Source organism: Buteo buteo, chromosome 19, assembly GCF_964188355.1.
Source record: "Buteo buteo chromosome 19, bButBut1.hap1.1, whole genome shotgun sequence".
NCBI lineage: Eukaryota > Metazoa > Chordata > Aves > Accipitriformes > Accipitridae > Buteo > Buteo buteo.
Genome location: NC_134189.1, coordinates 26460335 through 26604513, shown reverse-complemented (window position 1 = coordinate 26604513; position 144179 = coordinate 26460335). Strand labels below are relative to the sequence as shown.

Genomic DNA, 144179 nt, shown 5'->3' with positions numbered 1-144179 from the left:
AGTTGGACAAAATGATGCCATTGCCTTGTATATTATTATAAAAAGACCACATCAAACTATGCAAGTGTCCTGTAATGTCATGATTACAGTGTTAGACCCGTACCAGTTGAAAAATATGACTAATTGAATATTAGAATATTCCTTCAATTATACGTTTGGCTGTCCACATAGATATAGGCAGTCTGTTAAAATACTATGTCAATTTGTACTATGGCAAGCTTGGAAGGTTTCCTGAGAAGGAAAGGGGAGGCTGGAAGCTCAGTCTTCAGCATGCGTTGCGGTATCACCTAATCCTGCCGTCTCATCAGAGCCTGCGCACGGGGAAAGCAACGGGAAAGAAAACCTCCCAGGAACACCCAGGCGGCGCAGGAAGGTGCTGCTGCTCATTGGGGTGAGGGCTGCTTTTCCAGCCCGAACCCGTGCCTCGCTGTGGGGTGAAGTGGCATCCTGTAGCAAGAGGAGACCTGTTTGGGATGATGGGAGAAACCAAGGTGCCAGTCACAGCACGGCTTCTGTAAGTGTCTTTTTGCAAGAACTTGAAGCGCTTTTTGAAAGAACCTGATTTCTATTGCCAAATTACAGCCTGTGTAATTATATTCTGGTTGCCTCAAGTACTCCTGCCGTTTCAATTGAATGCACGGATAAATAATAAATAAATAATGTATTTTAAAAATGCTAACTGGGCAGAATGGCAGAAGGCATAGGGGTGTGGTCATAGGGGTTGAAAAAGCATACTTTATTTTATTTTTTGATACTTTTGCCTGAAATAGCCTCATATTTTCAGGTCAGCTTATGGCCAAGAAAAACACAAGTCAAACCAAAGCCCACAGGAAACCGTATAACAGCCCTAAGAAAGGCCAGCGAATGAAGGGTGCAGAAAAATCACTGTGAATGATATCATTGACCACTGGCAGTGGGAAACTCTGAGGACTTGTAGCTGCTCATGAAGAGGGGTTGGGGAAATGAAATGTTAAAATATTCTGGATTTTTATTTATTTGTCCTCTGTTTTCTAAGAATCCTGGGAAAAACAGCTTCGTTATGATTGCCACCCATTGCTTTCTGACTTTTAAGGTCCCATGGATGCAATTTATGCCTCTGAGTTGCTATAGATACAGGGGATGAAATCCGTTCCTGGCCTTGCTGAAGTTGCTGGGAGTTTTGCCATTCAGCAGGGGACAGATTTCACCATAGATTTTCAGTGGCACAATCTTAACTTCTAACAAAGACAGACTAAGTCAAAACGCTGCCACCTCAAAGAGCACCAATTTGCAAAGGAAATGAACCCGTGTTTAACCGTTTGTGGCTTAGAACGACTTCTGTTACTTTATCAGCGTTGCGTATGTTAGCACGGTGTGAATTAAATATGCAGAATAAGCATTTGCATGTTTCGTTAGAAGCAGCTTTCTCTGATGTTGACATGGATCTAACGCTAGAAAGCCAAAGTGAGTGAGCATAGAAACAAATTGAGAGCGCTTCAAGTGGATATTGAGCTGGACTTATTAGATCACAATCATCTTCTGATGATACAAAAGGGCTTTGTGTTCAAGTATTTTTTTAAGACTGGCCATGACCTTTTGTTAATGCATCTGAATGCACTGGCTTGTGGGCTGGGGTTGTATTGCTCTCCTCTGCTGCCATTTAGAGACTTGATTTCATTCGTGTGATAGACTCCATTTTAACACAAAGCTTGTATCACAAATCACCTTCCTGCTGCTTCTGAGCACAGATTGTGCTTCTGTAGTATCTGTTGCAATGATTTTAACTGAAACATGATACTGGGAAAGCAGAAAAGATATTGTATATCATCAGTTCGTGGTTTCCACTGCTCAAAAGTCAAGGAGCAAATGCCACGTGACGAGGCAATTCTCAGCAGACCACAGCCTGGGGAATGTGGAGTGTAGCTGCACTAGCCCGATGCTTTCCTGGTGGGAGAGGGGGAGCGGCTGGCTCCCGAACTGTTTCTGTGCTTCGGTGTGTAGGCAACCTCCCGTTTCAGTTCACGGCACAGCCTCGTTGTGCTTTGCTGCTGCTGTTTGGATTTGGTACTGTAGCACAGGAGAAAACCCCAGCTTGCTCGCAGTTGCAGATGTTTCTACAATAGCGTGCTGCAAGATTATAAAAGCTAAAACTGAAGCAGAGGCAAAGTGAACCAAGGTCACAAGTCAGCAGTAAACTCAGGACAAATCCATAGCCCTGTGTCCCAGTCTAATGCCCTGTCCACCAAACTCAGTGGATTGGCATACAGTGCTCCTTTCCCAGCTTCAGCATCTGGCTGACACTGGAAAGAGTTGGCTGAAGTTCAGTCCAAACAAACTGAAGGTGACGTAGGTAGGTGTTGGTGTGGTTCATCTTATAGAGATGGCGAAGGAACTGCGTTAAATACCGCAGTTTTCTCACTATCACCATTCCCCAAAGAGTCACAAAATACTTTACAATGTTAAATTATCTGTATTAAAACAGTCTCTCCAGTGCAACTGGAGACCACCCAGAACTGATCCTAGATACAGCAGCGTCCTCTCCAAGGAGATAGGCTGAAATTATTTGGAGTTCACTGCCCATAAGGCATATTCTGGGCTGGATATACGCACACAGGCAGTGCTCTGGGGACTTGTCTCAGAGCGCTCTGTTTCTGGTGTGCTTTGTTTGCATTTGTGTAATGGAACCATTTAAAAAATAAATAACAGTTTAAAAATAAATGAGTGATCTTCATATTTAATGTTTATCTGGGATAACTGGCATCCGTGTCCATGCTAAAAAACCTTTACTGACTTCATGAATCTGTTTATTCAAGTATCTGTATTTCAAAAGAGGCTTATAATATTTGCATGTTAAGTAGCACACAATTTCTTTTATTGAGAAAGCTTCTTCCCTGTATAATTCTATGCTGAAAAGACAATATCATGCTTTATAGCAAAGCTTTCAACTAGATTTTCCAGAGTCTCAGTAGCATGAGTAGCTCCAGTGTAGTTTTGCTTTGCCTTAGAAGCTTTCATCGTAGACTCCAGACTTAGTGTAAGAGCAAATCAAGAACCTCACCATTTGAAATAATTTATTATTTTGTTCAGCTGGAAAAAAATGTATACTGGCATCACCAGAGGACTTTAGAGAGAGTTTTCTGTGTGATTTTTAAATAAAAGACAAATGACTTATCAGGCATTCATTCTGTATGTGTAGTCTTCATGTATGGTCGGAGGCAACGTGGATTATTAAAGAGGAAGGTTAATAACATATTGAGAAGATCAGAAAATCTAAGATATCTTTATCACCCGCTCATTTTGGATGTCTCTGTGTGGATTGTCCCTTGATTTTACATTAGGCATTTGACAAATTGACCATGTTGTCCCAAATGTTCACTTTTTCAATGGAACTGGCTTCATCCAAGTCCCTTTTTGGGCTGTGAGTGTTAAATGTCCTTCTGCTGAAATAATCCTGATACTCATTTCAGCTGCATAGGAAAGTTAGCTGGTGTCCATGGTGCTAATATGAAATACAACAACACAAGTGATGTAATTTAATTATCTAAAGCCATTTTGAAAAAGCTTGAATCTTTCTTAACAGGTCCTAGTGTAAGTTACATTGGAGTGAGCTTACTGTGGGGATTTGAAAGATAGTCACGGGGATCAGACACTGAGAGTTCATACCCGTACGAAAGGAACAGAAGAATTACAATGCTCTGCGGAGCTTTGATTAACTGTCTCCAGAGTAAATACAACCTCTGGAAACAAAAGCTTTCTCTCACACCAGGCCCCAGAATTGGCAACTTTAGCACATTCTCTTTGTTCACCTCCAGGATGGCTGGCAGGTTCAGCCAAAGGAGAGAGACTGTAAATTACAACAAAAAGGGAATTAGAAGATGTTATTTTAATCAAACTACTGAATGACTTCATTGCCGAGCTAGTGCACGGTGTGCACAGTAATCAGACTTCTGTAGACCCGGCGCAGTAGCTTTCACGGTGGGGTTGTGCCGGAGGAGGCTCAGAAAGAAATCTTTCAGCACGCCCTTACGGTTGAACGGTCAGGCAAGTCCTGTAGTCCCTTCCCTTGTACTTCTATTGTATCTACTTCAGATCGCTCTTTGCATAAACTATAAGGCTGAATTCTTTTAGCTGGGACATCAGGCACCGATTTTGCAAAACATGATCGACTCGTGTAGACCCAAGTGCTCACAGAGTCCAGCATCCTTCCAAAAGTGGGTCAGGGGATCCTCGCTAGGAGCTGCTGTTGAATGATTAACTTTCACCCAAGTCCCCTGCATTATTTTAAACTCTGCCCTTGTTCTTATAGAGAAATGCAAAATATTAGAATGTTCCTTGTGCTGTGTTTTATGTTGTCAGAGCTAAAATCTCACTGTTAATCGCTGGATTTAGTTTCCTGCTCTGCCATAGCTCTCCCGTGCAGGCAAGCTGAATTTCCTTGCAGTATTTCAAGTGAGACATTTAGTGCCAGTGTTAGCCAAAGAAAGGATTTTTAAATGCTCCCTTATTTTGAATTATTTTCCCTGTCAATTGTACGCTTCTTCACACTCACTTTCCCTAGGCTCTAAACATCTCTTAGAAAAAGCAACCTGTCTTTCCCACAGCAAGGTTCAAGAGTTGTCCCCCAGAGTCTGTTCCTGAGAGCTGGTATGTGTGAAGCAAAACCAAATTGCAGGATTGGATTTTTCAAGGGAGCATACCTGCCATTATTTAAAAGAAAAGAATGCTTTCCATTGAACATTGCCATCACGTAGGTGACTGAACAAGAGGCAGCAGGACTAACAGACTGTAACGTAGTTGGAAACTTAATGAATAAAATTACTGGTTGTGAGTCTATTGAACAGGATAATTTACAGAAGAACGTTAGTCTTCTGAGTGTTTCTGTGGAGCTTAGTGGAGCGGATGCCATGACTATTTGAACCTTTTATATGGGGAGGAGAAACTGGTGGTGCAAGTCGGGAGTATTCTTCAGTGCAAGGCTGTGTATTTGGAGAGGTTGTGTGCGCAGCCCTTTTCCAGGTGAAGATGCACACCACCATCACCAGAGGAGGTCCACATTGCCTCACTCTGTTTTCCAAAAGCTCTGGCTCAGGTCTGCTCAGGGCAATCTCCGTTTTCATATCTTCTGTTATCCACTGCCTTTTCCTAATACCACCGACACATGTAGGTGCCCGCTAAATTCACCATGCCCAGGAGCTCTTTGTGTCACCAGGCAAGGAGAGCTTTGCTCCACAAAATTCAACTTCTGAGTCAATCTTGTCATGCAGCACACTGCTTTGCAAATTTATTTGTACTTATTCCATTAGGAAAGTAGCTAAATTGTGCTTTTTTATTATTATTATTTGAAGTTGCTAGTTGGCCTTTAACTTTTAATGTGGACTATGATTATTCTGGACTGTGTTACCTCCAAGTGGGGTGAATCATCTTTTACAACAACATAGCAGGTTTTCCCCCTTTTTTTTATCTTTCCCATGAATTTCCGAGGACAGCAGCCTGTGTTCTGTGAAGTCCAAGTGCCATCTGAGTGGCAAAAAAAGGAGCGCCAGGCAAGGAGCTCGTGAAGCAGCAGGGAGTGCATCTCTTCTGAAAAGAGGAAGGGGCAGATGCACACTGAGGGACTTCGAGATGTGCTGAGACTGTTGCAAGTCAGGTAGGTCCCACCTCCCTGTAAGCAGAATTACGGATGGTGAAAAGCAAGCAAGCCCCAAAAGATGCACCCTGCAACAACGCGGGCATCAGGTGAGGAAATAATTACTTTCCGTCTGTTTATCCTGTTCTGCCTCACTTTGAGGGCTTTTTGGGGTGCAGGGGAGTGAAGAAAATGAACCTAGCATTTGAATTTAAAAGCCTTATAAGTATTAATAGGGTGCTTAGGATAAGAGCCTGGGCAGACCCATCTCAGTGTCATGCTTCTCTGGTTAATGCCTCGATATCTGACACCACTTTTGTAGTCTCTTTCATCGCTAGAATTTTTAAACTTCTGACATTGTGTGTGGCTGATATTACCAAAGTCACATGAGTGTAAGGTGTAACAACCAGCATAAGCCTCAGTTTGCAGAGAGAAGTCATCTAGATAGTAGGTGCTAAACCCCCCACCCCACCCAACTCAGCCTCCCTGCTGACCCCCCCGGACCCCAAGGAGAGATCTCCTTAATGTGAGAAGCAGCGATGCCTACTACTGCATGGGGCACGTGGTACAGCTCCGGACTTCTCTTTGTGAAGTGCTGATCTATATAGAGAGTTTCCACAGAGCCTGTTTATCCTAAGCCTCCCACAGGCCTGATTTTGAGAGCCTGAGCTTATTTGTTTCCCTCAGAGTGCTTTCCAGGAGGGTAAATAAGCCCAGACTGTTGCCAGGAGAGAAGCAGACCTAACCTGGACGTCTCCTATGGAGCGAAAAAGGACTACTGCGGAGACACGCGCAAAGAGCCTTTGTGATAAACTGTGCCTGGAACGTGAATATAGCTACGTGGCTTCGTTGAGGAGATAAAGGTTAACGATAAAGCAAGTTTCTGTGGAGGTTTGGATGTCCTCTCCTCGTAGGATGCTGCCCCGTAGAGGTGTCTACAGAGCTCGTCGTGACTGTCTTGGGAGCAGCCGTGAGCCCAACACACAACTTTCTGGTGCGCTTCCGTGCCGAGAGCTTTTCCAGTCCTACCTGGCAGCGTGTCAGGCCACTTTGTCTCCCCAAGTATGTGGGGTCCCCTTTGTCACGGAGGGACAGCGTGGGGCTGCGCGCTTGCAGATGTGTGTGGTGCCCCTGGGCAGCAAACTGGAACTTGGCAGCAGCCCCAGGTTGCTCCTTCAAACACAGCGTGAACGTTTCCCCTGTGTGGTCTGTCAGGGGTGTCTAGAGAAAGTCTTGGAAATCCTAATAGTTTCGTCGGGCTGTGCTTAACTCACTGACTGATGAAAGCCAGGGCTGATTGGCCCCCACCTTGGCTTGTCCTTCAGTACCTTGGAGCCAGGCCACCCCTTTGGCAGGGCAAGGGTCTGAGGCATTAGGAACTCTTGTTTTACCACTTCATTACTTACCTGGACAGCCATCTCTTGCAGCATATGGTTTGCTATTGCTGGCATCATGTTAGAATAAAAAATACAAAAAAAAAAAAAAATGCCCACATAAAAAGAAAACCCAAACCCAAACCAGAATTCAAGGTTGCTCCTTAGATTTGGGACTTTCTGTTGCTCGCATGAGAGAAATGAGGGACTTGAGTCTGTTCCCTCCCCCTTAGCCCTTCTTCCATTTTTCTCATTTCTTCTGGTTACATTAGTTTTCTTTCCTGGTTGCAGTTCTCTTATCTTAAGCCTGCATTAAGTCATGAGCCAAGGGTGCATGTTGTTCATCACGCCATGAGGACCTTGCTAGCCATACATCTTGATGTAGTTTTGTATGGATGACTGCAGAGTTTGCAGATCCTTTTCCCCCTCCCTCATAGCTGTTTGTGAGGTTTTGAGCCCTTTTCTTCTGCGAGCCTTGCTCCCATGGTTTTCTTTTCAGTGGTTTGGATGCTGAGGCTAGCATTAGCGCCGGTGCCATATTGCTTGTTTTCAGCAGCACCGCTGGACTATTTAACTTTTTTCCTGACTCGGATCTAATCTCACAGTTTGGTTATCTATACTGTTCGAAGTCTGCCTCCAGCCACCCTGGAGGAGCTTTGGGGTCCTGTGGTGCTGGACTGCTACTCTTATATCTGCTTCACTGCTGACTTCCTACGTGATCTTGGAGAAGTCCCTTTGGATGCAGTTCTCAAAAGCACTGTTGAAAGTAAGTAAGACTTCTGCTCCTGAGCTGCTTCAGCCTTTCGGAACATTGTTCTGTGTCTTTGTCGTCCGTTTGTCTTCCCACCTCTCCTCCTAATGGCTTGTCCAGGCTGCCGGCTCTTTGGAGCACGGCTGCTTCTTGCTGCTGTTTCTGCGTACGTGCCTTTGGCCTAACGCGGTGGGATTCTGCTCTCAGTCAATAGCGACGGTGTCTCGGGGCAGATAAATGTGGGACCGAACCAGAGCTCACTGCGAATGAATCTGCAATCCAGGCTGGAATGACCTGACCGGGGGATGTTGATATTAAATGTTCTTTTCTGTTAATCAGTTACATATGGTGGCCTCAATAAATAGGTGTATGCAGGGCTGGGTGCAGCCCCGTTTAACGTTCGGGAGCGTGTATCTGCAGGCCTGGGTCACAAACGGCGAGCGTGGAGGAACCGGGGTCCTCTCGTGAGCCCACGAGTTGTGGACGCGTCCGACCCACGTGGGCCGGGCAGCAGCTGCGCATCAGGGCTTGCGGGTGCTGTGCATCCCCCTGCACCTACGGCCCCGACCCGGCCAGGCAGCAGTCCAGGAGCCAAAGCAATGCACCGCCGCAGCTGCTGCAAGTGGAGAAAGGAGAGGTTAAAGACCCATTAGCCGCCCTTAATAAATCTGTACCCAGCTGTGATATGAAGAAGGGTGCAGAAGGCACAGGTGGGACCGTGGGCTAGTGCAGATATTTTTTTTTAATCCCATTTTGGTTGAGGAAATAGAAAACAGTGCTGTGTAAAATATGACAATTTTTTTTTTTTTTTAAAAAAGATAAATATTACCAGGGAGTTTATTCCTCCAGCATTTCCACATACACGTTAAGATATTTGAATCCATGTTTTAAGAAGAGGAATTTAAAGCAGAAAACCCAATACATGAGTTTACCTACCTGAATGATGAGTACATATCAGTTCTGTCAGAGGTTGATCTGAGGAGATACTACTGGTTGGTGGGAGTTGTTGCTCTTTGTGCTGTTTCTTTGCAAGTGGGGATTTGGGGTCTTAACTTTATGGCTCTGTTTTGTAAATCCGGTATAGCATTGCTCACTGGAAAATGTTACAATCTATGCAAAACTGTAAGTATTCTGTGCCACAAGCCTCAAATTTCCATCAGTTGACTATTACACCACCTGTGTATAATTAGCAGCTTGACATTGGATGATAACTAGAAAGTTACATTAAAATGGAAAACCTAGGCAACCTGACTTTCAATTTTCATTTTAAACAGACAAGAATAGACACCACAAATGCATACCGGTCCCTTCTGTGGACATATTCTCTCAAATATTTCTTAGAGGCTTTACTGTTTTAATCAAGGACGTAACTGGCTGAATGCATATCAAATGCATTGTTATTCATGCTAATATTTTCAGATTAGAAGCTATCTGTGGTATATATAACAGAAGCTGTTTCAGTGCTAGCCAAAACCTGAAAGCTGCAGTTACTGAAGGTCTGGCAAGACAGAAACCTGTCGTCGGTTTAAAGGAGCAGTGTGCTGTGAGTACTGGACTTGCCTTCAGGAGCAGTTCTGACAGACGGAGGGTTCTAAGCTTGTTAACGTTGTAAGCAAGTTGGGCAGATGGTTTAGTGCCTGCGTTGTCCCTGCTGAATGAACGTAAAACTGTCCCAGCAAGGCTGGGCTGAGGCAGAACGTCTGCTCAGGGCGGGAAACAACAAGGACATCTCCGTGTCGTGGCTCCTGGCTACCCCCCGTCTTTCCAGGGGTGCCCAGGGGAGCACGGCACCTGAATCCCGTTGCCTTGCCTGCTTAAATGGCAACCAGAAAAAGTGAGCGCCAGCCCCGAAGCGCACACACGCACCCCAGTTTTATGATCCTCCCACCACGTCCTTTCCCCAGGACTAGCTCCTTCGCTGCCAAACTGCACGCAGCACAGCACAACCACATGAAACCCGGCCGGCCGACCGCGAGGTTTCTGGTTACGGAGCCAGCTCCAGAGTGAACTTGGCCCCTGCTGCAGAGTTAATTGGAAATATTTGTCCAGAGAACTTGCCTGGCCGATTTTGCGTGCTGTTTGATTTCCTCATTCTTGGTGTTTAACCTGTCATATCGGAACGTGTGCCTTAGCACAGGCGGCTGGTGCCGTCGAGAGGAGTGGGAAGGACGGCGGGCGAAGCCAGCCGATGGCGCACCCCCGGCGAGGCGAGACCCCAGGCTCCCCACCCGCTGGCAAGCCTGACGGGGACGGGGGGGTGAGGTTTCGGCCAGAGATTTTGGAGGAGGAGGGTTGATGGACGGCTGCCTGCTGATAGTAGGCGCTGGTTGGATCATTGGCATTCAGTACAATGCCCTCCTTTGGGTAAAAGTGATAGAAGTAGGATATCTCTGTGCAGGATCGTTGGCTGATTACCCCAGTATGATTGCCAAGCAATCCTAATTGTGTTTGTTCTTTAATCCAAAATGTTCTTAACCAAGTCATCTGAACTCTTTAAAGTAAAAGTATTTGTTTTGTTGCTAAAACAAAATAGTCTAAAAATAGGTAAATCTCTTCTTCCTTGCTCTTTTTAAACTAGTTGAGCAATACATTGACTTTGTTTTAAAGCCCTTTTGCCAAGTTTTTGTCTTAAGCACCAATGACAAGAATATGAAAGGAATTAGAAAATTATTATGGGATTAAGACAGAATCATGCTCACACACAAAAGACATGTTGATTCCTTGTCCTCCAAAGAGAGGAGTATAGGTTCTGCAATTAAATCTGGTGTAGCCAAATACAAAAGGAGCTCATGTGCAGTAATGCATGTGGTAGGTAGGAAAGTAATGCATGGAACAAGCTTTGATTAAAAAAACACCAACACCCCCCCCCAAACAGTCTTCAAAGGAATAGCCAAAAATCTCTTTCAGTTTTTAGTTAACTGAAGAAAAAGTATTCCTCACCTACATTTGCAAAGAAATAGTTATTTATGTCTATGGTAAATAGCAGAAGTGGGTACACTTCCGACGTACTGATTTTATAATGTGTTGTTTCTGTCTCTCTTTCTCATCGGCAAAGAGGTGCTTTGCTGCATGGGCAGACAGTTTTCTAATTCCATAGTGATTTCCCACATAGAGTAAAATCAGATGGGATACAAAAATAATTTGTTTGATACTTCTTTGAGAGTTGTCCTCCACATCTAATTTTCAGCAAATAGAAATGCCCCTCTCCATATACTCGTCCTTGTAACCACAGATATGTCCACGGTGTTCATAACGATGCCATCTATATGAGAAGGAAACCTTTTTTTTTTTGTGGAAAATGACATACAGCTCTCTGGATTCCTGTTTGTTACAAAATCTGACCAAAAAAATAATTACTTTAAAACTCTACTGAGTGGACTTTCAGCTATTTGAAACTCCCAGCTAACTGACGGTCAGTCTTAAACCATGAACTCTAAGCTTACTGCTTGCAAACCAGAAAGTTAATGTCAATGGGAATCTTGCACCAGTGAGGACTTCAGGATGTGGCCATGTGCATTACTCTCTTGCTTATTCCAGTTCCTGTTTTCTTCTCCCTTTGAAAGTCTCGTTTGAAGTTGCTTCTTAATCTCCTAAAATGTTGACTTGAAAGTGCATATCGGCCCTCTTAAGTATGAGTCACACCAGCCCTCAGGCATCAGTATTGTCCAGAAATGTAATGTTTCCCTTCTCATCTCTTCTTACCCCCTTAACCAAGGGCAGCTATGATTCATACTGTAAAAGGGCTTGATTTGCATTTGATTTGAGTCAACAACTAATTCAAGATCAAGAAACAGCATCAAACAGGCTTTACAAAAAGGGAAGGAAGCTTTCTTGTTTACTGTGGCTGAATCAAAAGTAGAGGCATAGACATCGTACTTGAAAAATCAAAAGGTAGATTACACTGTCTCAAAAACGCCTTTATGCAGATACTACAAATGTTTGAAGAAATTAACATATGATAAAATATACTGTGTTCCAAGCAAATCAAAATGTTGCTTCTTTCTTAAACATCCCTGACAATGAAACATTTCTGCTTTTATTTCTTTACAGAAATCTCTGTGATAGCTGAGCAAAACAAGATGAAAAAATCTCCCATAAGAAATCCTTTTAGGAATGCACTTAAAGTGTACAAATCTCATCTTTATTTTAGACATAAGAAGTAATTATGTGCTTACCTGCTATTGATGTCTGTAGGCTTTAATCGCCTCTTTAAAGTTAAGTACATTTATCAATTATTTTCCTCCATTGAGGTCTAAATGCACAAAATGGGGCAGAGATCTAGGGAGGGGTCAAGGCAGGCCAAACAGCTATAATAAATCCATAGGTCCCTGCTTACAAATCTAGAAATTTACTTCAGGGATCTTGAACTACTACCATTGATCAATTCTGGATGAGTAATACAGCTGAGCAGGAGCAGACACCGTGGGATGACTGCACCCCATAGTCTCAGGGCAATTTTCCTTAGAGCAAATTAATATACGTACTATAAATCTTGTCTGTCTTTTACCCTCTCTTTTTCAAAACTCACTTTGCCTGGAAGATGACCTGTTTCTTTAAACTGTCTTGAAAGAAGATGCTGGAGGAGATGGAAAGGGAAATTTTTAATAACATAGTGAAGGAATTAGTATGTCTGTTTTCCTTCTGCTAGTCTCTTAATATTCAGCTTTTGTTGCTTCCCTTTTCCCGTCTGCCATCATCACGGTTGTCTGCCTGAACTGTAAGTTTTGTGCAGCTTGTCTTGTGTCTTTAGGTGGTGACCAACAAATCACTTGGCATTTTCAATGTAAGCTAATGACTGCTCAAAAGAAGAGTTTGGGAGAAAGGGAGATGGATCCCTGATCAAAGTCAGGCTGCTTACATTCATACCTGTAAACTAACAGGACAAAATGAGGTGTCGGACCTCACGGAGGACTTTCATTTCTCCATGAAGGAGGGGAAAAAATCTAAGTGACAATGCAGCAAATTCTGCGTAGCTCTTCCTCAGGCTCTGAGCTGGTGCTCCTTGTAGCTCTCCACAATGTTTTGTTCAGTCCCTTAAACCCATGTTGGCTGATCCCCTCTCTCTTTTCTAATCTGCTCTGGTTTGGATCTTGGAGCCTCAGGATGTTTGTCTTTCCTCTTTCTTTTGTGCAGACTGAAGGTGGGCACTATTTGTGTGGACTTTCTCAGTAATCTCCTCAGAGAAATGAATAAACTTGTTTTACAGGAAACGAGAGATTTTTATAACTGCATTTGCTGTCAAATACCTTGTGTGTGCTATTTTGTGACTACAAAGACTTTAAGTCCTGTGATATACTGTCACAGTATGTCTTCTGCTTCAATTTGTTTCAGTATATTTATAAAAATTTATAAAAATGCGTTAGTAGCATCATTGGTCCTCCAAGGCAGGTAACTTCTATGCAAACAGAAATTTCTTACATGAGATCACATATCTCATGATTGCATGTTCTAATGGTGGTACTTCTGGAAATTAGGAATAATAATCCACAACCAAAACATTAATAGTTATTCATATGTGTACGTAAACCTATATACACCAAATGTGGCCTATAGGTCTAATCTTGTTTAAAATTACAATCAGAGTTTCTTCTTTTCCCCCCACAGTTTCTGAATATTCTTATTTGTGACCTTTGGGGGGGGGGGCTATATCTGCCTTAGTTTTGAGGCAGATACCATGTGTTTTTAACCAGTCTTCTTCACTCCTGGTGTCCACACACCTTTCACATACTCACTTTCGTATTATTTCCTATGTTAAAATTTTACACGCTATGCATCTAGAACCTTTGAGTAAAGTACCATCTGCAACATGAATTTCTCCTCCAAAGCTGTTAAAAGGAGTAGGTTTACATTCAGAAGGCCAGCCAGCCTTAATCGCTGGTATTACCTTTTGCAAAGTCTCATTTTTGCATTATGGTCTCTTGCAGTGACAGACGGCATCCTGTCTGAGACTGAGAAAATTCTCTCGAACCTATTTACATGAACAACATCAGACTCTGGTGTTTGTACTACCTCTCTTTTATTGAAAGCTCAGACAGAGTGTCTGCTGACACAAGGTCTTTTCCAGGTTTATATTCTAGCTATAAATCACCCATCTGCAATTGAAAGAATAACCTTTTCAACGAAAGCTGTGTTTGTGAAACCCTTTTCTCTGCCATTGTCATAAGCGGTTTGCAATCTGCTTCTGCAAATGAGGAACTGGGTTTTTTGTGCATGCATAAGCACCGGAGACTTTTCATTTTCCTGTCCATATTCACTGGCATTCAGCTTAAGTTAGGTTTCCTGCAGCATTAACTACAGTCTGTGGCGATTCCCATCGTTGCAAAAATGTTGTTGCGAGGCTTCACACAGTGGGCTCAGTTGACAATTTTGTACAGCAATTACCGTCAGAAAATCAAAGGAAGGGTGTCTTCTTTATAAACTGTTCTTAAGCTAATTGTTATCATTAGTGACTTTCATACACTATCCATTTTTTGCAAATTAAAGTTTTTAGATCAACATTTATGGCAGCCAGATTGGATAGAATTTTTTCAGCCAAATTTATCATTCCTGTGTACTTTCCTTCTCTGTAAGTAGAGGAATATTGATAACCATCTATAACCCCCCAAGGCCTAGCAGGGCCCCTAGATCAGTCCTGGTTTTCCTACGTAAGTTAATTATTCACCCCTACATTTACATTGCCGTCTGTTAAGTTCCAAGCTTACACCGCCGGCTCCATGTCTGTGATACTGTTCCATTCTTTATACTTACAGCAAAATACGATTGGTAAACTTCAGTATCTTCCCATGCTTGGATATCTTTTTGTGAAATGATACGGGTGCAGAGTGTAGCCAAAAACTTATGGTAAAGCACTGTGTTCAGAGGGCATAAGTTAAAATTTCACAGACATGAGCTCTCTTTCTAAAGCAATTTTCCACAACCAGGTTGAAGTACTTAGGGTGAGATGAGAGAGAGAAGGGCAAAATACATTTATTAAGAAATGTCTTTCCTGGTAGTTATGTGGAGTTCTGTACACAGGCATTGGCTTGGCCCCTTTGAAGGTAGGTGTAGGTAAAGAGTTTCCCCTTGCTCTTCTGGAGCTGGTAGAGAAAAGACCCCTTCTAAAGGTGCATCAGTACTCTCTGCTAGATTCAGAGCAATAATTCTAATTTCTTCCTTAAGTTTTTGTCTAAGTACGCTTCTAAGTATGTGTTGGCACACGTATAACAGGGAAATTGAGTTCTGTTAACTATATTTTGTATTCCGTTGATAGCTTTTCTATGCCATTACAAACATCTGGGAATATATTTTCTGTCTTTTAATGGCTTCTGTCCTCCTACTGTATTCACTTTCTTAACAACCTAATATCTGGCATTTTCACCCCTTGAGTAAGTACTCCCTTTCCTGAAAATGTTTTATAAGAAAACAATTTTAAATGTTATTTCTTCAAGATTTTGTTATACTTTCACACGGAGTTCATATCCACACATAACGGTTTGATTTCATTCTAATGTCATCAAAGAAAGCTTTTATCAATTGTTTTTCCTATAAATAGGTTTTCTTTTCAAAACCGTTTCTGTAACTTCAGCTAACTAGTAGCCTGTACACACTCTCTGGGTGTGAGAATAACTTATGCACTGAAGTCTAACCTATAAAAACTTGATATTTCAGTTACTGGTTGTAGCTGTATACGAAAAGAGTCCCACAACATTTTCCTGTCTTTTCCTTTTCACAGTATGGGCACGCACACTCCGTTTCTTTTTGTCCTGGGGTTTGACTATGTCAAAGCCTTGCTGAAGCCAAGGTATACAACATGCATTGCCTTCCCCACTGCCTTTGTCCACAGCGCTGGTCACCTTGTCAGAGAAAGCAATGGGGTTGGTCACCGTCCTTTGCCCTTGGTAAATCTGTGCTGACTGCTCCCAGTCACCTTCTTGCCCTTCTTACGCGTGGAAATGGCTTCTGTGAGGATTTGCTCCACAACCTTCGCAGGGACCGGGGTGAGGCTGATTGACCTGGACCATCCTCCTTGCTACCTTCTTGCAGAGGGGTGAGGTGTTTGCCTTTTCCCACTGATCAGGAATCTCCCCCAGCTGCCAAGACCTTTTGAAGAAGACGGAGAGCAGCCTCGCAGTGATGTTGGGCTGGTCCTTCAGCACCCTCGGACCCATCCGCTCCGGTCCATGGAGTCCCGTATGTCCAAGTGGGTTAAGTGATCCCTAACTTCTTCTTCTGCTCTGGATACAGCTTCATGCCCATGGACTCTGCTAGGAGGCTCAGGGGGCTGGGAGGTGCAGAGGCAAAGCCCATCAGTGAAAACTAAGGCAAAAAGGCATCATGTAACTGAGCCTTTTAGATGTCCTTTGTCACTGGATCCCAATGAGCAATGGGACCATGCTGTTCTTAGCCTTCCTTTTGCTGTCAATGTACTTATAAAAAACCCTTCTTGTATTTCACATGCCTTGCTAGTGCCAGCTCCAGCTGAGTTTTGGCTTTCCCAGCTCCATCCCTGCCAGCTCAAGCAGTGTCTCTATTCCTCCTGGGTAGCTCATCCCTGCTTCCACCTTCTGTGGGCTTCTTTTTGGTATATAAATCAGATCAGACTTCCTCTTCAGTTTTGGTTCTGTGATCCACATAATCAAATCAAAATCTGATAACAAATTTAAGCAGTCACAGTCAAAAAATAGTTATAAATACCTCAAGTCATTCCATCTTTTTATCTCTCCTAGGAAATTTCTATCCCCATAGCTTAATTTTTCCAAAAGCTGTATCATTGTGATTTCTGTAATTTAGGGTGGCAACTTGTTTGCTCTTGTCCTCAATAAATCTAGTGCTTCTGACCCTGTACTTTGAAAATAATAGCTACTTTTGCCTTCCCCCCACTCGTCTTCATGAAGAGGAGAATGTTGCTTGAACCTCTTCCAGCTGTGTGCCAGGTGTATTGGAGCAGTGCTGTGACGGACATGAGCCCTGCACTTGTCCCTTCATCTTCTCCTCATGTTCTAGAGGCTGCCTCCAAATTTACGGTACCAGATAATGCTCAGGAGTGATCATCACTCCAGTGAGAATTTTCCATTGCAAGATATAAACTATAGCGAGTCTTTTATAGAATAAGCAAACTGTGAAAAGAGGGAATTGGTGAGAAACCGAGGCAGAGCGGGCTCTCCATGAAGTCAGCTAAATCTAAGGACAGGCTAAAATGGAAATGTTCCGTGCCTTTTAGAGGGGTAGTTCTCTTGGAGTGTGTGTCGTCTTTTGCTCTAACCCACAAAAATATTGCCGTCTTTCTCACAGGAGCAATAATATGGGCTTCTTTTTAATCATGTTCCAGTTACTCTTGTGCTTGATCTGAAAAGGAAAATACATGAGACCAATACTTGGCAAACTCTTTTTGTATAGCAGTTAAGAATAAGTAGGTGTACCACTGAGGTAATAATCAGAGAAAATTTATATCTAAAGCCAATTGTGAAAATATGTACTCATTTTTTGAAAATGTTTCCAAACTTACTTGACTTCCACGATATTTCAAAGAAACTGTGTTAATTCAGATTTCCCCAGTTTTTCCTGCAAACCGTCCTCCTCCCTGAACAGTCCACAGACATTCACTGAAGGTACTGATACTTAAGACGACATTCTGCTCTTTGTCAGAGATTGCTGCCTTAACAGGATTATTTACATTGCACAGATTATATTTCTAATTTTTTTGGACTTACATTTTGGAAATTATTTTACTCCAGTATTCAAGCTTTTGGGAATTCACCTTTTCCCAATACGCTTTGAACCACTGAAATATTAGTTGAAGGACAAGAATGAATCATAAACAGAATTGAATAAAACTTAATTTTGCATTTCTAATGAGTTACTTGCTGATCATCTCACCCACTTTTGCTGTGGAGAAAGGGGGAGGCACTTCCACATAAAAGTTGAGTGCCTGTAAACTCATCTTTTATTTGTATAGGATAATGCAACTGTCATACAGTTTCAGAGGAATGACACAGAATGGTTGTTATTTATTTGTCTGTAATACATAGCATAGGTTGTAGAGCCACACTGATTTTAATTAAAATAAATACAAAGGAGAACAGGCTGAAGAAAGAGATCAGCAAAACCTGAAAAGTTTTCTACATCACAGCATGATTCAGGTTTTACAATATATCTCTGCTCTAATGGCTACAGAGTCGCTTATGCATTGCCCATGATCTGTTTGGGTCTTGCATTTTCACTTTAAAGAAGTTTATTGGAAAGTTTTGACTTATTAAAGTACTCAGAAGTTAGATAGCTTGAAAAATGCCAGGTGAAATGGCAGCTTTCAGTGTTCACAGCTGATTTTCCTATGTTTTAGAGCAATGTAACTCTAAGCCAGTGTGTCACAGTACATGAAGTTCCTGTGAAAGTCGGTCGGGATATATCCTGTAGGATTGTTATGGAGCGTGCAACCACGAAATATGGATCAGAAACACAAAAATGGACCCAGAAATCTGCAACTAGTTAGGGCTGTGCAAGATGTCCACAATGAAAACAGAAACTGCTGAGATTTGTTTAGTTTGAGGATTTGTTTAGAAATTCAGAATAAAAACTGCGTTTGTCCGAAGGTTTGTTCAAGTTCACTAACTTACCTACTGACTCTAAATTCATTTTCAGATAAACCTGGGTTGATTTATAAGCTGGTATCAGAATCGCGCTCAACTTGCGGTTTCATATGGTTTAAACTGGCCGTGCTACCAAACCAGGTAGCACTCTGTGGTTTTGGCTGGGTTTCGACTGGCTATTTCGAGTTCATTAGAGCCCCAAGCTCAAGGTGGAAAGCCTGGAGGTGCCAACCCTGCCCCGCTCCCCCCGGGAGGTTTTGGCAGGGCAGCGGGAGTCGCGCAGGGGAGCCGGGTCGGCTTCTGCAAGGGCAGGGCTATCAGTGAAGGAATCTGTCTTTCTCTCGGGAGTTGAGGTGCTTCTGTGCTCCATCGCAGAAGAAAGTGTGTGTGTGTGTGTGTGTGTTTTTCTGTAAAGAGCTGAAAAGCTGACTTGGGGAGTATGCGTTCAGGCAGAGGAGGAACTGCTGCAAGTTCAAGACTTATTTATCCAGTTGTGAGTTGAGAGTGTTTCTACTTCCGTTATTATGTCTACTAGTATTAACCTCTTTCTTCAACTCATGCCAGATTTTATCAGCAATATATGTTTTGAGAGACAAGTAGCTATTTTTGGAATGGGGCTTGTGTTTCCGTGACCACTTCTTCTGCATCTGTCTTTGGTGATTCGGGAGCAAATTCATCTACTTGGCTTCTCCGAAGTATAACCCGCCGTGCTTCTGCTATTATGTGCATAATTTCACATATTAAATTTATTTCTAGTGCTGTATTTATTTTAAAACTTTATTCAGTCACATGTCTCTGTGTGCATTTAAAAGGAGCCACAAATATTTACGAGGCAATTTTAACGCTTACCAATTACTTTCGTGGGGCTTGGTATTAGAGTAGGTACTTTAATAGCTGTGGTTGTATCAACCTTGGCTGATATTTCCAAATTATTCATATCTAGAAGTGTTATCGGCCATCACAGAGTGTTACCAGCATCATTTTTAAGCTCTCTTCACCTTCTTCAGTCTGGGTTTTATTTGAAAAGCAGACATGCAGTCCCCAGTGAGAATTAAAGTAGAAGCATTAGCTTGCAAAATATATGCCAATGACCTAATGATTCTGACATTTCCACAATGCAAGCTTTACAAGAAGGCATGCAGACAGCAAAGTCTGTTTTTCTATCTCATATTTTTTTAATGGCTAAATGTTTGGAGGAAACAAAATGGATTTATTCTGCTCAATCCAGGGTATAATATCAGGACTTATCCGGTTCCGGGCCCCAGGGCTTCAGACAACTAACAAAACACATCTTACTTCTGCTCTGCTAGTTCTCTGTTATGCTTTTCACATGCAGGAAGAAAGAGTAAAAGCATAACCCAATTGAATAAAGCAGCATGGCCTGCTATTCTTTGCTTATGAAGCATCACATGATAGACACCAAATTAAGAAGAACCCCCCACCTGTGGTTAAGTATGTATGCAACTGTCAAGCCGTTTTATGTAATATAGAGGGAATTTTACCATCCCCTTCACTGCCAGAGTGAAGGAATATGTTAAAAATGTTAATGTCTTACCAAAGCATACTTCATTGCTTTCAAATAATCTGGTGATTTTACATCATTTAAATAAAATCAAAGATGCTGCTCCCTGATCTATTTTGAAATGCTCCAGCCTTTCAAATCTTTTACTCTGGTATGTGGAAAGAAAGCTAATCTGAGGTTCTCCTTGTAGAGTTTAAGTCGCAATTTGTTTTTTGGCTGTTCAGTCGCTGTTTATGTAAGGATGTATTGGGATAGGGCTGTCTGCCATGATATGGTAAAAAAAATAACATCTTTTCTAATAAAAATAAGATGCTATTTAAACAAGAGGTTAAAGGAAATCTATCCTCTCCATTGACCTTCCAGACTGTGGTAAGGATAGAATATACAGTGCCAATTTTATGACACAGTCGCATCAAATAGATTGTATGTGATAGATTTTAGTTGTGATTTCAAAGACGATTTTGATGTAAGAGTTAGAAGGGAAAACTCGTTCACATGTGTTCTTGTTACTTTATGCACAGTAACTTCATGGACCAACCACCTAATGCCTAAGACATGCCATACGCAAGAACATTCCCCTAACCACGGGGTTTTCTGGTTCATTTGCTTGAAGTACTCCAATTTTTTCTTGTCGTTCCCCTGAGAAGTCACAAGCAAATCTGATGGTGATGTCAAAGTCTTAGAGGTATCTGGATATTTGTTTGGACACTGGACTGACAATTTTCTCTTTTGTGTTTTTCCTTCTTCTCCCTCTTTTGCAGGTTTTATCTACTTAGGTGATGAGCTAGTTGCAATGATTTCTCATACCTATGTATATTAGGGTCCTTGCAGCAAAAGGGCTTAAATTTCAGAGGTGGCCTATGTACATTAAAACCCTGTAAATCTGGATTGCTTTCTTGTGATACAGCGTTCAGTAAATAAGCAATGAAGGAATCACTTCAGATTCATTAGCAAGGTCTGTACCACAGTTGCCATTGCTGACTTCTGTGACAGAAATATTTCAAATACCTGGCTATAGACCAAGGAGGTGCAAGCTTCGAAAGTGGCTCGTCACTGTGTGCAAAACCCCAGTCCTTGCTGAGCATAAGAATCCTGAGTTTCTTTGAGGGATTTAGCCTGGAATTAACGTGACTCCTTTTCTTCTAAAATTTCTTCCCCGCGGTTGTTGTTTCTCTCTGTGCATGTAGAGGAAAAGCATTGCTAGTGCCATCATAAGCACAGGGCGCCTTTCTTTTCTTTTTAATGTGGGCTTCTATTTGCCGCAGAGGTGAAAGCTGTGGAAGCCTTGTGCCTTTGAAGAACTACTTAAGATGAAATGGTTCTGAAGTGCATTTAGGGGTGTTTACTTTAGGCACTTTATTTTTTTCTTTATTTTTATTCCTATTGGAATTGGCTAATGTTATTCATTAAACTAACAATTTCTCCCCTGCCTGTTCTTAAGTGTGACTTGTGACCTTGCAATCTGTGTATTTTGTCATCACAATGTGTTACCATGGAACTGATTTTGATGTCATGAATAAGGGCATTGTGAGTTTCCACGTTCCCAAGCATATTTGAGACACAGGTTTGGAAACAAAAATGACTTCACCGGTTAAATATTGTTAGATCCTATAGTATATCAAAGGTAAGAACACTTGTGGCCTATATTCCTTTACATAGAAGAATCTAAGGTTAGGAATTTCAAAGCAGGTATATACAAGAATGACACTACAAATAACATTTCACAAGATTAAATATTTTGTGAGAGCATTGAACTCTAACCCCTTTATGTTACTGTAGACAAAAATCTTTCATATTGTTCATGGAGACTTCTCAGATTGTCTAATATGGAGCCTATATAAAAAGGAAGAAACACAGTGTGCATAACAGCACTGGGATGCTGCTGGGACTTAACTCCTTCAAGACAATAGTGGCCAAAGGGAATTTTCTGCATGAGATTGCTCGCAGGCAGACAGAGGGCAATGTAACATTGCTGGTTTTGAAGCTGAGAGTAATATTTGGGCAGTTTTCAGAAACAGTGCACAGAGGAAAAATATACTTTTGCTGTGCAGCAGCGTGTGTGTATTGTGCGCCTTAAATTAAAAAGAAACCAAGTTCCCTCGGTGATCTACCTACCAACATGAGGTTAAAAGAGTTCAATTGAATCTCTTGTCAAGCTGTTCCCCAGGGTGTTTAATTCATCACAGTTAAAGGGTTGATAAGATTCTGTAGTAATGAAAAAGTTTGAAAAGCCTCAAGTGAGATTAAAATCCCCAGTTGCACAAAAAGCGCTAGTATAACAGTGACCTCAGATACATTTCTGTTTATTTGCTTAGCTATTTTCTTTTTCCGGATGAGACTTAGCCATCCTTTGCATTTTACACTCTAGCCCAGTACTATTTTGCTCCTGGCACCAGGCAAATATGTCCTCATTAAGTAAAATTTATGCTAATACCATTCTGATTAGCCAGCAGTCATTGATATTCACTCTCATTAGCTAAATTGGTTCGCTGGAAGACATCCCACTGAGGATTTTTTTTTTCTGTTTTAAGTGGAATATAAAATGTATGGATTCGCAGAGATGACAGATGATGATAATTATACCCCGTGTTTACTCGAGCAGGTTTTTTCTATCCTAAAGGCCCCCAAAGTACTTTGCAGCATTTACATCTGCAAGGAGAGAGGAGACTCTTTTTTTCCCCCCTTCTGAGAAAGAGCCTCTGTCAGAAATATAGAAGCCATTCTGGTTTCACTGTTGTTAGGACAGATTGCACAAAGGAATCTTCCATTCTGAATTCAGGAGCACTTCTTAATGAGGCAGAATGCAGGTCAGTTCATAGGAAATCTAGCTGGGGAATAAACTCAATTTATGCAGTAATGGGACTTTCTACATACAATCTTTTTGGAGTAACCTTGCAATCTGACTTAACATCTCTGGGAGTTTTGCCTGCAGTAATATTGCAAAATTAGCCTCAGTGTGAACCTTTTGTCAAAATTACAAGGATTCTGCCAGCTCATCCTTACACATCTTGGTTGAGAGGACTGAAAATTTCAGCTGAGAATTTTATTATGTTTTCTTGTGTTAAAACATATATGATTAATTCAAGCCATGGTTTAATACAGTCTGGGATAATGCTGTGATGAATTATCAGCCATTTTCTTTTAACTCTCTTAAAGGGCTCTTGTTAAGCAGGGATGACCAAGTAGGAAGCTGTTATTGCCAAGGTGTGATAATCTTGTCATTAACTCTATTAGGGCTAAGAATATGTTTCTTTGTATCGTAGCCTCCATTTCAAGTGCAAGATGGAAAGCAGTGGTCTTAATGCCTTACATTCTTACTTCTCTTAAAAAAAAATCTCAGCAGATGTCTATCTCTATATGCAGGCATATCTGTCCTTTAGAAACTGCCCCTATATTCTTCTAATAAAGCTCTGTTTACCTTTAAATATTGGTACTGCATATACTCTGTGTTCTTTAAGGAGGAAAAACATTTCTCTGGTCCATTCAATCCTTGACCTTACTAGAAGGATTATAAACAAGGATGTCTCTTCATGCTAGTTTTTTACCTTTTGAATCTGTAATCAATACTACTTCATTTAGGCTGCCAAGCAGCAAGCAGATGGCAGCAACCATTGACCATCGGCAACGGCAAGATGGGGAAACACTGGCCTATGGTGACCTTCGACTGGGCTTGAAATTCCTCGGTTTGTCTTTGAATCCCCGTTGCTGAACAGTTCACATCACTCCTGTGCAAGAATTGCAGTGGTTTCATGTGTGCTCTTCTGTTTCAAATCGTCTCACTCTTATATTGATCTAATCTTTTCTTCAGTAATCAAAACTAATTTCACATCCAAAAGATGCTTTGGAGGGGAGATCTGTGACCACAAACAGTAACGTGAAACCACCCAGATGCAAATAAATTGCCATTCTCCTTCACTGCGCAGAGAAATTGCGTCCTAATGGTATGGCAATTACTTTGTTTCCATGGTGACCTGTGTGTCTGTGTGTGTGAGAGCTATAAATAATGTTTGATGTTTATAAACAATTCAGTTTATACTGAATTATACATACTATTTGTATGCTAATATCCGGGATGCACTTCTAGTTATTTCACAGCAATAGACTAGTGAACAGAGAGCTGAAAGTTTTGGGAGCGCTGCAGTGAACCATGTGATTTTATTTTTTTTCCTGCACTTATGTCCAAAGGAAAAACTACATGAGCTGAGTCTATTTCCTTATCGTAATTGTATACATTTAATAACTGAAAAAAACACTAGAAAGAAAAACTCACAGAATTAACAGATTTTTTGCTGCCTATCATCATTACTATACCAGGGTTTCATCCCAGAAGGAAAAAAACATTTAAGTTACAATTCAGCAAACTGTTTCTGTGCACGCTCATTTTTTAAGCCTGTAAACTGATAAATAGCTTAGTTCAATGTTTTAAAATTACTTTTCCTCCCCTATTATAGTGTAATAGCAAAATATTTTCTATGTTTTTGTTTTGGCACGGAATTTTCATGACTACTGCAAAACCAACAAAGAGCCGTCAGCATTTGCTTGACTAAGGTAATAAATTCCCTTCAGTAGAAGCTTGTTTTCCAGTCACAAATAATTGTCAGGGAAAAAACGGGGCTATTACTACTATTTAATATGGTTGCAAGAATAGTTGTGGAGAAGGCAAATTTTGAGAATACGCGTGTGAATATCCACTGGCAGGTAGAAACCCACGGCCGAGGGCACAGCTCTGAAATGAAGGAGCGCAGTCGAGAGCATCGCATTAGAGGCACGGAGGGAATTCCTCCTCCTTCCTCCGCCGTGGCTGGGGAAGCACAGTTCACTTCTGCAGCTCCTTGGCCACCGGCCAGCGCGATTAAAACGCTGCACCCTACCTCGGCGTGCTTTAATTGCTGCCTACACACTTCGCGAGCAGTGTTTGTACTTGTTTAGCTTGGGACCTTTGATAGGCTTAGCAGCCAGGCTGGAAGAGGGAAGCAAACACAAGCGAACAAATTTATGTTAACAGACGGTAAGTGTTCGTGCTGCATAACACCTGTGGGCAGACACGTAGACAGCGGTGGGTATGCCATTTAAACAGCGAGAGAGTGCCATTTACCCATTGTTTGGGAGTAAATGAAATACATTGCATTAAATTTGTTCCTTGGCAGTCATCCCAGTCAAACTGCCATGCTGGTTAGCTGTGGACGCCCCTGTATTTACATTAAAATAGTTTGGAAAATTTTGCCTTTATTCACGCCCTGAGTACGCAAACACCATCTCCTCGGCGCGAGTTGCGCAGAGGGCTGGGCTTGCGCCTCTCCGGCTCCTCGCTCCGCGCCGCGGTGGTTTGCGGGCGGCAGGGCAGCATCCCCAGGGCAGCGATCCCGGTCCAGTCCCCTGTCCCGGTGGGGTCCCTTTGATTTCTTGACACATGCCACTGCCAAAATGACATTTTTTGGAATGGAATATTTGCTTGATCGGCTGCAGGGGTGGTGGTGTTTGTTTGCCTCATCCACACTCGGAGTGTCTCTGCAACCTGTGCTGAAGGTGTGTATTTTGCACCGATTTGTTGCTGATCTTGAAAAGAAAGACACTTGCCGCCAGCTTTTGGGAAAGCACCGAGAAAAAAGAAAAAATACGACCCAAGGCTTTCCAAATAATAGAGGCTAAATATTGCGGGATTCGGTAGGGAGCTGTTCACATTACGACAGGGCTGCGGTGTCACTTGAGAAGAGCGCTGTGCTTGGGCACAGACTGCATCTCGCTCTTCTCTCTCAAATAATTTCTCCATCGCTGGCCACCAAGTGTTCTCCTGAGCTGACACCATGATAAGCAGAAATGACTGCACCGGTGCCAGAGCACTGGTTTTCTAGCAGTTTGTCTGTAGGTCCCAAAATCAGGCCTTGGAGACTTGCCTTCTGCTCTCTTCTCCCCCAGAGGATGCAGAAGCAGTCACCACCCGACGGTGCGGAGGAGTCGAGCACGTTTCATGGCTGAAAATAGCTCTAACCATGAATTGCCTATGGTGTGGCTGTTGGTAGGAGTATTTTCCTGCTTCACAAATGGCCGTGGTGACGTTAAAAAAGCCATGGCTAGTCTGTGCCTTGCCACAACTTGCATGTGCTGCCTGGCTCCCTGATTTATTTGGTCTCCCTGAAGTGTCCTCTGCTACACCTGACCTCAGGATCCAGTTCTACCAGGGTTTTGTGAATGAAGGAAAAGGGGAAACTATCTAGTCGTTGGGCAATATTTCACAAATGAGACCTCAAGTCTGGCCAGTAAGCTCTTGTTTAATCACTTGTGTTTATTTTAAGAGTGTGAGAGGATATAACAGCCTGGCTTTGTTTTAATATTAGGCTTCCACTATTAAAATGTTGTTTTCTGTGGTTTGGGTTTTTTTTTTCTTTATATTCCCACCACCTTTAAAAAAATACTCAACACCTTTTGGCTTTATATATTTATCTACAATGAAGATGATGGTATATTCCAGTTTTGTTTGTTTTAGGTGTCTGAACTTGGAAGAATGACATCTAATAATCTATAGTATATATCTGAGAAGGCTTAGAGAGAAGAAAAAAAAGGACCTGTCTTCCTTTGGAGCTGAAGTAAGAAACTCCACCTCTGTGACATGGTCGGTCTTTTTACCAAAGTAGGAGGGTAAGAAAGATTATGGGCTCTATTTGAACAGAAATGTTCAAAAAGATAACATATTCCTTAAGCTAGGAGTTAAATGATTTTCCCATCACGCACACACACACGAAAAGAATCCTGAAAAGTATTTTCTTTCCAAGAGAGCACAAAAATTTATAGTTCCTTGGTTCTAAGATAGGGTCTGGTTTGGGCCATCCAGCTTATTTCAGTCTGATAAATGTGAAATCTTTCTGTATCTTGTTCCTTCTCTTTTTCAAGCTTTTAGCTTAAATATATTAAAATACATAATTAAAATGAAACAAAAAGTAAGACATTGAGGAAGCCTACTCTAGAAAGTTTTCTCACTTGCTAGTCTCCCATTATTATGGTCAATTTGAGAGACGCATCCCAACTCTACCTTACTTTGGTCTTGATTAACCTCTCTTTTTTCACAAAAGAAACTTTTTTGCAAAGTTGTCTCACAGGTTTGGAGGTTTTTTCCAACCAAGGTAAGTGTGTGAACATGTTACAGGACAGATGAATGTGTGCAACCATGCCAGCCTCGTAACTGTTGCAATTATATACCGAGTAGGATCTGTGCTAACATTACTGTTGTGCCCAAACTCCATCTTTTCAGCAGTTTCAATTTTTTTAATCTTCATGTGACTGCTTTTATGTTGGTTTTTTTTCCTTCTGGAGCTTCTGTTGAGTGTGTGAGCTACATTGCCATTTTGAGACTAATCCTGAAAATCCCTTGATGAGAGGTCTTTTTTCAATAGCTGAATTACTGAAGGGTAGTAAAACATGGGAATTTTGCTAGACATAAAGCTTTTAAACAAGAAGTGTTTCAAAATTTTCAAAACTGAAATGGTATATTTAGGATGAGGTGTTCAAAAGTCAGAGGGATTTAAACACTTTTGAAGCCAGACTTGGAAAACCCTCTCATTTAGGTCACAGCATCCTCTAGTCCGGCTTTGCTGGAGGTGGAGTCGAAGCTGAATTTGTTGGAAACATTCACTCACCTTTGACAAGTTTCGGGTCAGGAGCTTGAGCAGGGCCTGATTTGATTTATTGCTCCTTAAATTGATGCATCTTACCTTGCAGTCATCCGCGGTTGAAGGGAAAGCTCAGCTCCCTCCTCTTTCGGCTGGAGACGATGGGAGCAGGCAAACACTTCACTGCTCTGAAGTGCCAGCAGAAAGGCTTTCGGGACCGTGGCCAACACCCTCTACAAGTACTTTTTGGATCTGTCTCAGCTTGAGTAGAGACATTTGAACAGGCATCAGATTGTGAGGGAGTGTAGCTAACTACAAAGCTGAAGTGGAGAAAGAAGCGCAAGTGAACCCATCTAGGGAAAAGAGGCATGTCTTGAATGCCAAAGGTTTTAAACAGAAAACTGAGGGTACTGTTTTCAAAGGAAGGCAAATGCAGGTCCTTGGAAAAGCGTCCATTTGGCTGTTTTTTTAAAAATTTGATTTCTGTTCGTTCTCTTTGCTGGTGGGTAGTTAGGCATGGGGAGAAAATTTCAGGAATAGCTGAAAAAAAATTGTCAGTGCTGGTACTTTCACTAAATGTGTTTTACATATACATGAGTTGCTTCTACAGAGTCAAAAACTACAAAAATGGTTCATATACTAGTAGAGGGCATTTGACTTATTAAATCTTAATTTCCGCTTCAGGAAACCATCACCAAATGGGTGTATGACCTCTTATTATCTGCTTGTAAAAATGTGTTGAATGAAAATGAGTACTGCCCTTCATTTTAAAAAGTAATACGATTTGAAAAATATGCAGATTAAAAATAAACATTTTCCATGCATACATTATCATTTTAATATTAAGTTTGCCAATACAGTCAAGTCATACAGTAGCACTACCAGGGAGTGTTTATGGCTCATTGCTTCCTACTTCAGATCTTTGGGACTGAAAATTAGTATTTACAGATACCTCTAAAATGGGAATACCTCTAGATGAGCTAATGGGAGCATTACATGCACTCAGGAGTTTCTGTTTTATGAACCTGAGGACTAGAGAAGCTGAGTATGAGTAAAGTCCTTAGGCACAAGGAAATCTGGTGTTCTGACCTGACGCCTGTGTCCCTTTGCTATTATTTTTTCTTTTGCAAAAATAATTTGATAATTTTATTGGATATTACAGGGTTTATTTCTATTTCATGGAGACTCTTCAGCACAGAATATATGGAGTGTTGCAATGGGTTTGGAGAGGAAGAGTGCTAAGGGTATAATTAGTCAAAATCAGTGTGGGTGAAAAAAATCCGGGATATTCAACTTCTGCAAAAAGACCTTCAACCAGAATAAAAGAATCTTGTTCAGAGGCTTATACCAAGAATAAAATGTATTATTGATGCTTAGGAGTGGCTATGTTTGACTAAGAAAATGCCATTAGAACCAAGTATTTATGACTAAACACACTTGAATAGAAAACACGCAGAGAAAACTCATGGTAGTTCATTTGTCAAAAGCTGGCTGAACTGGAGCCCTGTAATAATTATGTACTGGATATCACAGGCAGAGAAGCTGGTGACCGCAAACTGACTTCCTCATTCCTTCTCCTTCCTCCAGGAGTGGTTTGGATTAGGTAGTCAGCTGAAACTTCCAAAGCACATATTTTCTTACCATGCTGCTGTGACCCATCTGCAGGTATTTCTTGCTTAGATTCCCACTAAATGGTTGTGGGTTTTTTCCCCTTCTGTCCCTGAAATGAAAAGTTTATTAACGCATCGACTTAGTTAAATGCTTCCCAAGTCCCCCTGCACGTGTGCACACACAGACACACAAATAACCAGAGAGAAAAGGAACCTATGCACTGAAAAAAACAACAACTGGGCATTGCTGAACGTAATCCAACATCTCTCTGGTTCCTTGTCCTGAACAACAGATATTCTGTATCACCCAATATTAACAAACAAAAGACTTTTTCCCACGCCATTATATATTTACATTAGCCTACTGTTCAAGCTTGGCATGTTGGCTTCCTAAGACTATTTGATCCCAGATGCAGCTCTGTGCCAGAATTGCTGGAACAAAATGCAGTGGGTGGACAAACCTGTCCTGCTGCATTGCTTCTAGCCTTTTAAAAACAGAAAGCATTTATCTGACTCATTACTGTAAATGTACTAACAGAGCACACTAGTGATGATTTTCTGACTGAAAGTGCCTGCATCTGCTCAAAAGGTTAACACGGGTGCAAAGTAAGTGCGTATCATGACACATTTGTTGATACCAGCCAGGGGCAAATATTAAGTAGCTTATCTTTTAAAGAGAGAGATAAGGAAGAAGGGTTGTGAGGTTCTTGCCAATAAACGTATATTCATCACAACTGACGCTCCCGTGCATTGCAGTAACCATGGCGGGTAGGGCTGGCAGTCGGAGCCCCGGACCAAAACCAGGACACCTGAGTTGTAGCCGCAACTCTCGACTTTTGCTGGGGGCTTTGGCAAGTGATTTAGAGCTAAATTAGGCTGCCTCCTCTTCCTGAGTAGACGAAGGGGAGGGAGGTTTCACACATCTCTACTTTCTCCAACTGCAAAATGAGAGCTTTTTTGCTTTTCTTTGAGACCTATAAACAAAAAGGCCTACAAATGAAAGAAAGAAGTGTTATTATGGTGCTGATGACACAGTACTTCTGGAAGGAAGTGTGGAAAATTTGCATACCTGTATTTCAACAAGAAGCCACAAAATCCACTCCCCTTGAAAAGGGAAAAATTGAAGAAGGATCTTAGAGAAATTGCTCTGAATATCTGCACTGTGTATTTTTCAAACACACACACACACACATATATTTACGTATTATTAATATATTTACGTGTGTGTGTATGGAAATACATGTATGATGCATGTGCATATTAGGCTTTTTATTTGGGATATACAGTGCAATTTGAGGAATGCCTTTTTTCCTCTCTCTGGGCAGGTTAATGTTTTTCAAGTAGTTATGTATATATTTCTTTGTCTTTAATAGACATAATACTTACCTCAGAAAGGTGTTGAGACAAGTGTGATGGCTAACATTACTGAGAATACGTGACTGTTAAATTTCACTGCCTTTTTAGCAAGCTTAACCTGTAGGCTGAACTCGGCTTCGATGGCAGCATGTGATCTGTGCAGGTAATTGGGATGCAGCTGCTGCGAGAGCCTTTTGGTGTAGCCTGATGTGCTCAAGGATAGCAGCATGGATGTGCTGCGATGAAATAACCAGGAGAACATTGCGATGCACACCCGTTAGGATCCTTCACAACCAATATCATAGTACTATTAAAAGGTCACCCCTTGGATTAAAGTTCTCTGCACAGCGCATATCTTAAGAGGAAGTCAAAATCATAAATATGCTGCTTTGTAGGAAACTGCCTCATCAAATCACTGGATAATAGTCCGGCTTTTACAATTTTCTTTGAAATCAGTTCTGCGGGGAAATAGTTCATGCATAAAATCGGGAGTCGGAGATTGGTTGGAAGAGACAAGAACAGGGTGGCAGTAAAAAGGAAAAGCAAAGCCAATTTCACTGACATAACAGAGTATCTATTCCACAATACATAAAATAATAAAGCTTGCAGTTAAAAAAAAACTAAGGAAGATATAATTTGTGCCCAAGAGCGGCTGAGGCAAATGGTAGAGGGGAATGGGAGTTCATTCACACGACAGAATTTTTGGTGCTTAATTTCAGTGGATAAATTCTCCGGCGTGTCTCCCTGGGGTTTTTCTCTGGTTGAGAAGGAGGAGAGGGTCTGTCAGAGCTGAACTAACGCCTCCCCCAGAGCAAGCTTGCTCTCCCTATTGTAGCGGGAGCCCAGAGAGGCTGTCAGCTCACTTAGCCGGTCTTTTAGTCTTTTAAGTTGAGTGGTGTGAATAGTCTTCGAAATGCCTTTGGGTTTCCCTTTACCCAAAGATTGAGGGAATGCTCCTTTTCATTCTCAGCCACAGGAATTAAACAATAAGATCAAAATCTTGTAATCTCTTTGGGAATTCCTTTTAGCTGTATGGGATCTAAAATGCTGGTTTTCCCCTAAATTGCTGGGCAAATGAAGGCAGAGGCTAATCGTACAGCTGGCTTTCAATGCAAACATTTCCAATGCCTGGTGCAGTGCCATTTGTTTGGGATTGCCTATGAAAAAAATATCTTAATCATTTTTAATACATACACACAAGTTTAAATGTCATTAGGCTGGTTCCTTATTCATCTTAAGGTCTGTTTACAGTGAGAGTAAGAGGACCTGGAATCAAAGTAAACTTTATTATTCCCATTTTTCTGGTCTTTCATAGTACCAACTTATAAAAAGGACCAGCCTATAAAATGGAATCTCACTAGGGTCTCCAAACAGGTAATATTGCTTTCAGTAAAAGCAGTAAAAACAGGTGTATTACTTTCAGTAAAAACAGCCCAACTAAAGATTTTGAATTTACAGCAGTATTATTCCCTCTGCCTCTGCGCTCTGTGGAACACATTACAAAGAACAACCATGTATTATGTGAAAACTGCCAACTTTATTCTTCACCAAACAAATCTCTTAAAGCACATGTATCTGTACTGCAGGAACGTGCAGGGGAAAAAACCTAGATCTTCATTTAAAAAATGAGATGCAAATTTAAAATTTCAAACTGCGTGTCCCCTGTCAGAAAATGATCCCCTACGATTTCCTAATAGCAGCTAAAACACCAGAAGCAAAATACTTGCCAGCTTTTGGGCATGCTTGTTCTCCAGTTAAATAGTCTGGATGTGCAGAGATGCAGACGGGGACTTTGGATTTGAGGGGAAAAAAGTTTGTGGGTGAAGTTCAGCCTACAATGCGGTTTGTTTTGCGTGCAGGAGGTTTCTTACAATATCAGTGTCACAAACTGAAATTGCTTGCAACTTCCCCTGCCTTTCCAACTTTGATGGTTTTTTTCCCTTAGACATAGTTTTAGTTGTGTGTATCCCACATCTCGTTGTGGCCGTCACTCGGAGAGAAGAATGTTGGGTCTTTACTACACCACTTACTGCACCGCCTTCGCTGTGGGAACTGTCATTGCAACAAAAGGTCTGAAGGACTGGAAAGGAAACATGCAGTCATCCCGTCCAGTTATGAAAATTGCTATGAATGCAAATTAACTCTAGCTTTATAGAAAGCATTTTCTGTTAAATGCCAGTTGTGCCTTCAATAGTGAAATGCTTATCGAGTTATTCGTATGGGAAAGCTGGTAAAAGGGAAGGCCTTGATTTGTTACCTTCAGTATCACTTTTGGGTTTTAACCTTAAACTAAGAAAGAAATCCATGGAAATATCTTTGAAACTTTAAGTGACCTACTCGCAACATGCTTTAGATTTGTTAAGAGATTTGCAAACCTTTTGATGAGTTTCATCTACTTTCCAGATGTCATCGTAGAAATGAATGTAATATTACCATTTGCTATAAAAACTTCCTGCAGCTCTATTAACAAGTTTCCCATGATGTAATTAGAAAGAAGGTGCAGTGTTTTCTTTGGCATCCGTGGGTAAAATGCTGTGCATACTTACGCTGCTATAAACCCAGGGCAACTCAGTTCATTTTAATGAAGTTATTTTGGACTTAGTTCATGTGGAATTTGGCTATACCTTTATCTAATGCTGGATATCTTCCCCAAGGGGCAAATACAACAAAGGCTGTGCATTTTCTTTAGATTTTGTATAGGAAGACACTATTCTCAGTATCAGGGAGGTTGCTGCTATTCTGACCAAGGTAAATTCTGTAAAATCTTTTAGGTCCAGATTCAGGTAGGGTTTTCAGATGTGTCCATTAACTTGCTTGAATAAGCTGGAACATGTGCAAGTGCTGAAGTCAGGGCCTTCAAGCCTCTCCTCTATGCCTCTTAGTCCTCTCTGTTTGCCAATCTGTTAGGTGAGGTTCATGGTCAAGAACCATTTTGGAGCTGGATGCCACATTTCTATCACAAAACATTTACCTCCTTCTCATCTGAGCCAACTGAAGTCTCTGGCAGTAACAAGGTTGGTGCTTGTGCCAGTTCTCTGTACCACTGGTGTAGGTAGATGACTTTGGACTGTGATACCAAACACAGGTGTGTTCATTACTGTTTCTCACAAACCACAAAAACTGCTTTGGACTTGGAATCTGCCTATCGTTTCTCATCCAGAGAAGCCTGTACACAAATGGCCTTTGCATAAGGCGTTGTGGCCTTCTTTCTTTCTTCTAAATGAATAACAAACAAAAAGAAAGGGAACTAGAAGGGGAAAAAATTAAGTTTTAATGGAAACACATTTCATCTTTTGTTTTCTGCTTGCCATAAAACATTAACGTAGTAAACAAATTGATCTTTGCTCTTAAATTCTTTAATAACGTACAGTATTTTTAGTTTTGTCATGGCTAAGGTACGGTTAAACCACGTTGTGTTGCCGGTTGCATTCAAACCTCTATTGTCACAGTTCTTTGACGTCAAACTACATTTTTTTAAAAATAAAAGTTAAGTGTAACCCACTTCTGTTCACAGACACCTTCATTAGAAGGTCACCATTTTGGGGGGGGGTGTTTCAGTATATTAGTGGTAACGGTGTTTTCTGACCAAAACTGCTTTTCCTTGGGACATAGTTCAAAGTCCATGCATTCCCATGGTCAGCCCCCGCTTTGTGCCATACAGTACCTTTCTGAATGCTGCACCCCCACACGAGCAAAACTTTTATAGGATGCTCTGAAACATTATATTCTAGACAGTGAATGCAATCATAGGACTGTTACCATGGTGTTACAATAGCTGACAGAGCTATTTGAAATAGGGGTATGTAAAAAAAAGAGCGAAAGTGTCACTTTGGTCCACTTTTCAGAGTGGTTGGTGTTATAATATATAACCTTTTTTTTCTTTTTTAACGCAGTGTAGTTCACAATAATTTAAAATACTCTATAGACATTTAAACGATATACAATAATATAACTTAATTGGATTCCTCAATTGTACTTAACAAATACTATTCTAATATATTTACAGTATCTAGTACCATAAGACTGTGCATTACTGTGTCTGGGAGCTTTATTTGCTTCCTGTCAAGAATGTAGTGAAAGTACAGTATATCACTATTATTCGACAACAATACCCATGAATCAAAGGGACTTTAAGTTATGTGGGGTGACTCTAGCATTTTGGAGGGCCCCTGTTGACTTCTGTGGAGTTGCACCCGTTCACACCAAGGCTGGTATTTAGAAACCAACAGCAACAATGAAAAAAAATGAGCTCTTCAGTTTTGGATTGCTTTATGGGAGACTCATCAAAGGGGTCTGATTTTCAGAGGGTAAGTGCTTGGGGTCAGAAAGACAGGTCCTCGTGAATGTTCGAATGAAGGTCCCCAAGTGATTAGTTACTTTTGATGATACAGGCCCATAAATTATGGCGGTAATCCTGGCTCATTCACATATCCAGCACGGGAGCTGGGGCAGCGGTAGCTCCCCCAGCCCCTTGCCTCAAGAGCACTGTGTGGTGTGGCAAGTGCTCCCATGTCAGATGGAGAGGGCTCGTGGCTGGGCAGTCCCTCAACAAAAGTAATAAAATGAAACAAAAGCTGGAAATGCAGATACTCAGACGTTAGGAAATTTTTAATCCAAGTTTTCAGAAAATCAGGTAGGGACCCTTGCTACAAGTAAACATTTATGGGATTAAATGTGCTGTGTTATAAGTGGGCATATCTGGCTCTTAGTGTTAAAAACACTAGATTTTACAGTAGTAAAATATCTGAGAATTTTTTTTAAATCTCTTGTAGGGAAAAGGTGTGTGAATTAGAATTGAGTGCTGGTGTAAAAAGTCAGCTTCTTTCTTAACATTCATGTATTTACGAGGGAGTATGCTATTGCCAACCTTAGAATAATGACGACACAGACTAACCCAAATTATAGCTTTCTTATGCTCGTGAAGCCACCACAGCTCACAGGTTGCAGCAACCCAGAGCTCAGCTACCATACTTTTATTAACTTCTCAGTTCATACTGGGCATAAGTTATTTAAAACTACCGGTAATATTAACTTTCAACAGTTAAAGGCAAAATGCAATACTCGGAAGATCCAGCCAGTGCCTTTGATGGCCAAGCAAAACCTTTGATATTTGTCGAAGCATGTCTTTGTGTCCTAAAACTCCCTACGAGGAGCTGGAGAGCAGGTGCTCCACGCCTCGAGCCTGAGTCTAAAAAGAGTCATTCTTATGCAGGAGGCAAGCAAGAAAAGTCTTTATCAAGCATTTGTAACCACAGTTTTGCATGATCTTTTTGCTCAGTTCTGGTAATTGCTTAAGGCCTACAGTAATTGAACTCTCTAATAGTGGAGTGACAACAGATCAGTAGCATTGAAGAACTTAGGGAGAACCAAATACAAAAATCATAAAGTCAGAGTTCCAATAAGTTTACATTTAGTACAGAATTAAGACATAGCTACCCGTTAGTGCTTAGAATTTTTTGATACTATTAAAAACATAAATAATTATTTTTAATGTTCATTCAAAGAGTTCCAGTGTCACTGGCAGCTGATGTAATTTTGTGAACGTTATTTTTTTGCAAACTGATAGTGGAGTATTTCCGCCATAGATTTTTGTCTCCCTACCAGTTGTTTTCTCGCTACCTGCTTTCTTAGAAATTTAGGTTTTTGCAGCAAGACTGCTGTGTTCTAGTCAGTGAAGATTTCATTTCCTTAAAAAAAGTCTTTATTTGCACAGGGCTCGGTGGTTTTGTTGTTGTAAAATAGAAGAAAGTGTCTTTTTCTTTTAAATTCCATGGGAGCTGCAATGCAGTCAGCTTCTCTGATATGTATAACTTAAAACACTTACTAGGAGAACTCTACAACACCCAGGCTGTAGTTTAAAAAAAAAAAAAGAGAAAGAGAGAGAAAGTTTCATGTGGTTGTCAACATCACCTTAATCCTGTTGCCCTTGTTTCCAAAGCAGTTACAACAGCCAGCCAGCCAAAATGCACCATCCTTAGAAGTGTAAGTAGTGGGGAGGGAGTGGTTGTTGTGGTGGTGGTTGGTTGGTTTTTTTTTTTTCCCAAAGAAGTTTAGATGTGCAAAATGATGCTGTCGTCGTTTGTTGTACTCCACTTTCTTCACTCGCGGTGATTTGTTCTGTTCATTTGCACGTGATGCCATTATTTGCAGGTGAACACCTCTGTCCGCTCGCTACACGTGTTGCACTTCACAAAGCAGCACCAGTGGAATTTGCAATTACACTGCCACACCTTGGTGTACTGGTGTGTGTTGTACCCTCTTCCACAGCACATCATGTCACACCCATCCGCGTTGGGAGAGGTACGGTTGCAGAGTCGTCCCTGGGTACCGACGCTCCCTGTGGAAGCATCTTCCTCACAGTAGTTGGGTGACTTTTCAATGTACACTAAATCCGTTTCCATGGGTTTCTGGTAACTCTTAATCTGCTTGATCTTCAGGAAGGTCGGCTGTCTTAGTCTACTGGCTCGTACCACCTCCACTTGCACTGCAGCATTGTACTTCTCTTTCAAAATATATCCAATCTCTCTGAATTTAGGAAGCGTGGTCCAGCAGGTCTTAGTTGTACAGGAACCTGAAACTCCGTGACACTTGCACTCCAATTTCATTCTCTCTTCGAGAACCTATGTGTACAGACATTTGCATATTGTTACTGCAGGAAAACGGTATTGCAAGCTTGCCTAAATCTGAGTCTGTTTAGTTCATATGAATATTCATTACTGCTGATTGAAATTTTTCAAATGCATGCTTATAAATCTTCTCACCTCCCAGCAGAACGCTCACAATACACTTTGTTTTACATGGTGCCTGGTCGGAAATGCAGTGTTTTGTCATTTTATTAGAAAACATTTGCATTATGTCTCCAAATATGGGAGGATATTTACTTAAATTTCAGAAGACATGTCTTTAGAGCCAAAGTAATTCATGGGACTCCAGTGACCTAAAATTTTTTCAAACCTTTTTCATTTTGAAAATAGAAAAAAATAATGTCTTTTTCAAGTGTTGTAAAATTCAGAATAGTTAATCTCAACTGCTTTAAGTAATGTTCAAAAATGTTTAAAAAATTTTGACCAGCTTTAATATCACAGAACAATATATACTGTGTGGCTGAACAGCATTCATGTTCACTGCATAATTAAAAGTTTTGCCTACACCAGCAGTGGTAACACCAGCGTACCTATTAACTATTCAACGCACAGAGCATACCATCCCCTTTAAAAGCAGCACTCCTTGCAGCATCTAGCCCAACTATCAAGAACACGATCAGCCACAAATACGTTTTTTGCACTAGGGCAACAATTGTGCCATGTTAGAGGAAATAAAATCCACTGAAGGGTCCTGCTCAGCTGGGAGCCAGAGAGCAGTGGGAGCCCTTATTATTGCTATTGCTAGAGGAGGTGAATCTAGAGGAGGTTAATCCAGCATCAGATGGTCCCTAGAAGGGGCTCAAACTGGTGGGCTCTGGGGCTTCCACAAGGAGGGCTGGCACATCCCTCCTTCCCCGGGCACGGACGTGCGCCCGGGGGAAGGCGAGCAGATGCCCTCCCGCTCCGTGTGCGCGGCAGAGAGGAAACCAGCCTCACGGAAGCGCCTCTCTGTTTTTCTGCCCTCGCGCTACCACTTAAGCCTGACCACAATTACACCCACAGTCATCATTAGCTTATGAAAATCAAGGCCTAAGAACAAAGCAAACTGATCTTTCCCCTTCGCAGTGGGATGCTAACAAAGAAATATGAGCTACCGAGCTTGTCTTAAAGCATTACTGATGCTGCAGACCATCTCCTGTAGTGGTTTCGTTGCAGATCCCAGAACATGACTGAAATGGGCAAAGGATAAAAGGGCCGAAATCTGAGTACAATGGCATAATGAAGTAGAAGGGAAGTAAAAAATGCTTACTGCTTAAGAAACTGGCCTTAAAATAAAAGCTGTACAGATCTGGTTATCCCTGCAAATAGAGGGCACCCTCCTGAGTTGTTCGAGTTTCACTTAAATTGTATGTTTTGTTTTTTTCCCAAATTTCTGGGGTTTCAATATTAAAGAGAATATTTGGTTTTGATTCTCCCTTGCCAACATACAGCAGCAAGTACAAGATAGCTGAGCATCCTATTCAAAAATACCTTAGACCTTCTGGAACCACAGGCTTTTCCCAAGTCAAGGTCAAATTAGCCTGTTAGAGGCACAAAAGGTGATTTCCTGGAAGGTTTACTGGGTTATGCAAGAAGTTCCTATAGCTGCAACTACTCTGAAAAAGAAAATCGGCGAGGCTGTGATGAGCTGCTTTTCGTGGACACTGGAAAGGTCACTGCCAAACTGTATCACCTTCCTGTCTTCCCTATGGAAAAAAGAGAAAACTTGCCACCTCCTGCTGCAGCAGCAGCATTTCAGTGGCAGGGAGCAGAGGAATGCCTTATGAAATACTCCAGACTCTTTCTGGGGTCTCCTCTGTCTCTACTTTGTGCCTGTGCAGCAGGACATGATTTTTCAAAAAGACCCCCAAACAAGATTCCAATCCTGTACCACAAATCTGGGTTAAAATAATCTATTGGTATTTAGATGTGCATGTAGATATGTATAAAAGCGCTTAAAAGTTTTGCTTCATATTGCTGAAATATGGTTTTTTGAAACTAGCCTGTTTCTATAGCTTTCTCAACCACTGGTTAACACACAGTTGCAACCACAAGAACTGCAGCAAAATCCACGGCGAAAGGTGGATGGAGACAACCTTCTCCACACCTTCACCAAAGAGCACTAAGATCTAAGGACTTCCAGGAAGGCATTACCGATGGGATGGATCTGCCACACCTGATTCATGCTCCTCTTCTCCCTAAGCAGTAAATCTTGGTGAAGAGTACACGTTTTGTCACGTTCTGCCCGTGTTCCTGTTGTCTGGGCGTTGGCTGAAATGGCCAAGTCAGTAACCTGCTCAAAGAGTGGGAAGAGGTGAAGCTTGTGAAGCCCCTTACTCTTGTGTGGGCTCAACACTTTGGACGCTCCTCCAAGGAGCCTCCGTCTCTGTCATTGATGTGCTTCCCTGTTCCAACAGGAAGTGTCATTGTTCCTGAAAGACAAAGATATCACCCTTTTTGGTCTCCTAGGTGATATCTTCGTGTATTTATGTATGGATATGTGTGTATGTATCTGTTTGCCTACATGTGTGTATTTGGTTGAGATGCTGCCATTTCTCTACAGCGCTGCCTGGCACCCTCTGTAGCACGATCTCCAGCAACTTTAGCCTAAGTCTTGATTTCTTTTGTTGTTGTTGTCTTTCAGTTTTGTGAGACATTTTGCTGTACAGAAATCTGATTTCACCGCTGTATTTTTTCAAAGGTTCCCACTGTTTATGATGGTGGAAGAACTTGCAAATGCAAGCCATGCAGGCTCAAAAAAGCAGAAGTTTCAGAAAGTATTAATTCATGATCCTGAAGCCAATCTCACAGGTTTTTTTATTTTTTTGGAGGCTTCTCTCATGAATGTGGAATGCTTGGGGTTACAACACTGAGCACAGGCCCAATCATCAGGTAGTTAAATTCCTGAATGCTATAATTTGTGTGCCCACAGTCAGCTGTGGGTATAAAATTGTGCCCAAAAACTTGGAGGTCAGGGAATACAAGGTCCAAACTAAGCAGATTCTAAGCAACATTTTTTTCCCTCTTTCCACCCAGATGCTGCAGAGCGTTCCTCTTTGCTGACAAGCCAGCACGCTCCAGCTTTCCCAGAGGTACTTCTGTCTGCTTGGTACCTCGAGCAGCTTCCCACTTGCCAGCAAGGTGCCACTGGACCTGGCAAAGGGGGCAGGATTTGACCCTGTTTGCTCAATGCTGTGCATGAAGAGCGACTAACGTTTTTCTTCCTAATCATCCCTCCAGCTCAATTTTCCTCAGCAAACTTCCCATCAAAGCTTTGACCCTGAGCCTCAGAGGTACTTATTTACTCAAATCTAATACACTATGCCAAGCTAGGTGCCTGATTAAAGATTGAAAATCATTAGCTTGTACGACCCACTCTCTCAGCAGTTTCATTTGTCATGTCAGTGCCTCGTATCTAATCTTGAATGGTTTACAGCAAGATCTACCTCCCAGAGCAAATTCCCATCGTTGGACTGTGCCGCCTCAGACTAATCGTAGGAACATTCCTTAGGTCCCTTTTCCACATACAGGCCCACTCCCACCCCAATATGATCTTGCCAAGTAAAATTTTCTAACTACTGCTACTTTGTTAAATGAATTGTGAAATAAAATGTTAAAGCTTTCTTATCCCACATATTTTTATACCTATATAAATCATACACTGAAAATGCAATTTGAGGGTTGTCCGCTGCCAGTTAAGTAGAAAAAGATTTGCAAAGACTGAAATAAAACAAAATGATACGCATGAAAAGAAATTCATTTTTTCAAGTTCCGTATCTAGACCCAACTGCATAACATCAGATACAGTTTCTGTACATATTAAAAATCCTATCTGGATAAAATATGTAAAAACAATAGTAACATTTTGTGTGTTTGTTTTGGCTTGCCTTTTCTGGTTTGTGTTTTCCTTAGTGGAAATGCACATTTTTGGACCAGATGTTGAATGTAACAAAATCCATATTACTTTTTGACTGCAGTATCAAAAAGAAATAGAAGACTTTAGGAGTTTTCCCCCATCGAATATGCAAGTGATCAACTTTTGTTTGGGGTAATAACAGTACCAAAAGAGACGGATCCCGGTCGCAAGATGTCACCACCCCTTTGATACTCGTGCGACTGCAGCCGCAAGAGCCGATGGCTTGCCGATGGTGTGTGGGCACTGGCTACTCCTAGTCTCAGTGCAGCCGGGGGTCCACCAACTGCTGACAAAATGCTGATCTCGTGGACCCCTCTGGGAAACAAAGTTAGGTTTGTTTGGGTTTGGTTTATTAGCTCGGATAGCCAGGAGTGTAACTAGCATTAGTAGGGTGTAATGCTAATCCTCTACTACAAATGTCCGGAAAATATTCTTCATTAATAGCAGATCACAGAGCCCAAAATTGAGCAGTTCGTGCCATGTCTCCTCAGGTTGTGCCCAGCCCTGCGAAGAGAAGACATGGAGCCAGCAGGAGAGGAATACAGATGCTTCAGCTGCGTACTTTTCTTTCTGCTCCTCTGTGAGGCTGTTCCATCGAGCATCAAAACAGTATTTACACTCAGTGGGATGGGAGACGAGGAACTGAATTACCATGCTTACTCCTTCTCTTGTCACATCCCTGTTTTTCTTATGTTTATTTTGATGGGAGCAGGGAGCCTCTGCTTTGCAGCGGGTCAATATCCAGCCACAGCACGAGATGGCTTTTCCCTGGCACTGGCCAGGGCTTAGCAAGGCGAGGGACCCTCTGAGGTGCCCAGAGACACCCATTCACCTCCTCCTCCCTAGGTAAAGCACCCTCTTCCATAGTATCCCCACAGAATGCATTAAAAAAACCTTAAGGCGGCCCACTGCTCCCTTCACCCTAGTCCTGCTCTTGGCTAGCAGGAAAATAAGCCTGGGATTTGGGGACCTGCTGCCCATCAGATGAAAGTCCCTACTATTATGAGGATGAGCTATAGAGCCTAACCTATCTGTGCCTCTTCCCTACCTTCTAGAAGAGAAAATAGCTGCTAAGTTTGAGCAATAAACTGCTGCAATTGGTTACAACTTTCTGAATTTTATTTTTACAGTGAAATGTTGCAAAAAGCAAAAATCTTGAGAAGCATGCTTCAAATCATCCCCAAACCAAGTGTGATTGCAGTATTTCACTCTCTTTTCTATGGACTTTGCTGTAAAGCTTGAAGGTAAAATTTTAAATATCATCTTAAAGGGTTAAAAATATTTCATTGCTATTTTTATTCTGCCAGGCAGTATAGAGATGTCAAGTTTGAGGGGGTGCTGTAATATTTTACTAGATGGATGATATCTTTCTTGCATACATTACATGGTATGCATGGGCATGCGCATTTCTAGAATAAAACCATTTAGCAAGTCCTAAAATATTTGGCTATTCCCCCCCTCTAATTTTAAAGCAAAATGTTCAAAAAGTCGGATAGTACCAGATGTAGCTTCTGGCAGTCAATGTTAAGGGTGTGTTTCTGGAAGAAAAAAATAGGCTAGTAAATCCAGCCCAACTGGAAGCAGGAGAACTATCCTCATGAGATTTTGAGCCAAAGCTTGCATATTCAGGACATATGGCTAAGCATTAGTTATCCATCTAACCCACCCAAGCTGTAACACCAAAGTTTTTGAAATTGGATTTGTATCTGTCTGCAAATCAATTTAAGTGGGAAAGTGGAAAGTATGCCATGAAGCACAACTATCGAAAGCTTTTCTTTCATCAGTGTTCTCACAAGGGATGTGTAGTCAAATAGTTTGTGTCTCTTAGAGAAAGAAACTTTCAGCAAATGAGGGACCGAAGGCTGTAGAACCTGGAAAATCATATTCTTCAAATCACTGAAATTACTTAGGAAACAAAGTCAGTTTTAAGAATATTTTGGGCTTATAACAGCATAAAATTAGTTGGCTTTCACTTTTGAAACTGGGATTCAGCCTGCACTGTGACTTCAGAGCATTTCATCCAGAGTCTTTTCCTGGGCATTGCTTCTAATCTTTGTCTGTTAGGCGACAGAGAGCAGTCTGCAACATATGAGGGTGTGCTGTGCATCTTGCAGAAGTGAGCTTATTAATTTAAATGTTTCATGTGAGGTGAAGGGAGCTAACACTTCCATACATATTTTACGCACAGACAACACATATAAATATGTATAAATGTCCATAATTATGTACACACACACGTGCACACACTCTACATATATATATGCGCCTATATGTGTATATATATATATACATGTGTATGTATATATATAATGAATGGTGACCAACAAATCACCTCATTAGCTGTTCTACAGCCAAAGCATGTCAGCAAAAACCCCCTTCCCAGTACCACAGTCCTGTGGCGCCAGGAACTGTGAGAACGAGCCATGGCTTAGATGGAAATGTTGTCCCAAGTAATTGAATAATCTCTTCCGAAGAGAGTCTGAATTTTTTGTTGTTTTTTTTTTTTTGTCCCCATACTCTTATTGTTTCAAATGTAAAATAAGATGTTGTCATCTTCCAGGCATTCCAAAAAAACAACAAGAAAAACCCATCGACATTACAAAAGAATAAATATTGGGATGGTACCAGGCTGAGTTGCTGGCAGTCAGTGTGATGGGTGTGTTTCTGGAAGAGAAAGAATAGGCCAGCTTTTTCTCCGCATAACCACAGTCATTGTCTATCATAGGAGCCTAATTGATTGATAAACTGTTAGAAACATTTCTTTTCTTCTTTTTGGTAAAAGCTGTGATCTGCTACCAATTTGTCAGCTTGTTCTTTTAGCTCCCCCCCTTAAAAACAAACAAACAAAACCCCCCATTTTTATAATTGAGATTCCCCATGAGAGACGGTCATTGTTTTGAAGCTTTCAACAAAACGTTAAGATTAATGGCGTGCGTTCCCAGATGTTACTCTTTCTAAGTTCATTTATTGGAGAATAAATACACTTGTTTCTAAAAATACATGGTAGAAAGCTGTCTCATAAAATAGCATCAAAGCTTACTTGGTTTTGTTAGTATTTAATTTTTCATTACTCTAAAAGTTTTGCCCACAGATCTCTCTGTAATCATTCAGATTTGCAACAAGCCATTCTTTCAGTAACATTTGCTTTAGACTTACACTAGTCTTCCTTTGGGAGCTTGTTTTCATTTACCACACTTGTACTTTCCATCCTGGATCATAGTGGCCATTTAAAAACTGATGGTGAAGTTAGCTACTTCGCTCTTTTACACAGCACGGCGCTGTTCTGCCACAAAGCATAAATCTTCCATCAGTAGCGTCTCATGTCACCAGGAATCACTAAGCATTTATTTCTTTCAAATGGCACCGATGGCAAGTTTATTATTTTGTCACTGGTGCTATTCATTACAAATTTATTAGAAACTTCATAAACTTGCCATTAGCTGAAACAAATCTTAGAAATGCAACGCAGAGCCATTAGGGGATGCAACACGAAGCAATTAGGAGATTCATTCTTTCCACAGTTATCAGAAATTCCCTGAAAAGCCTAAATATCATCTTTTTTTCCAAGGAGGTACTTTATCAGAGTGTTGGGCTGAACATCTCAGCCCCAGACTCAAGTTAAAGAGCCCCCAGAACTATTTCCCCCCCCCTCAAAACTTTGTTTGCAAAGTTTGTGCAATTATTTCTACAGCGTGCTGGTTTTTCCTCAAAGAGAAATTCCTCAGGACTCTATTTTTAAGAACAGTGAAATACCAGCAGGCCAGCCTTTGCAAACACCCCTATGGGAGCAGAACACTATAGTCTAACACTGTGGTTACAAACACCTCTGACTCCCAGGCGTGTCTGGGGCAAGTGCTGGGAGAAGTTGAGGACGGGCAAGACTCCTGCCCCGGCACATGAAAAAAGCCATGCGATAGTATAAGAGAGCATCCAAATAATTGCTCTGGGGGCAAAACTGGCGTTCAGAGTCCTGGATAATGATCCTAGCAATGAGCTTCTGGCCACCTGGTAGAGGTCTAGTGAGTTCATCAGGGGCCTTCCACTGACTTCAGAGCAAGTTGAAAATAACTGTAGGTGGGGTTGGGAGCTCTTTGCATCCTTTTTTCCTCATGTTTCTCTCTTAGGAGGCTCTGGGATTTAAAGAGAAGACTAAAATGAAGAGAGCAGATTTATTGGCTAAATATTGTTGTTCTTACCTAATTCAAAAAGCCCGTTTGGTATAACTGAATAAGAACTGTGAGCCTTACCATTACAGATGCAAATGTGGGGTTTTTTAGATAGTGAAAATCCTGTGAAATCTCTGTAGGAGGCTACAAAAGCATATATTTCCTTTACTGTCTTAGCATTCCCACCCTAAGGTTGAAAAGATTATTTGAGAACTTCTGAAGCAACAAAGAAGTAAAAAAATAATCTGAGTTGCCTGTGGTCTCCTTCTTACCTTTTATTCCTATTCATAACAAGGAAAATATATTCCTACTTTGGTCCTTAATAATAGCAATCATGAACCAGAAGCTTGGCTCCAAACTGTTTCCAAATTTTAAGACGTCACATGCAGATCAGCAGGATGGTACTGACAGAGTCTTACTCAGAGAGATACGAGCTTTTCCCAGTTGTGTTGTGAGATTTTTGGAAGGGAAAAGAAGGAAGATGGAGGTTGAGTGTTGTGCTTCAGCAACTGTCCAGACACAAATGCAGTTATTTCTGACTTGAGTGTGAATAAGGACCACGTGGAGTATGTCAGAATGACGTCCACATGTAAGTAAAATCTCCTGGTTTCAGATTTTGTGTCAGGCTCACAATCCAATCCAGGCTTACCCGGGACCCCCAAAACTGCCAAATTTCAGGTGAATGTAGGCCAGACGTCAAGTTTGCCTGGATTCTCAGAAGGGACTTGTGATTTCACGTTGAAATTGTCCAAAACTCTGTGGCTGTTTACTTTTGTAAAAGTCCAAGCCAGAAACAAAGAAAACATATCCTAGTTTCCAGAGTTTTGTTCTAACCTTAAGTTTCAGTCAGTCTCGAATTCAGAATGTCTAATTTATACAAATAGCAGATGATCTCAGATGAACCAAAATCACTAAGTATTATATACTGTACAACTTTGCATATTCATTTCATGGGAATGTATGTCATAACACCAACATTATTTCTAAACATCACCCCCAAACCATCTTTTATATGAGCACATTCCTCAGGATTTGATGGATTCTACTTAAAAACAAAAACAAAAAGCTACACCAAATCCTTTCAGTCATGCTTAGCTTTTGAAAGCAATACAATGCATTAATCATTACAATGAATATATATGGGTATAAATAACTACTGAAAAATGCCAACAACAAAAAAGTGGGTAAATTCCAAAATACTATTTATAAAAAGGGTATTTGGGGAAAAAAAAACAACTATATGGTCAGTATTTACAAGCCTTTTTATTCCCATCTCAAAAACGTTAAAGTGAGTGTTATCGGGTTTTTTTGCAAGAACATTTGCAAAAAATTAAGTTTTTAGAAATGTTAGAAGAAATGCATTTGCATGAATGCTGCTACCAGAAATATCTGTAAAAACACACACTTCTTTGGTTTGCTTATGTCCCCCTGCTTATGAAATTCTGATGAAGAGTAAAAATATAATTTGCTTAATAAGAATCAGCAATGTGGTCTAGTGGTTACTGGGCTATATTTAGAATTGGGGGACCTGGAATCAGTGTCTGGCTCAGATACTGAGCCTCCTTCTGTCCTTGGGCAAGGGACTTCACTGTTCTTCATCTGTGCACCCGCTTTTGCTCTTTTATCCCTCTTTCGCATCTAGACTGTAACATGTTCAAAAGAGGACATGCATCAGTGTCTCGGGGGGGGTGGCACGGTGCCCACCACAGGGTTGCCAGTTTAAGCAGGGATGATAATGCAGCCAGCAGTAATAAATGCTCCCTTGCAAGTTTAACGTGTGGCTACCATGTTCTTTTGCATCCAAACACAATGCATGACACCAAGGTGAAACGCCCAGGCTAAGAGAAGTGATCAGACCTGGAGGCGGTCTTCCAAGCTGCTGGTCTTCCAAGAGCTCCTCATACAGCACTATGAGGTGCTCTTACACCCGTGGCTGCAAGTTTTGGGAAAAAGGATTGTGGCCCTCTTAAGGATGCTTTTCTGTCTGGCTCTTCAGTCAGCTGTCTCCTTCACATCTGGAGACCTCAGTATCAATGATCATTCGAGTATTGATCCTGTCTCTACACTTGAGATTATGCCCCATAAGTGGTCTCTTTCGCCACATTGAATTTATATAGACTTTCTTCTCAATGGATAACTGCCCATACACCACCTTCAGTTTCAGTGCACAGCCAACTGCAATCCCCGGGAGGTTTTGCTGCATGAACTGAGTGTTAATAAGCAAAATACAGGCAGTAAGATAATTGTACTGCTTCTGTCACCACCAGTTCAACCACCTCTGCCCACCTCAGCAGCTAGTGCTCGGTGTAGGACTGAAAGCACACACTGTTTTAGAGGAGAAAATTTCAGTCTAACTTTCGGGGCATCTCCTACAACACTGGAGGGTAGAAGCAGCATTTTTTTACCCGGGGGAAAACACTCTGAAGGGTATAGTAAAATCTCTCCTGAGGTAGGTATATATTATGTAGAAAGACTTGTTATACTTTTCAAAGGGCAAGCTTTGAGAGCTATGAGGATTGTTATTCAATGGACATAAATCAGTGTAGCTCGATGATGTTTATTGTTTGCATTGCAAGCTACTCAGTCATGGCTGTAGTCATGAAACTTTCTTCGTCCAAAGTGACACTTATACAGCCGTTTGTAGCCCGCCAGTGAGAAACGGACAGTTGTGCATTTGCTATGAAGCATGTACTTCATTGGAGTTGTGGTCAAAGAATTGTTTCGGTTTTGGAAGGAATAAATAGCTGCAAGTGCTGTGGGAGTTCAGCAATGCAGACACTCAGTCCTGTCCTGTCACAAGCCCCTACATCTCTTGCTAGATTTTTGCAAAGGAGATGAAAAGCAAAGATTTATCGTTATGCCAAACAGCTCCAGCAAATTCCTCTCTCTTATCAGTGGGACTGGAAAGAAGGTTTAGGAAGCAGAAACGTTTAGGGGAGCACCTATAATACATGGCCAGCTCTGAACAAAAAGAAACAGCAACAAAATGTAAACATTAGACACCACCAGGTAAGTTGATGTGGGTGTGGGATAAGAGCAGAGAGAGGGGTAAGTAAGTTCTGGGGGAATGCCTCCTGCCACCAAGCCAGCCTCCCCCCGTCCTCCAGCGCACACGTTTCCCCATCCCTCATCCTTTCTGGAATACCTTTCTTCCAGCCTCATTGTTGTGCAAGTTCATCAGCCTCCGTGCATTCTTTTTGATTTCTCGGGCATCAACAAACCTCCGGGAGAACTCAATGCCGTATCTGATATCCGCAGAGCAGCCTCCCCACTTCCAGCCCTCCTCCTGGTTGTAGTAGCCCTGTTTCTCTCGGTCACAGCCACAATTGCTGAGGTTGCCCTGGCTGCAGGCGGCCGTGACAGCGTGCGCAACCCCGGCAGCAGTAATGGCATAGGTGAACGCAGCTTCCCTGCTTCCTGTGGAGAGAAGCCAAAAGCTGATGGGTTGGCAGAAAGGCAGCACTTACTTACTAAAGTACACACATTATCTACAGCAATGGTGTCAGGCAGCAATGTGAGGCGGGCGTTACTGCTGAGTGTGTATTTCGCATTCTTACGGAATTCCGTATGGATGTAAAATGCTCAGCTCCACTGGGGCGTGTTACCCCAGGTGAGCACCAGCCATATGGTAGTCCCACCTGACCCCCTTCACCAGAGGGGAATTTGGCAATGAGTCTGGACAGTGGTGAAGTGAGGCAACACGATTTGGTTTTGCACTGTCTAGTCAGGTTTGCAAGCTGACCTTTATCTATTTCAGATTAATAACAAGCGAGCCACTGGCGGCAATGCTCACCGGAAAACCATAGTTACCTCTAACCGTTGGCACTGCATGGAAAAAGAAAAACATTCAGATGACGTAAAAAATACCAGACCCTTTCAGATGTGCAAGAGGGCTAGGACACAAATGGGAAAGATTATTAATCCACCTTTACAAATGCTCCAGTAGCATCCATTAGCGATGCTGAGTGTAAAGTATTGCAAGGGAGGCCTATAAAGGCAAGGGCTGGGTAGGTTTTTTTCTCTTTCAAGGTAAAGTAGAGGCTGCCCCTTTTGCTTGCTGACTTCTCTTGCATATTAGTTTTGCTGTAGTGACCCTTTTCCACTCCCACTCTGACTCAAACCTCTGCATTACCTTGGCTATTGAGCATACAAGGGTGTGGAAGTGCTGTGGCAGCATTATTTCCTCTCCAAAACAAGTGAGACAGATATACTGTCATGGAAGCACAGCCTTGTTCAGAAAAAAGTCTTTTTAAAAAAAAGTTCTTTTTTTTTTTTCTACGATGCCACTACTTGCCACGGTTCCTCATTCCCAAATCCATGTGATAGATGTTGATATTGAGTCTATGAAGAGAGGTAAATAAGCCCCCTTTCTTTACTAGACAGTGGTTGGCTGTGGGATGCACATAAACAAGGAGATACTGAGGCAGAACGATCAAAAGGGATGCTACAGCCCATTCCTGCTCTCACATGACACCACACTCTGTCACTGAGTTAATGTAGGGCTGGATCATGGTCCTTGGTGTTTTGCTGTTCTTATTTATAGTGTTTCCTTACAAGTTCCCTTCCTAGCGCTATCATCATTTTCCTCTGTGTGTTTATCTGGTGATAAACAGACAATCTTGTAATACTGCAGCCAAAGAATAACTGTAAAGTATTTGCAGAAAGTTGCTGAAATGCTATAATGACCACACACAGAGCTTTAACATCGTTAATGGATTGGGAAGGAAAAAAAAAGAACACATTTTCCAGAGGAGAAAAAAAAACCAAAAAACTTAGAAGCTATTTTTAATTTTTTATTTTAGGATTCATAGATATCATAACTGTTCTTGAATGACCAGTGCACAGTGTGGGATATTTTATGTTTTATATTTCTTATTTTCATAGATAGCTTCCTGAAAAGTTACACCACTGCCGGATACGGGAAAGATCCTACAAGAAACAATCATAAACTGGTTTTTGGCACCATTTACTTGTTTCTCCAGAGCAATAAAAAAGAAACTTAAGGTAAGAGAAAAACAAAAGGGTGCTGTGTTCTTCAGGTACCAAGAAGGTTAAACTGACTTGTGTATTTTTTGAGTACATCATGCAATAGAAGGACTGACTTTGCTTTCAGACACAGAAGTGTTTTGTTGGGGTGTACGATGTGTGTAGTCTGGTTCAGTGGTTCCCAAACCGTGGTCCGCAGAACTCTGGTGGTCCAGGAGGCCACGGTAAAGGGTTTGCAGCTAATCCGCAGAGCCATATTAAATGCTGTTTTTAATAGTGTTTTCAATTAAAAGTTTGATGATAACGATGCCTGGTGGTCCACAAGAAATTCTGAGGGTTGATAGCAATCCAAAAAAGTTTGGGAACCACTGTTCTAGTTCCTAGTGTGTTCTCTAAAAGTGTGTCTCAATATTCAGTCCTCCCTTCTTCACCCACCAGCTGAAGTCAAATCTGGGACCCATGTTCTAAAATGTATCCTGTTGACTTGCAGGATTTCTTTCTTCATCTTCTTTTAAAAAAAAAAAATCTATTCTTAATCTATAAATTGAAAGATTGGAAATATGAGATGTAATAGAAACTATATATATACATATGGTTTCCTTTTCTTCAGGATGAGGGTAAATGAGAATGCAAAATCAGACCCAGGAAAGTTTTTTGTTCAGACACCTTTGAAACACATGTAGAAATGCTTATAAACAAGCAGAAACATATTCCTGTCAGGGAACATAGCAGCTGTGAGCTACAGTTCAGTAGATTTACTCAGAGATTAACCACAGAGAGGTTGCTTATGTTTTATGTTTAATCTCAATATATTCCACATGTATCCAGAGTAGAAGGTAAGCCATTTTATCATGGCCACCGTGTCTGTGACCTGTCCGTGAGTTTTCACATGGGGCTTCCCTTGGTCGGTTTTGTAAAACTAAAGAATATCCTGTCTTTATCTTCCTTTTGCTCCCCCTTGTTCCCATTACACCCCTGATTACCTTCAGGAACAGAGGAAAACATCTTTTCTTCACCCATTTGAGAGCTATAGCAGTGATGGAATTATCTCAAGTAATGGGATAATACCAAATGGAAAACATATTGACTCTCTGAAGAAATTACTCTTCTCTTTCAATGCAGCTCTAAAATAAGAAGGGCTCAGAAATAAGATCTGGCTTGAAAATCAGATTCCTTTTGCAAGTTAAGTTGTCCTGCTAAGAATTAAGTTTTTTTGGTTCTGGTCTTTTTTAACTAGAGGATGTTCCAAAACTTCCCTTGAACTTCAGTGTAAGCATTACCTCAGCAGTTCTCTAAAGTCCTAGGATCAGTAGAGTCTATCAGAAAATGCTGATGGGGGAGGGAGGGGAACCTCTGTTCTGTGCTCAAATAATGTGTCTGCTGTACACAAAGCTTTCCATTAGCATGTCATCACTTGGAATCAATTCTAAGGAAGCCTTTGTTAGGCAGCTAAAAATATTTGAGTAATGATTGCTGTGATACCTGAATGGAGAACAATAATCTCATTTTATGGAATTTTCTGAGATTTCAGAAATATTCTTGTTCTGCAACAAAACAGAGACAAGTCTTTCCAGAATTGTTCATGAAATGGGGAAAGATTATAAATAGCAGAAGATTTGGGATTTGACCTAACTTTGAAGCTAGATTTTTCTTTCTCCAGTGAATATCCTGGTCGCCTAGTTATTTGGCACTATATATGCTCACTATCTGTGTCTCAGAAGAAAAATTCGTGTTTGACTTCTTAATGTTTTCTGTCATGTAGACCAGAATAATTCTGTCAAGATTTTATTTTGGTGGAAAATACACTTTTTTGTGTGGCCCTTGGATTCCACTAGTTCCCTCTTAGAAATGCTTGCTTTGGTGTCAAAGACAGTTCTGATTTAATTCCCAAAACATAGAATGAATGTTTTTATGAGTAACGTGAATGTTACTCTGTCTGATCTGATAACTGCCTGATCTAGTAACTCCAGTGGGAGATCACCACCAGTGCTAATTGAAATGAAGCCTTTTGTCTTTGGTGAAGGTGCTGAAGGTCACTTCTTGCAATCTGCCAGACCATGAAAGAAGTCTTGCCTGTGGTCTGCTGGGCTGAGTTACTGCCGTTTGCTTGAGTTCATTTGCATTCTAACAGAGGGCTGTATTTTAAAAGTGCTCTAATACCCAGCAATGCAGGCAGTTGCTGCTCAGACAGACAGATATTGGATCATTGCTTCCTAAAAGGAGTGATTTCTGGCAGATAAGGTGAGAGGAGCCTATTTATCTGCTGTTGGAGTTGTGGAGCAGCCTATACTCTACCCCTAACTTAGATGTCATCTCTGACTAAGTTTCAGACTGCTAAATGAGCACTAAACTTAGTATGGTCTGATGTGGAAATTATTACAGGTTCTGTAATTGCTGTAGTTTACTACATTCTAGCATGCACATATTCAGCAGCATATTTTCAGCATGTAACCATAATCAGCTGAGAATGTTATATGCTAAATATATATTTTGATCATTCAGCTGTGAGTGCAGGGTTAAAGATTTAACTTTTCTGAGTAACTAGATGAGAATATTACTATCCCAAACATCATTCTGAAATGTCTTATGTCAGCAGCTAGATGAATAAGAGTGCCACTGAATGTCAGCCATTAGAACTGTAATTTAACTTTAAGTATTAAACTGTAGAATATACACTGTTTAGCCAGTAATTTGCTAAATCTTGGATCAACAACGATGGAGAAAAATACTACGTGCTGCTGTTAAACAAAACAAATTCCCCATGTACTTACACCATCTGTAGACACCAGATTGATTATGTGACACAGTACAATATAGGTCAGTGGTAAGAAGAAACGAACCATGGCAGAAGTTTGATTTTTTTTGCCAAACCTATCCTTTTCAACAAGTCATCTTTTGTGAGTGAAAGCTGAGGACACGTTGAGTCATTTTTTAAGGGCAAAAGACAATAGATATACATCTAGATGAGTGAACTAAAACTCAGACAACAGCACCCCAAGTAGGGCTGGATGAAGACTTTTACAGACAAGTTTAGTCCCTTTGTAATTTCATATTTTGTTCAACATGCTCATTAGCAATTCTCAAGGAAAATAGTACAGGCTCTTCTCTTTGGGTTCCATTCAAGGGCAACACAAGTCAGTGGGATTTTTCTCACTGTCTGGAGCAGATCCTTTCTCTATTTGCATTTTCATTGTAATCAATTTTGGGCTTCTCGGGTTTATAATCTAAAAGTAGGGATTGGTTTAATTTCTCTGTCCCTCTAATTTACTAAACCCCGTGCTGCATGTCAGAACTATAGACCACTGACATTACTTTGTACAAGCAGAAAAACCACCATAGAAAAGCAGGGCTGGCAGGAACCTCAGGAGGTTCTCTAGTCCATCCCTCAACCCTAATGTAGTTTAATAACACAGGTGTCCTTCACGACAGCTTTTTATTTATCCTGTTTTTAAAGATCTTCGGTGGTGGGGATTCCACAGTCTATTCCAGTGCCTCAGGACCCCAGTTGGTACACATTTTACCAATATTAACCTGAAATTGTCTTTCTGAACACAAACCCACTGCTTCTTTCTCTACAGATGCTAAGAACCGATTGCGCCCTTCTAGCAGCAGCCCTTAAATATTTAGAGACTTCCACCCCTTTCTAGATGTGTCCTGTCGTCAGTCCTTGTGGGGCAGTTTCAGAAGCTCTGGTCATTCCCCTGCTCTCCCAGCGGGCTGGCCTGTGCCTTGCAGTGCGGTGCCGGAGATGCGACAGAGAGCTCCAGCTGAGGCCCTGCCGGCTCGGGGCTGGAGCAGAAGGAGCATTTCATATGTCTCACATGCTACACGCCTGTTTATGCATGCCAGCATGGTGTTTTCACAGCAGCAGGACATTTTTGACTCTTACTCAGCTTGCAGTTGTCTTCTGTGCAGCTGTTATCATGCCAGATGTTTCCCATCTTGCATTTGTGCAGCTGATTATTCCCACGTATAGATCCCCATGTATTTGTCTTTCTGATTTGCCTCCTCTTTCTTTTTTTTTTTCTTTTCCAGACTATTTCTCCACAATCATTTTCAATTTTGACCCAAACTTCCTCCAACTTCCTTGCAGTCCCTCCCAGCCTGACACCATTTGTAAATTCAATGTGCACAGTTTATTCCCTTGGTCAAGTCAAAAGTGTAATACTGACTGGTGCCAGATCCAGCACAGATCACAAAGGAAACCCAGTTAGTACACCCTTCCATTTTGATAACTACCCTCCAAGTATAATTTCCAGATAGTATGTACCCATTTAGTTAGCTTTTCCTTGGTTTTCTTATGAGAATGTCATAGAAAGGAGTGTCAAAAGCTTCATTTAAGTCCAATATATATGATATAAACTGCTGCTTCTCTGCCTCTGAGGCCCTGGGTGGCAAAAGAAGGAAATTAGATTGGTTTAACATGATTTGTTCTTGACAGATCCTTGCTGACTGTTACTCATCTCCTTGTTCTCAGTTATGAGCTTACAAATGGGTTTTTGTTCCCATATTTTTTCATTTACTGAAGTTAAGCTGATTGGTCCTATGATTCCTTTCTTTTAGACAAAGGCAATACATTTGTCTTTTCAATTCTTCTTAATTAGAGTTCTCCACAACTTTTCAGCACTAATGGCTGTCAGGACTAATGGCTCTAAAATGCTTCATTAAATGTTCTGAGATGAGGGAAAGCTCACTGGAAAGCATTCAGCCTGGACAAATACTTCCCTCTGCCTAATAATGTGATGGTATTCCTCTCGATAATATTAGTTCTATCACCATTGACCTTTTTGGTGAAGGCTGATCCGAGAAGTGCTTGGCCTTCTTGACATTATCCTTGGTTTACACACTCCTCAGGGGTCCACTCCACGGAGTAGTGGACCAGCTTTTTTTCTTCATCTTCCACTCACTAAGAAAGTACCAACTGAATGATTACTGTGTAGCCTGTTGTCAAAAAAACAGATATTGTCACCCGTGGTCATGAGGGTCCTCTTGTAGCACATGTGCTCAGAAGTGCTCCTGAATGATGAACCTGATGCAGATCAAATATTTGTTACTCTGGCAGGACTTTCTGGTCAAATCCGATGGAGCCTTCCAATGGTCACATTGGGTAATGTTCTCTTTACAATATTTTTTTTTCCCATTTCCTCCCTAAAATCTTTTTTTTTTTCCTACTACTGTCTAATTAAAATAGTTTTGTTTAATTCTACTTCATCCAGATAGAGCTAGAGCAGGAGTTGCACATGATTTCAGCAGCTCCTTCCTAGACTGCTCATGATGTCTATTTCCGATGACACGTGGTTGGGACAGAGAACATTGCAATTTCAAAGCCGAGAATGTGTAGTACTATGACATAACGGTTTATTTACAGATTCTTCTCTTATTCAGCATTTTTCATCTCTAGACTCCCACTAAGTTTTTATGGTTGGAGGTGGCAGAATTTTGGCCATCAGTCTAGAATCACTCTGTCAACTGGATTGTTTTCTGTTGCTCATGTGGGTTTCTCAAATTTTCTTTTAGAATGGGTTGTACGTGAGCCAGATTTATTTCACACTTGCCTTATTGCAGCTCCTTGCTGTCACTATTTATATACTTTTGGAAGCATGTCTATTAAAAAGAGCTATTTACTATGTCTCTGCTTTCCACATTTTTTCAAGCATTTTTCCAATTTCATGGTTATTTTCTAAAGATTTGGTGGTACTTTCCACAGTGGTTTCTGTAATGAGGCTTCCAACAATTTACAGGGTTTTTTTACTTAGTTTATCCCCTAAACATATTCAGTTAACTCCTGGCAACCATAAACAATAGTCAGCATTTCTGTTCCAAAGTGAGCATAATTCTGTTGTGTTTTTAACTGTGTTTTGGCAGCATGTGCCTTGGTGGAGTTTTCTGGGACAGCTCCTGTGAGGTTAGCAAGTTAGCTGTGATCTTTGGGAGGACATTTAGAAATGCCCAGAGAAATATGAAATTTTTGGTCTTTCCCTGTAAAACTATATTTGTCATAGCAAGTATTTCTTACTAACTCAGCCTTAACAAACAATCTGTATCTCATTCTTACAGAAAATGGGGAAACGACGTTTTGATCCCAAAGCACCACTGCTTGGTTTTGTCAAGGTTTAATCAGAACATGGTGCTAAGCACTCATTTAAAGAATGCACAAGAGCATGGCTTGAGAAACACACAGTGCACATGAGGTGGTAGTTCCCAGATACACTGTACATTGAGAAAAGCCTGTACAGTGTCACAGCCGGCTGTGTTTTCACAATGCTACTGCGAATACTGTCAAAGTAGTACGTGGGAAGCAATAGCTGGAGCAGAGAGATCGTCTCCTGCCTGGGTTCTCTTCTTGACCTGCTGACATCCCATTGTGGGACTTAATGATTCCCTGCTGAATGTTTGGTGCTTTTTCTTTTCAGTGATGACTAGTGGTTTGATAAATCGTAATATGTGAAAGCTCAGCTGGAGACATATTGCAGCACACTGGGGTTTTAAAAGGTTCTTTGCACCCCATGTTGGAAAACATGGACTCCTGAAGGCATCTCAGAGAAACTGGGTCCTAAAGTATGCTGAAGTCCTTAAATTAAATGGGGCTATGAGGAACCAGATGTTATTATATATTCTATTCTATTCTGTTCTGTTCTATTCAATTCTAATAATTCAACTGCCTCAATCTATTCACAGTAACAGTTTTTATGTACAGGATTTGCCAATGCATTATGGTCTTTTTTTTAAGGGTATTTCACAGGGAGAAATAAAAAACAATATTTAAGAAAAAGGCAAGGGAATCTATAGCTATGTGGGCCCATATTTGGGGGTTTTTTTAGGTTTGTTCTTGATTGCGTTCTTGCACTACAAGATGGCCTGTTAGAGGTTTCTGGGATACTTGTGTGGTGGTCAGCAAGGAAAATGTTGTCTGATTTAAGAAATAGAAAATATGCTTGCCACATCATTAAAAAAAAAAAAAAAAGACACACCAAAACCCAGCAGGAAAGAAACCTCCAGTCTAAACCTGTCAGGGAAATGGAGGACAGTAAATTTGTTTTCAAGGCAACTTCATGCTCAATTTAGTAGGATAAAACAGCAGGGTAGGTTGCTACCAAACCATTTTAGTCACTGAGATTTTCATGTGAGTGGGTTTTATAAGCTTGAGCCTTTAGTGAATGACTCAGTTCAGAATGGATGTTCTCCTTGGCTGTCAATAGAGGATCCTTCCAACCTAAATTCTTCTATGATTCTGTGATTATATTTGACCTTGCTTTGGACCCAATTTCACAAATACTCTGTCATCCCTACTACCATGCTCATGAATATTAAGAAGTCATTGCCTTGCAGAATCAGACCTTCTCAGTGGACTCTCTGCTGGGTCAGTATTTTAATTAACTCGTTTCAATCATTTCAGTGGCCTGACATAAATATACTGTGTTGAAGAACAGCTCTTTAAAAATAAATCTGCACTGCCATTTGCATGAAGTCATCTCTTTCTGTATTATCTTATGTCACTTCTAACCTAGATAACAAATCCCTGAGGGCAGTGGTCATGTCTGTATGCTTTTGTAAATCACCGTGCACACCTGTGCTTTGCTGTAGAAACATGTTAAATAATAACACCTTTTAAAGGGTTCACTGAATTATGAATAGTTGTAAGCACTAAGCTCCTATACCTGGGCATGCCAGAGTGTCTGTGGGTGGGTGTCTGTGGGTGCAAATATCTGTGTACATTGCAGGTGAAATTCCAGCTCTTGCTTCACAATTTCTTGAGGCAGTTTAGTTAAATCATGAATGTTACCTCAACATATTTTGCAGACCCTATTAGTGGGCCAGTACCACTTTGCCATAATTATTGAATTACAGATATATTAAGTGATACTCAGCTGAAATTGGTGTTAGACACAAATCTGTTTACACAAGAGGTAGTCCTTGCCTTAAGAAGCTGCATCTTTCAGCTGGAGAGGGCAACAGAAGAGAGATACTATTACCTCTCTTTCACAGGGGCACAAGGAGGTTAAGACATTTATCCATATGGCAGAAGGACCTGTAAGAGAACAAGCTGTCCCCTTGTTGGATTGTCTTTGTGGGGAGGCCACAGAGCAATTTAGCTGTAGACCTCTCAACCGACAACTGACGCACAAATTCAACCCCGTTTTCAGGGAGGGTGGCCATGCAGCTGCATGGTGGGACAGGAGAGCTCCAAGAAAGAAGCAGCAGCTCCTGGGACTGGGACTTCTCTGCTCTGCTCTTCCACATACTGTTCTAGCATAGTGTTGAACTGGTCATCTACTGCCAGAGCCATAAAGGGATTTGGACACAGCAATGCTCAGCATCACCATGCCTGCCAGAGAACTACACAGCACTTAGAATCCACTCCTAACATTCTGCACTCACACCTCCTCACATGCCGTACCTGCATAGCATTAGATCCATGTCCTTCCTTTACTTTTAATTTGAAAAAATAACTAATTTAAGTGTCTTGCCAGAAGTTTTGCTGAGGTTGCATTTGCTTCTGTTTCAGAGAGATGCTAAATGTTTTCATGTCCCCGTTTGGAGCTGATGACATTTCCTGACTGCTAGTAAGACATGTGCAACTTTAAGCAGGATCTTAAAAGTTGCCTTCTTCTATTTGTTAGCATAGACTTTTTTCCCATACTCACTTCTTATGTTAGCCAACACAATTGTTTGAGATATATATATATATATATATATATGTATTAATCTAGAAACCCCCTTTTGGAAACACATACAAAGCAAGAGCAGTAGAAAGCAAGCTCAGCCCAAGGCATTTTGCAGGTATGGGGTACTGTTTTCAGATGAGATGCCAATGTTTACAGTATAAGAAATTAATTACATCTATAGGGCAAGAGCTAGGCACCTAGAGCTAAATCTCCAAAGGGATGTTGGCTCTAAAGCCTATCTTTTAGATGTTCTTCCACCTAGTATTTTCTGTGTGCCCAGAATAGGAATCCAGCCTTACCAAGCATTGAGAGAGTTAGACACCAAAAAAGCAAGACTTCCAGAAGCTACCAAGATGCGTGGGGAAGCCCCAAAACTGGGAGCAGAAAATGCAAATAAAGGGAGAGAGTCTAAACTTATCCCATCAGAGAGTTAAGCCAGATTTCCCTGCACAGTGAGCCTTTCCAACTATGCTGGCAGCAGTCATCTAAGTGTAATTGCTGAGGGTATATGGTGGTTTTAGAAAAGGAGATCCCACCCTTAAAATATTCTGCTATCAGTCCATTATCCTGTTTTATATTCTTACTGGGGAAAAAAGATTTCATTACATTAAAAGCCAGAAGATGACTTTGTTGGTTTCACTGATTAGGATGAAGATATTCTACTGAACATAATATAACTTATTCCTGCATATTTTTCTAGTTTTTTTCAGAGTATCATTGTACTTGATTCTATCATGTACAGAATGAGGATGATTTCATATAAAATAAACTACTAATTCTACTTAGTCGTGACATTTGTAAAATAAGGTTTATGAAGAGCAGCAGTATCTTTTATTAAACTGAATCACATACACTAGGCACCTACTTGGTCTAGATGGGATCTAATAAATAAATATTTATTTAAATTACTTGTCAGATTTCCAAACTAAATCCAGAGAAATATCATAAAATGGCATAACCATCCATCACATTGTAGCTTTGACTGCAACAGCAATACAAGAGGAGTATTATGTCAAATAACTATGAAATAATGATACCTAGAAATACCTTCATCTGCACACCCTTCTGTGGTAATAGCAATGAATATGGAGGAAGTACTGCCCAACCTCAGAAACGGTGACAGCCAGGCTGGGGGCTCTGAAAAGCATTTCAGGCTACTGGTCATGGAAAAACAGCTCCTGTGTGTCTGGGATAGCAGTTTCCAGGCACAGAAATCGTTATGCTTTCATCTTGTCTAGTGACTCTGCTCTTCAAGGTGGTCTTAGGATATTCTGCAGAACTTTATAGACATAGACAAAAGACTATTTCCTATGCTTGACAAAAAAAGGAAAAATAATTTGTATCAAATAGTGTACCAGAATGTGGCCTTTTTTTCTGTAAAATTCTGCATAGGAACATAGCAGAGAGGTTCTCATTGCATTTGCTGGGAATTGCTGTTGGATTGTCTCCTGGGGGATAATTCTACATATTGTTCATTAAGGTTGCCCTGCAAATATGTTGCTCACATAAATTTCTGGCATAGTTTCTGATGCCTGGCAGGACACCTTAGAGGACCAACTCAATATATTAAATTTCCCAAGCAAATCTATAACGTGAGCACTATCGCTGGTGACTCACCATTCGTCCTTTAAGTGTGGGGGCTTTGATGTGTGTCTCTGGTGCATTCTTGGCAAGGTAGGGTTTGACAGGTGAGATGCGGTGAGTCTTGGTGTGGCTGTTTAGGATGTTACCGCTCCCTTGATATCTCCCATGGTAGCAGAAGGACTGTGCATCACTGGCTTTAGCTTACAGTCCAGCCCAAACCAGCCCTTCCTTGGTGGTTGCAGCAGAGAAGCTGGGTTTGCAGATTACCAGTACGAGCCTGCATTCTGCTCTGCTAATTGCACTGCAGAGATCACATCTTCCAGATGCAGGGTGAAGAGCTGGGCAGTAACCCCATAAGTCACTGGCATCCCCTGTCAGAGCTCAGAATTTGTGGAAAGCAAATGAGAAAGTTCTGGTGAAAGGGCTGGATTGAAAGTTGCTTTTGAATTTGCTTAATTATTTTCCAAATGCTGTTACACTGCTTGTCTGGTGGCATTCACATTTCTGATACATTTGACTTGCCTGACAAACTTCCTGGGAGGAGAGCAAGGTTCAAGTAACGATGTCTACGCTCCTTGGTGTTTAAAGGGTCTTTGCCTGGTAGTCAAGTTTGTAACCCCAGTGAACAAGACACGGCACAAATCACACATATGAAAGAGATTTAAAAGAGTAAAGAGCTCAGAGGGTTTTGGATAAATACACAAAGTTTAGATTCTGGTCCAAACCTCTCTGGTTTGCAAAATGAGTCTGGAAGCATCACAAGAGCAAAGTCTTTTTTTTTCAGTTCTGGAGTTTCTGGTCCTGACAGGAGTTGGGAAGTGACAAAATTCACATAAACAAGGAAGAATTACATGAATCTTCTCAGTAGTCATGAAAGATGCTGAATCAGTATCAAATCTGACCCTGTCCAGCTAATCCTATCAGTCAGGTTATATTATCTAGCAGACTAGTGGTTGTTATTTATTATTTGTGTTGTGTTAAGCTTGTGTTTTGCCAGGTACTGGGCAAGCTCACCCTAAAAGGGTGATCCACACCTGCAAGGGTTTGACAAACGGGCAGATGCTGGCCCTGTGAGTTAGCTGCCTGTTCAGCCAAAAAAACTAGATGTTACGAGGATAAAAAGATCAAATTTCTAGCCCACAAAGAGCTTCCATGTTTTTAAGTGCAATACCCTAGAACTAAAGGATGAGTTTTAAGCAAAGATCAGAAGAAAAATCTGTAGGTTTTTGAGGTACTCCAGCTTCAGACCAAGACCCAGGCTTTGTGACCAGGGAAGGAGGGACAAGTCCCTTTCTGCAGTATAAATACAAGAGTATTTAAATAGATAGATTGGTATTAACACCAGTCTTCAAGATGCTGCTTACATAAAAGTACTTTTAAAAAACGCTAGCATCTCTACTGCAAATCCACCATTAAAATGAGGTATGGGTCTCATTAAATAACCTTTTCAGCCCCCTCTTTATAGAAGCCTGTTTCCAGATCTGAACTTTGAAGCTGACCCCTGTCTTTGTGATGGGCCAAACCAAAAGCCAGATCTGAACACCACTGAACTCTGGGAAAGTTCAAATCTATCGTTTGTGGTTCAGGTTGAGCTCTAATTAAAACAGACCAGTTAGAAAGGCAAATGTCTTAAAACCAAACCAAAACAAATGTTTCACGTGAAAAGTCTTGGATTAAGCTATATGGTACCAAGTAGTGTTTTTGTCTATCACATGATGTCATATTCCTCTGGCTAACACAAGCTGACAGCACGCACATGCTGGTGTATGAGATATTCCATGCAGACACTTTGAATTTGAGCAGGACACAGCATTCACGGAAATACTTCACGCTGTGCAAAGACCCATCAGCAATCTTACTGCCACTCAGATTTGAGGGTAGTCTGCCAACTTTCAAACTTTCCATGCCCATCCCTAGTAGCACAGTAGTCCAGGGTCCTTTAAAAATCAGTGTCTTCCCTTCTTTGAGCAAAGCTTATGCCTCATTATGTCAGCAGTATGCAGAATATCGCCACTAATCCCTGAAAACAAACAAGAAAGTGGTGCTGCAGAAACTTCAGTTGTGTAAGAAGACAGGGAAATCCCAGCTAACTCTCCTGCTAAGAGCTTCTGTTTATACTGTAGTTAATACTACAGTGTCTGTAATAAAGCAAAATGGTTGATCAATGGACAAGGGAAAAGCAAACACAAGGGAAGGGAACTTGGTTTCAGCATTACTGAACTGCCGAAGTGAAAGAAAATGGGAGACAGCAAGGAGAAAAAGAAAGGGAAGGAGGGAAAAAGTGTTCAAGCCCCATCACTGGTGTCAAGATGTCACTGTGCACCAGTAGCTAGAAAAAGAGGGTCTCAGACAGGAAGATTTACTTGAAGAATCACAGCACACATACAGCGAGCATACAGCAAGTAACTAGCAGTTACTCTCCCCGTGAGCTTTATTCTCTCTCTTTTATGTTACATGTAAGTACTGAACATGTAAGTATTTTCTCTTTGTGAAATTTGAGTTTAGGCTCATTGTGGACAACTGCCTAAAGTTTCCAAACTTCCTTCTTATGCAAACTAAGCTAATAATCTTACCAGGCCTATTCTACTGGGATTTTTCAATACGGTCTTTTTTCAGACCTGGACTTGCTTTCTAGAAGACCAAATCCCTTCACAACATTTCTGTCCTTTGCTTCCTGTTTGGATAAGAAGACTTTAACAGCAATCATTTTTCTTTGAGGATCCCAGAGTACTTCACAAATGTTTAAGTGGATGTTAGTCCACATTAATTAAGCCTTTCAATTCCCCACTGAAATTAGTCATCTTTAGTCTCCAGACAGCGAGGTATGAAGTGACTTGCCCAAGGTCACAAGAAAAGTATATGGCACGGCTGGGAACAGAGTCCAAGTCCATTATCTCCTGGTCCATGCCTTAACCATAAAATGATAGTTCTCACATTGAACTAGGAGCCACAGGGTATGTGAAAAATGAAAGGAAGGGAATTGTATTGAGCTTCTGGAGGTGACGTCTTCCTCTCAGCTTGGACAAAGAGAATGCAAAATTATTTTATCCATTCTGAATGAGTACTTCTCGGGTTAAAGAATATTCAAATGTTTTCACTTTTTGCTCACTAGGAAATTCTCAGCTCAGATGGTTCTTTACTGGTCAAGTTGTAATTAAAAGAACAACCTTTCTAATTAATCATTCTCTAGCAATATATTAAATTCTATTTAGGGCATCCTTTAAAAAATAACAAAACAATAGAAAGCAGTAAAGGACACACCTATGCAAAGGAATGAGAGACTCACAATATTTTCTTCTGCATCAATTTTGTAATGTTAATGAAAGAGGATTGCCAGGAACCTAGATATTACTTTAGAATTTTCTTTAAAGCAAGTAAAGTAGAATAGGAGGAGACACCTACTTGTGTCTTACACGAGATAATGTATTGATCTACAGCAAATCTAGTTGAAAGAATCACACACTCTTGTGACATAGTGAGAAATACGGCAGAAAATACATGTTTATCAACTTGTGCTAATCTTTCTCTGAGTATGGAGTACTAAAAGTGCTTAGGAATGAGAAGCAGTCAGAGAATAAAAACCACTTCACTGTTTAGGAAGGTTCACCACCTTTGCTATACACTTAAATATCCCATGTGTTTTCATCTGGGATACTGGCATTGGCAGTTTTCCAAAACATTGGCTTATACATCAAGACTACCCTTCAGAAATGCCCTGACCTCAATCTTCTCCCAGCTGCCCACCATTAATAGCCAGAACTAGCCCAATTTAATGAAACACCAATGCACAGATGCTCTGTGATGACCATGTTTGATTTTGGAGCCTGCTCATTGCCATTTGCCATTATCGATTTTTCCCATTCCCAGCCCATCTCTTTTTCTTTGCTTCTCCCTTTACATGCATTCATAGATCTGCTGTGCTCTTTCCCACTTCCTCATGTCCCTAGCCAGGCAGTTGAAAGGCTTCCATCACAGAGATTGAAAACATACTCCATATTAAATGTAACAGAATAGTATGACTGGCAGGTCCATGTTTCAAACACATTCAATTTATATCACAGCTGAGAATAAACAGCAGGGGAAGCAACTTGATGGGTTGCTGGAGGCTGTGGCTACCCTTTCTTGTGGAACATGTCTCTGTCAGTTGCTAAATAGGTGCACCATCTGGTGGTAATTTTGGACTCCCACTTGTTCTTAAATTTCCAAATAGCAGTGGTGGAGTTATGCCTGTGGTTGCAGCATTTTTTTTTTTATTTTTTTTTTTTGCCAGTATCTGTCTGAAAGTCATCAGCTGGGACAACTTTTGCAGGTACTACTAGTGGATGAATAGCAAGAATAGCCAGAACTTTAAAGGTAGGTCATGTTTCCATGCCTGCCATATATTAGGTATATTAGAGGATCACATGCTCTCCTGAAAAATGTACATGGAGAGGAGGAAAAATTTCACAGACAAACCAAAATTAGATATTAACTGGTTTGATACCTAATTAGGGAGTTTAAGCTCCCAGGATAGTCAACTGGGACCTCCAGACAGTCATGCAGTCAAATTAAGATCCAAATTGCCCTCTGGAAGTGCTTCTCTCTCTTCTTTGACCATACAAGGAATACAGGCTGACTAGGTTCCTATCTTAGATATCTCATCCAAATGCCTGCAGCTATGTGGTATGAAAAGGGGTCAAAGGACAGAAGTGAGGAAGGGGCTCCCTGTTTTTCTGCCCCTGTTGTCTGAAGCCCTTTAGTTCAGCAACAGAGACAGAAACTATTATCTCTTGTGCCATTCCCCACAGAAGCTGCAAGGTTGCATTGACCATGTCAGATGGGACATCGCACAGAGACCTCTTCAGAATAGCATGGGTGGAGACTGAGTCAGACAGAAAACGAGTTTCCATGTTGTCATGAAGAAATGAGTGAACAGGTATAAATAAACCATGATCCATGAGTAAACTTTGTTCATTTTAGCAACTTGAATAGAGCTTTCCAGTCTACAGCAATTCAGTCCACGTCTGTTGAGCTTCTATCTAGAGATAGAAGAGACTTCTCCCAGTGCACCAGTGAGATTTCTGGGATGAGTGCAGTCTGCTTAAAGACTCCTCAGCATTTTTACACAGACACTGGTTAAGTCTTAGGAATCATCTTCCTTTCACAGTCCCAGAAATTGTAGGCTGAACCTCTGCAGTGGAGACGGCATTATAGATAGCAACAGGTTACACTTGTGGCTAAAAGTTGTCTCCTAGATCCACTTCAATTCTAAGGCCAAATCTGATGAAAACTGGATAGCTGCAACACTTTTTACTAGCTGAAGGACCCATCGTCAGCTCGGTCTTGCATGCTGGCCTTCACTATGACTTCTGTATTCTGCAAACCACTTGGGCATGCATTTAAAGTGAAACACTTTCAAACCCTCTTTTACTTTAATAGGACTTAGAATGGAGGGTTCAAAGTTAGGCACATACTGGGTAAACAGAGCACGACTAAAGCTGTTGGCCAGTTTGAATGCTGAGAGAACAGCTACCTTAGCACTACCATGCTAGGTTCATTTTTTCAAGCCTCCAGATAACAGATGACATAGTCCTCTTTCTTGTTTGCTTTAGTTCTTTCATTTTAGTTTGACTCTTATATCAATAACAATAATATTATACTTCACAGTTATGGACATACAATACGTCAGTAAGAAATAAACTACAGTCATGGGTAATTTAATCCAATGCTAAAAAGTCACGCATGATACTCAGGAAGGAAATTTTGTCAATTAGAAAATAAGATATTTGTCAGACGTAATATTTTGGAAAATGCCAGCCACTTTATTAGGAAAAGAAATTGCTCATGACTGGAGGCAAGACAGCAAACTGCATGGATCGGCAATCTAAGCCCGAATGTTAAAACATTTGTTTGCAAACCAAAATGTAGAGATCAACAGCTGCTGTGTTTTTCGTAATGTTTGTAAATGCCTCTCTGTGCATTTCAAGCTTTTCAATTTAGAAACAGATGGTTTACCAAAGAGAACGTATCCCAAAGAACAGAGGAGGAAAGGGAGGGATGCTGCTACACATGTAACTCTGAAGTCTAATGTTATGTTTAGCCTGTCCTGCTTGATGTAGAGGTTGAACTAGATGACCAAACCTATCATCTGTAATTCTAGGGAAGAGATTTTGACAACATAGTTAACCACAGAAGCAAAGCTCAAGGAATCTCCAAAGTCATTAGAACCCCAAGTTATCACAGGATCGCATACCAGCAGGTTAGCTGCTGTCCCGCGCTACCTGTCATCTTACATAAAGACCTTTCCTTGCTGTGGCAAGATTTGGCAGCACCTGCCTGTTTGTAAGGTTGCTCTGTACTTAAAAAATCAGTTGTCGTGTAGTTGATTTCCATTTAACTAATTAGGTTTTATCTGAGTCCCTGCTATGAAATTCAGCTCCAATTTGAACTTCTGCTTGTACGCAAAAGCAAGGAGCCTTTTTAGTGGCTGTAAAATCCTGGCTTTGGTGAAAGCAGTGACAAAATTTCTACTGACTGCAACAGGACCAGAATTTGGCCCCTGTCATTTTGGATTAAGGCCAACACCACTTTATTTAACTTTAAATGTTATTTGCCTTCCTGTTTTAAGCGTGCATTACTTTGTAAGTCATTGACCAATAGACTGGGACACTGGAAGCAACTAATTCAGCCCGCATGCTATGGATCATTTGTAGCCAGCAATTTTATTACAAAGTGACATGAAAAAAATTACATTAAAGGAACATTAACTTTCCAAGTAAGGCACTTGGAAGTAAGGAAATGCCGAACTTAATGTTGCTACGCAGTTAGCCCTGTTGTGTCCAAATTATGGTGCAGTATTCAATTAAATAATAGCCTAGAATTTGCATACTATCTTTTCCACAGGACCTCTGACTCACTCATCCCAAGGCAGACCAGTAAAGCAACATGGAAAATTTTATCCTGAGCAGCTAAAGACAAAGTTAAAAGCAACAGAAAATGAGGATTTTTGTTCTGGCCAATGCTGAGCAGGAGATGATCAGCGTTACAGGTCATTACAGACTCTGCCTGTAATGCCACATTATAAATAACAGTACCCTTTTCCACTACAGCTAATTACATATTTATTAGGATGATTGCAGAGTGCCAAGAACCATAAGTACCCACCCCTCTCCAAAAAAATGTTTATTTTCCATACTGACACTTAATGGAGCTATTCCATTTAATAAAAACCAGGTCCATTTAGTTTTGAACCATTGAAACAAAGTATTAAACAGCATCCCCACGTCAGTCAGTTGTTTTCTGAGAGACCTGAGGTTTACGGTCACAGGAAGATATTGTGCCATGCTATGTGATGTCTCTTATCAGGCTATATGTGGTGTGTTATGGAACCACATAGCTTGCAATACATACAGAAGCATGTGAGAGAAGAGCTCATGAGATACAGACTTGAGTCTTCCCAGCTACAGCTCCCTGCATCAATCTACATCAATGCACTTAACTAATTTTAAATTAAGTGCACTAACAAACCAAAACAGAGTTGTTTGGGATCAGGTATATCAGTGTATTGTAGTCTGAAAATGTCTACAGAAAAGCACCCATTCCAAGAAATTCTTCATTTTTATATGTAAAAATGGAATTAAACAGAATTTTTAAAAGTTAGCACTTCCCTCAGGATGGAAACTCCAGATTTCATTCAGGTCAAAATCTACCATTTCTCATCCAGCTGCAAGCCATGCAGAGTTCATGATGTAATTGTATTAACGTATTAGTGCTATGTTTAGGATAAGGATGTCTGCCTTTCAAAGCAAGCCTTCTGCCAAAGAGGTAAATATTTAAATGGCAACAATAACTTTTTAATTTAAGAGAACTTATACTTTTCTTCAAACTCATGACCCTTGAGGGAGAAGAAAACACAACTGAGCTGCACTTGAACTAGACAGTAGTACCTTACAAGAAGACTAGGGAGTAGAGAATATAAATTGGGAAATATAAAAAATTGTCTATTCATGGTTGGAAATTATTATATGCTACAGATTATATATGCTAGCCATTTCTTTTATAGGGAGACAAAGAAAAAGAGGTAGAGATGATGAAACTAATGTAGTAAAATTACATTTTTTCTAGTAAAGTCAAACAAAATTTATTACTGTCAACTCATAATTTACAAATTGTACTGTCCATTCACTTTTATCTTTTCATCTATGATTTACAGCATGTTTTGAAAATATTACTAAAGCCTCACTGGATAATTATGAGGCTCTGGCATCTAAGAAATTTTTAAAGCACAGAGAAATTATCACCGACAAAACTGATTCACTAAGCTGGGAAACCCCCATCCTCTCAAAATAGGATGTTTCTTTAACACAACAATACTTCCTTAAAATAGAAAGATATTTTTATTTTCTTAAAAACCTCCAAGTGACAGAAAGCTACTAAAATGAAGAAGAGTCTGAACCTACCAGTCTCACAATAGGCTGACTCCTCAGTTAAAATAATATAAATTCTTAGCACAGTAGTTGTTTCATAACTTTTTTACCAGTCCTTCCCAACCTCAGCTACCACCAGCTGGGAGGTTTATTTTCTTATTCTGGTTTGGGTTACTGTCTTGCTTTGCTATTTGTGATAGTAGAAAACTTACCCACTCTTCTACACTCAGAAAGTATGAACTGTTTGAATCAACTCCTTAATTTCCTCCAAAGATGATAATGCAAACTAAAATAGCCCGCTCACTTACTTTACCTTGTAACTACTAATCACAGCTTTTTTTGCACTGTTTTGCTTTCCATCAAGATGAATTGCCCTGAAAAACTGTCCTCGTAAGGCAGCTTGCATGCCTTATAGTACCTACCTTACAGCCTGTAGGGTAACTAATACAAGTGCGTGGGTCTTTAGGTGGAATAGCCCAGCTTTGCTCCAGCGTGGCCTTCCTACCTTTGTAAGGCAACTTGTGGGATAGTCACTGACATAACTGAAATCCTTCTGCAATAACATATATCTAATAAGCTAGAACAAATATACTGGATATCCTTAAGTTTAAGGATATTTTTGTTCCTCCTTCCAGCAACAACATGTCAGTTGTGAAAAGAAACGCGCTATTTGAGATATTTTAAGAGAAGGCTTTGCAATGAATGTTTGCAGTGTGATAAATCTTTCCCGTGAAATGAGCACACTGAGGATGTCCTCGGGTTTGGGTTTGGTTTTTTTTCCCTCTTTACCAGTTGCCTCTGCCTGCCTGTCAGTTACCCAGCTGGTATGGATGGTGGTTCACTATGCATGTTTTGTTATTTTTTTTTTTAATTCAGCCTAATAATGAGAAAACTCTCTCTCTGAATAACCAGGAATTATACATCTTGTTATACACCACTGTGCTTCTATTAAAAACTATCCTTGCATAAGCCACAGCTCATTAAATTTGCCATGGTATTTATAGCACCTACTAGTTTAACTAAATCACACTTGCAAATGCAACGGCTCCAGATGACATTTTGTGAAATGGACATCGGCGGTCACTTCTAGGTAGCCATGTGAGTAATAAAGACGCAGTTTGTATTGGTCCTACGTGGTCTTCTGGAAGTTGTGCACAGTCCTAGTACAGCTGATGATTGATTGAATGCATCCTGTGCACCTCTCTCCTGGCATCCCAGGCAGCCTGCTCCACTAGGAATTGAAAGCTGATGCCATCTCCTGAGAAGCCAGCTCTCACACTGAAATGTTTTTTACCATATCCTAGCACCAACGCAGGCATACAGTTCAAATTACTGAAAACAAGCTTCTTTCTGAACAGTTGCTCGAACACTCCAAGGACACTGTTGTCTGGGACCATGCTATATGACAACAACAAAAACCCAGAAATTTTTCCACATTAGGTCCAAAAGCCACTGTGCAATTGAGGTTCACAATAACTGACAAATGCCTAAACCAATCATAGCACCTACTGCTAAGACAAAAATGATTACTGCCTTTCCGTCCGTGAAGTGTGTACCCTGCTCTGTATCACATTTAAAATAATCTAATTCCAACTCATTTTCCCCCTCCAAATTGTTTCCAGCTGTATGATTTCTTTCTTTCCCCCATATTGTTTTTATTGGATATAACGCAAGTCCGTAAAGATAGATTTTCCCATAATAAATACACAGATGTTAGTATAATAAACATACAGTCAACCTGATATATGAATATTACTAAGCATTAATAAATATATAACTAACAACATAAATCAATTTTAAAAAAATTGGAAAATGAGAACATAAAGTAACAGCAAAAGAAATGGCAGGAGGAAAGAAAGGCAAAAAAGTGAGATAGAAATGTACTTACTTTAGGCAAACTATCTGGATTCATTTATGGTTCCCTTCATTGATTTGCTGATAGCATTAAAGCACAAGTATGGTTGTAAAGCATTCCTAAGAATGCCGCCTGTCTTCATGTATTGCAAGTTTTCTGCTCATACTGCAAGTCAAGCTTTCCAAGTTGGCCAACTCATCCCATGCTAGACACTACTGTGCTAGATTAATGTGTCTGCTTGGATATGAATTTCCATTTTTGGAGAATAATGAGCCTCTCTACTCCTCCCATTTTTGGTAGGAGGTTTTTATGAACATTTGGCATCTCGGTTAAACCACCATCATAGCCCAGAATAAAAATGACTGGATTCATATGTGAGTCCGAATCCAAATTTAATTAAGCCTATATATGGCCTGAACCAAGAATAATTTACTGACTGACACCCCCTCAGCATGTATGATAAGACGCCAACCATTTCTCCATGACACCATCACTTATGTATCTTTTATGCCCAATTCCCATGTTCTTTCAGGCCTGCTGAAAGGCTGGGATCCAGTGAGGACTTAGTTACCTGTTTCCAGTGCAAATACAGAAAGAATCATTTTTTTCAGGAGTATCTTTCCTTCAGAAGATGTTTCCCTCCCTTTCTTAATCCTCTTTTTGAAATTATCCTGTCTTCTTAAGCAGTTTATGTGTGCGTGTGTATGAGTGCATGCTTGCATATAACCATGACATTCAACTTTATTTTCTGACTGTGTTACTCAAAGTAACTTGTAAAGTCTTCTTCACCTGTGAATTAATAAAATCCGTGCACAGATTTTGTTAGTCTTTAAAACTGTAGTTTCTCTCCCATCCTTCCCCTTCTCTGCCTGGAGAGTGGACCAAAAGTTGAATGAATAGGTGGCAACAGGAAGCTTCTTAATATGTTGTTTTCCTAAACCTCCCACGGTAAACAGGGCTTTAACCTCACTTCATATTCATCCTTTCAATATGCCAGAAATCTACAGATCAATACAAAAGGTCGGAGATTTAAAAAAAAAAAAAAACTTCAGAACTTCCTTGGGTTTTGCCTATTTATTTTTGCCTGTTTATTCTTCCCTGTCAGACAGTTCAATGATTTGCCAAATGAATACTGCTAAATCATGATCATTTTCCACATCATGAGCCTGCCAAAGGAGACATCTACAGATTACTTTTGATATCTTGACAGCTATATTTTTCAAAACACCTCATTTTTGCCTGGTTTTAGTACTGTTAAAAGCAGTCTGTTGATAAGCGCTTCAATCTGGAGTATTCCAGAGGAAATGGTGAATGCACAAATAATCAGCCAGAATAATCCACTTTCAAAGAACAACAGTAGGTTTCACTTCCATTATTGATTCTGACTCCACACTTCAAGGGGCTGTACTGCTTACTTCTTGCCTGGAGTTACTTGCTTTCAACTGTTACTAATGATCTGTAACTTTTAGAGTTACCTACATGATAGATTGCTCCAACCCTCCTTTGAGGAACTAGAGACCAGTCCCTAGTGCTGGAGCTCTTTTGCATCAATAACCTGACAGGACCAGAGGCTCTACTCTTCCAGATCAGGGTCCTTGCCTTCAGAAAATTAGAAGGACAATTATCTTTCCTCAGTGGTTATCAGTAATAACGATATACCATTAACCAATTAATTTGTGAATCCATTTGTTAAAGAGGTAATCTTTAAAGAGGTAATTTGTGAAAGAGGCTTACAGCAAGAGGAATGAGTGGAGAGTACAAAAGATGACTTTATGTGAGGAGCTGGCATGAAAACTAGGGATGAGTGCAGGAAGGTGACAAATACAAGTATGTACAGGGACAGGATGGGTAAAGTGAATGTAGTAGTGACTTTTCTTTGGGGTTGGCATGATTGTGGAAAAGTTCCCAGCTAAAAATATACCAAAAAAAACCTATACAGAATGCTTGGCTAATTCATCCCATGCTACATCCTTTGTTCATGCTACTAATTTGGATCTCTCCATCCCTTTTTATCTCTGGCTGCTATAAATCTTTCACAGCAACACAAATGCCCCATGCCTAACATAATTTCTACAGTTGTTATTCTGTCCTCTGAACTATTCCAATTGCTTTTAATACAGACTCCCATGTATTATATAGGTGGTACAGCCCTCATTCACTGAAGCACCTCTTTGAAAAAATAGCTCAGGACCAATCCAGCTTAGATAACTTACTGGGAATTCCCCTGGCACAGTAGGATCCCCAGAAGTCACAGGGGTGGACATTTGCTCCTGTGTCATGCCTTCTGGCTGCTGCTTTGTTGTGGCTGGAAGACACACATGGTTGGAGCATAATGGCCCCCAAGACGTGGTGCTGGCAACAGATGCGCAGTTGTTGGAGAAACCTCATGTTGGGTGAGTCTGGTGGTTTGCTTTGAAGTTTGAGGTGGCAGTGTTACACCGGGATACGAGTTAGAATAACCGTAAACCTGTGCTTGTCAGTGCTAGTGGTAGAGCCTTGGCCCAGTGGCTAAAGTCTAGGTCCTCCCTTTCCCATACAGATAGAGAGCAATTAATATCACACTATCATAGCTTACTTGCCCTCTCCATCCTGTGACCTGAATAACTTGCCTTGATTGTTCATCTCCCTAAGCAGTTCTGGTAAGAAGCTAGATAAGCTTTCCTTGGGGTCAAGTGAAACACATGCCTGTCTTTTTTAGTCATAATCCTTCCTTCAGTCTGTTCAGGCAGAACAAAATATCTGGTTTAGAGTTTCTTTATGTGTCAGACATGGATGTGTTTTGTTACACATGTGAATATTTATGCTTACAAGTATTTTGTACCTTTAAGTGTTTTTAAGTGGTTTGGGGTTTTTTTTAAGCTTTGTCCTTTTTTTACTTTCCCCCCCCTCACTGGCGTAATAAGACCACTTCCTAAACCCTGTCCTTTTCCTAGATACCGACCACATCATCTCTGGGTGCTACTCTACTAATAAAACAAATAAAGACATGTGGATTATGGGATCCTTTATAGACCTGCATGGAACTCATCTGGCTCAGCTGGCAGGGGTCATGTAAACCTTCTCCATCCGTTAGAGTTTGTGTGGTTTCACACCCAACAAATGTCAAAGCAGAACTCAGCTCTAACTGCCAAGTTTTGTCTGTGTTTGGGTTAAGCCATAAAAGAACCCGCCAAATTCCACATCAGTCATTTCAGAGTTGCAAGAAACCACCCAGGTTCGGTGAAGAGGTCAAGAATCTGGTGAACATTTTGGCAAATATGGCCTGAACAGTGGCTCAAGAAAACCCTGGTTTTTTCAAATTTTGCTTAGTCTGACCAACCTGATAGCTGGTCCATTCTGAAGCCAAACAATTTTTGTTCCCTGTAGCTCTTATTTTGTATAGAAATGTTCAGAATGAAAGCACAGGCACAACTTGTAGTCCTCTTTAGGCATTTGGATTACGCTCACTTGCAAGGTTTCTGAGGATGAAAGGAGTCTCTCTGGTGAAGAGGGTCATTACTCATGAGTACAAGGATGGAGCTGATGAGGTGACACAAGATGCTTAGCTTGAGGAGGAGAGCAGAAGTGGTGAAAGCCTTTTCACCAGAAAGCTTAGTGATGACATCGACGCTGGTACAACCCTCTGGAGTGTGCCTCTTCAGGGACATAAGTGATCTCACCGAAGTTAAGAGGACTTACTTGTCTAAGGGTCAGAGCCTGCCTGCAAGCTTTGGCGGATCAAGGCAACATAGCATGAAGAAGTACAACGGTGGCATGCTTGGTAGCTGTATATTTTCTGTCAGCAATATCATTTTGGACATCAGCTTAAGACAAACAAGCATAAGACCAACCAAGGAGGACCGGACCTGTGCTTCTAATAGTCAAGGCAAGTGATTAGATGTTTTTCTGGTTATTTAAAGTTGAAGATAAAAGTCGAATGTTAGGTTATCTCCTGTATATGGTGTTTTGAGAATATTTAATGTTTTCCACTTATAGTCTTTTTAAGAAACAAGTTAGGCAAGAAGTATTATCTAAACAGAATTAGAAATATCTTAGGACAAATATGGCAAGAGACACTGATGAGCAAATTCCTCACTGCCAGCTTTTCAGCATCAAAACCAAATTCTACCAAACTTTTTTCTGAAGTTCAAAAAGCTCAGACTTTTCTTTTGCCATTGATTTGGTTTACTGGGTCTTTTTATTATTAATTTTAGCCCTCTCCACTGCTGTGATTTGGTGTGGAGTAATGCTCACAGAATATGACAGATTCTCCGCGGGTGTAAGTCAGTTCCCCTGATGCCAATGGCTTTATTCAATTACAACACTTTATAGCTAGGCCACTGTGCCCTTAAAATGCCCAGACCTCAAACTTGCAAGTTCCTTGAAAAAATATTCACTTCCATTGGTGACTTAAGTGTACCTCAGCTTTTGGCATTCATTTCACAAGGGTGTTGGAAAAAAAACCCAAAGCCTTGATCTCCAGTAACAATCAAAGCACCATGTAAGTCTTTTCCTCTTTGCACTGATGGGATGAAATGTTATGCCTTTTTTTCACACAGTTTTAATGAGATCTTGTGTCTGACCACATTCAGTTGTGTTGGAGGCACAAGCCTCACCCGAACCATTGAATTCAAGAAAGAGATGTCACCCAAAGAAGAATCAGACACAAGAACAGGCTACAACCCCACTGAGAAGCTGGATGGTATCACTCTGCACACTCTTGTGAGAGCCACACACTACAGAATATTATCCCAACACTGAGCAGCAGACAGTATGGGGAATGGTAAGTGGGCAGCCCTTGAGGGAGAGAGGAAAGGTTAGGAACAGGCTAAGGATACTCAGCTGGGTCATGAGGAAAATAATGATCTCAGTGCTGGAAAAAATTTGCATAATCTCCCCTATGAAATAGTATCAGACATAGGGTAAATGGAAAGTGATCAATTTAACTTCTGCCAGCTAACATCTTGTCAGGCCAAGGTTCTGTATTATTTTCTTTGAATAGATTTCCTGCCTTAAATCACTTGCAGTATTTTCTTTACAATATGATAGCAACACTAAAATGAATATGTACCACTGGCGTATATTGGAAGGCCAGTGTCGTATGCACTATAGTTCCATCAGCTGACTGGGACTCTCCCATTACTTAAGCTTTTGGGAAGTCTGCAGAGGGATTTTTTGGAGCTAATTTTAGTTCCCTTTTGATTGGCCATAATATGCACCACAGTTATCACGGCATCCTCTAACAGGATGACAAATGGAAGTATTTTTTCACAGGGTGTGACGACTGTGTCCTTGGATGCCTGTGCAAGCATCTGGGTCATTGCTGGGTATGAAGTGGGACAGATATGAATTACTTCATCTAGAGATCACTAGAGATTTCATGTCACTTGCCAGTTACTTTGCAATGAGTGAAAGCATACAGACCACAGTTGTTCGTGGAGCAGCCCTGTTGAACTCCAGTAGGCAAATACTGGAGGGTTATAAACCTTTGCAGGACTGCAGTGAGAAAGCTAAAGGAAAACCAGCCCCAGTGTATTCACTTCAGCACTGTATTAGAGACACCCTTACCTACTCGAAGCTCTTGTCCAAAGACTGTTTTCTCTCCCAGCGCAGAGCAGTTCCACCTCCCGTACCGAAACTGGTACTGGCACTCATTGATTCCCATTTGTGCCCCTTCCCCAATCACAATGATGGCATCAGGGCGGCTCTGGCAGATCGCTCGCTGCCGCGGGGCCAGGCCTGGGATTTTGTTGCAGATGATATTAGCTCCTAAAGCCACCACGGATGACAAAGCTCTGAAGAAAAAAAGCAGAAAGACACATTATAACCAAATTGAGGCCATTAATTGCTTTTGCCATGCGCTGCCGTGTGGCAGGCAAGGCGCTGGGCAAAAGGGGCAGGGTTGGAAGTTGGGTTCCTATAATTATGCCAACTTATCCCAACCTCTCTGGTCTGGCAAAAGAGGTTGGAAATCTTGCAGTAATTCCTGATCTGATTTGTGCCATAAACAACAAAGAAATGGAATTTTGGCACTTTTGCTTCCAGTCTTACACACAGCCATCAGCTGATGAGATGTGGAAAGCAAGACATATTTAAAAGCAAAAAACAGTGATGATTGTCCGCGAATCTCTGAAACTCCTGTCTGCTTGGAATGGCCTGTGTAGATTCAGGCTCAGCGTTTTAGTTACTGCAGGCAGTTCATCCATCCCTCTTTTGAGATTGTTAAGCACAATTTAGAGAATGACTTGATGCTACCAACCTTTTTGCCCACTATTACACTTGGGGTATTGGGTGATTAATGAAATTTCGGCAGCATAACTGTGCTTTTAGGTCTGGCAGATATCATGGAGCACATAGGAGTGATCCTTAATATGTGCCATCCAGACTAGAAACTTTTGTAGTTCTCATTCTTCAAGTATATTTTCAGAATTCATTATAAAGTTTGCATAAACTTGCACCTGCCATATGTTTTCACTTTAGAGCATTTATTTTCCATTTTTCAGCTCACTTTTCAACACCTTTACAGGCTCATTTTTCAACATCTTTACAGGTTACATTTTAAGTGGTAATAGTTTTAAAAAATAAGACAACATGGGTACACCTTCAGTGATGCCTCGGGTCGCATCTACCAAGTACCAGCCAGGTCCATGCCAGGATGCTTCAACTGGCTCTGGACAAGTCAGCAGGAGCAAAGAGAGCAGTATAGCTGTGCGAGCAAAACAGGCCTTGCTCAGTTTAGTGTGATGGACCCTGAGACAGCTATGCAACCAAAGCCTGGAAAAGCCACTGCCACGGTGCTCAGCTGGCTGTCCTGCTCCTCGGCTGGCAAACTGGGGTGCTGAGAGCATCGATGCTTCTCAGCACCTGCAAGGAAATATCTCCACAAACCCTCTCCTCTCTTCAACCTGTCCCAGCTTGGTATTGGATCATATGGGTAATTCCATTTTTGCATCAAATGCTGTTGTTGACTGCCTCTGTAATGTAAAGATGCTTGCCCAGATCAAGCTGCAGCATCTTGGGTTTAAGTGGAATCTCACAGTAACAGAAGTCACCACATATAAATAGGTTAGTAACAGGATACAGACTAACTTCCCCATTACTTTCCTCTCCATCTTGAACACTGACTTAAGCCCTTCTTCTTAGAGTTAAAAATTTCCAACTGGAAATACTCCTTTTGGAAAATGCTGACTAAACAAAATTGAAGAATTTTATAGGAATTTATCAACTTCATCACAAAGGTAACTGCAAAATTACATAAATGTTGCATTTCAACAAAATCAGAGTGTTTCATTTTTCCATTTCAATAAACTACAGTAAAACCAGAGCAAAAAGGGTGAAATGGAGAACTCTTCCCCAGCCAAAATGAAATACTGCTTTTACTGTGGAATGGAAACTCCATGATGATTCACTCTGCCTTTAATAGGTATTTGTGCATCTTTTCCAAAGTTAACAATCCATTAGAAATTTGCCAATTGTGTTCTTTTATTTATGGCTTGGGGGGTTTTTATAGATGTAGAGACAAAGTATTGCAAACATAGAGCATACATGCCATGCGGTGCTACCTATTAAACAGAAACAAGAACAAAATGTAATTGCAGCTCCAACCACTCGCAGTATTTGCAGCAGGAGTGCTCAGATCTGTAGCTTTAATTCATGTTTCTGTGGGTACTGAGCAACACAGCTGGAGTATCAGTTGGAACCAGCAAGTCCCCAAGATTCATGCAGGTTTTGAGCTATGGTTTTGTTTCTGGCCCACCTCTACTTAAACAACTGAATAAAATATTTAAATTAGGATGTCTTTAAATCAGGACTTTCCAAGAGATATGATAATCTTCAAAAAAACATGTTTGATGTAGAGATAATAAGATTCCCTGACCTTTACAATGGCACTTTATGTATAAACTTATGGCTTCAAAAGTTAATGAAAATCACAGGGGAAAGTATCAATATTTAATTTTTTAAAAATCAGGCACTTCCCAATACTGAGAAGTAAAGTGTTGTTTTCTTTCACAGCTCATGGAGCTTATATCTCTCTGAATTCAGCGACTTTCCACATCAAGTAAGATATACATTCTGAAAATGTTGCTGTGCTGATTTTGGCTGGGATAGAGTTAAATTTCTTCACAGTAGCTGGTATGGGGCTATGTTTTGGATTTGTGCTGAAAACAGTGTTGATAACACAGGGATGTTTTCGTTCCTGCTGAGCAGGGCTTACCCAGAGTCAAGGGCTTTTCTGCTTCTCACCCCACCAGCGAGGAGACTGGGGGAGCACAAGGAGTTGGGAGGGGACACAGCTGGGACAGCTGACCCCAACTGACCCAAGGGATATTCCAGACCATATAATGTCATGCTCAGTACATAAAACTGGGGGAAGAAGGAGGAAGGGGGGGACATTCGGAGTGATGGCATTTGTCCTCCCAAGTGACCATTACACATGATGGAGCCCTGCTGTCCTGGAGATGGCTGAACACCTGCCTGCCCATGGGAAGTGGGGAATGAATTCCTTGGTTTGCTTTGCTTGTGTGCACGGCTTTTGCTTTACCTATTCAACTGCCTTTATCTCAGCCCATGAGTTTTCTCACTTTTACCCTTCTGATTCTCTCCCCATCCCACTGTGAGGGGGGTGAGCAAGCGGCTGCGTGGTGCTTGGTTGCTGGCTGGGGTTAAACCACCACAATTGCAGTAAAACGCAAAGAAAAGTATTTTTCCTTTATAGCTGATGTATTGTATTCAGAAACATACACTCTTTGATGACTTTAAATTGCCAGGACCCTTTCCCAAATCCTGTTAGGATCCAGGTCTGGCCCTTCCATGGTTTTAATGTTATGGCAAGGGAAAGATGTCTCGTACAGAGTAAGTAACCTGAAGGTGCCAGGGGGACAGGGGATTCTGCCATTACATCTTAGTCCGTGGTTCTTCTCCCTGAGGGAGGCTGAAGGGAACCCAAGTCAGCCACTTGCTCTCTGCTGGGATGCCCAGGCAGTGGGTCAGCTGAGGAAAGGGTGAATTTCTACCGCCATTCTTCAGAGCAGGGCAACAGCCAGGGCTCCCTGGCAGCAACACCTCCCTGCCTCGGCACATGCAGCAGTTCTCCGGGTGCCTCTCAGGCTGAGCCTCATCCTTACCCCGTTCCTCCACCTGGCTTTGCCTGGTTCTCTAGGACAAAGCAGGTGCCCAAGCGTCTTGCAAGACCTCCCCATCCGTTAACCTGTTTTCCTTGCAGCAGGGGCTGCTTTAGACACTGACCCTTCTAGGAAAACCTAATCCTGAAGGAATCCGGCGTTGCATTGTAAGAAAGAGACATGCACAAGCATTCAAAATTTAAGTTGATGCTTGACACACATGCACAAGACAGGCAGTTCTGGTCCCCTGGATGCCCGATGGTCATTAACTTACTGAGGCTACATGACCAAATTACTGATAAAAAATATATATATAAAAATTATTTGTATATTATATAAATGTCTTTTAAAAATAAAAAATAAAAATACTGATAAAAACTATGCGATAACTTTCTGACATAATTTTTTTAAAAGTGCTGAGACCCCAGAGTTTCCACTAACTGTTATCTCAAGTTGGGCAGCAAAAACTTAAGACTTTCAGAACAAAAAAAACCAAGAAAGAGTTAGCAACAGTATCTATCCCACATATAATTTTCAGTTTAGTTTCTTCCTCCATACACACTGCTACTGCCTCATAATCAGGTTAAAGAGAGTATTCTCTAGTGTCCCCTTGTTTCTGGATCAGGCCTTGGCCAAAGTATTTTAATACAGTGGGTCAGTTTATTCATCCAGAAAATAAGCATGATTGTATCTGCCTCGGAAGGTATTGTGAGGATATCGTAATTATTATGTGTTTATAAAGTGCTTTAAGACATTCCTCATAAAAGTAATTAAACTGCAGTTATTGGGGGTGGAGGAGGGTCTTAGTTTTTTTATTATTACTTCCAGGGACTTCCCCCTCTCTGGCCTGAACTTACCAGCATATTCCCTCAGACTTGTTTAACCTACTTTTAAATTATTACTATAATTTCAGTGCCAAAAGAAATGCTGAATCATGAAACTGAGGTTTTGGAAAACTTTATTTGTATTAAAGAAATGCACCCAACAGCATTTCAAACCTCCTGTCCGCTATTTCTTGTGGCATCCCTCGGTTTGTGTGTCCATCACACATTCAGGAGGGTTGTGCCATGCTCCTGCCCCTTGGCAGGTTGAAGGCTACTTTTTTTTTTTTTACTAGATGAAGAATGTTTCACTTCAAAACTGTCAAAAGGCAGATCCCTCCATGCCACATTTTGGCATCTTCTCCAATCTAATCTTTCCCTGTGGTGCAAACTCCCTTGGGTCTTATCACAAGGAAACCCTGAGCGCAGCATTATGTTAAGATTTCTGGTGCACTTTATGGTAATTGTCACCATCCCACACCGTGATAGCCCCCACCCCACGCGTGGGCTTCCGAGTTCTATGTTGGGTCATCCACATGGGTTATCCAATTAAATATCATCCACATGGGTTATCCAACTAAACAGCATTAGTGGAATAATGTCATGTTTCCTAAGCAATTAACAGTAGTGGCTGGCATGTGGAGAGTCTTCACCTTTCTTCATCACTTAGTCATTAATCCAAGGGAAACACCAGGACTGAAGTGGAGCAATAGTTATAAACAGAGTTACATCCAAAGAAAAAAAACACTGATCTAAAACTGGGATTGGATAGGACCTTGCAGTTCAAACTTCTGACAAACTAAACCTGAGGACCGATGTTTTCAAAGGCTTGGTTTCTGCATCAGAATCCTGAAATGTCAAGTTTTTCATTCTTTGAAAAAAATAACTATAACTGCAGTCATAGCAAGCAAAAGTTCATGGCAGTGGGAGACAATTTTCAGCCTATTTTCTGAAATACTGCTTGTTTAATTATGCAAACACAGATGACTACTGCTGCAAAAAACATGAAAATTCTCCCTGAAAATATATTTCCTATTATGGTTATGTCTTCTCTTCGGGACCTAAACAACTACAGCTTTCCTTTTCACAAAACTGAAAGATCACAACCATGAAAATTACTGTATATTCCAAGCAATTCATAGAAGTGAAAGGTCTTTGAAAACACTGCAGAAATTAAACACTGAGGCTTAAAATCATGTCAGTTTTGAGAACATCATAAAATTCAATGCAGTATTGCTTGTCAGAGAGAAATGTAATCCTCATTCATAATTTGCTTTCTTGAGTGTCTATTTTATATTTGCAAATGTAGGCATTTGCTTAACTAGTCATTTCATCGATTGCAAATGTTACCATGTTCTTGCAACTTCAGATGAATTTCACATATAGGAAGGTCATCACTCAAACTGTATTTTGTAGAGGGTGTTAGAGTCTTTGCACAAGTAGAAAATATATAAATATAAAGTAAATCCTTAAAATGGACAGTTGTACAACCACATGCACTACATGAGGAAAATTCTAATTTTTACTGTTGTTAGAAGAATCTGAATTTTGACAAAATGATGAAATAGAACTGTCCACATATAAACAGCAGTAACTAACAAGCCTTTAGAGTTGTCCCCAAGCTGCTGTGCAGACACAGATGTGTACTGAGATTTCTTCAAAGAGCTTAAAATTCAGTTCCATCAAATATATAACAAGAGAAGATGTAAAACAGAGAGATTAAACCAACAACAACTTTCATACAGATGAAGCACTTAACCAAGTTGCTTTTAAACTTTTGATTAAAAAAAAACCAAACCCTGTCCTAAAAATTCTTCTTACCAGTCCTTACTCCCTGGGCAAATAATATTTTATTGCAAGCCAGGAGTGGCTTCAGGAGCTACACCTTCTTCTGCAACACCCTCATTCATTTGTATTCCTGGCTGCACAGCAGCACAGCGTAATTTCCCCCTGAGCCGCTGAGCCAGCCTTCCTGCAAGCCCTTTGAATAGGCGCCCATAAGGTCACCGTGATCTCACCCCTAACCCTGCTACTCGATATTCACCTGAAGCTGCTGTTGGGCAGGGGGGGTCATTTTCAGCAAGGAATGAAGGGATTTAGCCACACGAATCCCATTAACAGCAGAGGAGCTGCACGACTTCAACCTCGGCGCACTGCACCGAAAACTTACCCCACCGTCTCTGATAAAAAAATCCCCATAATGGATTCTTTGTTCCAAGGAGCCACCGACATATTTTGTAATGACACTGCAACACATCTGAAACAGTACACCGCTACCGAACGGTTTACTTAATTAAGAATTCCTAAGTAAATATTTTGAGCGTGCATCAGTTGCAGAAATTGGCAGGAGCGTCCCGGGCTCTGAATGACATCTGCATATGTTTAGGCTTTCAATTTTGTTTTCCACTGCCGGCTTTGGGAAACGGTTGTTCGGCGCATGTCTTATTGAAATGGAACCCCAATAGAGCTGCAGGGTACTGTCCTGCGGTGGGCTCCTCTCTGCTGGAGCTCTGCGCCGAGCCTTCCCACCCGGGGGCCGTGGACAGCAACGCGTTCGCTCCCAGCAAAGGAAAGGGGGAGAATTCTCTGAGGAGGTCACCCAAAAAAGGAGCCTGCTAGATTAGGTAGCGCGGTTGTGGTCAAGAATGAAAAAGTGGTGGGATAGGTAAATGGAGGGACGACTCGTACAAGGGCAGAGCGTGCCTCAGGCTAAGTGCCTGCTTTAGGAGTGGGAACAAGGACCCCGGCCCTGGGTGAAATAGTGATGGAGGGGGGGAACGTCAGCAGCACCTTGATTTGTGCCAGCTGGGAGGCACAGGACGGCTGCCATGAAGCTGGCAGCGAACAACAAGCCTTCAGGAGGAAGGAGGGGAGCGGAGAGATGTCCCCCAGTCATGGTGCTGGCGTGGCGGTGGGCCGCCTGCGGTCCCCAGCGCCCGCCCTCACAGGCCGCACCGCGGCAGCGAGCACCAGCTCCGACAAGGCTCCGTCCTTGGGGCCCGCACGTTCTCAGCTCCTCAGAAATGACGTTTTTATGCAATCCCTGCTGATGCGGCGTTTACCGAACCAGTTCTCTAGCGTATAGCAGAGAAAAGCCTACACCGAGTACCAGAAGCAGCAGGGCAGGTGTGAACGTTATGAGACAAAATGGAGGCGGTACAAGCCCCATTACTCAACAGGGTCCCTTCCTCTACAAGAAGGGTTTGTAGCTTGCACTGTGTCTTTAGTTGCTATGCAAAACCATAGGATCACCGGCGGTCCTGAGCCCAAAATGGAGGAGAGCTGGGGAGCGGCACTTGCTTTGGCTTCCTAATGCGAGACGCTCCAAGTGAAGGCCCAGGAGCCTAATCTAAATAGCATTATGGCACAATAGGAGGGCTGGTAGTGGTTAGAGACAAAATTCAACTCTCTGAACTCACCAGATATCACAGACCCCACCAGTGCTTGGTATCGGCCTTTCGATGATTCTTACTGGTCGTGCCAGAGCAAGAGACAGCAAAAGTATCTAAGATTCAGGAGTATTTCTGGCACGATGCCTCCTGAGAATTATCCTCAAAATGACAATCCAATCTGACTGTAACTTGACCCTTAGCTTATTTGGTACATGGCTGATCCAGTGTAATAATTTTTATTCATCAGCCAGTGAGGCAACACTTGATACGTAACAGGGTATCTTGAAGACCTGTTACATATCTAGTTTACCCGTATTCAATTTTTTTACACCAAGGGAAGAGTCACAGAAAACAAAAATGCCTCACATGCCTCATAATGTCCTATTGTATAGCTCACACTAGCAAATTGGACATTTACATTTACCTTGGACATTTGCTGTCTTACAGCAGGCATTTTGAATTTGCATGGCAAACTATAACAAGCTTTTTCTTTCGTGTTGCCAGTCACATTATTCTAGGGGCATCTTGTTATATGGTAGAAAACATAGACATATTGTATGTATAAAAATCAATAAAAGTAAAATAGGATGTTAAAATATCTGAAGTGTGGGAAACACTGATTCCAAAGCAATTTGGGTTTCAAGAAGCATTTGGTTTGCTAAACCAGAGTAAACTGATAGGCCTGTGTTGGAAATTGCAAGAAGGCAACAGCTTTCCTGGCATGCATGTGGCAATTTGTGAAAGGCTGGAATATTCCTGCTTTGGTCTTGTCAGTGATGAGAGTGGTGACACACATGGCATAACTGAACTTATCTGAGTAAGTTTAATGAAAAATGGTGTAGATATAAAATGATTTGATTCCTTTTAGAAACCCAGGACCTTATCAGATTTAGAAATCAAACTGAAACACTTCTGTTTCATAGAATGTTTTTCTTATGGCTACATAAACACAGTTAACAAGACCTACCATTTCAGTTTTGCAAGCATCCACACACCTGTGTTATGCCCTGCAAAGTACCAAGCAACTCCCACCATCAGTTACAAAAATGTCCATTCCTGAATGCCAGGATGCCTGCTGAGCACTTGCAGTTGGTATTGATGCCTAGCACTACTATTTGCCTTCCATCCCATTTCTGTTTTCCTTTAGCACTAAAAAGAGTCATGCTGATATCTAACAGAAAGTTACAGAGTTGTTTGCTGAATAGTGATCCACCACAGTGGAAAGCAAAATTACCTTGCAGAATAACTGTGGTGGGATATTGCAGTTCCCCTGGGGGGAAATACAACTTTGAAACAGCAAAACGGCTGGAAGAGATAAGCCGCAGATTTTCAGTGTCTACACCAAAACAATTCAATATTATGGAGAAATAAAAATTTCACACTTCAAGTTGTAAAATCCATGCTTTTGTTATGTTTTTCGTATAGCAAATAAGAACGAATAAACTCTCTCCATCGCACATGACATATGCATAGATATGGGCATTTTCCAAACTATTCATTCCAAGCCTTAATTAACCATAACTGGAGTGTATGTTTTGGCTTTGTCTAAAGTTTAGCAGACTGCTCTCCCTTGTGAAAAGGTTAAAAGGGAAAGGGAAAGATGAAGAAGTCCTTCATGCAAAGTCCAAGACTTGGCAAGACCATAACCCGCTTAATTTGTGAGATCTGATGAATGTGTTTAACAGTCATGGTGTGGCTCTGAAACCATGGTAGAACGGTTCTTATGCACAGAAGCACATATTCCTTGGTTAGTTTGCTCTAAAATGTCATTCAGTTAATAGCAGGTATGCATTTGTGGGTTTTAAATCTTAAAGATGGGCCATTAGTGGAACTTATTTTAAAATACATACTTTGTTGTATTTTCTATTTAACATTTAAGTATATGATATATCTTAATTTTTTGGCTTTGCATGCACAGGGTTTCCATGGACATGATACAAAAATTGAAAGAGGAAAGCATGTAATAGTGGGTCTACAGGAAAGGAAGATACCTGCTTCCCAAAAGGAAATCATCTGGCCTTACTGCTGTGGTGGTTCGTGTAGGAACTCATTTTTGTTAGCCAAGAACAGAGCAGTGAATGAGAATAAATTCTGAGAATCTACTAATGAACCATTATGTTGGAAAATTTAGTCTTTTATGTTAATTTTAAGACTACACTTGCAATGGCTGTTAAGAAAGCATGTATGTGGCTTTAAGCTACACCTGAAAAGCCACACGAAGTAGTCTCAGACGTCCTTTTCAGTGAGGGAGGTGGAGACGCCGTATTGACCACACACACAATGTGCAATTTGGACTAAATGACCACTGGAGGTTGCTATTCGTGCACAGATATATGACCATAAATCAAGCTGTCTGACTGGTCTTGAATTAGCAGCAGAAGAGAAAAAATTAAATTCACTTTGTCAGTGACACCGAGTCATGACCTGTTTCTTCTTTTCCTTTCCTTACCACCATTGCCATGGTGGTAAATCTTTGCTAAGGCCATGAGATATTGGGATATGAAATTAAATAACATCCATAAACAAAATTAAAACCAAAAACCCATAGGCTTGATGCTGTCAGGTTTACTTATTGGCCTGTTTCTAGAGCTGGAATGAGTGCATTGCTCAAAACAGTGGCAGCGTTTGCTTTTCCGGTCTGCTCTAATTGTCCCACTTAAGACCGTTGTCTGCCAACACAGGGGCTGTTGGTAAGGTCTTCTCTTGATTTTTCTCTACAGTTGATGGAGCTTTGGGATGATACACCCTCAGGGGAAGGGCAGCCTCTCCCCCGCAAGTGTGCAGGAGGTAAGGAAGCAAGTGTGAGGAAAGGGCGCATCCTCGGCAGCGCCCCAGTGTACCAGGCAGATCCTGGTTGGCTCCTTGACATACTCCCAATTTGGTTGCAGACACTTCTTCCTCCTCAATGGCCCACTTTCACCTTTCCCTCAAATTGCACTAGTTGGTGTACACTCATTTATAGTGAACACACTTGGCATTGTTTCCAAGATGTGGGAAAAACTGGGAAAGAAACACAAAGTCCCAGAAGCAGAAACTATTGACCTCTCCAGGTTTGGCATGAACGCAGGTATTCTTTGCCCTTTTTCAGAGTAACTAATTACATCGCAGTTTCTCCCAGGTGATCTGCTTTTGGAATCAAGAAATTTTGTCTCTTCTAATATTTTTCTATTGATTTAGAAACCCTGCACCCATCCTGTGGTTAGTACTGTCATGTTGCTACCAGTAAGCAAAATGCCATGTCACATTACTCAGTGGCGGGTTGGCACAACCAGAAAGAGAGTCCACAGAAAATTACACAGGCACAGGCTAATGGAAGCAGCAGAGTGTCACCTGTTCAATTTTAGGTGACATAGCACACACAGCCTCCCTCCCGTCCTTGGTGTTGGAGACACAGAGTAGTTGCAGAGCCGGCCCGTGTCTCAGACCGGGGTACTTCTGCACCATCACCCACCCGTGAGCTCAGCCTCATGCAGACAGACCCAGACGAGCTTTAGGTGACCTGTCAGAAGTTGCAGTGTGACCGCCATGGACCCGAGATTGGCACTGGCTGATCGCCTGGGTACTTGTCCTGCTCCTCGGACAGGTTTGGCAATGAGGAGGTTGTGCTACGGCTGGACAGGTAGCTTTAAATGAGCTCTCTAGGCTGGCTGCAATGTGAGCGTGCTCCCCAAACAGAGGTGCCCCGAAAGTCCCCTTCAGCCTGCACAGCTCAGATGAGATCTCGCAAAGCCTTGATTTAAAGAAGGAAAATGCGTTGAGGACCAGCATATTAAATACAAGAGACCTATCACAGATTTCAATGTGCTAGATGCATAGTTGACACCCTTTGTGCTTTCCTGGTCATGTAGCTCAGCTTGCTTCAGTGGGAAATTTGCTATCAAGCTGCAAGTCAGCCTGAGTAAATGTGTCAGAGTATGTCCCTGCATGAAGACTTCACAGTAAACACCAAATCCCAAAATGAATCAAAGAAGTAGAAGCTTTGCACTAAGGCAGGTACCTAAGAAATATGGAGTGCAGAAATACTGCCTTTGGTAGGTTTTGTATACTTCTAATAAATATTTGTCTAAAAGCAAAAGAAAAAAAAATGCAGCATATTTTTGAGCAAATACCAAACTGAACTGCGCTTGTAAAAATATTTTTTTTAATAGCCTATTAGTGTGTTAACTAATCTAGCATTTTCCCTTCAGAGTGTGTTTGGTGACCTTTATTTCCCAGTGAGAAAATTATGTGCAGCCTTTCTGCACCATCATAACCAACTGTAAGCAAAACTGCTTGTCGCTTTTATGGAGCAGGCCTGCATTCCTTGCACCCAGTGAAACTCCCACTGGCTCTTGATAATCATGCAAAGAGAAATTCTGATCCATCAGGTAGATAAATTATGCTTAACTTCCTTACATGAATTATCCCATTGAAGTTGTGAGACGGTTTGTCTACGTGAGGTTATTCACGTTAGTAAGAGAAAGAAACAGGGTTTGGTTGTTAGTACACTACAAGACTCATCAGACCTTCAGATCTGTTCCCAGAAGTTGGACATTACTATAAAATGGCTGCAGTTTGAGAAAGCCTTGAGGGTAAAAAAAAGGGGGCGACCCCCCAGAAACTGTAGAATATAAAAAATATATTTCCTATGCAGATTTCCAAACATTCAAAATGTTATTGTATTCAGCATGTGGGCTTTCTGCAACCAGAAACACTGTGTTTTATAATCTGAACTGTCAACACTGGCGCAAAACAATGTAACACCCAACAGGGCTATCCATGAATTTCTAAGGTTTCTTTCAGCTGCTTATTTCAAAATTTTAATTTTAAGTGATGTAAGAGCCATGGTAAACCACACAGTAACTTTTCTAGTTCCCTGGCTTGTTGAGCTTATTCCAGGTGTTCAGAAGGATTAGCAAAACCCATTTTGAGTTGTTTTTCCAGAGGGAGTTTCTAAATTTGGTAGGCAGCCATAAAAATAGTGCATCTGTGTTATTATCCCAGTGGCCCATGTTGGGTGTGTCCCTGGCTTTTTGCAAATCACTATAAGCTTGTGAAAGCAGCTGGATGAAATACTTCTCCTTCTAAAATCTTCTCTCAAAAGATCACACACACACTGACAATCATACACATGCAAGCATGTACCTGCATTTTTGTTATGTTGTATATGGACCCCAATTTAGCTGCTTCTTGTCTTCAAACGGAAGATGCTGTTGGCTATAGGCATCTTGCATGCCTTTTTCCTCCAGTTCTCTTTCTAAATCTAATAATTTGAAGAAGTCCCTTTATGGTCTTGAGATCCAAAGAGTGAACGTATTTAAAGAGGTAAGTGATAATAAACGTTTGGGATTCACAGCTGAGCCAGCAGAGGTGATACTAAAACAGCTACATAAAAATGAGGCATATGAAATCTACAGGGTATGTAGGCAGATGGTGTGGCACACTCCGCGTCAGTCAGTGAGCACCCAGGGCAGGTTAAGCACGGCTTAACAGCTACAGCTGAGCCACGCTAGTCTTCATCTTCTGCCAGCCTCACACTCTTAGATAAATCTTCCTTCACTGCTAATGAATACTTCCACTGTTTTTTTCCCAATGCTGTCATTCTTTTGCCACTGATTTTTTTAACCTTTTTACCCTTAAGTGCAATAGAAATTGATAGGGAAGCATAACATTTCTCTCTGAATTACATTTAACCATTCTAGAGGAGAAAAACTTAAGCTAACAACAGCATTATAGACTATAATTAAGTCATGAAACTCTCAAATTTTCCTAAAAACCTACCACTTAAACATCATTAAGCCCTATGGTACTTACCCACTACTCAGAAGGTGAGGTCAGTTAAAAAGGGTTGTGATTATAGCCAAGGATAGTCATGGACATGCTCTAAGGTGTGACATCTGCAACCTGCCTCCTTAGTTTCTCCCAGTGGTTACCCAGATGACATGACGTGCCTTTGTATATGGTCTTAAGCCAACCCTGGCAAAACAAAGCACATGCCTATCTTTAAGTGTAGCAGCAGAATGCGTGCATCGAAGAATCTATAAGTACATGCCAAAGCACTCATTGGACTGGCATCTGTATGCGCAGCAGTGTGCAGAGCTGGCCGCTGCATGCTTACATTGAAAGGCTCCCGTTAGGATATTACAAGACCACAAATGCTGGAGATTGAATGAGCTGCATTCCCCGGAGAAAGTTTTGTGAGAAAGCAATGTGGTAATCACTTCTGTCTGAATGGTGATGGAAAGGCACAGTATTAACAACAGAAGGGAGTAAATAGCACAGAAAGTGACCTTGAGGAGACAGCAGTCCATCCACCTTCCCTGAGGCAGGATCTGCTACACCTTTCTCACTCCTGACAGATACTTAGTACTACTTATAAAAACACCCTAACTTAATTTTCCCTAAATTTCTACAATTAAAGCTCAGGGGTTTTTCTCTGATGCCCAGTGGAAACAGAATATTTTTTCCCCAGAGGTCTTGCACCATCTTTTACGTTTTTTATAAATCTTCTGCAGAGCAAAACAGTCCTCATTCAACTTCTCCTCTCAGGCATGAGACCTCTGATCATTTCTATTGCTCTATTCAATGTTCCCTCCCACCAGTCCACATTTTTCTGCACAAGAAGATAAACTGAATATCATGACTGGCACTGAAGGAAATAATACACTCCCCTCTCCTCCTCACAGGGATACAATAATAAGATAACTGGGTTTGCTGCCCCACACATTTAGTGCCATTCTGGATGTTGCCTGCTACCTACTGATCCTGGGCTGCCCTTAGCTCTAGTTTGGGTAATATCTCAATACAGCTGTGATCAGTGGGTATCTTCTATATCACGCTCTCACCCTTCCTTGCTCACCAACATTATGTCCCAAACCAAACCCCAAAGTGTCCCTCCTTTCTTCACCCCACAGTCTGAACAGGCACGTAGCAGAAAAGGCAGGAGTGCTGCTCCTCTCGGGTTTGGTCCAGCAGAGAACTGTCCTGTATGAGGGGGATGACCAACTCCACCGACTTAATTAAGGACCAGAGACCTGAGGCCATCTGCAATACTGAGGTCCCTGACTACCCATGCTAGATTGCCCACCACACCCTGGCATAGCTGTAGGTGAGGGGGAATGAGCTGATTTGAGAAATTGTTGGTATCATATTGGGAGTGAAACTTAATATATTGGGTGTATCAAAGCGAATACTGGCTCAACAGTGAGGTCTTCCTTTGTATCCTTCATAGTGGTATAGGAGGAAAAATGAAGCAAAATGCTGCCAAATCTGAAAACAGGTACATGTGGAGGGAGAAGAGAAACAGGGTTGAGACCTGAAGCAAAGTGACTATATAGTCCTCATTTTACAGTGAGTTTCCATTGCTTCTGACTTCTTCAGTTCCTGCATGGACCCAGTGTTAAGGCTATCTTGCACCTGTGTCAAACGGGCCCTGCAAAAATATTTTGACTCCTTGAACTTGTGTCTCACCTCCTCATTAGTGGAACAGTAGCAGTTGTGCAATTAGCGTCCAGTTATCAGCACTCCTTTAATTTGCAAATAAGGGGAGTTGCAGCATCTGACTTCTTTGAAAATGTGGGGCAGATGGAGGGGAAGTATGGTAAAAAGTGTAGAAACACAATTTGCATAGATTATGCTTGATATTTACATTAAAGATTTTAGTGTCTGAGACGGTAAATTCTGGCAAGTAAAAGTATCCTCACTAAATACTTAAAATACAAAAAGGTCATGTTTTAAAAACATCTATTTTAAGAGTCTTAAAAATATTGCATATGTTGGTTCCCACTGATACACAGTCTGAATAAATCTAAACCAAGTTTTGGTGCAGTATTGTGTGGAATTACAGCAGAGGAAATGAGTTTCCCAGTAAACCATAGCCAAAATAGGCTTGACCTGTTTTGGTTTCACTGCACTTCCGAGAATCGGAACACCTGCGCAGGAGAATTGCTCTAATCGGAGATCTGTGAACGGGCTAAGAGAAATGAGGTGGCATCGCTTCCAGCCTAACTGGGTCATTCTCTCATGTCTCAAAACAAAGCCAAAGAAGTTTTTGTTGTAAGGAATGACGTGTTAGTGAAAAAGTGTCTTTCAGTTGCAGCCTGAAATGCAGTCTCTCTTTGTCTAATTTCTAGGCCAGTCTGTAGACTCAAGGGGCCCTAGGAGTTAAGATTGAGTCCAAGTTGCTAGATGCTTCTGAATTTGCTATAATTCATGGATTTCCTATAGAATATGGTATCAAACTTTCTATCCAATACCACTTTAAATAAACAGCTCTAGAATTAAGCCAGCGTTTACTTTTTTTTATTCAACTTCTGAGCATTTCATCCCTAGTAAAAATCAAAGTGCCTGATTTTATTGGATTACCATTGCATTATTCCATCAAAGTGAATCCTTAAACTCCAGTTTCTCTAGCTCACACACAAAGCATTTGTGCCATATCCTCAAGCTTTCCTAGCTTAGCCTATAGGATCCAGGATGAGAGTTTACTGTCATGGCAAAACGAACATGTAGCATGGGAAAGACATCACTGTAATACAAAATTGTGTGGAAGCTGAAAGCCCAGAGTAACTTTGAGAGCTGGGTTTTGGTTTCTTTGGATCTTTAATCCCCAGAATGGCTCGATTTTTTTGTCCAAATTGTTCACCCAGGTCTAATGACCATTGAACAATCTAGCAGGCACTACACATGAGATAGGATTAGGAGGTCATGGGTTCAGTCCGTAAGTAGGACCACTCACCCCTGTCACAAATCTACTCAGTTGACAGACAATTCTTTGTGATGAGTTGGCCACCCATTTGGAGGGTCAACACAAATCTTGCTTATTTTGAAAATTTGACCATGAGACACAAACTGCCTTTCTGTGTGGGGAAGCCCACCCCACAGATGCTCAGAAAAAAAAATCACAGTTCATGCTGTTCAAAATCCATCTTCCCAAAGCTCTTCCTGTGGTAGCTAGTGTTTTCCAAGCTGAGTGCTTTTATCCTGACTTCTGATGTGTTCTAAAAAATACTTACAAAATGCTGTAAAAATCTTTATTGTAAAGGAAAATCTAGTGGCAGTAAGTGAACACCATACGTATTTGTTCAGTAACTTTAATAAAAAAGAATGTTTTGAATGCTTTCACAAAAAAGGTATTATAAAATAATACCTTAATGCCACGTCTTGAAGTATACTTTAGACCTCTCTTAAGCATCCTGTTTGTTATGCTTCAAAACTTCCTGTCACCAGAAAGACCAAAAAAAAAAATCCACAGCATTCTTTCTGTCTTACAGAAGTACAAGAGTAAAAAAATCATCCCTTTGGGGATTTTTGTTTAGTGTTTGGAAAACTATAGCTTCATGAAGGATCTGATAACTAACCCATATGGTGTATGATCCTGATAATACAATCCAAACATCACAAACCAACTCCCAAAAGCTAACAAGAATCAATGTCTTTGTTGTAGAACAAAACAATGCAATCTCTTGCTAACCCAAAATCCAATTCCTCTGGAGATACCAAATGCCTAATTCACAATGAAAATACATGGTGATAGATGATGATGCATGTCCTACAGTTTGATGTTGCCTCCCAGAAATGAAACAGAGGGCTTGATCTCTTGCGGTGTGAAAAATTCTCTGGCATTTTCTGGAATCAGAAAACTGATGGAAAATCAGATAATTATACTTGTCTGTGTAAAATTCCTGTAAGTATTAACTATATGTTGTATTGTCCTCTTTCTGTTCAAACAGTTTTTCTGCATTTGTTCTACACAACAACCATCCTAGCTTTTTTCTGGTAAAGCTGGGGGCAGGAAACCTGCTCATTACTTGAATAAATGTGATACTCTTTCCTACTGAATGGTTGATATTTTTCAGTTCTGAATTGAATGATTCTACCTCGGAATTTAGACATAGTTTGGTATTTAACTCTATGGCCCAGTGGGACAACCCTGTGAATGTAGAATTGAGCACATGTGTCAGAGGCCATGCAACTGTTTGGGGACTCCTTCAGAAGGGACAGAAAAATCATACATTCATGACACACAACACATACAAAGGGTAGGTACATGTGTCTAACTCAGAAAAAAAAGGTGTATGATTTTGCGTGTTTGTTAGGATGCTTTCTGACTGGAGAAGTGAAGTGATGCCAGGATGGATTTTGGCCATAACCTATTACAGAGGAATTGTGGGTGGCAAAACAGCTGGCTTACAGTGTGGCCAGACTTCTGAAATAGGCTTACTACTTTTGAACTTAAATCATGTGCTTTGAGGACTCGGGGCTTTCTAGAAATGGCAGTGAATGAATCCACACTGCACAGAAGAGGATGATCACCCTTCTTCTCTTGCTAGTAAAGGAAAATGTGATTCACAGAACTGGAGACTTCAAAGAGGAAGCTTGACATCATAATCATTTTTATACTGTAGACCCTTTTTGAACGATAAATGTCATGATCAGTTCTCTAGCCAGTTTGGTTATTTAGCTCAAAACCACCCTTGTGCTATTTCAGCGAAAGACATAAACATTGACAGTTAGTTTCTTGGTGAAGGGATTATTCTCCATTCTACCAAGTGTTCAGCACAGTGTATCCTCCATCTCTACACAATAACACTGCATAAAACATTAACACAGACAAAAGTTCATCAAGAGTAAGAAATGTTTCCCATGACAAAAAAATCAGTTACTCAGAAGGAAAATGTAAACCGAAAAGAGAAATAAAATAGTTTGTGGTATAAGGTCCAGTAAAGTCACTTTTACTGACTGAAGTCTACAAGCAAGACCTGGCTGAAATGCTAATAACTTCCAGGAATGAGATAGGAAAGACCCGAAAAAAAATGGAAATCTTGGGAGACAGAGACTTCATAGACCAAACCTGCTGCCCTCCATTGTTAGAGTGTCACCTATGTCCATAACGTGGTCACAGCTGTGACAGCAGCGTGGGAAGATCTATACAAGAGACCAAGCAATGTAAAGAAGGCAGAAGGGAATGCAGTCTGGTCTGAAGAAGCTGTGCTTGGTAGGGCTGCTGGTCCACACCAAGCCCCACACTGCGCTGCTAGCGGTACCCAAGGTAAGCAAGGTCTGGTGACACCAACAGCTGCAATATGCAAATATGGCAACGGTGAACCCAGAAAAGATGTGCACTATGGCAGAAACGATTGAGCTGCTCAACCTTAGATGACTCAGCATGACAAATACAGGGATTGCAAAGGAAAATAAAACTCTACATAGCCAAGATAAAAAAAGTGATAATTCAATAGTGGGTGTTTGCCTGATGGCTTTTTTCCAGTTATAAAAGAAATTCTCCTCCATCTCTTCCAAGATACAGTTTGTGTATTTTTTAATTTGAGAATGAGAGGACAAAAAAAAATTTGGCACATTTATTTTAGTAAGTTTCTAGAAACTGATGTTCTCCCTCTATTTCCCTCTCCACACCCAATGACTGCAGTGCTGAACTGGAAAAACCTTTTCTGAGGTTGAAAAGGTAGTTCCTTTTCTGTAATAATTCAGTCCTTGAATTCTGTGTAGAAACTCTCAATGAGGCAATGGCAGATAATGGCAGCTGTGATGTTCTGGGCTGCTGGAAATTATCCCAAGGGTGGTCAAACTCACATCATACAAAACTACCAGTTTCATCACTATCTGATTCAATGGTGTGAAAATAAAAAGCTGTATTATATTTGCCTACAGCAACTTGTCTCGTTGGTCACTGATTCTTTGCAATGCCCTTATGTGTTCATGGGCTTAAAATTCTGCACCAAATACTGCAGATTCCACCAATATCATCCACACTTCACCTCATTCTGTGAACTCACACAGAAGTAAGCTAATACTTTCAAACTGCTGTTACTTCAAGCTAGAGGGGATGAAATTAAACATCCTTTACTCGGAAGCCTGGTGAGCTGTTGGGTCACTTTTATTTTTGTTTTATTGCCAGACTGTCTTCCTAGTGGCTGAGATCCTTGAGTTTGATTGCAAGTTGTTGACTTGCAAGCTTACAGCTGTCCTGGCCTGTGTTAAGTCATAAGGAAACTTGTGTAAAAAGCAGCCAAATTGAAACCTGACACTGGTATAGATGACTAAAAAGAAAACATAAAGAAGTAGGTCCCTGTGAAGATCTTGCGAGTTACGGCAGCCAGGAATCGAAGCCAGACTTTTGTGATTTCTGTACAGCAACTTTATCAAGAAATTAAGTGTTCCTGCAGCAACTCTACACTTATCCTTGCCACAATGCATCAGTTTCCATTATTTTTTCTTAATGGGCATCAGCTGTCAGTGGGATCCAACACATTCTGAACCTTCCTCTGAGCGTGGTGAGACACTGTACAGGCAAACCAAACCAGTTTCAAACCTGTCCTGTGTGAAATAAAGAAAAGCCTAGCATCTTAAAAAATCAAGGATTGAAAATTCCTAGCAATAGCAATAGATGGGAAGTGGTACTGTTAGAAATGTGAATACTGAGGCACAGAACTATGCAAAAAACTGTTTGTTTTGAATTTGAATGTGGCAATTAATCCAAAATGTCTTCTGCTTCACAAAGCTTTTAATGGAAAAGCTGGAGAAGAATATCTTAAATGTGTCCCTAACATCTTAACTTAGTGAAATTTTTCACATGCAGTATCTTTGCCAAGCAAACTCTTACTCAATTCCTCAGTGCTTATTGAAACGTGCAGAATTACCTGTTCCTTTTTGGGGTGGAGTGATTACAATCATTATAGCACAATGTAAAAGGACGGGATCAAAACCCCACACAAGATTTCATAGAAAACTATTAGCTCTAGTTTCCAATAAATCTATATCTTTAGATAGCATCAAAACCCAGCAGTTGCTGGACACTAGATTAAATTTTGCTGGTTTTAGTTGTCTGCCTCAACATCCTCCACATTTTAGAGGCTTACAGCTTCTAAATGGCATCGGAAGCCTCCCTGGCATATACTTAGTGCAGTATTTTACCACATTTACCTTCCTGTTGTCTTTCTGAAAGAGACACCTTAGCACTATAACATCAAATCAGGGAGATGATAGGCAAGATCATCCCATAAGTTTAGGATTTGAAATGGAAATCTGAGAGACTGTCCTCTGGTGTCACAGACTCATAGAAAATCAGGCAATGTGACTCAGGTCTCGTGCTGCTCTGTTCACATCTAGGGTATCGGCTCACTTCCCATGTTCACAGCCTGTCGTGAGGGGTGCATCAGCTAGGTGCAGCATATTGAGAGTTTCCTCATCCTGAAGAGCAGCCTACACTTGCTCTCCCTGCTTACCTATTCTTCCAGGAGGTCCACAGACGAGAGGTGGAGAGCCACTTCTCCAGTGGGTGGCTCGGATACTACATCAAAATAACAAGATCTGGTCCTAGTCTTGGCTCTGATATCCTGTGTATCTTTGGGCAATCCACTTCATTGCCTTGTGCTTCTTTTCTGCTTCCTTGCATTCATCTGTTTTACCTTCCTAGATGGTATGTGGGCCAGGACGGTGACTTGCCCGTTCTTGTAATCTCTTCCGCAGTACGGACTCAGTGTTAGGTGTTAATTTAGTTGAAAAATTAATTAGAAGGCACATACCAACTGACTCCCACATAGGTACCACCAGTAACAAACAAGCTGACAGCAAAGAAGGGAGGCACTACAAAATTAAAGAGTACCACCATTTTTAGTGCTTCCTTCTGCCATCCAATTTATCCTTTTCAAACTCTTTTAAGTGATCCAGATCATTTTTGCTGTAGTTGCTGTTATTCATTCCCATGGAAGAAAGATTTGGGATGGGATTTTGTTTTGTCTTTCTAGCTAGGTTTTTTTCCTAGCTGAGCTGATGTTGTTGCCAAAGTAGTAATTCTAAAACAAACCATCCTCTTCCCTTTTGCCAAACATATGTCAGTGTTTTCCAGCTGCAGAGAACGTACATGAGTGTAGGTACAGCAAATCTTAAATGTCTCCTTCAGGTGGCTCAGCAGTACCATCTTAAGGACCCTTTTCAAATTCAGCTGTGTTAAACAGACTAACATTAACTAATGTTAGTTACATGCCTAAGATGTTAATGTAAGTTTGTCTGTCAATCATCTCCTACTAAAGACAAGGAGGACGTACTGAATATCTCAAATTGTTATCATAGATGCAGCCCAAGTATAAATACAGCAGAAATTCTGTGAATTTATAAATGCTGACTATGTTGACTCCCCCCTTGGCAATAACACATCTCTTCTCTGCTTCATGGTCCTTTCCTTCCTTGCTTGCTGCACATCCCCCTTGGTCCGGAGGAGCTGAGCTCCTACCAACAAACTGAAGCTACTGCTCTGTGCCTTGGCTAGTGCAACCATGGGATGGCCATACCTGCAGGGCATCTCACTCCTCCACCTTGAAGGAACAAAGTGGCTGCATGCTGCCATCTAAAACTTTGTAACATCACCCAGGTCCTCATTTGACCCCTTAAAGAGTTCACAAATTACTCATCTGAGAAACCCAGAAATAAAGCACATGCTGGAAATGATCCAGACTTCACATGAGCACTTCCCAAGGTGAACAGCCCATCACTCCTCTTAGTGGTTTGCTCTAGTGACTCCTGCTGTAACACTTGCTGTCATAAAAAGCTGAATGATTCCGTTTTCAGCTTCCAGTCATTGATTCAGACACTAACGTTTGTCACAGAAGAGCAAACGACAGCCAAAAAGAAAACTGAAACCTCTGCAGTATGAAATTTAGTTCTGCCCTATGACGCTGACAGTAGCATCCTAAAATATGGTTGCTTTCTCTTTCCTCACTAACTAATCTCACTGCTTTTCCTTGGAGTAGGTAAATGCTGAGATACTAAATTTAACCCATTGCTTCCTGTGTTTTAGGTTCTTCTCAGCTGCCAGCTCTCTTTGGGTGTTCAAAGGCCGGAGGGCTCTACAGCGCTCACTCTACAAGTTTAGCCACAACCTAGGGGCCTCTCAGAGGGAGAACTCTCACCTTTCCAGGCCTGCCTCTTGGCCTTGGGGCTAACGCTGGAAATAGGGGTGTTAATTACTGCTAGTTACAGAATTGGCTTGGTGGGACCCACGGGGGAGCTGCTGTCAAGCCACAACATCCGTTTTCTCCCCAATGACCCAGCAGCCACAGTATGATGATGTGTTCCAACCAAAGTTGCTCTAGACAGAATTTGGGCTGATCACCGTGAAGCTGGGAGATCTCTGTTCCATGAGCATTGGTCAACCTCAGGCCACCACTCTTCTGTTCAGATGTATTCCACAATATCCTGCTTCTACTACCACCCTTCTTCATTTACCCTGGCCTAACACAGCCAAGCTGGTTTTCAGGCTACACCTTTTACAAGTTTTTTTTTCTTAAAAAAAAAAAAAACAAAACCAGAAATTGTCAGGGTTGATTTTTTTCTTTCAAATAATAGTTAACTCCACCTTTGTTAAAGATACCTGCACACACATGCACACAAACACACATACCTGTGCTCACACACACCCAGCCATTCACCTTGCTTTCCTTCTCTTGCAAAGTGTAATCAGCCATAGAAATTACAGTGTGCTCTAACATCTTTATCTAAAAACACACCTTGTTTTAATAAGACCTAGAGTTTAAGAGTTAGGATGGATTTAACCAAGAGCCTATAAGCAGGGTACATTCTTCAGCAAACTGCCGTGTGAAATTATCTCTTAGTGGTTTTCCATCAGCTATGTGGCAAAGTTTTAATTTGCCCTGTGAATGGTTCTGTTTCTTTGGTAAGACACAAAGTAGTTCTTTTTTTTGCCCTGCAAAGGCATCCAAATATGTCTCTTCATTTACCGAGTTGTTGACACAAAGGAGTCCAGTGTAACAGGCCAAGTCGATATATCTCTTCATTGTGAGCAAGGCTAGCAGGATTAACCTTCCGAAATGAAAGGGGTGCAATAAGCCAAATACCAAATTCATCAGAGTAATATGAGGGATGAACTTGGGCAATGCCCCTAAAATCCCAAACTGTTAAATGCTAGGATTTAACAGGCTTCAGTTAACTTGTTAATTTAAAAGTGAGTGAGCCAATATATTATGATATGTCATAGAGGAAGCCTCAGGAAATCAAATGTGGAAAGAACAGCTCCCTAAAATGCAAAAAAAAAAAAAAGACAATATACGTCAGGGTTTCATGTCCTAGTTCATTCTATCAGTCTTTCCATTTAAACCACTGTAAGCATACATAATATTAACTGATAGAAAGCAACTCAACGCTAACAATTTAAGGCCATGAGGTCAAGCACTTGTAAATTAGGAAACCCCAGAACAAGGACTGACAGTGAAACTTTAATTCACCTGTATTCTGTGTGCACACAGTGATACAGCCTGCAGTTCGACAGCAACACAACCAATTTTTTTCCACAGGACCCTCTTCTCTACTTAGTGCACAGGGTGGACACACTCCCTTGATGAGGAATTGCTCTGTCTTGCTTTCTCCTTGTTCACTGTGCACACCCCGGGCTTTACAAGCGCTTCAAACTCCATTTTACTGATGAATTCTGAGCTTGACCTTGGCTTTTGTATAGCGCTGATCAATACAAGGTGTGAGAAAAATCATTTCATAATACCCCTGTGAGGAGAGGAGACATGATTCGTCCCACCTTAGAAATTTAGCAAGATTTGGCTATGAAACGTTCACCAATGCAAGGAGCTCAGTTCAACAACTCTTAGGACACCAGCCTTCAAAATAATTCTTTTGTCTGAAACATTGATCCTTCTGACTCCTGCTGCAGCTGGGATTGCTCCCCACTTCACCAAGTCACATCCTGGGAACCTGAATCAAGCAATCAAATACAGGGAACAGCTACTAATAACTTAAAAAAAAAAAAAAAAAAGTTTAAATGACTCAGCCTCAGCTAGCAATACACAGGCAGTCAGGCCAGGGGAGGGAGGAAAGCCTACTAACCCAAAGTCACTTTAAGTAAACGCCCCAGAGCGTGAGCTCCTGCGGCAGGGATCCTGTAGAAAAATGTGACCGTGAATTAAAGACCACATACTAATGCACACTTAGGCAGGAGCTGCACTCAGGATCCATTGGCAGTTCTCAGGAAAAAAGAAATAACTACTAAACTGAAATTTTAACCCAAACTTGGAGATTCCAAATGCCAAATTTGGACACAACTCCGATACCAATTACAAATTCTTGTTCAAGAGCACTCCAGGGATTATGAGAGAAACGCTCATGAGGTCAGGGCAGTATCTCTTTTGTAGCCTCTTTCTAAGAGTCTTCTGAAATGTCTTGCCTGAAATGACTCAGGCAGTCACAGAACAGGAAATGTCTCAACACCAAATCAAATGCATAACAATCCCTCCTATAATTTCAGATAAAAATTCTCCCTCCCTGTCTTGGCTTGTTTGTATAGTCCTAACTTATATCAGCTATGGCCCAGTTTCTCACCCTTCTATCCACTCTGAATAGTGCTCTACTTAACCTGTAGATGGAACCACCTGAGAAGGTTTGGAGTCCAGCATTGACAATTAGATTTGAAATTCACTGCAATCTGTCCTCCAGAAAACGAAAAAAATTAAATCACTTCTGCATGTTGGGAATGCCCAAAGTTTAGGTTTGATTTTATAACATTCTACAAGAGTCAAAGAAAACTCTATTTTCCTAGGTGTTGTACTGCTGCCTTACCTTCAAAGATACATTTCTATCTTTTTTTTTTCACAGTGTCTTTTTTGTTATTAAAATCAAAAAGCTATGTAAGAAGATTGTTATAATGCCTATCATTTCCTTCACCTTCCAATGCATTTTATGAAGAAAGAAGAAAAATGAATCACTGACAGGCTATTGCACCCCACAGGGCAGAGATAATGTTGTGAAGTAGAAGTAGTAAACAGTGTTCTCTTACATTGACAGAGCTCCCCAAAAGCAACTTTTAGAGTTAAAAATGTTTCTGCAGAGATTGTAAGCCTTGCGTTTCAGTGCCATCTGAAAAGCAAAGCATGCAAGACACATAAAACTGAAATGAAGCAGCACTTTAAAAAGAAAAAAGTATCTTGCAATGCTTTTTGTTCAAAACTGACGGAGCTATGGAAAGAAAGCCACTAGACTAAGAAGGGTTTTTCTTGTATTGTTCATGCATTCTAGCACCCTTTTAATAAGACATTACTGGGAAAAACAACACAGCATCTTTCTGGAAAGGCTAATCATCTGATCTTGTTGTCCATGCCATATAATTGCTGCTAATCCATATTCCATTATGTCATACTCTGCAATACCCCTTCCCTTGCTTTCATAGTCCTGTTCTCTCTTTTTCCTCCACTCCTGTCTTCTTCTCTGGTCCTTCTAACCACAGGAAGCAGTTTTCATTTACTACCTTCTGAGAGCCTGTGGTTGCTAAAACCTTTTTGGTATTTGTGATAAATGTTATTATCTATAGGATTCAATTGACTCGCACAGCAGCCCTCTACTCTTTCATGGTATTTGCCTTCCACCCACACTCTCTACCTTCCCAGATTTGAGCTCACTTCTCTTTCTCTCTCTCTCTGTCCCTCCCTGTGACTCACTTTTGCTGCCTGGAAGTCCCAAGCACACTTTGGCAGCTCCAGAGATTGTGTTACCTCTCCCCGAACTGTTGCTGAACCCCTTACCTGAATTAGGAAACAGGTTTGCTCTGCCTCCTCCTCAACTGCACATTGACCTCAACTGTACATGGCACTGATAACCTATAACAAAGGCTGAGAAGTTGTTTTTCTTCAGGAACAGAGATGTGTTGGTGTAAGTGGGTCTTCACTATCCCACCTTCAAAGAAATGTTGCTCTCTGTTAGTGCAATCACCCTACTTGGTCCAACAGCTTAAAGAAGGATGCCACTGCTGCAGCACTTCAGGACTATTTTAATTTATGAGGGGCTTTTACAGCTCCCAGTCACCAGTCCAAAAATCCATGCAGCACAAAGACTGCCAGTGCTGCATCTTTCCTTACACTACTTGTGACCCATGCGTATCACAGGATCATGGGCACAGAGCAGAATTTGGTCCTCTGCCTCTTTAGCACCCATCCCATTTGCTCCCTTCTAACTCTCTTGCATCTCAGCACTCAGGCAGCCAGGCTAGGTCTAATTCATTTTAATGGGAATTAAACAAAGGTGTCTGGTAGCCTTCTTCACTGGGCCCCATTTTCTGTGCCATTCACAGTGCTGCCAGAGGTGCCTGAGTTAGGCAACCAGATGTCCCAGGTTCCCTCTACCATCAAGGAAAGAGCCAGCCACCTCCCAGGATGATTCAGAACGGAGGTGGATTGAATTACCCATGGACCTGCCTGTTTCTCCATTAACTATAGGAGACACCCAGGGAGACCAGGCTCCTAACCTGAGAGCCTCTCATCGTTGCCTAAATTTGGTTGTATGAATCCACCTCTGCATGTTGCTGCAGATAAACATTCAAATGGATTGCAACACGCCGCTGCCTTTCACAGCTCCTTTTGTTCTTCTCCTTGTCTACCTCTTATCATGGAGCAATTGTGGTTTCCGCATATTGAATTTTTCAAAGGAAAAGTCTAACACACAAATATGTATTCCAGTTGACTTTGAAAACAACTCTGGATATTAACACCGAGGCCAATTTTCTGCCACTCCACAGCCAGTCATCTCTCAGGAGCCACTCTGGTATGCCTTGGCTTTCATAGGCGCTACTAGCTATGAGCAGAAGCTGTGATATCTGCCATCCTTCTGGGCCACGTGTTAATGCTCGGTGTGCATTATCAGCCACTCCTGGGCTTGACTCAAAGCCTATTGAAAACAGCAGCAGTCTTTTCACTAGATTAATTGAACGAGAAGTCAGTTCTCGTATCAAAAAGACCACTTTGCATGTTCATCGGTACATGACAGACAGGTGGGTTTCAACGTTTCATGAGAAAGGGGTCTGAGCTGTGACCGGATCGAGGTGTCAGTTCTCCAAAGATCAGGGGCCATTTGGGTCCACTGTTACAGTTTGTGGTATCTATACTTTTTAACGCTGCTGGTGGTGCACTAATCTTCATTTGTTAGGCTGGGAATGACTTGTCATAACACATGAGTGGTTTAACAAGTGAAGATAAGAGCCTTTTCTAACACTAAGCTCTTCCATATCTGCTTCATACAGCATTCTGCATTTGAATAACAGGGCTGTCGAGTAATCTCAGACTTGCACTACCATTTATGGCTTAGCTTTTGACTTTTATGGAATTAGCAGAAGTGGTAGCATTTATTTGCTTTCAAAGGAGACTATTCCCTCTTTCCCCCTCCCACTGCAACCTCCACACCCTCCCCTTCAATCAGCTGTGTCTCAAACTGGGAGGGAACTGGAGCAATTTGACTCACCCCATTAAAACAAATGATTGTATCAAACAAAGGTGGCCTGGGCCAAAGTCCGTTTTAAGTCTACCAGAGTCTCTGGGAACTCCGAAGAAATGATTGTCCTCACTGGCAATATGTATATAGGAAACCAGGGTCAGTATCAGCACTTATTATTGTTACTTTAGTGTTCCTGTCCTGCGCAGGACCTTGCCTGTGCACACATTTTTCCCTTTCCTTCCGTGCTAGACCAGGGGATGGGTGGTAGATGATGAATTCCACCGGTGCTGGTGATTGACCCTGCTAGAAGCTACTTTGTATGGGCAGCTGTAGAGCAAAGGTGCAGCTTAAAGATAAATACATAGCGAATGTTAGAATGGCAATGAGTGGGAAAGGACAATGCCGGGGGAGTAGTGACCGTCCCTGGAGCTGGGGTCCTGCCACGGCTCTGCGCCTGGGGTGGTGGGGCAGCTGGGGGTGCAGCGCTGTGAGAAGAGGCACCGGGAAGGGAACCAGTGCTATATGCATAGCCGGGGAACGCGTCCATCTTCAGTTGGACGTATGGACAATAGCACAGACGTGTGAGTGAATGAATGCTCTCCAGGCTTTCAGGGAAGGTGACTACCTTCAGTCAGCTTTTAACAGTGCTAGGGATGACAGCAGTGTTAGAGAATTAAAAGGAAATCTGTCCAGCACCCAGATTTTCCAAAGAGTTGAAAGCCAGATTTCCAGCACAGCAGCAGTCTGATTTCCTAAAGAGCTCATATCTCCTCTAGGCATCTACGTGATGTTGCACATTCAGCATGTTCCATATGCAGATTTGTCCCTTTCGATTTTGATGATTGCAGGCAGATTTCCCAGAGAGGTTTGAGCTCCCGCGTTAAAGGCAGCTCTTAAAAAGCGATGCAAACTGTCCGAGCAAAGGTCTGAGAGCAAAGGGACAAACTAAACAACCCTGGTCAGGAAAAAAATGTAACTGAAAACAGTCTGGTGAAGCAACCACCCACCCGAGGGAGCGTGCTGTGACCAAAGCACACACGTCACCAGTGGCTGCTGATGCTACTCAGCCCTCAGTGTTCGTCCCATGGAGCACACCGGGCTTAGGCTTTAGACATGCTCTTAAGAGCGTGTGGAAAGTTTTAAACACACATACGTTCCCACTGAGTTCGAACCAGAGCCAGTGGGATACTCCCAGGCTTAAGTACTTTGGTGAAATTAGGCCACAAAACGTCAGCCTCTTGCTGAACTGAGCTAGGCGGGAACCCAATACAACAGATTGCTTTGTTCAGCACATACATCGATATCACTTACATTGTGCTGATATCAGCTGGTAAGCTGCGGAAATGCCTCCTACGTTACTTATTCTGCACCTCTCGTACTCTCAGTCTATTAACCCTGGCTTGCTGGAAGCACTTCTGAAGCTCCAGACCTAAGCAGCAGTTATAAAACCACTAGCGAATAAACAAACACATTTCACCCCAGAATCGGTATTTCCTACGTCAGAGATGCAACAGTCAGCCTTGGATGATTGACAAGCTTCATGTGTAATATCTTGTAAGTCATTACCACTGGAAAGGAGCATGCTGTACCACTGAGGAGCTAGGAATTATCTTCTGTCCATTTCTAGGCCTTATACGATCACACTTACTGACTGGCAATCCACACTTTTGTATAGATAGTGACCTCAAGTTGCCTAAAAAGCTCTCCTGTTACGACATGTTCTCATTCACCCTGTGGCCTGTAAAGCAGGAGGCTTTTTACACTTACAAAAATACAACTGGATTTTCTCCTGGTTGCAAATAACTACACTAGATAACAAAATATGCCATGCAGCACTAGGACCAAAGTGAGAGGACATGATGCTGAACTTCAGTTTCCAGATCTACACCAACTGCCAAGTCATTAGGGCAGTGTCAGCTGAAGGGATTTTGCACAACTGGACACTTTCACAGCTGGACACTTTCACAACTCCGCAACGCTGGTGCCATATTACAGGCAAGTCCCTGAACTCATAGTATTAAAAACACCTGGCTTCAGAGGGAGATGGGCTTGACCAGTAGCAAAAATAATATGTTTTATAACTCTCTCGGGTATTCCTAGGACAAATCTCTTTTCTGTACAGGACATCGCACAAGAACACAGAAGGCAGGCACTGCTGGGCATCACTCTGGGCACTGTCTGGCTGCAATCACATCCCAGCATACAGGAGCGCCCACAGGGTCTGCTTGTGCCATGTGTGGGGCTCCAGGAAAACCATCCCTGGAATCCATGATGACAGAGGCAACAGGGCTTTGCTGGCAGAATCTTACACACACACCCCAACACTTTGCACATACACTGGCAGGCTCTCACGCAGACAGTAATTGGGGCCAACTACGTTAACATGTCCTCGCTCACTATTTTGAAGCTGCAGCACCATTCTGATCCTGAGTATTTTCTTAACCAGTTCATTAGCCCTTCAACATACAAACTACTGTAACCTTGCTGTTCCCCTCAGTCTGCAAGGAGTCTGAAACAATAGCTCTGAGAGAAATGTAAGCTGCACAGTTCATGCTACAAATCTGCTTTTCTTGAAATCTGGCGATAATGGCAATTGGTGTGCTTAACCATTTCACTCCTAACAATGTAACCAAAAGCTTTAGGCACTGTGCTCGTGGATCACCTTTGGTTGAAGTAGCAGCTAAAAGCAATGCAGCAATGGAGAAGGTTCCTCAGAGCCATTGTTGGTTGTTGGACTTAAGGAAGGAATTCAAGCTCTGCACCTTTGCATAACAGCCCTGCTCCACCTCCTGTCTAGAAGATACCCCAAGGGTTCAAGCCACCAAAAACCCTTCCTGTGGAAACTTCCCAAATTCCAAAAGCGCCAACTCCTAGATCCTTGTGTGCAAATCTCTACTTCTCCTCTGACAAGCTCTTGCATTAAGGAAGCATGGGAAAAGGATTAATATTGCATAATTAAAATCTGGAGCAACACAAAATACCCTGTATTTTATATCAGAATATATAAATACACAAAATAAGTCTTTTAAAAGCACAAGAGGACATGCCCAACCAGAAGTCTTATGAGAGTTCAGAGGTATAATTTAACTGCAATGTTACTGGGACACATTTTGCTGGTGCAGGTATAGGCCAGATGAGCACAGCTCCATTTATTTTCTCTCCCATAAAATTCAAACTTGTTTCCAAAGTCACAGCTCTAGTGAGATTGGAGGTTTTGATAAAGAACAGTGTCCGAGTTAATCCTTGGAGCTAGTGTAGCTCCAAAGGTGGTGCAATACAGAGGAGGAGAGCAAGCAGACATAAAAATACTAACGAGAATGCACACAGGATCTTAAAGGAAGAGGTGTAGATGAGTATCGTTCTGACATGAGTTTTCCCCCTGCACTCTGCAGGATGGTTAGCAGCAAAGTCCAGCATTTTTCTATCATCTGGACTGAAACATGCCAGCATACTGCCAGATAATTTTTGAGAATTCCCTGCTCCTCAGTAGTTAAATTTTGTCCTTTGCAATTTTCAGATTTCTGACAGAACTGCTGGTGACAGTTGTAATAATATTCTGTAAAATGTTGTGGTGGTGATTCTTTGAATGCCTTTGTGGTTTGCTGTCCAGAGTTATAATAACCTATGTTTGCCCAGATATGTGTTCTCAACTTGGAAGCGCTGGAGCTAGCATTTACTCTTCTGCCTGGGTGACTGCACGTGTGTGCCAGCATGTGTTGCTGAACAGATGAGCGAGTCTCTCTCCAGGTATTTGCCAGGTGCTTCCTTGTCCCTAGGAAGCATATTTTGGGGTTCACATCTCAGGGAAAGTGGGTGACTTGAGGTTTATGCCAAAGAGCAGAATCCACCGATGGGGATCATAGGTGGTTTCTGAGCCTTTCAGTTTCCTGTGTTTCTCTATCAGTTATCTCCTTCCTTAAACATTTTATTTTAGAAACAATAATGGAGGGAATAGAGGAGAGGGAGAAAAAGAAAAATACAGCTCTGTGATTGTATGACAAGACTGAAACCGGCATAGCTACACTGAGATTAGTTGATAAAATAGTTTACTTCAGATGACAATCTTGCTCTGTTCTTCTCAATGAGTTTAATCTGAGTTCCTCAGAAGGATGAGATAAAATAGCCAGCTTACATTAACATTTGCCTGGTCTTAGGACCACGCATGTATGTCCATAGTGAAAACTGCTGAGTGAAACTTTGAGAATCAGGCTTGTGAGACATAGATTGAAATCATGTATGTGTGTATGAGGCACCAATTTCAACTAAAACTGTGTGCAACTTTGGAAAGAGGACTCTAAATAAAGCTAAAAAGAGGATCCCCCAAACCACTCACAGTCAGTCATAAAGGGCTTCTCCGGAGTCTTTCTGTGTCTTATAATCCCATGAAGACAACAACAGAAAAGAAGAGAGAAATATGAAATATGTATGGTACTGGACTTAGTTTTATATAAACAAAGATATAACCCAAAAATACTTTACAAAGTAATAAACTAGACCCTAGTAGTGCATGGATGCTATAAAAGCCAAGGTCTCTATTCTGTGCCAAGCAATAGCTCCTATATATATTTTAAAAACTGGATCCCAGTCAGCTGAAGTATTGAAAAGGGTTAGCTCTAAAGATGGGAAGAAAAGAGCTGAATTTAATTTGAGAAGAAAATCCTTCATGGTTTGGCTGCACACAAACAATGCTATACCCCCTGAAATCGTGGCTTTTGAAATTAATTCATGCGCTAGAGGAAGGAAAAGCTAGGCATCCCCTCAGTAGTGATTGTCCCAGTTCAGCCTTGCACACCCGTATTACACAGCATTTACCGTGACTGAAGAATTGTAATATTATGTATTGCCGTTACGCACTCCAGTTGTGGACTCTCAAGCCAAAGAGTACATTTACCCCAATACTCACAAATGAAATCCTGTAAAGAGAGCCTTTAATCCATGTCCTTTTTAATCATTAGTATTACAGCATTTCTGAATCTCTAACCTTAAAAGTGTACCTGCATAAGGTTTTAAGTTTCGTGGACGGTAGCATATTGGGATGCTAAAGAGTAAAATTGTAGGAGTTCAAGAGCCTCATCAGAGACCCCAAAATCCCGCAACTGTAAAGCTAAGCACAATTTATGTGGAGCAGCCATGCAGAAAATCTTCTTCCAAAGCCAAATTCTCTTATTGATGTAAACTGTGCTTTGTCTCTCACCTCTTTTACATTCCCTCTCCTGCACCTCTCCGCCTGCCCCCTCCTCAAAAGGGGGATCATCCTCTGCTAGCTGAAATGAGCCAGCTACGAGCTGCGCTCTGTTCTTTGTTGCCTCTCTTCCCGACCAGTGATGCTCAGTCGCATCCTTTCTGGGGACAAAAAAGACTCAGTAGCACAGCGGGTGTCTCTGGGCTGAGGTCGGTTTCCCGAGTTACTCTGCTCGCGCTTTCTGACCGTATTTCCTAACGCCGCCCCTGCCTCCTGGTTCCAGGCTACGCTCCTCTCCAGACTCTGGTCCTCAGGCTGAGTTGCAAAAAAGCTGCTCTCAGGTGATTAAATTTCTGACCAACTGATGGGGCCATGACTTGGACCAACGAGACAGGCTGAACGATGATTTGGCTAAACGCTGAACCTCCCCAAAACTGCCTCCCTCTCTGGCAACCGTCCTAAAGGCTGTTTGGTTCTCCAGCTCCACCTTCTCTCTTTTCCATGCTTCCCTGACTTCTCGCTTTCTTCCTTCCAGCTGCTGGGCTCCTTCCCTTTTTCTCTTCCTGGTTCTCTCACTCTCCTTCCCATTGGGTTTTCCACCCCACGCTTCTCTCCGTTCCCTGCTCCCCGGGGAACACACAGGCCCTGCCCTGGCTGTCCCTCCCTTGCTACCCATCACTCCCCATCACCTTTCATCTCAAAACTCCTGGGACAAAAAGTTTGGTCCTCGTGCACAGCCACCAGGCTGAAAGGAAAAATCTGACTTACTTATAAACTCATATATACCAATCTGAGAGTTCACTGACACTCTGACACTGAACGTTTTCAGCTCGCTTTTCATGGGTTTGCTAGTGAAAAAGTAAAATTGAGAGTTATCACCTGAATTTAGAACTTGGTTTAGGAAAGTTAAGCATGTGTTGGAATGTCTTTGTACTCGGGGATACAAGGGTGCTAGGCACTGTACCTGTCCTGTGTTTTCTACGCTTGGGATGTGGTCTGCTTAAATATATGCGTGTAACTACAAGCTCTCTTAAGCCAGTATGCTTACATTTCTCCATGCGTTTTCTCGAATTTAAGCCTCGGCTGCTATTGAAAGGGAAGCTTCTATTCTGGAAAGAGAAACTATACATAAAAGAGCTCCAAATAAGCAGAGAAACTTAAAAAAAGAGAGCTTTGTAGTGACGCATTTATTTTTTTAAGACTTAAAGAATTATGATTTCTGTACATATCTATATGACTGCATATAATCTTTCAAACACATTTTTTTTCCCCTACTTTTTCCATCTTCTTCTATTTCTCTTAACGGAAACAATTTTTCACAGTGGAGGGATACATTGAATAAAATAATTTTTTGTTTATTATTTCAAGCAAAATAAAAGAAAATCCAAAATATATGTTTCACAGTCTAATACCAATAAACCAGTGTGAGATATCTACTGGCAAGATGCTCCTGACACTTTTCTTGTGTGATAGAAAGCAGATTCTACCACAGCCTCACAATACCATCAACTCAATACCATCATTTCTTCCTCTATCTGTTGCTTCTGACCAGCCATAGCTGTAGTGGATCTGCTCAGAATTTTCTATCATCTTAACAGTCACTCCTTTGATATCACAGCATGCTTCATTTCCTCGTATAATAGAGAAGAAGAAGGTAGGTGACTCACTGTTCTGAGGAACTAATGCAAGCAAAGTAGTGCCTTCATGCTAGCATAAATGTAAAATACCCCCAGGAAAGAAAAAACCCAGTCACCTCTCAAGATTTGCTTCAGCTCAAGGGAGAGCTGGTGGTAATATTGTGCAGCTTTGTATTATCCGAGAAAGTCCAGAAAGCCATTCCTTCAGCCTGCTAACAATGTGCTTCTCATCCCATGCATTCTCTGAGGCTGGGTCTTTTCTGGGCAAGAGACACAGCCACGGGAAGCAATATTATTTGTTGCCAACTAAAGGAAGAATTTCAGCTGGCCCTAGCTCTGCTTTCAGGTGTGCTGAAGAGAAGGACTACTAATGGTTTGGGGACTAGGCTGAGATCAGGGGAACTCCACTCCAGTTCCCTGCCCTGCTGGGCTGTGTGATTTGAGCCAAATGATTTAGTCTCTGCCTCCTGCAGTTCTGTGAAATAAGTCATCTCCCGACAACGTGGGGTGCTAGTGGGCATGGACAAAAGTTTGTGGTGGGTTCAGCGGGGACCACTGACAATATAATTAGCTGCTGGGAGAGCTACCAGCAAAGCTGGTTAATGCCACAGATCTGACACAAATGTCTAAGTATCTCCGAAAGAACAAGAGCAAAGGAAGCGATGTGATCTTCAAATTAATGGCAGTTTCCCTGCTGAGAGACTGTGTGATAAGTTTCAAGGTGTAAGTTCAGTTTTAGGTCCATATATAATGCCGACTGAGGTGCCAGAGGGTGTAACCACTACCTCTGAGAGATCATTTTGGATCATACCGCATGGATCTGCCACCTGCCATCTTCCAAAATCTTTCCCAGCATCTGAACCCTCTACAATCAAGTAATGAAAATTACGCACCTTAAAGGGCAAATATACACACTAAAAATCAGCAGATCAAAGTAGAATCTAGAACAAGAAATAATGTTTTCCTTCTTTAAAAAAATTATTCCGGGAAACTGTATGGCTCAGGGGATTGGTATTGGGATATGGAGCCTTTCATCGCTGATCCAAACATGACCCAAGTCAGTAGTGACCAAAAAAATGGTTACCGTTTGGCAGATGCTTTGTGGCCTAGAGTATTTGAAATGAGTTGATGGTCTTAATCCAGTTCCCAGTGGACAACTATCCACATCACAGAAACCACCACCACAATTGGCACCCTTATTGGCAGCCTTAGCAGGTTGGCCAAGGATTAAATAAGTACAGAGACTGAGCCACCCGCTTATGCCTAGCTAGAGGTTGCCCCTCTAGGTCATGGATGAGACACAAGGATGGGGTGGAGTGGGGAAGCTCACACACCCTCTGCTTGTGCTCTGCTGGTTTTGTGGGTAAGGAGAGGAATTCATTTTCCAGGGCTGTGATTCAGGCACCCTTCATAAGCAGTATACTCATGTACATGCATTTAAACATGAATTTTAAAAGAAGTCAGAAACAGAGAGAATTTCAGGATTTGCTCCCAAAACATAAGGTGCCAGATTCATTTCTGGGGAACTCATCAAAGTCAGGGTAGTTATACCAGGGCTGCATTTAACAGAATGCGTACAAGCAACCTGCAAAGCAGCTCTACTTCGAGAAACATTCCTTTTGCTGTGCTATGTTGTCAGTCATCGCTTTAATTATCTCACAAGATGTCTTAGAGTGAACATAATCTATGCCAGCTATTGTCAGAAAGCTAAAGCTGATCTCTAATTAGGTATACAATGGCAACTATCATGTAAGCAAAGATCTGATACACCTCAAAAAACTTATCTGTGCAATATGAAGAAAAACAGGACTTTTGTTAGCACTGCAAGTGTTTTTCATTTTGGGAGAGGTAAAATACACCAGCCCCTCTGATTTATCTTTACCCAGCATAGGACATCTTCCTCAGTGAGTTGACGGATTTTACCATTTCTTTCCAATAAACAGCACTGTCCTAACAAAATACTGTGAGCTAAATCCTGCAGTTATTCAGGCAATGTTTGGATGGAGCCAAAATTTAAACTTAAACTAGGCAGCACCTAGGCTGGCTGAGTGAAGGGCAAATAGCACAAGTTTTGCACGTGCTTCCCTGTGTGAAGGCACAGAGAGCTCTTCCTCCGCTTGCAGCCCAAGCGGGCAACGCTGGAAGAGGAACCGCAGCACCCAGGCAGGAAAGGCTTCCCCAAAGTCACACCAAGACCTTGGCAGCACTTGAAGCCACTTCTGTGCTGTTTCATTTTATACTTCTTACAGTATTGCAGCAGATATGGCAAGCAGTGACAGCTCTGCCCGAGTAAAGACATGGGGAATGAACTCTGCAAGCAGCTGGAGGCCTCCCTTTCCTATTCACCTCTGTGACAGCCAGAACACCTCATTGTTGGACCTTATTACACCAAGTCTTAAATAAGAAGGCAGGAACCTGTGCGAGTATCTGACTGGTATTTTTCACTACCAGACTGATTTGACACCTAGCTTCCGTACCTATAGTAAGACTGAAATGCAAGCCAGCCAGCGAGGCATCTTCTACCTACAAGAAGGAATTGTCATTTGATCTTTGCTGCAGTACAGCCCTCATATGTCTCAGTTTTTAAAACATTTCTTGCAAAATGGAAGTCCAAGGGAGTGCAAGTGGCCAACTCTTAAAAGATTCCTTGTCTGTGACACATGAAACAGTGTGTCTCGTCCCAGGGAACTGTTTCCATTTGGTTTTGTTTGCACCTGAATTAATGCCCAGATTAGTGGGTCTTTGTGAAGGGAAGGTCCACGTTCAGAAATAAGCAAAGTGGTGAGAAGTAGGATCTCTTCCCTGTTAGCTGCAGGAGCGCCACTCAACACAGTGCCTTGCCTGACCCTGGACGTCCACATGCTTCCGCCATGCCAACACATGTTAGATGTGAAGAGCACCCTAATAGAAGTACTTGACCTAAACTGAACAAATTTCCTAATTGCAGTAAGACAACACTTGAGGGTGTGGTTACCACAGAAAATCACACCCATGGACAGATTAGGAGCACCTGGCTGCACCTCATGCCTCCTAATGTCCCAGGGGCATGATTATCTCATCAGGTGCCACCTGCCAAGTCTTGTTGCTGAGGAGCTGGCTTTGGCACGCTGCGTAGTTGGGGTGGGGAGAGGAGAGGAGCACACAGGGGCAAGCACACATGCTTGTCTCAAGTGCATTCCTTAAAAGTGAGTATTTACTCTGAGATGATGCCTTGGTTCTGCTCAGAAGCACGTCTGCGCTTGGGGGTTACGAAGGAGCAAGCTGTCGTTTCTAAATCCTGTCCGGCACCCGCTCATCCTCAGCACAGCTTGCGTTGTGTGTTACCGGTTAATGAACGTCCCAGAACTTGCCACTCTCCAGCCACAGCTTTTGCAACCCCTCAGTGCAGCCTACAAGGGACCCAAACAGATGGATGAGCCTGGAAAATTGCTTGGCCGGCAATTTTCAAAATGCTTTGCCCTTTTTCTCCCAAAAGAGAAGAAAGCCAAAGTGAGACACAGGCTTTATGGCTTCCAAAGTGCTCTGACCGTGAAAACAGCATGCCGACTTCAAAGTAGATAGCATGTGTCCAGGTGAGGTTACGCTGTGCACATTGCCTCTGCATGCAAGTCCTTCTCATCTCTCCTATTCTCTTTCATCCCCAGTTCAAGGTGTGAAACCCAACCTCCACACAGCAATTAGTGGATCATGGCCCAGCAAGAGAAGACAGACCAAACCACTGCCTCTGCCAGGGCCGTTGAGCTCCTCTGGAGCAACGGAGATCATAAAACACAAGACAAAGCTCTGAGCCCAGAGGTAAGTTACTCTCGGTCGAAAGGATCTGTCTGGGGAACAAACTTTCAGAGATTAGACTAATCCAGAGTCTGATGACCTTTAGGTCATAGTGCAAGAACTTCCTCTTTGATACATCTTTTACAACATAACCAGAGTGACATTAACAACAATAACCTGACCCCATCCCTCCCCTCAGAAGCACCTACCCTGAGCAGAGCTCCCCAGAGACAGAGAATGGAGAAGAACAAAAGACTCCAGGAAGTCTACTAGGTATGTGCCAATTTAATTATTATGGGCAGTGCTCAGATACTGTGTTGAGAGGTGCCAATACAAGAAAACAACCCAAAACTGCAAAGCTAGATGGTGTACCCTTTAGGCCATGGGAGTGGAGAAAAAGGAATTTACTGTGAATCAGATGAAGCCATATTTATTTGCACTCCCACCCTTAGCCCTTTTGATAGCATCAAAGTCCACTGGATTTGAAGCTACTCTGACAGATTTAGCGGTAGTCCACAGCGGTAGGGAACAGATTTAAGCCCCGTCCTTTGCTCCTTGCTCACTGTGCTGTACAGTTGTGCTGTTCTCCATCCAGCAAAATCCTCCTCTCCTTTAAGGCTCAGCACAACAAGTCTGATTCAGAAATGTTCCCCTTCCTCTTCATTCCCCTTGAATTTCTCACCCTGAGTCATCGGACTACAATATAACTTTAATGCGGAAAGTTTTGTGGGTACGTTTTGTTTTCTTTTAACTTCAGAAAAGAAAAGGTACAACCAGAGGGGGAAAAAAAAGTGTCTCATGGTTGAGAGGACTCTTTTAACCAAGGAGTCACATGGGTCCCTGGCGAGCAGCCAAAGGAGTCATGAGAGATGCTGCCATTCCCCTCAGCGCTCCCTTAACCATGTCCTGCCTGCTACCCAGCCTGCCACCGGCCACCTCGCACCCCGAGGCCAGCAGCTCTCCTCGGCCAAGCCTCGCTCCGCTGTGCCCGTGGCGGCTGTCTGGCTCCCGCGGCAGGAGGAGGCACTGTCAGAAACGATGCTCGTGACTTTCGTAAGCGGTGCTTTCCCCCTGCCGTCTCCCCAAGGCTGCACTGGACGCGGTGGTGAAGTGGGCAAGAGCGATGCCGTGTTTCAGATGAGACGCAATCATGCCATCTCTGCTGCTTGTGGTCAGAAAAGAGTCGCTGAAAGTAATGACGTGGCACTTACGCCGCGTTTTCCGTTTCAAAGTGCTGTGGCAGCTTTTGCTCTCCTGCCCCTCCCCTACCTCCAAGCCGTGCCAGCGTTCTTATTGCCCTATTAAAGGTGTGGGAAACTGAGGCAGGCAGAAGTCAGCATACTGCTATTCAGCATCTCAGGCATCAGTCCAGTCTCGGACCTCGCCTGTCTTCACCATGGAGCAAATCCCACCTTGGAAAAGCGTAATCTTTGGAGGGGCTGTCCCGCTGTCTGGCCAGGGTCCAGATCAGTTAGAGACGCACTTGGGCTTTTTCAGATGCTTCCTTGCCTTGCTGCCGGGGATGTTAGGACTGGTGCTGGTCCTGCATGTCCATACAGCTCTGCTGGGTGCTACATAGCAGCTGCTGCATTCTACCCCAATGGCGAGTGAAATGATCCTCGCCCAAGTCACTTGAAATCTGGGAAGATTAATTCACTTACGATCCTTGAATGAAAGAAACTATTATTAAATTGTAGTCACATTTCATAATTACGTCTCGCTTCAGCCAGATTAGGAGGGTGGATATGATATCTAGTCCCAGTACTGCAGCACTTTTAAATTAAATACACCTCAAATTGTTTTCCAGGCCCTACTTGCAGGCAGACAGTGGTTTATGTCTTTATGGCTTATACTCACTTCCAGCTTTGAAAGCTGGGCTGCCCCACAATGCCTTGCACGTAACGAGCAAATGCCGCAGTGCTTTTGAAGTGCTTCTCCCCTCAAAAAATAAATAACATTTAGTTTTTATGTCAGCTCTTACTGGCACCAGAGGCCATAATGATTCTTTCAATAGCCCATAGAACTGATTTGGGGGTTTGTCTGACATGGCCTCCTATTAATATTGCTTTCGCTGTATGTTCTTGGGAAATACGGCCACATTCCCTTTAAATTGTGTAATATGGCAGCCTGTGCCAAGGCTGTACTTGAATGGGTACTGGAAAAACAAGGCTTGTGCTGGCTTTCTGTTTGGTTCTCCTCTCACTCACACCAGAGTCACTCCGTTGACCGTAGCAGAGTCACTCCTGCTCTATTAACTTGCTAGGCTGTGGATGTAACCCCAGGGGAGAGAAGCCTTAGGCCCTCAGGGCTGAAAAGACAAGATATAAGAGCTTCCCAAAATGCTGCACAGCTCTATCGCGATGGCCATCCAGAAGAAATTGTTTCTGAATGCCTTTGTTGTGGATTCCCCGTACACGCTGGTGGAAGATGCAACTCATCGGCATTGCCTTTGCACCACAAATCTGCCAGTAAAGTCCCTGGAGTTCAAGCAGTTTTGAAAGTGGTGCCACTGATTAGTGACGGGGTGGGTCTACTTCAAATCAAAAATCTGGGACACGCAGTACAGTGACCAGTGGACTTGGTGCCACTTCACAGGGGAAAATTCTTCTGCCACATGTTAAACATCTAAGGCTAACTTTTGCCCTCATTTGCACACTTGCTATACCACTGGATGTCCTTTTTTTTGTATTACTTAGGAACTCGGGGTGAAATTTGACCTTGGACAAAGAGCCAGAACAAAGACTATGTCACCGTGATGATTAAGTGGGATTTTTGCATAAACGTGAATTTTATCCTTTGTGGGTTCCTGCCACGAGGGAAATCTGATCCACAAGCATAGGCTGAAAAGAAAATAAATGTTCAAAACTAACTACAATGTGGGTACAAACCGTATGCACTATTAAAATTATTTCCAGAAAAAGACACAATAACTCTGATTTAGCCTGTCTTTGGATTTTCTAAAGAAAGTACAATTTGCTGTAAAATAATTAATAGGTGATAATCATCTTGCTGTCAGATCCTAATGGAAGATTTTTTTATGATGAGAACAACTATTTGGCCTCAACCATCTTAACTTTAGAAAAGCTGCCTATACTCCATTAGAACTGAATGGGGCAGCTAACTTTCAGCTTCATCGCATTACCAAGAAAACTGCCGTTTAGAAAAAAAGCCCAAGAGGAAAGTGTGGAAAAGACAACTCAGTGCTTTATCTAAAGGTTTGTCCTAATAACATTTAGGCAGTAACAGAAGGGAAAAGTCATGGAAATATACTGTATACGGACAGAAAAACCTACTAAGAAAATACTGTAAGTCTCTGTATCTAGAATTTCTTCACATTTGCTCTTGTTGAAGTATTTGCAATGCTCCTTAGGCGTGTGTTGTAGCAAAAGCAAATACATAGGAGTTGTCTTGACAAGAAGCAGCCATCAAGTCCTACACAGCTCTCCACAGTGGAGGGAAAATGTATCCTTTTACCTTTGGAGGAGGATTGAAGGGAGAGTAAAAGAGAAGGAGAGGGTGCCAATAACCCTTAAAGGACTGAAAGATTTTCTCCAGGAACCTGCCTTCCTTGGCTTTTCTTCCAGACCACTCCTGTGCCTGAGCTCCTGATCTTTCTTAGCCTCCCAAGTAATTCTGGGCTTATAAATCTGCAGCTTTCGGTGACAAGTTTGTTCAGCTCATTGCCAGGGTATTCACATGTGCGTGGCACAATACCATGACCCAAAAGTCATGGGGATTTTGCTTTCGTGCGTAGATATTTTGATCATGGTTCTCATGACTAGAGGCCTGGTTGGTTCCCATACGACTCTTCCACATAGCGCACTGCTGTATACTATATAAGATATATACCTGGGGCAGGTTGGGGTAATGCTGTACAGGAGGGCAGTGAAGACACAGAAACAGCAAAAATAATGAGAAGAACCAAGCAGGTGGGCCTGGAGTTGCAAAAAGCCATCTGTCAGGTAGTTAGCAGGTAAAGGTGGTTTGCCAGCATGCATGAAAAACACCAGTGAGAGTCCACTGAGCGTAAAACAATGTGCAAGGGTTATGGGCTGAAGAAATTGGGCTTGCAACATTAACCAGTTCTGTAACATGTGGTGTCAGCACGTCTGCAGAACTCCTTTGATCTATAGCTGGTCCCAGCTTTCTGTTGCTTGTGGTGACTTGGGAGGACTAGAGGGTTGAAACATATTTTGGGGGTTAGGAATCTCTAACAGCATTTCAGTCCAAATTACACAGTCCCATGCGCTGAGAAAACACTTGGCACCTTTCTACCTTTAGCATGCCATATTGCCAGGTACACATGGTGCATTTTTTCCATTGCATAAAATGTGTTTGTCAGTCTAACTGTATAATTGCAGCTCGCTTTGTTTAGCTCTTTAACATCTCCTTTGAAAGATTGCCTTCTGAAGGATTAGCCTTGTTCTTTGTTTAATATGCAAGCATATCTGCATTTAATCTTACCTACTCATCTGGATATTTCATGTTGCTTTATAGCCACTTGTCATATTACATTAGTAATGCAACATATGTAAGAATTCTATGCTGTCATCCTACAAATTCTGGATGCTGCCACCTTTCCTTATAATTACTTAAGTCATTACTTTTTTCAATTTTAAGACATGTTAGACATCTAATTCCAAGAACCTGCTTGCCACAAAGGCTTGAGAGTTGCCTGCATCCAAATGCATTTGGATTCAAGGATATTCAGAACTTGAGTGCTTGGCCTAGACCATGGCAGGGAGAGGTGTGGCCAGTCACAGATTTACTAAATCTTTGCTGGTTTAGGCAGGGAATTTTAGTCTGGGTCTTTCAGAGAAATGGTGGACTTTATCTTCTAGAGCTACCAAGAAGGCATATCACAATCACCCTCCCATCTTTGCGTGGCTGTTTCAATACATGGAAATAGCCTGTGATAAGCAGGTAAGCCAAGTTCACGGTGATTATGTCAGCCCAGCGTGAAATGTTCTTTATCTGTGTTGTTTCTGCTGGACAAAAGCATTAGCTTTAGGTGATTCTGAAAACAGTCGATACTCTTTGGAGGTTCACCTGTTCTGTCTCTAAGCTAACACATATCTGGGGGGACAGTAAATTTGAAGTCTTCTGCCAAATCCTTTTATAGATGACTATCATTACAGTACTATGTAAAAGGAGTATCTAAGGATCTCAGTAGAGCTCTCCTTGGGCACAGGACACTGCACAAAAGGACGTCGAGAGAGCGAGCTTGCCCTGAAGACTACACAGTCTCAGTTATAAGATGAACAAGGTGCAAAAGCAGGGAAATGGCAGATTTACACCACAGCGCAGGGACTGAGCCAGACGCAACCCTGTTCCCATAACAGCCAGTTTCATCACAGAGATCGACACAGCCCTGATCTAAGCGGGATGGGAGGAGAGAGCCAGACTGTATAGCCCCGACTGTATCAGCTAATGTGGGAGCATCAGTCACGCTGGTTGATATTAATGGTGAAGCAGTGCCCGCCGTCCCCTTGAAGGGTCTGCACCGCAGAGCAGGCTGGCTGTTCTCTGCTTGTGCAGCTCCCTCCTGCATCGCACAGATTAAGAGACAAGCTTCAGGGACTGTCTCCAGCAGTCCTAATCTTTAGGGATTAGGCATGAGTATTTTCCTGTAGGCATAAGAAAAATATGTGTTCCTTCTAACCCGCTTCCCACGAGTGTGGAGAAGCCCTGTTGTAAAGGACGTGGAATTGAAAGGACATGGGAGCATCAGCAGAACAGATGCAAAACGCTCAGAGGATTTTTCTTCCTCTACATTTTCTAACCAGCCAGTAATATCTACTCACTAATATAAATTATTTGCCATATTATGGTGTTAGAATATGTAGCTGCTTTGAAGATTTATGCTGCTATTACTACATACACACACTCTCTCTTACAAGTTATCCCCAATCGCTTTATAGCAAATAACTGAATTAACTCTGTCTATGTACCAGCAGATAATCCCCCAAATAAGCTTCTTAAGAGCCGACTCTCATGTTGCTGGTGAACGCATCCAACCCTAAAGAAGATGAGCAGTGAAAGGAGTACACAAATGGAAAGTTAGACTAGCACCATCTTCTTTAGAAGAAAGTAAATATACATATGTGTACAGACACATGCGCACTCGAACATGCACTGCAAGAAACGGTGCCAGACAGTATTATATATAATCCTGGTTTTTAGACATTTATACTAATTACATCGATATTATTAAATGTCAGTTTTATACTTTAAATATGTAATTGGATTACCAAAATATGTCTAGAGCATTAAAATGCATCAATCATCCTACTACCAGCTACTCTAGCTGCAGTCAGTTTTCTTTTTCAGAAAGTCAGACACTAATTGCTTCTGGTTGTAAAAATGTTTACAGTGTCTCAGCGGGCCAAAGGTTAGTAGGCAAGCATGCCGAAGAAGAATACTTTATCAGATAGCATACTTACAATATAGAAATCAATCTTGTAAAGGAGTTGCTTCTTTAAACTGATTTTGGATGTAGTCTACCATAACTTTTGCACACAAAACACTGAGGGCCCGGTGCCTTTTTCATTCTGAAAATGAGATTTCATTTCCTCGTTGCCTTTTTTCATTCTGAAAACCCCATTTCCTCACGATGGGATTCTTGCTTTACAGCCTCTCTAGCAGAGGAGCGGAGCTGCAGGGTGCCGTGTCCCCCGCGTCCCCCCGCCCTGCCCCGACTCACACGCACCGAGAGACGGAGCACGGACCCCCCGCGCCCGGTTTGCTCGTCCGCTACTTATTCCCCTGGTAGCTTCGCCTTTATCCCTGAAGGACTGGCAACTCCGAGTCCAAGGAGTCGTTCCCATAGCCAAGAGATGATAGAGATCTCGGGCAAAATTAACATAACCATTGACAGTCCGCGAGAGCTGGCTAAATAGCAGCTTGGGAAGCATCCTCCCCTCCGGAGAGCGAGGGTAGCAGAAACAGCCACCAGAAGATAATGCTCGAACAGGCTCTACTCCGCTTTAATCTTCAAAAGCTACCATTAGTAAGCCAGAGAAGTATATTTACCCACAAGATAAACACCGCAAGTTCGCTAGGCTACTATCCATTAAGCACTGAAATAACTCCTCGTTCTTTTTAACTTCCAAACGGGAGCGAGGCGAAGCATCGCAGCGTGCCCGGCTCTCCCCGCCGCTGCTCCCCGCGTACCGGGGGCCAAACGGGGGGGGACACAGCCGGGATGCAGCAAGCCCGGTGGGGCCGGGGGGGGCACGGAGGGACAGAGGGGAGCGGGGGGGACACAGGACAGGACAGGACAGGACAGGACACCCACCCGCGGGCGGGCTCTCCCCGCCGGCCCCGGGCGCGCTGCTCTCTCCCCGGGGAGGCAGCCGGCTCCGTCCCTCCGGCGTGATGGATGGATGGATGGATGGATGGATGGATGGATGGATGGATGGATGCGCTTTGGTTTGGGGCTCCGCTTTGTTGGCTTTCACCTCCTGATCCCTTTCCCTTCTGCTCTGCTGGACTGCAATAGGCACCTCGGCTCCGGCTCCGCGGGTCCAGCTCCCAGTGACCTGCCGCCGAGGGGATGAACTGGGGATGGCCCGGGGAGAGGCGAGGGAGCATTATTTCTCCGCAACAACTTCTCATTGTGGCGGGGCAGCGCTCAAAAGATCCCCAAACAGTTCGCTCTAAATAAAGCAGGCATTGCTTCCCTTGTATTTCCCCTCAGCAGTCGCCTTAGTATTATTATTATACTTCTATAGCTTTTGCTTTCGGACCTTATAATTATGTCACACAGCAAGGGAAACCGCTAGCATCCCAGCATCTGGTGTGCGGTTTAAAACTTTTGTTTCAAGATTTGAACTATTTATAGAAGGAAAACTTTGTAGGATAGTAATTTCCTACGGTTTTGAGAAAAATATGGCTACGCTTATATTAAAAGGCTGTATTTATTTATTTATTACGACTCCTTCCTCCTGTTTAAAAAAAAAAAAAAAAGGATAGCACTGCAATTTTTTTTACAAGCTATTGGTCACCTACCAGCAGACATATCCCGCCTGTGAATAGAAACAGGCAGCTCTGGCTATTTGGTTTAATCAATAGCATCCAACCGAATTAAACCTAACGTGCTTCCATAAATCAAGCGCCTTTAAAAATCGGTAGCCAAGGCATGTGTGTTTCATTAAGAATTAAGGATGTAGAAATAGGCGTTTAGTTTCTTTTTATGGGTGTGTTTATTCCTACTTTTCGTCCACAGCGGTGGGTTATATTTTTCCATAGCCCACAGAAAATACACACACACGCAGAGGAACACACGCACACGTGCTTGTTTATGTGCATGTGCTCCGGTGCATGCATACAGAGAAAGAAAAAAAAACAAACATAAAACGTACAGATCTATCAACCCAGATATAGTTCAGGGGTAGGAGCTCCATTCTTGTACCCGCCGGGGTGCAAAAAAGGTCCGAGCTCGGCACGGCGGTGGGCGAGAAGGGAAACCCGCCCGGACCCGGCAGCCGAGGGGGAATGCGAGGCCCGGGATACCGAGGCCCGGGATACCGAGACGGCTTTTCCCCCCATCAGAGCCGGAGCCGAGGTGAGCCCCTCCGCCGCGGCCCGCCCGGGCCGGACCCGGACCCCGGAGCTCCCCCCGGCCCCATCCCTGAGGCTCGGCACCGAGGGACACGCCGTGCCCCGGGGCTGGGAGCGGGGGGGATGCTCCACGCAAGGAGAAGCCGTGCTCCCCACGGCTGCCCCAAAGCCTGCTCAGCTCTCCCCCCGGAGAGCAGAAACCCTTGACAGCTCCCCGGCAGCCCCTCCGGGCTCCGGCGTTGCCTCCCCGGGCCGGCCCGGCTCCCCTCGGCCCCGCGGACAGAGACCCCCCGGGGGAACCTGCCGGAGCACGACGGGGGACACTCTCTCCGCAGCCCGCCCGGACCAGCCCGGCCGCTGCTTCTCCACCGCAACGTTAGATACAGATATAGATATTAAAAAAAAAAAAAAAAAAAAAAAAGAGAGAGACCGAAACTCCTTGCAGTCCCACCCACCGACTACCCATTTCCCCCACCCCTACCTCCACCCCCTTCCTCACAAGGAAAAGGTCCTGGAGCCGGCTCTAACCGCGGGACTGGAGATCCCTCCGGAGCAACAGCAGCCGGCTAAGCCAGCGCCTCGGCGGCCGGGGGCTCTCCCCGGGCTGCGGGACCGGGGGGCCCCGCCGCCGCCTGCGGCAGCCCCGCTCTCCTCGGCATCTCCGCGCAGAAACACGCTTTTCCCCCCACACACCCCCCTCACCACCACCCCCGCCCCGACGAGCGCGAAGCGATGCCCATCTCCGGTTTGGCAGGAGGAGGAGTCGGGGTCGGAGTCCCCAGGGGAGACGCCGGTCACTCCGTCCCCCCGTCGCCCCGCCGTCCTTCAAAGGTGCGCCGCCCCCGCTGCGGGCACGCCGGGCCCCGGGCCCACCGGCGGGGCAGCCCCCGGGAGTTACCTGGCGGTGGGTACCTGCCCCGGGCAGGGTCCGAGCAGCAGCTCCGGCACCGCCACCGGTACAGCACCTCCGCCGCCACCGCCACCGCCGCCGCCACCATCATCATCATCATCATCATCATCCTCACCACCACGCACTCGCACGGAGCTGCCGCCCGTGCTGGCTTCTCCCGGCTCCCTCTGCTTGCTTTGCGCATTGCCCCTAGGTAGCTGCTAGCGGGGTCATTTCAAACAGTATTTGGAGAGAGAGAGAGAAAAAAAAAAAAAATCTGGATCACTTACAGGTAACTCCCACTGGTAAGGATGAGGAAAATCTGAGGGTAATACACTGAGAGTAACACACTGCGAGATGAAAAAAGGATCATGGCTGAATCCCGTTTACACTCTTGGAGTTCGCTTCCTTGGTTATTCCTTTCTGGCCCCCCCCGGTCGTAATTCCCCACCCTTTTTGGTGTCAGCTGTGGCTTGAATCTGAGTTGGAATCCAGTCCCTTGGGCTTGGGGGGGCTTTGTCTGTTTGTTTGTTTGTTTGTTTGTATTGTTGTGTCTAGTATTCCCCTGGTGCTAATGCTGCTCCCTGTGCAGAGTATGTGCTGCTGCTGCTGCTCTCGCTGCTGCTGCTGCCTCTGGGCTCCTGCCTGTCATGTCTCAGTGGTTGGAAGTTGTTACAGTGGGTTCTCGTGTTGGAATGAGGATGGTTTAAGGGATTTGGATGGCAGAAAGTGCCTCTCTCTCTCTCTCTCTCCCCCTCTCTCTGTAACTCTCCTGAGACTCGGGGCTGCCATTGGGCAGTCAGTCACTGCAATCCGCCTACTTTTTTCTCTCCCTCTCCCTCTCTCTCTCTCTTTTTTTTTTTTTTAAAGGGGAGGATGACAATGGAGAGACACTGATCTAGCCCGGGCTGCGCGGAATCCACGCTCCCCGGCCGAGCCCTCTCCGTCCGCCTCGCTCCGCCACGGCTCCCCACCCGCTTCGCGGGGCGGTTTCAAAGCTCTCCCGCGGCTGGCTCCCTCCGGCTGCCGCGGCACCCCTTCAGCTCGCCCTGGGAGAGATCCTGAAGGTGCTGGCAGCTCCCAGCCTCTGCTCTCGGTTAATTGCTTTCTGATGGGCGGCTTTGGCGCACTTTCCCCGAAGGGCTCCGCCGTCCCTCCAGCCTCGGCAGGGGGGGCGGCTCTTGTTGTCCCCCGGTGTTGAAGGGGGATCTTTCCAAAAAAAAAAAAAAAGACGTATATGTTGTCATAGCCCTCCTGAGTGAGAAATAGAGACATGCAGGCTCGTAGCTTCCTGGCGAGGTTGGATTTCGCGTGAGAGAAGGGGAGAGGGTGAAGCAGCCGGGGTAGGGGGCGAGCGGGGGGCGTCTGCCGCCAGCTCCCCCCACCTCTCGCCGCTCCCGCAGGAAAAGCTGTCGTCTCCTCTCTTCCCTCTCCCTCTCTCCTTCCTGAGAAGATGCCGGTCCGAAGAGACGTTTCCCGGCAGGTTAGTTGCCTCTCCCCTGCCTTTCCCCCCAGCCGGGCGGCTCCTGCCCCCTCGGCACCGCCGCTCCCCGGGGCGAGGGGATGCTCGACCCTTCCCCGCTCCGGCTTCCACCCGTGTTGCCCCAAGCGTGCAGGATACTGTCGCTCTTCCTCTTTGCCTCGTTGGGCGTTTGTCCTTTTTTTTTTTTTTTTTTTTTTTTCGGAGGAAAAGGGAAAAAAAAGTTTTAGTGGTGGGAGAGATGGTGTAAAGACTTGCCTTGCGGATGCCGGGGTTAGGGTTTGAAAACGAACCCCGAAAGAGAAACGTGCACCGCAGATAATTTAACACAAACGCAGCCGAAATGAGCAAGAACCAGGCTGCGAAGTCTCCTCGGTCCGTAGGGTTTGTAAACGTCCCTCTCAGGTTAATTGCCTAATGACTGAAGGAGTTTTCTTGGCCAAGAGCTCTTCCAAACGCGCTGGGAACACCTCCGCCAGTGAACCAGTCCCAGCACACGGGTGCAGCTGCCTCCGTGACACAACGAAATATTCCTTCGGATGGAACGGGGATTGCAGGATTGGTGTAAAAACGTTGTCTGCCGCCCAACACGCAATAAAAATCTTCTCGGGGTTTGGTTTCATTTAACCACGTTTATCTACAAGTTCAGTGCAGACGCTGGGATAGTCAACGTCCTTTTGAGAAACGCTAATCGCGATTACCAAGAGACAGAAGCTTAAGCCTTTCAACGATTACTTACATCCCAGAATCGTCTTATTTATAATTCTTTAGGATTCTAAAATCGTCGTATTTATACTTCTGTAAATGTGTGTGTGCGTATGTATATATGTATACGGACATATAGATGTGTATCTCCTGTAATGCCCGTTCTCCCTCTCAGACATGCAGGCTGTGGTTGGGGCAGCTGTGCTTAACGTGAACTAGGAGAACGGGTAGCCACTTTTGATGTTTTATTTCTAGCATTTACTCGGCTTCGGATATATTTTTAAATGTGCATCTGCTTTTAAAGATGTGCCTGGGGGAAAGAAGGAAAAAAAAAAGCGAATTGTAAAAATGCAAAGTAAATGCTGGCGCTGGCAAACTTCGAACTGGTGCTGGCAGAGTTTGACCCGGTCCAGCTGAAACGAAGACGGTTTACCAATCGCCACAATTTTCGGATCGAAGCAGGTTTTATCCACAGCTTAGCTGTGTTGTGGGAGGAAAGTTGTATAAAATAAACCAAATCGCGCCGTTTCTTTTCGGGAAGTTCAATTTTAGTCTAATACCATGGGCCGGTTATTACGTCGGAAAAATAATGATGATGATGATGATGATAAGAATAACCCGCTAAATTCCATCCAAATGGTTTCTATACATATGTCAGCCGGGGGTAGCGAGAAGTGCACTTGTCTTGTTGACTGAAGCTGAATATATTCCCTTCAATAAAATGATGTGGCGCTGGAGGAGAGGGGTTTGTGGGTGACACCTAATATGGGCATTTCAGCATCCGTCGTTCCTTCTTCCACAAACACGTGTATTTTGGACAAACTAGGGGCAGAACGGCACTGAAATGGTTGCCGACACCATAGTCAGGCAGATGAAGCAGAGCAGGCACGAATAGAGTATTTCCTTTTTTTTTTTTTTTTTTTTTCTTTCATCTGCCTGTTCCCAGCTGCGGTTTCTTTCTTTCCCCAAACCTGGAGAGTGTCGGACACAAGAGCACGTCGGAAGCCGGTAAGAGCTTTGAAGGTACGCCCGGTAGGCAACACACCGGACTCCTTTCTGGTGGGAACCGGGTATTTCTTCTATCTCACCGAGCTGCCAGTCTAGTGCCAGGGGAAAAAAGCCGGGGGGAGGCGGGGGGGGGATGAAGAGTCTCTTAAAATGAACGGGTGTCCGGTTGGCCGGGAGGGCGAGGAGTGGCGGCAGCAGCACAACGAAGGGTGCCCGTGGAGGGGCCGGGGACCGTGTCGTCCCGGCGGTGCCCGGTCTCCTCCCGGGGGGGGCCCGGCGGCCTCGCCGGGGTTCCCGGTGCTGCCACGTGCTGCCCGCCGTCGAGGCTTCGCCCCAGCCGCCGCCTGCCGCCGGCCCGGGGCAGGGGGGTGGTCCCCGGCCGGGCTGGGCCGGGAGCCGGGGCTCCCCCCTGCCGGGCAGCCCCGGGCATGGGCGAGGGGAGGGGGATTTCGTTGGCTTTTGCTGCAAACGCCGCAAAAGCCAAGGCGAGCTTCGCCTTAGGGGCAGGGGGTGTCCTCTCCGCTCCCCTTGGCGCTGCCCCGGCTGCTCCCCCTCTTTTTCCCTCCAGGAAAGATAAAGAGGAGAAGGGGGGGAGGTTGCCCCCAGAGCCCTGGTCCGGGCACTGCCCGCCGCTCCGTCTTTCCGAGGGTCACATCACGCCTCCCCGGAGCATCCGCTGTGATTTGCGTCTGTGGCACAGCTGTGATTTTTAACTTCCGACGTATTTACTAATTAAACTGGAGCTGAGTGCTCTGCGACCTTCGCAGGAAATATTTCTGTTTCGATCCTGCTGCTAGCCGAGGTCGATATTGGACGGGATCTGTTTTCGCGAGGGGACACGCGGAGTCAGCAGGGCTGCAGACGCTTTACGCGTCGGTGCCTGGATGGAAACGTCATCGACAGAAATATCAAGGGATGCTTCACCTCACGCCTCTCTCTCCAGCAAATTCGGCGATAGGAAATAGAAGTGGGAACAACGGGAATTCCCTGAGAGGGAGGACTACCTGAGCGGGATGGTGCTCTCTCCTCCTAACCGGTCATAGCGGTTTCTTTACGGTACCCTGCCATGTCCCCTCATGGGACCCCCCCGCCCCGTCCAACAGCTAGGTGAATACTTAAGTATTGCGTTACTTTCTCTCCCCTCGGTCTCATGTTTGCCACCTAAAGTGGAGCTTTTAGCACGTTTTATTAAGACACGAACACGTGTTCCGCAGCAAAGGGGGGGGGGGAAGCCTGCCAAGCCTAATCTCTCTGCTATCGCTGGCACAATGGCTGTCTCCTTCACGCTGCAAAATAAACCTAAAGCACTGGAAGACAAACTACGTTTTACCTCACTTCATCTTCCCCCCTTTTCTATGCAAAGAGCTCGCTCGAAAAGGTATCGTTACACACAAAGGATATGGTTTCAGCAAAATGGTAGTTCCAGTGGCTGATGAAAGAGGAAATAATTGCATCCCACATGCCTAGCCTAGAAGTAGCCCTGGATCTCAGAGCAAATTTCTCTCCTATTGTTCAGAGAAAGTGAAGTATCCTCATCGCCTTACAGGCATGGTGATGGATCTGATAGGGTTTCTGTAAGGGCTTTTACTGTTCCTGCTGTCCACTCAGTTTTACTTCCAGGCTCAGTTCGACAGCATTCTTCCGATTTTTGCTCTGAATCCCCTTCTAAAACAGCCACAATCAGTTTCGAAAAGAGTTCTGCCTTCCAGACTGTAACATGCGCCCAATCTTCTGTTCCCTTTAAAAATAAAACCGCAGTGAAAGCTAATAGCAGTACCATTACCCTTATTTTGCAAAGCGTTTTCTTTGAGCTCGCCTGCCTCTCTGCGAGGGATGTGTTGTACGAAGTCCTCCAGCTACTGACACAGATGGGGTGCCCCTGTCATCGCTTCGTTTACGGATACACAGCCTCACCAAATTCACTTCTCACCTACACCCCTGTCAACCTGAGCCTGGAGGACGACGGAGCCCATCGCTGCCGACCACGGCTACGACAAAGGGCGGCGCAGGTATTTAGTCCCGCAGAGGTCAGAGAACCGAAAACACCCTCCTGTCTTCAGCAGGCAGGATTTGGGGCTACTGGCCCGGGCAGGGCTGGACGGGGGCTCCTCACCGGGGCAGGGCAGGGGGGGGCAGCGCGGAGAGCGGCTCCCGCGCCCCCTCCGCCTCCGCGCATCCTCCGCGGGTCTCCTGCGGGGCAGCGCTCTGCTCCGCCGGCCCCCGCGGCGGCACCTGCGGCTGTAGGGGCGGGCCGAGAGCCTTGCCAAAAAAAAAAAAAAAAAAAAAAAAGAAAGAAACAAAGCAACCCGCACCGAGGGATGCAATCCGGCCGGTGCCCGCCGAGCAACCTGCCGGGGACCCTCCGGAGGGCAGCCCCCGGCTTTCGCCGGCGCCCTGCGAACCGGGCAGCCCTGCCCTCGCTGCCTGCAGCTGGGGGAGCTCCCGGTGGGGGGCACCGGCCCTGCTTTGCCAGCGCCTCTTCCCTTCTCGGCCCCAAGGAGCTTGATTTAATTCCGCTCCCCCCGACCCCCGACGGGTGTAACCTTAAGCCTCGGCTGTCGGCCGGCCTGCCCGTCCCTCCGGGGAAGTGTCCCCGCTCTTCTGCCTTTGGGGGCTGCCCTTTGGCTCCCCGCCCCCCCCCCCCCCTTCGCCGTATTGATTTCAAGGTGGGAAGCAAGCGTTTTTTGGATTGCAGCTCACCTTATGCATTCTTGATCATTTAAAAAAAAAAAAATCCCGCAGCTATGCAAAGACAGGATCTTTAAAGAGTTTGTAGCTCGACAGGTAAGGACTCGGCTGGGGCTCAGGAATGTGGAAATTCAACTCAAGTCAGCCTACTGCGACGAGCAATATTAATAAGGGCATACACGCACGGGGGGGAGAGGCAGAGGGAGAAACTTGGCAACTAAAATAACAGAGTGATCTCGATCGCGGCGATCAAATACCGAGGAGCAAACAGCGGGCTTCCCGGGAGCCCCCGCTGCCAGCCGGCCCGCGGGCCCCCGAGCCGGTCCCGACGGCGGAGCCCGCTCGGCTTCCCGGGCGCTGCAGCGCGGAGGTAGCCGGACCAGTTGTCAAGTTAATTTCAACACGTCCGTGTGATGGATAGAAACGCAAATTGTGTCTAGGCCTGCATAAAACAAATCCCTGAGTGCAGGTTCAGAGCAGGGATTCCCCTCCTCCCGCCCCTTTCGCCTTTTTAATACTTAAGCTCTGCTCTATTGTCCCAGCAGCAGCGGCTGAGTTAACTCTGTCAGCCTGCTTTTTTTTTTTTTTTCTGAGGGTACTGTACGCCAGAGATAATATTTAAGTTCGCCTAAGCAGTACAAAATAAAAGGATCCGTCATCACCCGCCACCGGCTCCCTCCAGGCTCGGCGCTGCCGGAGCGCCCCGGCGCTGAGCGGCCCCGCAGCCGGGCATCGCCCCGCCGGCTGCCCCGGGACCGGGGGGACACACGGGCGTCTGCTGGGGGCTGCCACCGCTTGGACAGCCGGGGGAGCGGGGAGGGAGAAATCATCACCTTCTTCTTCTTCTTTCTTTTTTTTTTTTTCTTTGCAACACTTTGTTCGCAACTCTCTAATAGCGTGACCCAAAAGCCAAGGAGATTTGTTGTGCACAAGGACTTACCCTAATTTGACATAGATGACTCCAAAGCATAGAAACACGTAGAAAATCCACTTCCGAAAGTTTCTGTGCATGATCTAGAGAATGGACTGAGCCATAAAAATTGCACAAAAAGTCGAACTGATCCTGTCGATTAAATCCCAGTCAAGAGCATTGCTGAAGCTACCCAGGAGCAAAGCCGGCCGAACTGTAAAAAATCAACACGGTGCAGATAAGCAGCTCTTCCCAGAGCCATGGTGACCGAAACCGGCTCCGATATTAAAGCTAAAGAGGGAGGAAAAAATAGAAAGAGCTGCTCAAAAACGGTAAAACAAAAACCCAAGACAGACAGTCTGAGGGAGAAAATGAGCAAGCACTGATCTTGATCAACTGCCTCATAGAGCCCTGAAGTTCAATGTGTTTTTACTTGTTCTGACTTCCCCAGGTAACACTACGTATCTTGCAATCTATGGCTCCAGGTAGGAGGATCTCTCTCTCTCTCGCTCTCCCCCTCCCTGTCTCTCTCTCTCTCCCCTGCTCCCCCCCCCCCCCCCGTATGTGTCAGGATCTAATACATATCTTATCTGTCTGTGTGCATGTGCGTGTGCGACTCATGCGTGTGTTTGTGTTTCAGAAGGCATGTCCTTAAGCCGGAGTGCTGGGGAAAACACATGAAACGTATCCAATAAGGGAAATAAAGGGCTCGTCCTCTCAAACCGAAGCATTTTTTCATTTCCTCTAGTATGGTAACGCGGCTGGATTTGCAATGTATGGACTTCGCGAAAGAGATTGTTAAAACTCCCACCCCCCACCCCCCTTCTTTCTAATCAAAAAGAGGCAGGCGTTAACCCCCGTTTGCTTACAGCTCCGTATCCTAAAGGGCGATGTGTGTGTCCAGATTATTTCTCTTCGGCCACCGGACCCTGTTGCACACTTACAAACGCCTGTCACTAAATTTGATCTCATTTTCCACCATAAGAAAACATTCTTCCTCCTTTAAGAAACAGACATACTTGGCTTTTAACACGAGTTTAGGATATTCGGTTTGCTGCTCCTAGGGAGATTAATCGCTGAGACAAAAACTCACTTTGTGTTCAGGCACTAAGAGTCAAGCAAGGCTTCCTTTTCTTTCTGTCTGTCTTTGTCTCTGTCTTTTCTTCCTTTCTTTCTGTCTTTTCTTTCTTTCTTTCTTTCTTTCTGTCTGCCCTTCTGTCTTTTCTTTCTTTCTCTCTGTCTTTTCTTTCTCTGTTTTTTCTTTCTTTCTCACTGATTTCTGAGCTGCTCAGTTTATTCCTGCATTCTGTGGAATTATCTATTCCAGTCTACTACACAATGTAAGCCTGTCTGGAAGCATAGATCTGCATGCATATGCACGCTTAAATAGCACTCAAATTCAAGTTTGTGGGCTGTGGTAAGTTATATAGATACGGATAAACCCGTGCACCTATGCCCGCTTATACATTTATATACATGTAGTAGCAGTAAGTGTGGATTGCTCTAAGGCATCTCTCAAAGAGAATCGGCTAAACACACACCAGTAAAGGCTGAAAGGAAAGCAGGCAGTGACAAGCAAGCAAAAGAGGCTGAACACAGAAGTTCATCGTAAAATATCTAATCCTGACGGAGAAAACAAAGGATTTTTTAAAGCCCAGCCAGGCTGCCGCGGCTGAAGAGATGCAGTGTGAAATCGCGGGTCATTTTTAGATGACTCCCGCAGCCGCCGCCGCCCGCACCTTGCCATCACCCACCCAGCTCTGGAAAAGGGGGTCCCCAGCCGGTCCCCGGGAAGGGGGAGCAGCAGGGGAGCGGGACAGAGCAGGGCCCTGCTGGGGGGACCCTCTGCCGGGTCCCCCGGGACGGAGGGAGGCGGCCGAGCTGCCCACCCCACCGCCGCCCTCCGCTCGCTCTCCCTGCGGATCGGGTTCGCTCTGCCTTTCCCCCCGCATTCCTCGCGTTTTCTTCTTTAATAATCAACGCTCCGGCTCTGGCGGGCAACCGGCCCTCCTCCAGACCGCTTCTGCTACATTTTTCCTAATACTTAACTGTGAACAACTTGTCCTTTTCAAACGCTGAGCCTTCCCTTCACACTCTTTCCCTCGTATTTAAATGGCCTTTATTCTTTTCTTCCCCGACCCAATACCACTTTTTTTTTTTTTTACTTTTTTTTTTGCACCCCCACTATTGTTTTAAGGATCTTTAGGTAAGACGGGGCCATGATTCCCCTTTGCAAACCCAAGAACCTCCTAACTTTACCCCGAGCCGCCACCCTACACCCAGAGGGCATTCAAGAGGCAGCCTCCCCCCCCATACCCCCCCTCCCCTCCCGTTTTTGGTTTTTTTTCCCCCCGCTTTCGGAAGCCCTTTGAAGGGGAGCCCCGCACGGACGGGCCGAGCCCCCCCGGGGGTCAGGGTGGCGCGGAGCGGACGCTGCCCGCGGCCGTGGGAGGCGCGGGGGGACACGCACAGGCCCTTCCCTCCGGCCCGGGCGGGAGGCAGAGGCGCCCGCGGCCGAGCCGTGCCCCGCGGCCGAGCGGCGGGGCCGAGGCGGCGGCAGCGGCGGGCGGCGGCGGGCGGCCTCTTGCCTCAGGCCCCGCGAAGGCCGGCGCGGCCCGGCCCGGCCCGGCGCCCCGCCGCGGAGGTCCCGGCCGCGTCCCGCGGGGTAACACCGCCACCCAGGGGCGGGAGGAGGCGGCGGCCCGGGGCTCGAAGGGCTCGGAGCGGGGGGCGGAGGGCGCGGGGAGGGCTCCCCGTTGCCGCCGGGCTGTGGTGGGGCTCATCCGTCAGCCGCAGTTGCTCAAGGCCAGGCCTCTGGCCTCCGCCCCGGGCCCAGCAGGCCGGACCCCGCCGCGGCCGCTGGCTTTTAGGGAGCGCAAAATCTGGGCGCTGCCCCTGGGCTGCCTCCCCTTCCTCTGCACGTCCACACACACCCCCCGGCGTGGGCTGAAACCAGCGTGGAGGGTGCACGCTTCCTCCGTCCGTGGAGCTGTGCCGGTTTGTCTACAGGGATTGGACTTTTGCTGGGCTGCGGAGGTTAAGAAAGAGCCAGGGGCTCAGCAGCGTAACGGTTAGTTGCCGCGTCGCTTCTCTAAAGATTGCACGAACGGGTCGGTTCGCTTGTTTTCTCACAAAACCCACGGAAGTAGGACTGCGGTTCAGGTGACCGTCGTCTCCTCAGGGTGACTGCGCTAACCATCAGGCTAGCGCGTCCTGCTTGCTTCTTTGGACTCGTAAGCCTTTTCCGTGTTTCCGTGCAAACCCGAGAAGTTTCAGCAACAGAAACTAAACTGGATTGTGTCTAAACTAGCTTGGACATAGCATCGTTTAGAGGGCAGAATCTTTTCGTATTTTTGACTCCTACTCCACTGTTACCTTCAGCTAATTGATTTGAAGATGCTGGACTGGGGGAAAATGGTAGATTTTTCTTTCCCTCAAATATCAGTGTAACTATTGCTGAAAGCTTAGGCTTAGGATAAGAAGATTCTGTGAAGCTTAATAATTCTGTGATTTAAGAAAAAAACCCTGTAGAATATTAAAATAGGTAATTCTCACATTAGCATTCAGTAATTCACGTAGTTACTTTATAGGGAAAATATGTAAAGCTTGTTGAACAACTTTAAACAAATACCACCTTAGTAATGCTAAAAGACTTCCTGAAAATAAGGTAATATTCATAAATACAAAAGCATTGGTAGATGTGGGTTGAAACCATTTGCAGTGCACAATCATTATTTATGACTCATCCAAAATAAATGATATGGCAGGTGATAGAGTCGATTGAAAATTCAGTAATTCATTCTTCCACGCATTGACCTTCTGCTGAGAAAGCTTAACATTCACTCCTCTAAACCCACAGAAGGAAAGGTCATCTATACCACACTGCTGCCTGGTCCCCATTCCTCCCCACAGCCTTTTGATAAAATGGCACCCGTGGTAAAGTATTTCAAAGGCCTGTTGGACTTCAGCTTTCACAATCCGTCACAAATGGATTTATCTCCACTCCAAATGGAGGGGCTTTTCCTGCACCTAGGGAGGAGAACCCAAGTGACCTTCAGAAGTCAGCAGTCAGGCTGTGAATTTGTCTGACAGCTTAGTCAACAGGAGGTCACGACTCAAGGGTAACTTGGGTGTCAGTCTCTGAAAAAAAGGAGATGATGGGAGCGAGATTCTCTGGCCGAGGCATGGGTCTCATTTTATTCCAGACTGCACATCACCCACACTGTGCCACAAGGGACACGGTGCTGTTAGTTTGACCTGGGCTAACAGACAGGGGACTGTGTCCCAGCAGGACAAGCCATCCTCACAGTATGTGGAGAGCTTTACAGCGGGCTGTATGTGGAAGTATAAGCAGTGCTGAAGGGGAAAGGACTTTTAAACTGTTGGTTACAGCTCACATCATCTTCCCTAGAGCTTATTTCCAAGCATAGTGTTCAAAATCAGAACAAATCCCGTGAAATTTATGGGGAATGCAGACAACAGGGATAATTCCTCTGCAACAGGCTGCTTTACATGCCTTTTCTTTCTGTACTGCTCAGCTCAATCACAGGTAACTAGGATGCTTGTTACAGGTCCCAAAGGCTTAACTACAGGGAAAATCCAGCTGCATTTATCCCAGCCAGCCACTGTCTGGCACTGTTGCTCCACGCAATTGTAGTTGAAGCACACCCCCCCCCCCCCCCCCCCCCGCCCCCAACCCACCTCCCCCCCATCTAACACTAAGAAAATAAAAGCGCAAAAATGTTCCTCAGGGAAAATATAGAGACTAGTATGTGGTTGAAAAAGAAAGAGAGGAAAAGAACTAAAGAAGAAAAATGAAAATAAGAAGCATACGAACAGAGGTATCTTATAGCTGACCAGGATGTTACACACAATTTACACGTGTTCTTAACAAATGTATATGTTAAATATATGCACTTACTACTGGTCTCTAATATTTTGTATGTATGTTACCGGGCCTTTGCACATGAAGTCTTCTCTTAAATTACTCTCACTCATTTACCCAACTTCTTCCTAGCTCTAAGATGTCCATTCTTTTTGAGAGACTACCAAACCCACTGTCTGCCTCTATAGCTTTTTTTATGACTCGGGATGTCCTTCAGTGAGCTTCTGATGCCGAGCCCAGTTCTCAGTCATCTGGTCTTTGAGCTTTGATTCAGAAGAAGAAGAAGGGGAAACTCATCTGATGAGTGATTATGCTCTTGGGACATACATCTGGCAAGGTGTCCAGCACAGCACCAATTAATGGCAATAAAACCTTTGCACTAAGGTCAAGGTTTGAATCTGGTCTTATATAGCAGCTAAACTTTCCATTGCTACTCTTAGTTGTTCTCTCACTCGGTATTACACAAAACAGCATTTGTCCACACCTTTGATTACCACTGGCTTTCGCCTCAGTTCTTTCCTTGTTTTCCATTCCCTGTTTCTCTCCCTCTTTTTCTTTCCTCTCTTTTACACCTCATTACCTGGAATATGTTCTACTTCTCAGGGTATCTGTCTTCCTGTAATTCCTAAGCCTCCTAACATTTCATTAGTTTAGCAGACACCAGATTGGATTAACAAGTAACACAGGTGTCCATGCTCAGTTGCTTCACGTGTTTCACATTTTCAGTTTAATCCTGGTTTGAAAATTTTTGTTTACTTTTTGTTTTATCAAAGCTGTGAGGCATTGTTCAAGACAAAGAAATGTGTAATTAGATACATTACACGTGTCTGGGGTACTAGCATGAAGTGGAACTAAGAGACTTTCTCACTAACTCCTCCCTTGCTAAATGGATCTTTATTGGCTTTGTTGCACTGGTCTTAATATAATTTTAGATTATTTCTTCTGTTTTTCATGAACTGGCTTCTTACTCCATTGACTATGTTAGTATGAAAGATTCTCTGCAGAGGAAGGTTTAGCAGTTAAAATGGAATGTGAGTCAGCAATATCATATAGTTCCAAAAAAAGTTAAATACTCTGAATAAACTGGCATGTTGTATATATGTGTTGTATGTGAACTAATCCTTTTACACTTTGCAGCAGTAGGAAGCCTAGACTGATGGATGAACTGTCTCTTCTGGGCAGCCTTCAAGAAATAGATCAACTGGAGGTGACCCAGAGGTGAACAGTAGGAATATGTGTAGAAGACATGATCCATGAAGAAAAGTTGAATCAGCTGTGTTTGTTTATTTTGCAGAAACACGGACTGAGCAGAGAGAGGATAATAGTCTTCAAATATGCAAAAACACATCACAAAGATGGCAAAGTAAGGAACTGTTGTACACAGACACAGGGGATAAATGGATTTGAGCAGCATTTAGAGAAAATTAGTTTAAGAATTAGGGAAAATCTTCCCAAGATTTAAGATCAGGTTAAGTAAACATCTAAAAATTTAGTAGTACAGGATCCTACCACAGGCTACAAGCATCAAGGTCCCTTTTAGACATGATGCTTATGATTCTCCATTCAACCACCGTGCTGTGAAAATTCTATTCTCCTTCATAAAGCATGGTGAGATATAAAATAAACCTTCCTAACTTACTCTGAAAGTATTTCAGAAAGCATCTAGCTTAACCAAAGAAGATGTAGTTTGTATCCAAGCATTCAGAGGAACACCCAAAGCAGTTGTCTCTAGGGTGTATTTCATGAAGTGACCCATTTCATCCTAATCTTGCAGTAACAAGTGCTCTCACTGGTCCTCTCAAAGAAAATGTCTAATTAAAGGAGTTTTTGCCCATTTCTAATTAGTTTAGCAATTCAGAGACTTAAGGTTTGAGACTTTAGGTTTTGAAACTCTGTGAACAACTTTAATTTCATGGTTAAGTAATACAGAGAGACAACCTCATTGAACCCGTCTGCTGTTTGCCTAAGGCAGCCCTGGTAAGGTAGCCCAAATGAATCCAAACTAAATATTGAGTTTAGCAAGGTTTATACTAGAATCAAGATAAATTTAGTCTAGTAATTTAATCTGTAATCAGCACAATCTTCTACTGTTGTTTTTGTGTTAGTTAAAGATGAATCCCTCCTACTCCCTTTTTCTAGAAGCCATTGCAAGTCTCTAGGTCAACAACTACCTATGATGCAACAAAGGAAAATCAGGACTCAGATGTAATTTTTGTTGTGATTTACATGCTCATTCCTGTTTTCTAATCATATTCTCAGACATGTCTAGGTGGACAAACATCTTTTTAGTTATCTGTGTTTTCAAATGATGAGTACAAAAGATACTATGATGGGTTTAGATTACACTTACTCCTTAAAATCATCTTTTGAAAAGCTAGGTGACTGAATAGTTTTATGTGATATATTAAAATTATTTGCCTGCCTATTGTGTGCTGGAATTTTTCTAATATTAAAAGGGAAGCTACACATTGTTAAGCAGTCTATAGGAGAGTCTTTTTTCCTAACTGATCATCTTCTATTTTAACCTTACACCATTTGATGCAAAATTATTTTTGGCTTCTATGAGTTGCAAACCAATAAACATTGATAATCAGCCTGTGAAGACTAAAGCTGTACCTATTCTGTGTATTCAGCCTGATGTTTTGTCCCAGGGAAATTGCATGATCATAGATTTCAAATATGACTTAGAAATTACTGTTTGCATCACAGGAACAAACCTTGAAATCTTGCTAGGGCAAACAGCATCTTTGCCTTGGTTCAGATACAGTGAGACACAGGGAGTGTTTGTCACTAGGGCAGCATCCCAGCATAGGTAAGGCCAGAGGGGCCGCAGTGCCAAATCATGGGATGAGGTTGTAGATAGGGAGCACGGCACACTTCTGCCTATGCCAAGGGGAGATTGCTTCCTTGCAGAAATATGAGAGAAACATTCATAACCTTTAATTACCGAACAGAAAACTCTACCAGGCCCTACTATAGCCTTTCTGTCACTGCAGCTGTCCCCTCATTCGATGTTAGCTTCAGCCCTACTATGCATAGCTAGATTGTGAATCTAGAGTTGCAGGTCCTTTTGCTCCTTCTTCAGGTAACCCTCTGCAGAGGTACTTTTCATTTTAAGAGGCTGAGGCACCTTGGTAAGAATCGTCAAAGGTATACAGTAGGAATGCTCATTAAAAAAAGAAGTGGGAGAAATATGGGGGGGAAACATTAGTGATAAATAAAATAGTACAGTGGTTCTCTCCTCCAGTCGAGTCAAATGTCAACATTTGGAGCTCTAAGATCTAGTGAGGTTTCTATTTACCCTGCCTCATCTCCATCCATCCATGCCCCTGCCTCATTGCTAGACTGAGAGAGAATTTACTCATTTCTAGTTTGAGCAGTGTGGAGATTACTCACTTCCCATTGGCTTGACCTCAGCATGGATGAGCTTACCTCTTTTTTCATTTATCAATATATCACTGGTGACATGACTTAATCATGTGAGTCTTCTTTAGCAGTTCATCTTATTGCTTTCAAAGGTATTACTCGTAATCTCTCAGATGAAGTGTTAACTGTTTCTGTCATCAGAAGAAACACATGCCTCTGTGGGATTGCCACCAGACCAGTATATCATCACTGCAATAAGCACACAAAAATCCTGTAATTTCAATAATTGCAAATAACCATATCAAAGCCTGCCTTTTTTTTTTCTTTCTGATTTCTAAACTACATTTCCCAGAAAACTCAGGTCTAGAGTCAAAGTGCACATCCATCTCTTGCTATAAGAGCTCTAGCTATCTGGCGCAGTCTTCTAGTAGGGAAACATCCTGAAAGGTGAACAGTAAGTGCATAAAACCATATATGGGACTGGGAGAATGAAAAGCCACCCACTGTAGGGGAAGATCAGGTTCGAGACCATCTAAGGAATCTGAAGGTGCACAAGTCCATAGGACCTGATGAGATACATCCGCAGGTCCTGAGGGAAGTGGCAGATGAAGTTGCTAAGCCACTATCCTTCATATTTGAAAAGTTGTGGCAGTCCAGTGAAGTTCCCACTAAACTGGAAAAGGGGAAACGTAACCCCCATTTTTAAAAAGGGAAAATAGGAAGACCTGGAGAACTACAGGCCAGTCAGTCTCACCTCTGTGCCCAGCAAGATCATGGAGCAGATCCTCCTGGAAACTATGCTAGGGCACATGGAAAATAAGGAGATGGCTGGTGACAGCCAACATGGCTTCACTAAGGGCAAATCATGCCTTACAAGATTGGTGGCCTTCTACAACAGGGTTACAGTGTTGGTGGATAAGGGAAGAGCAACTGACATCACCTACCTGGACTTGTGCAAAGCATTTGACAGTGTCTCACATGACATCCTTGTCTCTAAATTGGAGAGACATGGATTTGACAGACGGACCACTCGGTGGATAAGGAATTGGCTGGATGGTCGTGCTCAAAGAGTTGTGGTCAATGGCTCGATGTCTGAGCGGACACCAGTGATGAGTGGTGTTCCTCAAGGGTCAGTATTGGGACCAGTGCTGTTTAACATCTTTGTTGGCAACGTGGACAGTGGGATTGAGGGCACCCCCAGCAAGTTTGCTGATGACACCAAGCTGTGTGCTGCGGTCAACACGCTGGAGGGAAGGGATGCCGTCCAGAGGGTCCTTGACAGGATCGAGAGGTGGGGCCTGTGCAAACCTCATGAAGTTCAACAAGGCCAAGTGCAAGGTCCTGCACATGGGTCGGGGCAATCCCAAGCACAAATACAGGATGGGCGATGCATGGATTGAAAGCAGCACTGCAGAGAACGACTTGGGGTATTGGTGGATGAAAAACTGAATATGAGCCAGCAATGTGCACTCGCAGCCCAGAAAGCCAACCATATCCTGGGCTGCATCAAAAGAAGCATGGCTAGCAGGTTGAGAGACATGATTCTGTGCCTCTACTACGCTCCCATGAGACCCCACCTGGAGTACTATGTTCAGCTCTGGGGCCCCCAGTGTAAGAATGACATGGACCTGCTCAAGTGGGTCCAGAGGAGGGCCATGAAGATGATCGGGGGGCTGGAGCACCTCTCCTATGAAGAAAGGCTGAAGGAGTTGTGTTTTTTCAGCCTGAAGAAGAGAAGGTTCCGCGGAGACCTTATAGCAGCCTTCCAGTACCTAAAGGGGGCCTACAAGAGAGCTGAAGAGGGACTTTTTACAAGGGCATGTAGTGATAGGACAAGGCGTAACAGTTTTAAACTGAAAGAGGGTAGGTTTAGATTAGACATTAGGAAGAAATTCTTCACTGTGAGGGTGGTGAGGCACTGGAACAGGTTGCCCAGAGAAGCTGTGGATGCCCCAAACCTGGCAGTGTTCAAGGCCAGGTTGGATGGGGCTTTGAGCAACCTGGTCTAGTGGAAGATGTCCCTGCCCATGGCAGGGGGGTTGGACTAGATGATCTTTAAGGTCCCTTCCAACCCAAACCGTTCTATGATTCTATGATATAATAGCATCTTTTCTTCCTCTCATACCAAGAAAATATTGAAGAGATTTCAGCAACCGGTAAGAAACTTTATAACAGCAGCCATATGTTTGGGTCATATTCTGTATCTTATAATTGAGCTTTTAAACATTCATTTTTTCCTAAGAATAACTCATAAAAGGACTTGATAACCATCTCTGCATTAATAATACAGGACTTTATAGGCTTTATTCATATTGAAATTATTAATTTGTTTTATTGTATACTGCTTACTATTTTGAGATAAATCTGTATGAATGTGTGCCCTCCTGTTTGGAATAAAAGCATCATCTCTCAATTTTGTGTATGTTGTTTTTAAAAATGACTCTGATGATCCATTTTTATATACACTTGACAGTACGTCATTGCCAGATTTCAAAAGCTAATCGCATGCCTTCCAATGCTTGATGTTTTTAAATAAGAGATGAGATGAGAACCTCTGGATTTTTTTTTCCCATATATGTGAGATGCCAAGAAAAACTCCTAAATGTGATTTTTTTTCCCCTCCTCCTAGAATCTATGTCCGTCTAAGAAAAGAAAACACACCTAGAATTGCTATTTTTAAAATTATCCTGATTTTTTAAGTGAATCTAATAATGGGAGTGGGGGGAGGGAGAGTTCAGGCATTAGTTTTGAAAGCACAGGATTGATGATACTAATGCTGCCAACCTAAACATGAGGACATTGGTTTGTTTAGCTTCCTGTCTCTTCCACCCAGCCATCATCAAGGACCATCTAGTGCTCTTACCTAGGAGGGACTGCATTTCATTTAAAGCTACAGTAATGACAGTCCTGAGATATATGTCCTTTCATTAGCTTACTTTTTAAGATTTCACTCTATTACTAGTGTCTTAAATCTAAAAAACCTGCCCCATTAAAGAGGTTCTCAGGTGAAGATGAGGTCTAGTGAGTAGTTTTATAAAGTTGTGCCCAGCTGAGTTCACTGTGCTCACCCTTGTGTCTGTTTTGCAATACCTTTGTCCCTTTTACACTGCTATTTTAATCTTTGCCTCTGTGTATCAGGTTTTGACTAACCTAGCTATGCAGTTCTATGATATAATGGCATGGGATGTATTAACTTAGTTATATAGAAATGGCCAGACTTTGGAAATAATCTAGAAAGGTTTGCCACTCTTCGCCTTACAGTTTTCAGTGATTCATCAAATAATGTTGTTTGTGTCATGTCCTCCCCCAGGTCACTGAATTATAATGGTCACTTATCTAGAAATCTTTGCTACATTTTCATTCTATTACAGTAAGCCTCTCTTTCATCAGGATTATCAGCAAAAGCTGTAGGATATTTTATCTGGCTGCAGTTCAGCTTCATGTGGGGGTGCTCACATGCACCCTGCGGTATTTTGTGCAGTTATAAGCAATTTATGAGATGTTTAAAAGTGCATACTTTACTTTTCAGATTTAACTCTTTGCTTGAATCCAGTGCCTGATTAATCTCAGTACAAGATTTCTGTAGAGATCAGGGTCTAAATCTTAAGTGGTGTTGACTGCCTCCACTCTTTCATCACCTTCATTGGAGCATTTTTGAAGCTTTTTTTTGAATGCAACCCTAACATACCTTACATGCATTATAAAAGATGTTAAAAAAATTCTTTCCAAACCAAACACAGGCTTACTGAGCAAGGGCCAAAAGGGCAGTAGCTTCCCCATTATGCCTTTCTGGCATGGCACCTGCACTCCTGCATTGGGGGTTGGATTAGATGACCTTTAAAGTCCCTTCCAATCCAAACCATTCTACAATTCTATGATTATCTGCAATCACTGTGTGGCCGCCATAGCCCCTGTCTCTCCCCCAATACAGTGTGCTCCCTGAAAGCTGCAAAGCATGAGGACAGGTTGCCTAAGCAAGCATGCAAGACAAATCCTGTAAGACACTGGGCTAGAAGGTGCTGGGCTCCTGCGATACCTACCATCCATGATGGCCAAACAAGTAAAGCATGGAGTAGAAATCAGTTATTTAATGATTTCAGCAAACAAAGTCTCTATGAGCCTGCCTTAGTACAAAGTCTTCGATTCTCTGTGGCTTCTAGAATCACTTTATCTTTCTGCTTTTTTAAAAGAAGGGAGGAAATAAGTATACGTGCCACTATGCTTGTATCTGTGCCCCCGTACCTGTGCCTCCAGAAAAGTGAAGAATTGGGGGATCTTTGGAGAAAGTATAAACAGTTCCTGTAGGATGGACAGGTTTCACACCAGGGCGTAAATGAAATTCTTTCAGGCCTCTTTGGGTGCAGACAATGACTTTTTTCTACATGTTCCTACAAGGGTTAGCAAATTGGAGACTAACTTTGTGACCTTTACATGATACTGTTCTATAAACATTAGTAATGAATGCTCCTTGTGCTAGTAGGAAATGGTGGGACAATATCATCTGTCCATGGAGATTTTTTGTATAAAAGGTGTAGCTATAAAGTAGCTATGTTCACTCGTAGGGTCCTAAATAAAGGAAAACATACTTCCCAGCAGGAAAGGTTTTGAAATGGTCTCTGTATAAATGACAATGCATGTAAGCCAATGATAATTTTTCCTTTTTCGAATGGCTGTCTATTGTCTGCTCTAGCTAGAGAACAAATGCAGTCAAGTATCTAGGAATCCTGACTGCTAGATTGTCTCATTTCCTCTGTTAACTTATTGGACATCCTCTCCCTCTTCCCCAAGCTGGCACCAGAACACAGAATTATTGCTGATTACCAACCTTAAATGATTAGTCCCCAACATCCTTCCAAATCCAGAGCAGAGCCCCAAAATCTAGGACCACTCTGTGGGATGTTCCTCACCACTTCACATTGTGTCTGCAGGGTCTCTGGATGCAGGGGAGTTTTATGCTAAGTAAATTATTCCCTCTAAA

The 144179-nt window shown here is 42.9% G+C and overlaps 1 protein-coding gene across 1 annotated transcript; it reads right to left on the bottom strand.

The window, feature by feature from the left end:
• Positions 1 to 34493: 34493 nt before the first annotated feature.
• WNT7B (Wnt family member 7B) lies at positions 34494 to 131373 on the bottom strand. Its single transcript, XM_075051804.1, has 4 exons — positions 130981 to 131373; positions 76135 to 76361; positions 48237 to 48508; positions 34494 to 37006 (listed from the first exon to the last, which is right to left on the bottom strand). Exons 1-4 carry the CDS (start codon positions 131049 to 131051, stop codon positions 36527 to 36529), a joined length of 1050 nt encoding a protein of 349 aa, XP_074907905.1. The 5' UTR covers positions 131052 to 131373; the 3' UTR covers positions 34494 to 36526.
• Positions 131374 to 144179: the final 12806 nt, after the last annotated feature.

What these genes read in the sequence shown, in the direction of transcription:
- WNT7B (XM_075051804.1), bottom strand. Translation starts at nt 131,051, where the DNA reads ATGCACAGAAACTTTCGGAAGTGGATTTTCTACGTGTTTCTATGCTTT. An exon ending in TGGACAAGAGCTTCGAGTAG is followed by an intron (nt 48,509 to 76,134) that starts GTAAGGGTGTCT and finishes TTCTCTCCACAG; the next exon opens with GAAGCAGGGAAGCTGCGTTC. An exon ending in ACAATGAGGCTGGAAGAAAG is followed by an intron (nt 37,007 to 48,236) that starts GTATTCCAGAAA and finishes CTGTACACATAG; the next exon opens with GTTCTCGAAGAGAGAATGAA.